This window comes from Phocoena phocoena, chromosome 9, assembly GCF_963924675.1.
Source record: "Phocoena phocoena chromosome 9, mPhoPho1.1, whole genome shotgun sequence".
NCBI classification, from domain to species: Eukaryota; Metazoa; Chordata; class Mammalia; order Artiodactyla; family Phocoenidae; genus Phocoena; species Phocoena phocoena.
In genome coordinates, this window is record NC_089227.1 from 45,779,704 (window position 1) to 45,923,882 (window position 144,179).

Sequence of the window (144,179 nt, forward strand, 5' to 3'; positions counted from 1 at the left end):
TTTCCCTCCTTTAGAATGTAAATTCCATAGGGGTAAACATTTTTTCTTCGATAACTGCTGTATCCCAGTCTCTAAAATGATGCCTGGCATATTAAGGTTCTTTGGTATTTGCTGAAAGAATACCCAGGTGCAGGAGTAAAAAACTCATCACATTAAGATGCAATGACAAAAGCATGGAATGTAGTAATCCATAATTTCAGAATTGGAGCTTTATTCAGTTTTGAATAAAGCAGGTTTAAGTGTAGCCAAGAAAATGGGTGGTTGGATAAGTGAATAATGAACCATCAAAGAACCATCTGGCTACTACGTAAGTCAACCACATAGATTAGTACTAATGTCACCAGAATGATGTCAAGACATGAGATGAAGAGGTATGAGCCAGGTACCAAAGAACAAGAAAATGTATAACCAAAAAGAAAATACTACAAATGAAAGATTTCTTAAGTAAGGGTGACACAGTGATGGGCTGAAAGGGACAACAGGAGGGGGTTCTATGTTCCAGTGAGTTCTAAAGGATCCCCAACTCCCACATCACAAGACACAAAGAAGCAGTGTCCTCGCAGGTGTTAGGTTTCTATTAACCAAGAAGATGAAAAAGATAGTACTATAAAGAGTTTGAGAACATAACATATTCGTTCATGATGAAACAGGGTTCCTGAATGCACTGTTAAGACTAACTTCAGGGCAAGAGCTTTATCTTATTCATTGTTTTATTCCTGGAGCCTGTTATAATGTAAAGACTAATTACTGACTGATGTATGAGAAAAGACTCACTGATCAGTCTATAGACTGATCAGAGAGGAATAGAAGAAAGGACTGAGGGACCCAGCAGCGATACACACAGAGAAAGCACAAGATAGGAAAACAGAGCAAATATGAATTAATTTTTTGAAAAGCTGACATAAACACAATTGCATCTGAAAAATGATCACTTAAGAATCTCAGAGTACAGGTCATGAAAAACCTAGAGGTAAGACGGGAATAAAGACACAGACCTACTAGAGAATGAACTTGAGGATATGGGGAGGGGGAAGGGTAAGCTGGGACAAAGTGAGAGAGTGGCATGGACATATATACACTACCAAACGTAAAATAGATAGCTAGTGGGAAGCAGCTGCATAGCCCAGGGAGATCAGCTGGGTGCCGTGTGACCACCTAGAGAGGTGGGATAGGGAGGATGGGAAAGAGGGAGGGAGAAGCAAGAGGGAAGAGATATTGGAACATATGTATAACTGATTCACTTTGTTATAAAGCAGAAACTAACACCATTGTAAAGCAACTGTACTCCAATAAAGGTGTTAAAAAAAATCAAAGTACACATACATACATAATTACATATGCAGGTTATTTTAGTGTACAATATTTTTTTAAATTCATAATCCCAGTCACATTCCAAAATGTTTTTCTTTTCAGTGTATAAATTGACAAGTGTAAGAAAAAAATAATGAAAGTGTTTTTATCTCCCCATGAATTAGGCCATAAATGAGATTCTCAAGGTAACTACAAATTAATTTAAGGGGTCATCTGTTATTAACAAACACCAGAGAAATACTAAACATTGTAAAATCTAGTAGACAAATGGTAATATGTATAATACTGAATCCTAAAGCTTCTTTTTAACCTTTCATTGTAAATAATGACTCAGGGAGAAGGGACATTTAAAAGAATAATCATATGTATTATTAAAGCAGAAGTGATGAAATTTTCAGGATAACAATGTATTTAAATAATAACCTTGCTGGACTTGAGCTCACCTCCTCTCACAAAAACTCCAAAATCACAATCAGTTGAGTTTTCAGCAGAAACTCTGCAGGCCAGAGGGAGTGGCATGATATAATTAAAGTGATGAAAGGAAAAAACCTACAATCAAGAATAGCCAGCAAAACTCTCATTCAGATTGGATGGAGAAATCAAAAGCTTTACAGACAAGCAAAAGCTAAGAGAATTCAGCACCACCAAACTAGCTTCACAACAAATGCTAAAGGAACTTCTCCAGATGGAAAAGAAAAGGCTGCAAGTAGAAACAAGAAAATTATGAATGGGAAAGCTCACCAGTAAAGGCAAACATACAGTAAAGGCAGGAAATCATCCATACAGTCAAGGCAGGAAATCATCCACACACAAATATATCAAAACCAGCAATCATGAAGAGAGTTACTAATGCAGGATATTGGAAATGCATTTGAAATTGAGACCAGCAACTTAAAACAATCTTATATATACATAGACTACTAAAACAATCTTATATATACATAGACTACTAAATCAGAACTGCATGGTAACTGCAAACCAAAACTACGATGCACACACAAAAAAGAAAAAGCAATCCAAACACAACACTAAAGATAGTCATCAAATCACAAGAGAAGAGCACAACAGAGGAAGGGGGGAAAAAAAAAGGGCCTTTCCTGGTGGCAAAGTGGTTAAGAATCTGCCTGCCAAAGCAGGGGTCACAGGTTTGATCCCTAGTCTGGGACATGCCACAGAGCAACTGAGCCCTGTACCACAACTACTGGGCCTGTACTGTAGAGCCTGCAAGCCATAACTACTGAAGCCTAGAGCCCATGCTCTGCAACAAGAGAAGTCACTGCAATGAGAAGCCCATGCACTGCAACGAAGGGTAGCCCCCAGTCACTGCAACTAGAGAAAGCCCACACATAGCAACAAAGACCCAACACAGCCAATAAATAAATAAATAAAATGAGGAAAAGAAAAAAGACCTACAAAAACAAATCCAAAACAATTAATAAAATGGCAGTAAGAACATGCATATTGATAATTTCCTTAAATGTAAATGGATTACATGCTCCAACCAAAAGACACAGACTGGCTGGATATGAAAACAAGACCCTTATATATGCTGTCTACAAGAGACCCACTTCAGATCCAGGGACACATACAGATTGAAAGTGAGGGGATGGAAAAAGATATTCCATGCAAATGGAAATTAAATAATAACCTCAGAATTCTACATCTATCAATCAATCATTATCATAATAAATATAAAGCTAAAGCCATGAAGCTAATGGTTGAACAAGAATAGCATTAAAATAAATTTATACATAAAAAAATTTTTGGCAAAATTTCACAAGCTTGTCCATGTTAGAGCCATTCTTTCTTGTTCAATCCAAAACACAAATCCTATCCAGCAAGTGCTGTTACTTCAATAATGTAAAGTTTCATCCACTTATGATCCTGATCTGTATATTACAAAGAGCATTCATCCCCAGATAAAAGAATATTTCATTAACACCAGGCATTCTCAAAACCTAAAAGCTTAAGAAATAAAATTTCAAAACCAATGATAGTTAAAATAAGGGGCTCTGAATTTGAAGTGCTTTGTTAAACTTTATTGTATAGACTAAAATTTTGGTTTCCTGGACTCAGTAATACTAAACTGCCTATTGGGTTTAGTGGCTTCTTGCATCAGCTCCTGCAACTGTCCAATTTGTTCATCACGAAAGTCATTAAGTCTTTCTTCTGGTAGGGAGATTCCAAAACATGCTTTTTCAGTTGAATTTTGTCTGTTTTCATTAGCTTGTTGCCATAGCACTGCTGCATATGCCTAGTAAAAAGAAAAAAAATTGAAGGTTATAGATATTAAAATGAGATCTGTATTCATTCATTTATTCATTCATTTAATGTTGAAGAACTTAAAGAATCCTATCACTGAGTCTTGTGCATTTGGCAAATAAGACACGAACAATATAGAGCTGTGTCTTTACTATTCAGTGATAGTTTCACATACATATATCTTATTTTTAGCATTTTAAGAGTTTTATTACCAAAGTCCTGAATCTGGAAATCTAGAAGGTTCAAGGCAGGTAGGAGTGGTCCATGAACGGGCTTCAGGAGCATGCATAAACCACCGCAAAATTGTATGTACACAAACACGCACATAGTTCTGGGGCCATAACTTTCATCAGATTTTCAAAGGGGGAGTCATGGGTCATATAGGCTTAAAAGTGGGTCTCAAAATTCTTTAGGTTCATTCCCCTGTCTTCAGTTTAAAAACGAATTTAAATCACACTTAGAAAAAATTTTCAAACCTTTAAGCTTTCAATATTTAACAACCATCTTTGCCAGAAAAAAATTCTACATTTTTCACACTAATTTTTCTCTCATTCTTTTAGTCAGGCAGGAAGTACCAGTGTATTTCAGTTCATGAAGTTAAATTATGTGCACCCTCTGGGTAAGTAAACAAATTAGTTAACTCTGGATAATGCTGCTATTGTATCTGGTTTAAGATAATTACATTGCTTATAACTGTTAGATACCAGCATCACCAAAGAAACTTTAATTTCAGATATTCCAAACCTTTATTTGAATTGGAAATAATATCTTTGTCACATTCTACAGAAACCCATTTCATATAATACTAAAAAACTGCACACACCCTAGGGCTTTATAAATTCCACTTCTAAGTATATGCCCCAGAGCACAGTTTCTCAACCTCAGTACTATTAACAAAGTGTGTAATTTGGATAACACTTCGTAATAGGGTGGGTGGGAATCTGTTTTTGCATTGTAGGGGTGCTTAACAGTGTCCCTGGTCTCTACCCACTAGATGCCTGCAGCACCCCTCCTCTTAGTCTTGATAATCAAAAATGTCTCCAAAGACTGCCAAATGTTTCCTTGCAAGCAAAACTGCCCAGGTTGAGAACTACTGTCCTAAAGACACTTTACAACATGGGGACAAGAGGCATTCAAAGAATGTTCATTGTGGCATTCCTTATAAAAGCAAAACATTGTTTATTAATAAAGTGTTTAGACACTTCTTTATAATCCATTAAGTAATTAAATGTCTGTATTAACATGAATAAATCTCTAAAATAATCAGAATCCAAAATGCAAGTTAAAAAAATTTATACAGTTGTAGAAATAGAAAAACCAATACTCAAATTCATATGAAAATGTGAGAGGCCTTGAAGAGCCAAAACAATCTTGAAAAAGAAACAAACGAAGTTGGAGTATACACAGTTCCCAATTTCAAAACTTACTGGCTTTAGGGTAGATATATAGAGACTAATGGAATAGAACTGAGCATCCAGAAATAAACCCTTACATATATGGCCAACTGACTTTTGACAATGGTGTCAAGTCCATCAATGGGGGAAAGAAATATCTCTTCAACAGATACTGCTGGGAAAATTGGATTTCCACATGCAAAAGAGTAAAGTTGCATCCCTACCTCCCACCATATACAGAAATTAACACAGAATGGATGAAAAACAAACATAAGAGCTAAAACCATAAAACTCCTGGAAGAAAACAGGGGTAAATTTTCATGACCTTGGATTTGGCAACAAGTCTAAGATACGACACCAAAAGCATAAGCAACAAAACTAGATAAATTGGATTTCATCAGAATCAAAAACTTTTGTGCATCAGAAGACAGAGTGAAAAGAAACTGCAGAATGGGAAAAAATATTTGCAAACTATGTCTGATAAGCATTTAATAACCAGAATATGTCAAGACAATAAAAAGACAACTCAAAAAATGGGCAAAAGACTTGAGTAGACATTTCTCCAAAGATATATAAACCATCAACAAGGACATGAAAAGATACTCAACATAATTAGTCATTAGAGAAATGAAAATCCAAATCACAATGAGATACCACTTAATACCCACTAGGATGACTATAATAATAGACAATAAATAAAAGGAAAATAACACATATGGGTGAGAATTTTTAGAAACTGGAAACTTGTACATTGCTAGTGGGAATATAAAATGGTATAGCCACTGTGGAAAACAGTTTGGCAGTTCCTCAAGAAGTTAAAGAATTACCATCTGATCCAGCAACTCCACTTACAGGTATATACCCCAAATAAATCAAAGTAGGAACTCAGACAGATACTTGTACATCCATGTTCATAACAGCATTCATTATTCACAACAGCAAATATGTGGAAACATATCCATCAACAGATGAATAAATAAAATGTAGTGTGAACATACAACGGAATATTATTCACACTTAAAAAGAATTCTGATACATTCTACAACACAGATGAAACTTGAAGACATTATGCTAAAACGGAAATAAGCCAGACACAAAAAACAAATATTGCAGGATTCCACTCATGTGAAATATGTAGAACAGGCAAATTTATAGAGACAAAAGTGTAAGAGGACACCAGGGGCTTGGGGAGAGGGAGTGGGGATGTACTGCTTTTGGGGCACAGAGTTTGTTTGGGTAAGAAAAAGTTTTGGGTATAGACAGTGGTAACCGATGAACAAGACTGTAAATGCAATCAATGCCCCTGAGTGGTACACTTAAAAATGGCTAGAGTGAGGCTTCCCTGGTGGTGCAGTGGTTGAGAGTCCACCTGCCAATGCAGGGGACACGGGTTTGTGCCCTGGTCTGGGAAGATCCCACATGCCACGGAGCGGCTGGGCCCGTGAGCCATGGCCTCTGAGCCTGCGCATCCGGAGCCTGTGCTCCGCAACGGGAGAGGCCACAACAGTGAGAGGCCCGTGTACTGCAAAAAAAAAAAAAAAAAAAAAAGCTATGCAAGGAGTTCTACTCCCATTAATACTGCGGTACTTTCTATCAAACCAACCCTCCTGCAGATAACATAAAGTCTACACAAAATATAATCAAACAACAATCCCAAGACACTGGAGAGCAACCAAATCAGAAAGGAGCTGACAGAATGGAGAATGGCAGGGAACACAGGGTTAGACTGCCACTTTTATGGCATTTTTTCCAAGGGAAGATGCCAGTTGGTGCTGCAAGGTTACTGAGGACTCAGAGCACAGTGTGTGGGAGAACAGCAGCAACTGGAAAGTAAGAAAGGGAAATCTCAGAAAAAGAACTACAAAAGGGGAACCCCAAATTCTGCAAATAAACTCTGCCAAAATCTCTGGCTAACCCCTTAACTAAGCATGCTCATGACAGACTAAAGCCCAGCTAAGGCAAAAAGAACTAAATAGACACTTTTTGTCAAGGGGGACACAGAGTTTGGAATCTGAGTTCTGCCAAGTTAACTGCTTGATAAAACAAAAATTAATACACTTTGGAAGAACACAGTGGAATAATGTCTCTACAATGTATCTATCATTCACAGTGTCCAGAAAAAAATCCAAAATTACAAGAATCATGAAGATACAGAAAATGTGACCCATAATCAAGAGAAAAGGCAATGCCAGAAATGGTTCAGACATTAAAACTAGCAGCAAAGGATTCTGAAGCAGTTATTATTTATGTTCAAATACATAAAAGAAGATTTCATAATAAATGCATAGATGAGAACTCTCAGCAGAAAATGAGAAACTGTAAGAACCAAAAGAAAACTCTAGAACTCTAAAATGCAGTTATCTGAAATTTAAAAATCCTCATTGAATGGGTTTAACAGCATACTAGAGATGAGAAAAGAAAGATTCAATGAACTTGAAAGTATGTCAGTAGAAATTATCCAACCTGAAAGTGAAAAACTATTAAAAAATGAACTTAATCTATATTCCTGTTTTTGTGCCGGTACCATACTGTCTTGATCACAGTAGCTTTGTAGTATTCTGAAGTCAGGGAGCCTGATTCCTCCAGCTCCATTTTTCTTTCTCAAGATTGCTTTGGCTATTCGGGGTCTTTTGTGTTTACATAAAAATTGTGTGATTTTCTTGTTCTAGCTCTGTGAAAAATGCGAGTGGTAGTCTGAAAGGGATTGCACTGAATCTGTAGATTGCTTTGGGTAGTACAGTCATTTTCACAATGTTGATTCTTCCAGAACATGGTATATCTCTCCATCTATTTGTATCATCTTTAATTTCTTTCATCAGTGTCTTAAAATTTTCTGCATACATGTCTTTTGTCTCCTTAGGTAGGTTTATTCCTAGGTATGTTATTCTTTTTGTTGCAATGGTAAATGGGAGTGTTTCCTTAATCTCTCTTTCAGATTTTTCATCATTAGTGTATAGGGATGCAAGAGATTTCTATGCATTAATTTTGTATCCTGCTACTTTACCAAATTCGTTGATTAGCTCTGGTAGTTTTCTGGTGGCATCTTTAGGATTCTCTATGTATAGTATCATGTCATCTGCCAACAGTGACAGCTTTACTTCTTCCTTTCCGATTTCGATTCCTTTTATTTCTTTTTCTTCTCTGATTGCTGTAGCTAAAACTTCCAACACTATGTTAAATAATAGTGGTGAGAGTGGGCAACCTTGTCTTCTTCCTGATCTTAGTGGAAATGGTTTCAGTTTTTCACCATCGAGAATGATGTTGGCTGTGGGTTTATCATATATTGCCTTTATTATGTTGAGGAAAGTTCCCTCTATGCCTACTTTCTTCAGGGTTTTTTATCATAAATGGGTGTTGAATTTTGTCAAAAGCTTTCTCTGCATCTATTGAGTTGATCATATGGTTTTTCTCCTTCACTTTGTTAATATGGTGTATCACGTTGATTGATTTGCGTATATGGAAGAATCCTTGCATTCCTGGGATAAACCCCACTTGATCATGGTGTATGATCCTTTTAATGTGCTGTTGGATTCTGTTTGCTAGTATTTTGTTGAGGATTTTTGCATCTATGTTCATCAGTGATATGTAATCAAGACAGTATGGTACTGGCACAAAAACAGAAATATAGATCAATGGAACAGGAGAGAAAGCCCAGAGATAAACCCACACCCATATCGTCACCTTATCTTTGATAAAGGAGGCAAGAATATACAGTGGAGAATGGTGCTGGGAAAACTGGACAGCTACATGTAAAAGAAGGAAATTCGAACACTCCCTAAAACCATACACAAAAATAAATTCAAAATGGATTAAAGACCAAAATGTAAGGGCAGACACCATCAAACTCTTAAAGGAAAACATAGGCAGACATAAACCACAGCAAGATCCTTTTTCACCCACCTCCTAGAGAAACAGAAATAAAAACAAAAATAAACAAATGGGACCTAATGAAACTTAAAAGCTTTTGCACAGCAAAGGAAACCATAAACAAGACCAAAAGACAACCCTCAGAATGGGAGAAAATATTTGCAAATGAAGCACAACATACAAGCAACTCATGCAGCTCAATAACAAAAAAACAAACAACCCAATCCAAAAATGGGCAGAAGCCCTAAATAGACATTTCTCCAAAGAAGATATACAGATTGCCAACAAACACATGAAAGGATACTCAACATCACTGATCATTAGAGAAATGCAAATCAAAACTACAATGAGATATCATCTCACACTGGTCAGAATGGCTATCATCAAAAAATCTACAAACAATAAATGCTGGAGAGCGTGTGGAGAAAAGGGAACCCTCTTGCACTGTTGGTGGGAATGTAAGATGATACAGCCACTATGGAGAACAGTATTGAGGTTCCTTAAAAAAACAAAAATAAAACTACCATATGACCCAGCAATCCCACTACTGGGCATTACCTTGAGAAAACCATAATTCAAAAAGAGGCATGTTCCACAATGTTCATTGCAGCTCTATTTACAATAGCCAGGACATGGAAGCAACCTAAGTGTCCATCAACAGATGAATGGATAAAGAAGATGTGACACATATATACAATGGAATATTACTCAGCCATAAAAAGAAAGGAAATTGAGTTATTTGTAGTGAGGTGGATGGACCTAGTGTGAAGAGTGAAGTAAGTCAGAAAGAGAAAAACAAATACCACATGCTAACACATACATATGGAATCTAAAAAAAGAAAAAAAAATTGGTCAGAAGAACCTAGGGGCAAGACAGGAATAAAGATGCAGACCTACTAGAGAATGGACTTGAGGATATGGGGAGGGGGAAGGGTAAGCTGGGAGAGTGAGAGTGGCATGGACATATATACACTACCAAATGTAAAATAGATAGCTAGTGGGAAGCAACCACATAGCATATGGAGATCAGCTCAGTGCTTTGTGACCTCCTAGAGGGGTGGGATAGGGAGGGTGGGAGGGAGGGAGGCTCAAGAGGGAAGAGAGATGGGGATATATGTATATGTACAACTGATTCACTTTGTTAAAAAGCAGAAACTAACACACCACTGTAAAGCAATTATACTCCAATAAATATGTTAAAAAAATGAACTTAAGATCAGTTATCTGTGGGACAATGTCAAAACTGTGTTTAAATAGAATCCCAGAAGACAATGAGGCAAAAATTTGTTTTGAAAACTAAATGTACAGGTTCAAAAAGCTTAGCAAGCTCCAAGCAAGATAAATACAAAATGAAGCCACACCTAGGCATACAGTAGTCAGATTGTTGAAAAGGACCCATAAAGTAAAAATCCTAAAAGAGGGGCTTCCCTGGTGGCGCAGTGGTTGAGAGTCCGCCTGCCGATGCAGGGGACACGGGTTCATGCCCCGGTCCGGGAAGATCCCACATGCCGCGGAGTGGCTGGGCCTGTGAGCCATGGCCACTGAGCCGGAGCCTGTGCCCCGCAACGGGAGAGGCCACAGCGGTGAGAGGCCCGCGTACCGCAAAAAAAAAAAAAAAAAAAAAAAAAAATCCTAAAAGAAACTTATATAGTATGACCATATGTATAGAAAATATATATTCTTTAGAGTTATATACATATGTTCAAAATGTATGAAAACAAGCATGGAAACAACAGACACCAATGTCAGGATACTGATTTCCCCCTTCCTTGTTTTACGAGGCAAAGACTGGGGTAAAGTTTTAGCTGTACTTTTAAAGACTGACTTAAGCAAATACTGTAAAATGTCAGTATGTGTTAAATCTGGGTGGTGGATATATGAATGTACTTTATACAATTTTCTTCTTCCTATATTTTGGAAATTTTCATAATTTTACACTTAAAAATTTAAGTATACAAAATTCTAGAACATTTCACTGGGGTATAATTTATAATAATTAAGGTAACAATCTAATGCTTATCTTAAATTCTTATGTTTCTTGAGAAAACTAGAAATGCATTTCACACAGAAGTGTGAGGAGGAGGTCCCAGTTCAAGATGACAACAAAGGAGGCTCCTGAACTCTTCTCTTCCCACAAACACACCAAATCTACAGCTATACATAGAACAATTTCCTCTGAAAAAAATCCAGAAACTAGCTGCACGACTCTTACATATTGGGTAAATTTTAAAAAATCCACACTGAAAAAGGTAACAGAGGCTGAGACACAATCTCCCCATAAACCCCAACCCAGCACTGAGGATCTGCAAATAGGTGGGCACCATCCTGGCATGCTTCCATTACCCTGCCACAGGTTGTCAGTATCTCTATGAAAGAAGCTTGTAAGGCTGGTCTAATAGTGATGAACTCTTTCAGCTTTTGCTTCTCTGTCAATAGTAAGTCCATATCTATCAACAGTTATTTTAAATGTCATGAACTAAATTATTCAATTGAAAGACACAGAGTAGCTGAATGGATTAAAATAACAGACATAACTATATGCTGCCTACAAGAGACTCAATTCAGCTTTAAGGACACAAACAGACACATGGAAAAAGATATTCCATGCAAGTGGAAACCAAAAGAGCTGGGGTAGCTATACTTATATCAGATAAAACAGACTAAGACAAAGACAAAAAGAGATACAAGGAAGGTCACTGTATAATGAAAAGGGGGTCCCTCCAAAAAAGAATGACATTTTTATTATGTATGCAGCAAATATTAACAGATCTAACGAGAGAGACAGGAACTACAATAATAGTAGGGGGCTTTAATACCATACTCTCATCAATGTACAAATAATCCAGACAGAAAATCAGTAAGAAAACATTCAAGTCCATCTGGTGTAACATGCACTTTAACAAACATTTACAGAACATTTCATTCAAAAGCAGCATAGTACACATTCTTCTTAAGCACACATGACACATTCTGCAGGATAGATCTTATGTTAGGACACAGATTAAGAAGACCGAAATCACATCAAGCATCTCTTCCAACCACAATGGTATTATTACACTAGAAATCAATTCCAGAAAGAAAACTGGAAAATTCATAAATATGTGGTGATTAAATACCATGAAATTGAACAACCAATGGGTCAAAGAAGAAATCAAAAGAGAAATCAAAAAATATCTTGAGACAAACAAAAATGGAAATACAACACACCAAAACGTATAGGATGCAGTAGTTCTAAGAGGGAAGTTCATAGTGATAAATGACTACATTAAGAAAAAAGAAACACCTCAATAAAAAACCTAACTATATACCTGAAGGAACGAGAAAAAGAAAAACCTAAGCCTAAAGTTAGTAGAAGGAAGAAAATAACAAAGATCAGAGCAGAAATAAATAAAGACAAGAAAGGACAATACAAAAGTTCAATGAAACTAAGCTGATTTTTTGAAAAGATAAACCAAGTACACATACCTTTAGCTAGATTCACTAAGGAAAGAAGACTCAAATGATATTAGACATGAAAGAGAACAATACAACTGTTCCCACAGAAATGCAAAGGACCATCAGAGACTACAATGAACAATTATCCATTAACAATTTAGACAACCTACAAGAAATGGATAAACTGCTAGAAACATAAAACCTACTAAGTAAGACTGAATCATGAACAAATAGAAAATCTGAACAGACCAATTAGAAACAAGGTGATTGACTCAGTAATCACAAACCTCCCAGAAAACATAAGTCCAAATGGATTTACTGATAAATTCAACCAAACATTTTAAGAATTAATACCAATCCCTTTCAAACCCTTCCAAAAGACAGAAGAGAAGAGAATACTTCCAAATTCATTTTACAAGACCAGCACTATTACTCTGATACTGAAACTAGACAAAACAAACAAGAAAAGAAAATTACAGGCCAATATTCCTCATAAACATGAATGCAAAAATTCTCAACAAAACATTAGCAAGCCCAATATAACAATACACAAAAAGGTTCATACACCATGATCAAATGTGATTTGTCCCTGGGATGACATGGTTCAATATCAGCAAAACAATGTGATACACCACATTAACAGAACTAAGGATAAAAATCATATGATCATCTGAGTAGATGCCAAAAAAGCATTTGACAAAATTCAAATTCAATTATGAAAACTCTCAACAACTGGGTACAGAGGGAACATGCCTCAACATAATAAAGGCCATACATGACAAGCCCACAGTTAATATCATACTCAGAGGACAAGCTTTCAGTTTTTCATCACTAAGATCAGCAATGATAGAAGGAAGTCCACTATTGCCCCTTTTATTCAACATACTACTAGAAGTCCTAGCCAGAGCAATCAGAACAAAAGAAAAAAGAAAAGGCATCCAAATAAAACAAAGTAGTAAAGCTGTCATTATTTGTAAATGACATACATAGAAAACCTTAAAGACTCCAAGAAAAAACCTTATACATCAATTAGGTAAAGTTACAGGATACAAAATCCATATACAAAAATTAGCTGTATTTTTATACACTAGTAACAAACTATTAGAAAAATTAAGACAATCCCATTTACAACTGGATCAAAAGGAATAAAATACTTAGGAATAAATTTAACCAAGGAGCTGAAAGACCTGTATACTGAAAACTGTAAGACATGGATGAAAGAAATGGAAGAAGGCACAAATGAAGAGATACTCCATGCTCACGGACTAGAATATTGTTAAAATCCATACTACCCAGGGCAATCTATGTATCCAACGTAACCCCTATCAAGATTCCAATGGCATTTTACAGTAAACAATACTAATATTTGTATGGAACCACAAAATAGCCAAAGCAATCTTGAGAAAGAAGAACAAAGCAAGAGGCATTACACTTCCTGCTTTCAAACTATATTACATAGCTTTAGTAATCAAAACAGTATGGTATTGCAATAAAAAACAGAAACAGATCAATGGAACAGAAATAGCCCAGGAGTAAATCCGTGCATATGTGGTCAACTAATTTATGACAAAAGAGCCACAACTATACAATGGAGAAAGGACAGTCTCTTCCTGGATAAAGAAAATGTGGTATATGTGATTTTATATAAATAATGCCATATATAATACGATATATATACACGCACACACACAAAGGAATATCATTAAGCTATTTGCAACATGGGGGCATTGTGCTAAGTGAAATAAGTCAGACAGAAAAACACAAATATAGTATAATCTCACTTATATGAGGAATCTTAAAAAAAAACCTCACAGATTCAGAGAACAAATTGGTAGTTACTAGAGGGAGGGAACTGGGCAGAGAAGGGAGGAAATGGGTGAAGGTAGTCAAAAGGTACAAACTTCCAGTCACAAGATAAATAAGTCCTTGGCATGTAATGTATACATGGTAACCATAGTTAACAATACTGTGTTGTATATTTGAAAGTTGTTAAAGAGTAAATCATAAAAATTTTCGTCACTAGAAAAAATGTAAATGTGTGGTGATGGATGTTAACCAACTTATTCTGGTAGTCATTTCACAATATACACATACATTAAATCATTATGTTGTAGACCTAAAACTAATACAATGTTATACAATCATCCCTTGGTATCCACAGGGTATTGGTTGCAGGACCCCCTGTGGATACCAAAATCCAAGGATGCTCAAGTCCCTTATATAAAATGGTGTAGTATAGTCGGCCCTCTGCATTAGTAATTGCGGAACTCACAGATACAGAGGGCCAACTACATGTCAATTATATCTCGATTTTTAAAAATCTGATAATTCAAGTCCATACTGGTTTGATAAAATGCCAAAATAAAGATCTAAGGGGAATGATCAGTGAACATTTTGAGTGTAAAGACTGTCACAGCAGGGAAAAAGAACACCCTTCCCCCCTGCTGTCACCCTCTATTGCCTACCAGTCTGCCCCATGCACTTTCAACATTCCTCTATTGACAGGATAAAAGAAAAATGTAAAACAAACAACCCAACAACTTTAAGACAATTTGTATGTGTCCAGATATAGGGAGAAGCAGCAATAAAATATTAATTTTCTGACTAGATCTCCTGCCATGAAAACCTCCCTAGAGGGAGGAAGACAGAGAATAGAAAAACATCTCTTATGAGCTACAGCACCCTTTGGTTTCAAGCTTGTCATGCTAGCCTCTAAGAATAAAGCTATCCCAGAATTTTCCTCAAGTTAGAAGACTCCTATGATTTGATCTCTTGAACCAAAAAGAATGCACAGTGCTTCCTCAGGTAGCAGAAAGCCATCAAAGGAAGACTCTTTGAGTATGGTGAGAGAAGGTGTAGTAAGTTGAATGATGTCCTCCAAAGATAACAAGTCCTGATTCCTGAAACCTGTATTACCTTATATGGTAAAGGGTTTGCAGATTTATTTAAATTACAAATCTTTGAGCTGAGGAGATTATCCTGGTGGGCTCTAAATACCATCACAAATGTTCATAAAGGAGAGACTGAGAGAAATTAGACACACCAGAGGAGAAGGTGTTGTGAAGATGGAGACAGTCTGGAATGACATGGCAACACGTCAAGGAATGCCTTCACCCACCAGAAGCTAGGAGAAGCAAAGCACGGTTTCTCCCTGAGAACCTCCAACATCTTGATTAGGACACAGAGCCTCCAGAACAGTATGAGAATAAAATTCTGTTGTTTTAAGTCACCAAGTTGTGCTAAGTTGTTACAGCAGCTCCAGGAAGCTAATACAGCAGTAAACTACAGAAATATGATGTTAGGAAAGGTTTATAACAGGAAAAACTACCCTTAATGCTATGGTAACAACTTGAAGTGTGGCTTGCTAATTCTCTTTCTCACTAGAGTTTTTAAAAAGGCAGAGAACCTAGACTACCAGAGTACCTAGTCTTATCAGTGACAATAATTAGAAATATTTTAAGAGACTAGTTATGCCTTCACTGTACTTTCTTATTCTTTATGTATTAAACTTGTCTATAGTCTGAATCCAACTGATTACCATTAAATTACTGGTAACAAAGTAGATAGAATCTTTTATAACATGACTTTAACTTAAAAGATAAAAATAAACTGTCCATCTAATAAAATTGCCTCTAAAGCAAAGTATTAGCAAAATGCAGGCAAAGACTTTTTTAAGAATAAAAATGAACTGTATTAGATTTTTTTAAACCAGCTTTGGGACTTAAAAAACTAAAGGAATAACTCAAAAAGAGAAACAACCAGATATTATGGGCCTCCTGATGGAAGTACTTAACACAGAAAATCCATCTGCACTGAATATACTCTACATGTAACCCAATTTACAGAATACGTTAAATATCACTATGGAAATTCAATCAGCAGAATCCAGACTATGAAAAGCTACAAAAACAAACAACCCCAGTCTTAGAGCTAATAAAGAAAAAATAACTTTACAGTGGAGAAACCTAGAAGACACTACATTAACCAAATGATCAAGATTAACATTACCAGTAATAAGTGATACTGAAAACATCATGGTGAAATAAGATGCTCCCTTTGTCTCTCCTCTTCAATCTGTAACCACTAAAACATCTGCCCTCAACAAAAGTACCTCTGCCCAACAGATCAGGATGCCAGAGATCCACACATCTGTACATCTAAAGGTGGGTAGACTGGAACACATAGAGAAGACAGAACCAGAAAAAGAGCAAAGGCAGTGCCTGCAATCCCAGCTACCTGGTTGTGGCAGCAGAGCCCACAGCCCCAGGGAGCCCAGTAACAGCAGAGGAGGTAGCACACATGACTCCAGACACCTGGCCACGTTGGCACTCCTGGCCATGGTAACTGGGCAGCAGCAGCAGAGGGGCCTATGACCACATTCCTCCAGCCACAGAGGCACCCACCACTCTGACCCCTTGCTCAGAGCAGTGGTGCCTGCAAACACGACAACCCCAGACACAGAAGAGGCAACCTTGCCCCAGCTCCTCCCCATTCCCCTCCCCCCAGAGCAGCAGAGCCTGTGGCTTGGGAGATCCTGGACACAGCAGAAGCGCTTACCATCCCAGTGTCCCTGGTGGAATGCCAGCAATACCACAGCAGCAAGGCACCAACAACCCTCAAGGCACAAGCAGCAACAAGGTCAACTGGCAACACCTATGACAGGTGGTAGAAGGTGGAAAGTGCCAACTCTCAAATATAACCAGAGGCAGCTAAGGTAAGAAAAACAAAAAACTTGTGTCATAGTGTCACCCACTGGAAAACAAAAGGAAGGACTCTAATTTCTAACCTGTTGAATCCTTAGAATTAAATTAAAAAACCAATAACTTTAAAGAAGAAAGATGTTTGCTATTTCAAATGCAGCAGCAGAGGAACAAGTCATCAAGTACCATGCAGAACCACAGTAACACTATATCAGCAGTCCCCAACCTTTTTGGCATCAGGGACCAGTCTTGTGGAAGACAGTTTTTCCATGGACCAGGGCTGGGTGGGAATGGGAGTGGTTTCAGGATGATTCAAGCACATTACATTTATTTCTACTGTTATTACATTGTAATATACAAAGAAAGAATTGTACAACTCACCATGATGCACAATCAGTGGACGCCCTGAGCTTGTTTTCCTGCAACTAGAGGTCTTGCCTGGGGGTGACGGGAGACAGTGACACCTGAAGTGTGTTGCTTATTTCCAGTCTACTCCATAAGATGCAGCTTAATTGTCACTTGCCACTCACTGATAGGGTTTTGATATGAGTCTGCAAGCAACTGATTTATTATGGTCGCTGTTCAGTCAAACCTCGCTGCTAATGATAATCGGTATTTGCAGCCACTCCCCAGCACTAGCATCACCGCCTCTGCTCAGATCATCAGGCATTAGGTTCTCATAAGGAGCACGCAACCTAGATCCCTCACATGCGCAGTTCACAGTAGGGTTCACGCTCCTATGAGAATCTAATGCTGCTGCTGACCTGACAGGAGGCAGAGCTCAGGCAGTAATGCGAGCAATGGGGAGCAGCTGTAAAAACAGATGAAGCTTCCCTCCCCTGCCCAGCACTCACCTCCTGCTGTGCAGCCTGGTTCCTAACAGGCCGTGGACTGGTACCAGACTGTGGCCTGGGGGTTGGGGACCCCTACACTATATCACAAAAAGAGAATGACAATTCTCCAGAAACCAAACTTAAAGGCATGTAATATTGTGATCTGATAGAAAAGTCAAAATAGCTGCCACGAAGAAACTAACAAGCTTCACGAAAACTCTGAAATGAGCTCAGGAATAAAATTCATGACAAGAAGGAATACCTTACCAAAAAGATTGAAAGGTAAAAGAACCAAACAAATTCTGGAGATGAGGAACTCGATAATCAAAATGAAGACTGCATTAGAAAGCACTAAAAACAGAGCAGACCCCATGGAACAGAGAATTAGTAAGCCTGCAGACAGAAATCTATAAATAATATAGATAGAAGAAGAAAATGAATGAAGATCCAAAAAAATTGAAAAATAAAAAAGAAAGAATGCCATCTGCAGTGACATGGATGGACCTAGAGCTTGTCATACTAAGTGAAGTCAGATAGAGAAAGACAAATATATGATATCACATATGTGGAATCTAAAAAAATGGTACAAATGAACTTACTTACACAACAGAAATAGAGTCACAGATGTAGAAAACAAACTTATGGTTACCAAGGGGGAAAGGGGGAAGGGACAGATAAATTGGGAGACTGGGATTGAGATAAACACACTACTATATATAAAACAGATAACTAATAAGAACCTACTGTACAGCACAGGGAACTCTACTCAATACTCTGTAATAACCTATATGGGAAAAGAATCTAAAAAAGCGTGGATATATGTATATGTATAACTGATTCACTTTGCTATACAGCAGAAACTAACATAACATTGTAATTCAAATATTCTTCAATAAAAATTAATAAATAAATATGTTTTAAAAAGAGGAAATTCTCTAAGAACTATCCAACTCTTTTAGGAAAGGCAACATTAGGATAATGAGTATCCCAGAAGGAGAAGGGAGGGAGAAGGAAACAGTTTATCTAAAGAAATAATAGCTGAGAACTTCCCAATCCTGGGGAAGGAACTGGATATACAAGTCCATGAAGCTAAGAGAACACCTAATTACCTCAATGCAAAAGGACTTTCTCCAAGACATTCTATATTTAAACTGTCAGAAGTCGATGACAAAGATTTTTAGAGGCAGCTAGGGAAAAATGTATGATAACTGACAAAGTAACCACCACTAGGAAATGAGCAGATTTCTCACCAGAAATTCTACAGTCTAGGTGAGTATGAAATGATCACCTCAAAATTCTCAATGATAAACACTGTCAGCCAAGGACACTCTATCCAGCAAAGTTATTCAGATATGAAGGAGAAATAAAGACTTTCCCATCTCTGAGGGAGCTCATCAACACTAGACCTGCCTTACAAGAAATGCTGAAAGGAGCTCTTCTACCAGAAACAAAAGGCCAGAGTACACAAAACTTTGCATAAAGTCATAAATCTGAACATTTCAACTCTACATTAGAATATTATTACAGAATAAAGGTTAAAGAGGAAAAAAAGCAGCAAAAATAACTATAGCTACTTCAATTTGGTAACAAACTCACAATATAGAAAACAAAGGCAGCAGGGGAGAGGAAAAGGACAGAACCCATTTAGGCAAATGAAGACAAGATGCTGTCATCACAAAAAAGAGTATTTTACCTATGAGACATTTTATACAAACCTCATGTTAACCACAAAATACAAATCCAGAACACAGACACAAAATATAGAAAAAGAGGAAACTGAGAAAACATAGAAGACCACCAAAGGAAAATGGCAGACAGAAACATAAGGAAAAAGAAACAATGGAGACAGAGAGCAACCAGAAAACAAGGCATAAAATGGCAATACTAAGTTCCCATTTATTAATAATCATCCTAAATGTAAATGGAATGAATTCACCAATTCAGACACAGAGTGCACAGCTGCATTATAAAACATGACCCAACTATATTCTATCTCCAAGAGACTCATCTCAGCTCTAAAGACAAACTTGGGCTCAAAAGTGAAGGGATAGAAGATGATACTACAAGCAAATGGCAGCCAAAAGAAAGCACGCATAGCCATAATCACATCAGACAAAACAGACTTCAAGCCAAAAAAGGTAACAAGAGACAAAGATGGACATTAATAATGATAAAGGAGATATTTCATCAAGAAGACATTAACAGTTATTAATATAAATGCACCTAACATAGGAGCACAAAATATATACAGCAATTATTAACAGACCTAACAGGAGAAATTGACAGGAACACAGTAATAGTAAGGGACTTTAACACCCCACTTACATCAACAGATAAATCATCCAGACAGAAAGTCAAAAAGGAAACAGTGGCCTTAAGTGAAGCAGTAGACCAGATTGATTTGATATGGTTTTATAGAACATTCCATCCAAATGCAGCAGAATACACATTCCTCTCAAGTGGGCATGCAACATTCTTAAGGACAGACCATATGTTGGGATGCAAAACAGGATCAATAAATTTAAGACTGAAATCATATCAAGCATCTTTACTGATCACAGTTGTATGAAATTAGAAATCAACTCTAAGAAGAAAACTGGTAAAATCAGAAATATGTGGAGACTGAACAACAGGCTACTGAACAACTACTGGATCAATGAAAAACTCAAAGAGGAAATTTAAAAATGAATAGAAATGAAAATACAACATACCAAAATCTACAGGATACAGCAAAAGCAGTGCTTAGAGGAACATTTATAGCAATATAGGCCTACATCAAGTAACAAGAAAAAATCTCAAGTAAATAAACTTACACCTAAAGGAATGAGAAAAAGAACAAACAATCCCAAAGTCAGCAGAAAGAAGAAAATAAAAGAGATCAGGGGAGAAATAAATGAAACAGAAACTAAAAGGACAACAGAAAACATCAATGAAACTAAGAACTGGTTCTTTTAAAAGATGAAATCAATAAACCTTTAGCTAGACTCACTAAGAAAAAAGAGAAGGCTCTGATAAATCAGAGATGAAAGATAAGAAATAACAATGGATGGCACAGAAATACAAAGGATTATAAGAGAATATTATGAACAGCAATATGCCAACAAATTGGACAACCTAGAAGAAATGGACAAATTCTTAGAATCATACAACCTTCCAAGACTAAATACTGAATAAAACAAATCTGAATAGGCCAATCACTAGTTAAGAGATTGAAACATTAATCAAAATCTCCCAGCAGACAAAAGTCCAGGACCAGACAGCTTCACTGGTGAATTCTACCAAACATTCAAAGAAAATTTGATAACTATCCTTTGCAAACTCTTCCAAAAAACTGAAGAGGGAGGAATGCTTCCTAACTCACTTTACGAGGCCAACATTACTCTAATACCAAAACCAGACAAGGACAACACAAAAGAAAATTACAGGCCAATATCTCTGATGAACATAGATGTAAAAATTTTCAACAAAATTATTAGCAAGCCCAATACAACAGTACATTAAAAAGATAATACACCATGATCAAGTGGGATTTATTCCAGGTATGAAGGATGGTTCAACATCATCAAACCAATCAACCTGATACACCACACTAACAAAATGAAGGATAAAAACCATATGATCATCTCAACAGATGCATAAAAATGATCTGAAAAGATTCAATACCCATTTATCAAGTCTCTCAATAAAATGGGTATAGAAGGAATATACCTCAACATAACAAAGGCCATATATGACAAATCCACAGCTAACATCATACTGAATGATAAAAAACTGAAAACGATCCTTCTAAAATCATGAACAAGACAAGGATGCCCACTCCCAGCACTCTTACTCAACACAGTATTGGAAGTTCTAGCAAGAACAACTAGGCAAGAAATAAATAAAAGGCATCCAAACTGCAAAGAATGAAGTAAAACTGTCACTATTTGCAGATGACATTTTATTTAGAAAACCCATAAGACTCCACCAAAGAACTATTATAAATAATAAACAAAGTAAAATTGCAGGATACAAAATCAACAAAAGAAGTCTGTTGTGTTTCTAACACTAACAGTGAGTTAGCAGAGAGAGAAATTAAGAAAACAATCCCATAAAAATGTTATAGACAAAAGTTACATGTGCTTTTCCTTTCCATTATTAATTCATGTATTTATCATTTTATACTCTTTATTAAATATTTCATCATAAAATTAATCCATATCAAAATTCATCACAAACTTAAAGAAAAAAGAAAATCCCACTTACAATCACAATAAAAAGAATAAAATACCTAGAAATAAATTTAACCAAAGAAGTGAAAAACCTATACACTGAAAACTATAAGACACTGTTGAAAGAAATTGGTGAAGACACAAATAAATGGAAAGATAGTCAATGTTCATGGATTGAAAGAACTAACACTGTTAAAATGTCCACATTACCTAAAGCAATCTATGGGTTCAATGCAATATCTATCAAAATCCCAAGGACATTGTTCATAGAAATAAGACCAAAAATTCTAAAATACAAATGGAACCACAAAGACCCCAAATAGTCAAAGCAATTCTGAGAAAAAAGAACAAAGCTGGAGGTATCACATTCCTTGATCTCAAACTGTATTACAAAGCTATAGTAATCAAAACAGCATGTTAGCAGAAAAACAGATACGCAGATCAACAGAACAGAATTGAGAGCCCAGAAATAAACCCCTTATATGTGGTCAACTAATTTATGACAAAGGAGCCAAAACTATACTATGGGGAAAGGACAGTCTCTTGGGAAAACTGGACAGTCACATGCAAAAGAATCCCTGCCTTATACCATACACAAAATTAACTCAAGATGGATTAAAGACTTGAATATCAGACCTGAAACCATTAAACTCCTAAACAAAAACTATAGGCAGTACACTCTTTGACATCAGTCTTACTAATATCTTTCTGGATATGTCTCCTCAGGCAAGGGAAACAAAAGCAAAAATAAACAAATGGAACATCAAACTAAAAAGCTTCTGCACAGCAAAGGAAACCATCAACAAAATGAAAAGACAATCTATCAAATGGAAGAAGATATTTTCAAATAACATATTTGATAAGGAGTTAATATTCAAAATACATAAAGAAGGCATATAACTCAACAAACAATCTGATTAAAAAATGGGAGGAGGAATTGAATAGACATTTTCCAAAGATGGCCAACAGACACGAAAAGATGTTCAGCATCACTAATAATTAGAGATACGCAAATCAAACCCACAATGAAATATCACATCTTGCCTGTTAGAATGGCTATTGTCAAAAACAAGTGTTGGCAAGGATCTGGAGAAAAGGGAACCCTCATACTGTACTGGCAGAAATGTAAATTGGTGCAGTCACTATGGAAAACAGTATGGAGATTCCTCAAAAAAACAGAGCTACCATATGATCCAGCTATTCCACTTCTGGGTATTATCCAAAGAATATGAAAACACTAATTCAAAAAGAAATAAGCACCCCTAATATTAATGGCAGTATTATTTACAATAGCCAAATATAGAAATAACCTAAGTGTCCATTAACAGATGAATGGATAAAGAAGACGTGTGTGTGTGTGTGTGTATGTGCGTGTGTATAACCATTCAGACATAAAAGAGATGAAATCTTGCCTTGTGACAACATGGATGGATCTTGAGGGTATTATGCTAAGTGAAATAAGTCAGAGAAAGAAATATATGACTTCACTCATATATGGAATATAAAAAACAAAATAAACGATCAAGCCAAACCAAACAAAAAACAGAAACAACAAACACATAGGTCGGAGAACAGATTAGTGGTAACCAGAGGGGAAAGGGTTGGCAGGGCAGGGTGAAATGGGTAAAGAGGATCAACTGTATGTTTACAGGTGGAAACTAAATTTTTGGTGGTGAGCACAATGTAGTGTATAGAGAAGTAGAAATACAATGTACACATGTTTAAAACATATATGAAGTTATAATCCAATGTTACTTCAATAAAGAAAACTAAAAATAATCCATGATATTAATATCATGACCCTCAGATAATTACACACTGAGATGGGTATTAATCTCTGTAATATTCATCTCAGTAATATACAACTTCAATCTAAGCATAAGAAAATATCAGACAAACCTCAATTAAGAAACACTCTAGAGGGACTTCCCTGGTGGCGCAGTGGTTAAGAATCGCCTGCCAATGCAGGGGACACCACTTTGACCTCTGATCCAGGAAGATCCCACATGCCACGGAGCAACTAAACCCATGCGCCACAACTACTGAGCCTGCACTCCAAAGCCACGAGGCACAATTACTGAGCTCACGTGCCACAACTACTGAAGCCCGTGCACCTAGAGCCCATGCTCCACAACAAAAGAAGCCACCGCACCACAACGAAGAGTAGCCCCCACCCACCACAACTAGAGAAAGCCTGCACTCAGCAACAAAGGCCCAATGCAGCCATAAATTAATTAATTTTTAAAAAAAGACACTCTAGAAAATAACAGACCAGGAATCTTCAAAAGCTTTAATGTCACAAAAGACAAGGAAAAACTAAGGAACTATCACACATTAGAGGAAACTAAGGCAGCATAACAACCAAATCCAACGTGTAATACTAGATTAGGCCTTAGAACAGAAAAAGAATATTAATGTAAAAACTGGTGAAATTGAATACACTTAGTAACTAATATTGCACCAATGTTAATTGCTTACTTCTGATAATTGTACTATAACTCTGTAAGAAGCGAAAAGAATAGGGAAAAAATATCTAAAAGAGATTTAATGGACATAACTAATCACGATGCATCAGTTTATTTGGATTCTTATTCAAATGAAAGTGCTATTAACAAATAGACAACTAGGAAATTTAAAAAACTGATTAGATGTTTGATGATACATGAATTAGGAATTCTTTCTAATTTTGGAGGTATTATGGTCATTATTTTAAAGTCTCTTAAATATTGAAATATTTGTGAATAAAATCATATGCTTGTGATTTGCTTTAAAATAACCTAGGGGTGAGAGGAAAAGTAGGTGGGAATACGGATGAAATAAGACTGGCCTTAAACTGATGTTAAAATGTTGGAAGCCAAGTGATAGGTACATGGAGTTTCTTATATTCTCTCTATATTTGTATACGTTTGAATCTTTTTCCATTAACTAAAAAAAACATGTACATACATATACACGTGCATATATAACACATAACTTAAACAGAATTAACTGTGTACAAACAGCACTAAACTAAAACTATTCCCATCACTTATAAATTTCAACTATGAGTATGAAATTTAACTTACCTCCAAAGCTTCCCAGACACCGAAACGCTACCATTGGCCTAATCTAACCCCAAGCCTGCAACTCTAGAGAGTGCTCTCATGTTGCTTTAACTTCTCAAACCAAAAATCATAGCTCTCAATTCTTTTTGTTTCAATGAGTGATATTAGGTGTCTTCAATGCTAAATTTAAATTAATTTTTATGAATCAGCACAGAAAAAAGCAAACTTTTATTCAGATTCGAGTATTAGTTGTTCTTTGCTGCCTCAACTTCTAAAATACCCTTCGGGGTTTTTGTTTGTTTTTGTGGATTCAGCAGGGTTCAAATAAGAAAACTAGGTAGCTTTGAGGGTATCTTTTCTCAGTCCTGAGAACTTTGTTTCCAATGATTACCTGGGTAACAAAGTTTCATCCCTTTTAGTCCTTGTTAATTAATCTTATTTGAGCCTCAGTCTCTCCTGCACCAATTAATCATTTCCTTAGGTTTCTCCTTCTTCTCTATTAAGCTTTCATTAGAGAGCACACTAAGGTTCTTTAATTTAAAAATACCCTACATTCATCATCCATTTTTCTTTTTTGTTTCTGACAATATTCTTAAACACCTTAGAATTACTATAATTTTTAAGACAGACACATTTTTAAAATCGAAGTAAAACATACCAAAATTTTTTTTTTTTTTGGCGGTATGCAGGCCTCTCACTGTTGTGGCCTCTCCCGTTGCGGAGCACAGGCTCCGGACGCACAGGCCCAGTGGCCATGGCTCACGGGCCCAGCCACTCCGCAGCATGTGGGATCTTCCTGGACTGGGGCACGAGCCCGCGTCCCCTGCATTGGCAGGTGGACTCTCAACCACTGCACTACCAGGGAAGCCCCAAAACCATTTTTAAATAGGCTTCACAACAATTTCCTCACCAAAAGGATAGAATTTTGAATTGATACTTTAACACATGCTTGTGACTGTTGATTAAATTCACTTTGTGCACCACTTAATTACCGTTTGTATTTATAATTAATGTAAATCACTGAATTTGTGCTACCTGCCCCACATGCTAGCATCAAAGTAGAATAAAATTCCTTATACACCTGACATACAAAACTTGAGACTGATTGGTTCCTATAAACAAAGCTGGGCCACAATTTTTTAAGATGCCAATGAGAAACACAGTTGGCAAGAAGAGAAGAGAATGGGATTGAATATGAGATGGTGATAGAATCTCAGAAATCCCAGAAGCTATAGATTTCAGAGAATTGAGACTTTAAGTGCAAGTAACAGGAACATGTGGGCAGAAAAGATACTGGACATATTCATATCTTAAAAAAATACATGTATATAGAGAAAAATATAAGGATCGGTCAAATTAACTATGGTACATCTATTCTATAGAATAGTATGCAACAGTTAAAAGGAATAAAGTAAAAAATGTACTGACATAAAGAGCTCCCCAAGACAAGTTAAGAAAAGCAACTTGCAGATTATGTGAATACAATTCCATTTGCATATGTTTTAAAAATATGTACAAATTTATACATGTAATAGAATTTTTATATATTTATGTAAACACAGAAGCTGAAAGAATGCCCACAAAAGTTTGGGGGTATGTCTTTCATATTTTGTTCTGAACGTTTCACCTCTGTACTGTTTTGAACTTTTATAATGAACATTATTTTAATAGTTAATATTATTTAAGTAGTTAAATGGGAGGGAAAGAAAGCAAAGAGAAGCTTATATGAGAAATTTTGGAATGGAGGAAGTTACAACTCTGCTTTTTCATGATTTATCCTAACAGCAGAGACCAAATCCATTTGCCTATTGTGCTTAATTAACTTGGCCATAAAGATTAACAAAAGAAAACTCAAATTCCATTATCTTGTTTAATCACATACCTACTACTTATCCTTCTTTGTTCTTTAAAACAAAATTACAACTAAATATCCCAAAAGCACAGTCAGAAACACTTTTGGTTCTGTAAGAAACCATGATATATGACAATCCAAACCGTCAAACTTTGTAAATAAAAGGATTGCGTCCCAAAAGGATACTCATACTTAGAAAAGCATTTATCATAGACCCCCTTTAATGAAACCAAATGGTTTAAGATATCTTTCTTTTGAACTATATAAGTCATATTATTAATTCCATTACAAGATAGGCATATATGGTGCTGCCATGCCCACAATTTCCTGGAAAGCTAAAATGACAGTAATTTTTCAGAGTTTTGGCAAACTAAATTATTTATACTCCTTCAGTGTAAACTCACAAAGAGAAGGACAACTACTAGATCTAAAAGGAAAAAATTACCTTGTGCCCAAATTACTGAATTATTTAAAAATTTTATTTAGCAACATTGAACCAATAAACTTAAGTTTGGAGCATTTAGTCAAGCTTTCCCAGAGAACTGATTAAAAACGCCATGCGTCCTCCTCCTCAAGGAACAAAACCAACAAAAACAGCCGCTCTGTAAGAAACCTGAAAGTTACCCGAATTACAATGACTAATCAAAGACACCTTGGGGATTTGAAGCACAGCTGCCTAAGTCATTAATACAGAATACGTTATATTACAGAATAAAAAAGGAATCCATGTTGTCAATAATAATAAATTTGACTTCTTGGCTCTCTTTAATCAGGTTTTATGATTTTCAAGTCACTGATGACAGAGTATCCCTTTTTATAGCACAAAAAATATCAAATAACCACCTATGCTATTTCTTAGCCCCCAAACACTTTTATTACATCACACTGACTCACAGAATACAAACAAACAAGAATACAAAGCAGCACCAGTGTCACCAATCATTGTATTTCTCAGGTGGCCATGAAGCTGGGCCTCCCTGGAATCAAGTTTCCCAGGTTCCTCTGCCCAGTGCAGTAAAGCAAACTCAGGTGTCACCTGTGACTCCAGGGATGAACAAAAAAGGTATTAATTACTACCTAAAGCAGGAAAAAAAGACTGGAACAAGAACATGGAAGATTCTTGGTTCGGAAAATAATAAGGAAATGTAGACAATCTGGTTCACAAATGCTCCTTACACTTGTTTACTATGAATTCTGTAGTCACATACAAATCAAATATGTCATGATGGCAGAAATGAGACGTCAATGCAAATAAATAAGTTGTCAATTATCTAACTGCTATAAGGATTTAACAAAAATAAAATCTAGGAGAGGACCTTCAAGATGGCAGAGGAATAAGATGTGGAGATCACCTTCCTCCCCACAAATACATCAAAAAGACATCTACATATGGAACAGCTCCTACAGAACACCTACTGAACGCTGGCAGAAGACCTCAGACTTCCCAAAAGGCAAGAAGCTCCTCACATACCTGGGTAGGACAAAAGAAAAAAGAAAAAACAGACCAAAAAAAAGGGACGGGACCACACCACCCAGAGGGAGCTGTGAAGGAGGAAAGGTTTCCACACACTAGGAAGCCCCTTCACTGGTGGAGACAGGGAGTGGCAGGGGGGAAGCTTCAGAGCCACGGAGGAGAGCGCAGCAACAGGGGTGCGGAGGGCAAAGCGGAGAGATTCCCGCACAGAGGATCGGTGCCAACCAACACTCACCAGCCCGAGAGGCTTGTCTGCTCACCCCCAGGGGTGGGCAGGGGCTGGGAGCTGAGGCTCGGGCTTCGGGTGGATCCCAGGGAGAGGACTGGGATTGGCTGCGTGAAGACAGCCTGAATGGGGCTAGTGCACCACGGCTAGCCTTGTTGGGAGGGAGTCCGGGAGAAGTCTGGAGCTGCTGAAGAGACAAGAGACCATTGTTTCGGGGTGCACGAGGAGAGGCGATTCAGAGCACCGCCTAAACGAGCTCCAGAGACAAGGGCGAGCCGCGGCAATCGGTGCAGACCCTAGAGACAGGCATGAAACGCGAAGTCTACTGCTGCCGCCACCAAGAGGCCTGTGTGTGAGCACAGGTCACTCTCCACACCTCCCCTCCCGAGAGCCTGTGCAGCCCGCCACTGCCAGGGTCCCGTGATCCAGGGACAACTTCCCCGGGAGAACAGGCACACCTCAGGCTGGTGCAACGTCACGCTGGCCTCTGCCGCCACAGGCTCACCCCGCATTCCCTACCCTGCCCCACCTGAGTGAGCCAGAGGCCCAGAGTCAGCTGCTCCTTTAACCCCTCCTGTCTGGGTGAAGACCAAACGCCAGAGGGCGACCTACATGCAGAGGTCGGGCGAAACCCAAAGCTGAACCCAGGAGCTGTGTTCTGAACAAAGAAGAGAAAGGGAAATGTCTCCATGCAGCCTCAGGAGCAGTGGATTAATTCCCCACAATCAACCTGATGTACCCTGCATCTGAGGAATACCTGAATAGACAACAAATCATCCAAAAATTGAAGTGGACTTTGGGAGCAACTGTACACTAGGGGTGTGCCTTCTGCATATAATTTGCTTCTAGCTTTATGTTCATCTTAGTTTACGATCTAGAGCTTATTATCATTGGTAGATTTGTTTATTGATTAGGTGGCTCTCTCCCTTTCTTTTATATACATATTATATTTATATATACTAATTTAAATATCTATATATTTTTTCTTTTCGTGACTGTGTTTGTGTATGTTTCTTTGTGTGATTTTGTCTGTATAGGTTTGCTTTTACCATTTGCCCTAAGGTTCTGTCTGTCCATGATTTTTTACTAGTTTTTAGCACTTGTTATCATTGGTGGATTTGTTTATTGCTTTGGCTGCTCTCTTCCTTTATTTAAAATTACTTTTTTATTTTAATAACTTCATTTTCTTTCTTTTTTTTTTTTCTTTTCTCCCTTTTCTTCTGAGCTGTGTGGCCGGGTGTCTGGCCTGAGCCTCTGAGGTTGGAGAGCCAAGTTCAGGACATTGGACCACCAGAGACCTCCTGGCCCCTCGTAATATCAATCAGTGAGAGCTCTCCCAGAGATCTCTGTCTCAAGGCTACGACCCAGCTCCACTCAACAACCAGCAAGCTCCAGTGCTGGATACCTCATGCCAAACAACTAGCAAGACAGGAACACAACCACACCCAGTAGCAGAGAAGCTGCCTAAAATCATAGTAAGTTCACAGATGCCCCAAAACACACCACTGGACGCAGTCCTTCCCACCAGAAAGACAAGATCCAGTCTCATCTACCAGAACACAGGCACCAGTCCCCTCCGCCAGGAAGCCTACAAAACCCACTGAACCAACGTTACCAACTAGGGGCAGACACCAAAAACAATGGGAACTATGAAACTGCAGCCTGCAAAAAGGAGACCCTAAACACAGTAAGTTAAGTAAAATGAGAAGACAGAGAAACACAGCAGATGAAGGAGCAAGGTAAAAACCCACCAGACCAAACAGAGAAAGAGGAAATAGGCAGTCTACCTGAAGAAGAATTCACAGTAATGATAGTAAACATGATCCAAAATCTTGGAAATAGAATGGAAGAAATACAAGAAACATTTTAGCAGAACTTAGAAGAACTAAAGAGCAAAGAAACAATGATGAACAACACAATAAATGAAATTAAAAATTCTCTAGAAGGAATCAATAGCAGAATAACTGAGGCAGAAGAACAGATAAGTGACCTGGAAGATAAAAGAGTGGAAATTACTATAGCAGAGCACAATACAGAAGAAAGGTTGAAAAGAATTGAGGACAGTCTCAGAGACCTCTGGGACAACATTAAATGTACCAACATTCAAATTATAGAGGTCCCAGCAGAAGAACAGAAAAATAAAAGGACTGAGAAAATATTTGAAGAGATTACACTTGAAAACTTCACTAACGTGGAAAGGAAATAATCAAGTCCAGGAAGTACAGAGAGTCCCATATAGGAAAAATCCAAAGAGAAACATACCAAGACACATATTAATCAAACTATCAAAAATTGATAACAAAGAAAAAATATTAAAATCAGCAAGGGAAAAGCAACAAATAACATACAAGGGAATAACATACAAGGGAATCTGCATAAGGTTAACAGCTGATCTTTCAGGAGAAACTCTGCAAGCCACAAAGGAGTGGTAGGCCATATTTAAAGTGCTGAAAGAGAAAAACCTACAAGCAAGATTACTCTACCCAGTAAGGATCTCATTCAGATTCGACAGAGAAATTAAAACCTTTACAGACATGCAAAAGTTAACAGAATTCAGCACCACTAAACCAGCTTTACAACAAATGCTGAAGGAACTTCTCTAGGCAGGAAACACAAGAGAAGGAAAAGACCTACAATAACAAACCCAAAACAATTAAGAAAATGGTAATAGGAACATACATATCAATAATTACCTTAAATGTAAGTGGGTTAAAATGCTCCAACCAAAAGACACAGACTAGCTTAATGGATACAAAAACAAGACCCATCTATATGCTGTCTACAAGAGACCCACTTCAGACCTAGGGACACATACAGAGTGAAAGTGAGGGGATAGAAAAAGACATTCCATGCAAATGGAAATAAAAAGGCTGGAGTAGCTATTCTCATCAGACAAAATAGACTTTAAAATAAAGACTATTAGAAGAGACAAAGAAGGACACTACATAATGATCAAGGGATCAATCCAAGAAGAAAATATCACAATTGTAAATATGCACCCAACATAGGAGCACCTCAATACATACAGCAAATGCTAACAGTCATAAAAGAGGAAATTGACAGTAACACAATAAGAGCAGGGGACTTTAACACCCCACTTTCACCAATGGATAGATCATCCATAATGAAAATAAATAACGACACACGAGCTTTAAATGATACATTAAACAAGAGAGACTTAATTGATATTTATAGGACATTCCACCCCAAAACAACAGAATACACTTTCTTCTCAAGTGCTCATGGAACATACTCCAGGATAGATCATATCTTGGGTCACAAATCAAGCCTTGGGAAACTTAAAAAAACTGAAATCATATCAAGTGTCATTTCTGACCACAATGCTATGAGACTGGGTATCAAATACAGGAAAAAATCTGTAAAAAATACAAACACATGGAGACTAAACAATGTGCTACTAAATAACCAAGAGATCACTGAAGAAATCGAAGAGGAAATCAAAAAATACCTAGAAACAAATGACAATGAAAACACGAAGACCCAAAGCCTATGGGATACAGCAAAAGCAGTTCTAAGAGAAGAGTTTATAGCAATACAATCCTACCGCAAGAAACATCTCAAATAAAAAACCTAACCTTACACCTAAAGCAATTAGAAAAAGAAGAACAAAAAAACCCCAAAGTTAGCAGAAGGAAAGAAATCATAAAGATCAGATCAGAAATACATGAAAAAGACATAAAGGAAACAATAGCAAAGATCAAAAAACTAAAAGCTGGTTCTTTGAGAAGATAAAATTGATAAACCATTCACCAGGCTCATCAAGAAAAAAGGGAAAAGACTCAAATCAACAGAATTAGAAATAAAAAAGGAGAAGTAACAACTGACACTACAGAAATACAAAGGATCATGAGAGATTACTACAGCAACTACAGGCCAATAAAATGGACAACCTGGAAGAAAGGGACAAATTCTTAGAAAAGCACAAACTTCCAAGACTGAACCAGGAGGAAATAGAAAATATACACAGACCAGTCACAACCACTGAAATTGAAACCGTGATTAAAAATCTTCCAACAAACAAAAGCCCATTTAGAGAAGAGCTAATACCTATCCTTCTCAAACTCTTCCAAAATATAGCAAAGGGAAGACTCCCAAACTCATTCTACAAGGCCACCATCACACTGATACCAAAACCAGACAAAGATGTCACAAAAAAAGAATACTACAGGCCAATATCACTGATGAACACAGATGCAGAAATCCTCAACAAAATGCTAGCAAACAGAATCCAGCAGCACATTAAAAGGATCATGCACCATGATCAAGTGGGGTTTATCCCAGGAATGCAAGGATTCTTCAATATACACAAATCAATGTGATACAGCATATTAACAAATTGAAGGATAAAAACCATATGGTCATATCAATAGATGCATCAAAAGTTTTCAACAAAATTCAACACTCATTTATGTTAAAAAAAAAAAAAAAACTCCAAAAAGTAGGCATAGAGGGAACTTACCTCAATAAAGGCCATATATGCAAACCCACAGCCAACATCATTCTCAGTGGTGAAAATGGAAACCGCTTCCACTAAGATCAGGAACAAGACAAGGTTGCCCACTCTCACCACTGCTATTCAACGTAGTTTTGGAAGTTTCAGCCACAGCAATCAGAGAAGAAAAAGAAATAAAAGGAATCCAAATCGGAAAAGAAGTAAAGCTGTCACTGTTTGCAGATGACATGATACTATACATAGAGAATCCTAAAGATGCTACCAGAAAACTACAAGAGCTAATCAATGAATTTGGAAAAGTAGCAGGATACAAAATTAATGTACAGAAATCTCTTGCATTCCTATACACTAATCATGAAAAATCTGAAAGAGAAATTAAGGAAACATTCCCATTTACCACTGCAACAAAAAGAATAAAATACCTAGGAATAAACCTACCTAAGGAGACAAAAGGCGTGTATGCAGAAAACTATAAGACACTGATGTAAGAAATTAAAGATACAAACAGATGGAGAGATATACCATGTTCTTAGATTGGAAGAATCAATATTGTGAAAATGAGTCTACTACCCAAAGCAATCTACAGATTCAATGCAATCCCTATCAAACTACCAATGGCATTTTTCACAGCACTACCACAAAAAATTTCAGTCTGTATGCAAACAGAAAAGACCCCAAAGCACCAAAACAATCTTGAGAAAGAAAAATGGAGCTGGAGGAATCAGGCTACCTGACTTCAGACTATGCTACAAAGCTACAGTAATCAAGACAGTATGGTACTGGCACAAAAACAGAAATACAGATCAATGGAACAGGACAGAAAGCCCAGAAATAAACCCATGCACATATGGTCACCTTATCTATGATAAAGGAGACAAGAATATACAATGGAGAAAAGACAGCCTCTTCAAAAAGTGGTGCTGGGAAAACTGGACAGCTACATATAAAAGAATGAAATTAGAACACTCCCTAACACCAACACAAAGAGAAACTTAAAATGGATCAAAGACCTAAATATAAGGCCAGACAGTATAAAACTCTTAGAGAAAAACATAGGCACAACACTCTATGACATAAATCAGAGCAAGATCCTTTTTTACCCACCTCCTAGAGAAATGGAAATAAAAACAAAAATAAACAAATGGGACCTAATAAAACTTAAAAGCTTTTGCACAGCAAAGGAAACCATAAACAGAAAGAGAACACTCAGAATGGGAGAAAATATTTGCAAAGGAAGCAACTGACAAAGGATTAATCTCCAAAATATATAAGCAGCTCATGCAGCTCAATATCAAAAAAACAAACAACTCAATCGAAAAATGGGCAGAAGACCTAAATGGACATTTCTCCAAAGAAGATATACAGATTGCCAACAAACACACAAAAGGATGCTCAACATCACTAATCATTAGAGAAATGCAAATCAAAACCTCAATGACCTATCACCTCGCACTGGTCAGAATCGCCATCATCAAAAAGTCTACACACAATAAATGCTGGAGAGGGTGTAGAGAAAAGGGAACACTCTTGCACTGTTGGTGGGAATGTAAATTGATACAGCCACTATGGGGAACAGTATGGAGGTTTCTTAAAAAACTAAAACTATAACTACCATATGACCCAGCAATCCCACTACTGGGCATATACCCTGAAAGAACCATAATTCAAAAAGAGTAATGTACCACAATGTTCACTGCAGCACTATTTACAACAGCCAGGACATGGAAGCATCCTAAGTGTCCATCAACAGATGAATGGATAAAGAAGATGTGGCACATATATACAATAGAATATTATTCAGCCATAAAAAGAAACGAAATTGAGCTATTTGTAGTGAGGTGGATGGACCTAGAGTCTGTCATACAGAGTGAAGTAAGTCAGAAAGAGAAAAACAAAAACAAACACCATATACTAACACATATATATGGAATCTAAAAAAAAAAGGTTCTGATGAACCTAGGGGCAGGACAGGAATAAACAAGCAGACATAGAGAATGCACTTGCAGACACGGGGAGAGGGAAGGGTAAGCTGGGACAAAGTGAGAGTGTAACAGTGACATATATATACTACCAAATGTAAAACAGGTAGTGGGAAGCAGCTGCATAGCAGGGAAGCAGCTGCATAGCACAGGGAGGTTAGCTGGGTGCTTTGTGACCACCTAGAGGGGTGAGATAGGGAAAGTGGCAGGGAGACACAAGAGGGAGGGGATATGGGGGTATATGTATATGTATAGTTGATTTACTTTGTTATACAGTAGAAACTAGCACACCATTGTAAAGCAATTATACTCCAATAAAGATGTTAAAAAATTTTTTTAAATCTATAAAAACAAAACAACTGAAGTCTTTTTTATTTCTATTTGGGAGAAAACATGTCAAAATGAGATGTATGGACAACTCAGTAAGATATAAAATAAATGAGATATAACTATTAGAAAAGAGGAAAACTGATTTGTATATAATATAGTTATCAAGAAAACTTTAAAAAATTGACTAAAAGTATTAGGATTAATACAGGCACTCAGGAAAAAGGAGTTAGTACCAAAATACATAGCACCACACACACACACACTCACAAAATCAAAGACATACCTGTGTCAATTCTCCCCAAACTGATTCACAGATTCAATGTAATCCCAATCAAAATTACAGTAGGGTGTTTGTAGGAATTGACATGTTGATTCTAAAACACTTATGGAAAGTCAAAGGAACTAGAAAAGTTCAGTTTTGAGAAAGAACAACAAAGTTGAACAACTTGCTTACTTCATTTCAAGACTTCACTATGAAAGTACAATAATCCAGACAGTGTGGTACTGGCAAAAAGACAGACACAAAGAACAACAGAATGAAATAGAGAACCCAGAAGTAGCCCCAACAGCCAAATGATTTTTTACATGGCACAAAGGAATTCAATGGAAAAAGGATCATCTTTTCAGTAAAATATACTAGAACTGAACATTTATATGCAAAAAAGTGAAAACTCAATCCTTCCATCACACCATGAACAAAAATTAAGCCAAAATTAATCATATACCCCAAAGTTAAAACCTCTAGAAAAAAACCCAAGGAAACATTTTTGTGACCTTGGGGTCACAAAACTTTCTTATATACAACACTAAAAACAATCCATATAAGATAAAATTGATAAACTGGGCTTGCTTTTCTAAAGGCACTGTTAGAAAAATGAAAAGGCAAGCCACAGATTGATGAATATGTTCATCAAAACATATCTGACAAAGGACTTGTATTTAGGACATTTAAAGAATTCTCATAATTCAGTAATAAAGAGACAACTCAATTTAAAAAGGAGGGTGCAGCTGAGAAAGGGTTAATTTCCAAAATATACAAACAGCTCATACAACTCAGTATCAAAAAAAAAACCCAATCAAAAAATGGGCAGAAGACCTAAATAGACATTTCTCCAAAAAAGACACACAGATGGCCAACAGGCACGTGAAAAGATGCTCAACATGCCTAATTATTAGAGAAATGCAAATCAAAACCACAATGAGCAATCACCTCACACTGGGGAGAATGGCCATCATCAAAAAGTCTACAAATAATAAATGCTAGAGAGGGTGTAAAGAAAAGGGAACTCTCCTACACTGTTGGTGGGAATGTAAATTGGTGCAACCACTACAGAAAACAGTATGGAGATTCCTTAAAAAAACTAAAAAAACCATATGATCCAGCAATCCCACTCCTGGGCATATATCCAGAAGAGACAAAAACTCTAATTTGAAAAGACACATACACCCCAATGTTCATAGCAGCAGTATTTACAACAGCCACGACATGGAAGCAACCTAGGTGTCCATCAACAGATGAATGGATAAAGAAGATGTGGTATACATATACAATGGAATACTACTCATCCATAAAACAGAATAAAATATCACTATTTTCAGCAACATGGATGGACCTAGAGTATATCCTAAGTGAAGTAAGTCAGAGAAAGTCAAGTATTATAATCACTTACATGTGAAATCTAAAAAATAATACAAATGAATCTATTTACAAAACAGAATCAGACTCACAGACATAGAAAATAAACTTATGGTTACCAACAGGGATGGCAGGGAGGAATAAATTAGAAGTATGGGATTAACAGATACACACTACTATATACAAAATAGATGAGCAACAAGAATTTACTGTATACCACAGGGAATGAAGTTCAATATCTTGTAATACCCTATAATGGAAAATAATATGAAAAAGAACATATATAACTGAATCACCGTGCTGTACACCTGAAACTAACACGATATGGTAAATCTACTATACTTCAATTTGAAAAAAGGGTAGGGGAGGAGGCAAAAGATTTGATCAGATACTTCACTGAAAATATAGGGATCAAAATAAGCACATGGAAAGATGCTCAAAATCATTAGTTATCAAGGAAATGCAAATTAAAACCACACTGAGCTACAACTACACACACATCAGAATGGCTAAAATTAAAAGGATTAACCATACCAAGTGTTAGCAAGGATGCATAACTTGAACTCTCAAACACTGCTGGGGGTGATGTAAAATGGTACAACCACTTTGGAAAACAGTAGGGTAGTTCCTTAAAATGTGAAAAAAATGACCCAGCTATTTCAATCTTAGATATTTACCCAAGAGAAATAAAAGCATATGCCCACACAAAGACCTGTACACATATACTCACAGCAGCTTTGTTTATAATAACCAAAGTTGGAAACAACCCAAATTGTTCAATAAGGGGTGAATGAATAAACAAATTCTGTTATGGCCAATGTATTATTATTACTCAGCTACAACACTGATAAATCCCCAAAATAATTATGCTGAGCGGAAAGCCAGACAAAAGCAAGTACTTACTGTATGATACCATTTATATAAAATTTTAGAAAATATAAACTGATTTGTACTGACAAGAAAAAAACAAACAAACCCAGTGCTGTCCTGGGCCCAAGGGGGACGGTGGAGTGCAATAAAGAAAATAGAATTAAAGTAAGGCACAAGGAATCTTTTTGGAGTTATTTTCTACATTTAAATATTGTTTGAATGAACCAAATGAGGGAGTGTAGAATTATGACAATTATATTACATGAGTTACCCAGAATCTACATATCTATAACTAAACCAAAAAACAAAAATAACTCAATCAGTAAAGGTGACTACATGATTAAGCATACAAAAAATGAACTTAGAATATTTATTCATAGGTTTAAAAAGACATAACAGGAAGAGGGAACAAAAATTAGTAATCTTGTTATTTTAGTAGTGGTGATGGCTTCATGGGTATATACATAGGCCAAAATTCACCCAATTATATACTTTTAATATGTGCAGCTCACTGTACATCAATGGTACCACAGTAAAGCTGTTAAGAAAAAGGAACTAGCCAACCCGTCCTTACCTACTCCCTATTCGCAACCTGATGCCATTGGAGGGGGGAGGATTCAGAAAATTAGCAAGGAAATAAAATTAACTATAATGAAGATTGCAAGAATACAGTGAAATAAGAATGCATATACCCAACTGATGTAATAAATCATAGGGAACAGAAACAGCTTACACCACTGATACACTGATCGAAGAAAATAGAAAAAAGGAAGATAATAATATACAGAATCAACATTATACTTTGGTTTTTCTTCTTAAATTGATACATTCCCCCCCCTGCAGTTATCTCATTTATACAAGGTTAAAAAAAAAAAAATCACAAAAACATACAAGAACTAAAATGATAAATTTTTATAATTCATTTCTTTTTCACTCTACAGACACGTGTTTTGTAAATAAAAAGCTGTATAATTATATATTTTTTTAAAACTCAATTTTCTGCATTTACCAATAGAGGATTTTTTTTTTTTACTATCCGTTTATCTACAATGCAGGATAATTCCATATTTTTTTAAAAAGAGAATAAACAATTATATAAACTAAGAAAGATGATGCATTCAAATTATACTTTCGTGTAAACTTTTTAGAAAATCTTCGAGATTTTATCAAGAAAATAAAACGAGCAGTATGTTTTCTAACTAATTACTGCTTAATATTCTGGGTTGCATGAAAAAATCCATAGCAACCTACAAAATTCTCAGACACTCTCCACAGCAATCTATTAAAAGATCAAGTGAGTTAGTCTATCAAGTTAAACAATGTATTTTAAAAATCACAGATGAAATTGACAGTAATTCCACACTTCAAATTGGGGTTGTGTGCCATGATCCAAAGCAGGCTATTATTACATTAAATACTACTTATTTCTGAAAGACAAATTTTAACAGAAAATTAAAATACACTATGTCTTAACAGTTATTTTCTACATTTAAATATTATTTGAATGAACCAAATGAGGGAGTGTAGCATTATCATTATGACAATTATGTTACATGAGTTACCCAGAATCTACATGTCTATAACTAAACCAAAAAACAAAACAAACAAAAATAACTCAATCACTAAAGGAGACTACATGATTAAGCATACAAAAAATGAACTTAGGATATTTATACATAGGTTTAAAAAGAAAAATAACAGGAAGAGGGAACAAAAATTAGTTTATAGAGCAATGATTTTTTAAAAAGTAAAAGGCAAAAAGTAAAAGACATGAGGAAAACACAAAGCCAAAGTGTAAATCCATCTGAACACATCCCTCTTTAACTGCTCTGGCGTGAAAAAGGCACTGAATATTGTAAAATGTTACCAAGTATTTTCAAGTGAGAGGGTGCCTAGATCAGCCAAATAAGTATTTTTATCCTTGAACACGACCTTCAAGTGGAAGAAGGTTTATCACTGTAAAAGCTTAATCGTAAAAGCTCTTTTACATCGCTCTGAGTATGCTTAATGAATAACTTTCAGACATGCATTTGATTCCTCAAATTGCAAGGATGGTAACTACTATTTCTACTAATCTATAAGATCCTTCATCATCTGGCCCCTGCTGATGTCACCAGCCTCATTACAAACTGCCTATAGTTCCCAAATATATCCCTGCTCGTTCATGCATCAACATCCATATATTCCCTCTATGTGGACTGTCCTTATTTATTTCATGGCATACAACTTCAAGACTCAGCTCATCACTTTCTTCTCCATGATGTCTGTACCCTCACTCTAGGTTTGCCTTTAGTGCTCTGCTGGCACTCTGTACACATTTCCTATAACACACATCTTAAGGAAGTTCATATATGCTATGTTGTTTGTGTTAGACTTTGAAGGTTTCACAAAGGAAATTGCCAATTTAACACCACAGTCTAAATTACCACAAAAACACAGAGAACTTGACAAATCTGAATGAACTTGCAAATTTAAACATCAGATTTCAGACCCTGATTTATCCCAATAAAATGAGGCTATTCAGTGAGGATTAATATAAACATGATTATTTGAGAGTGGTTTTAATTTCTCCTTTATACTGTTTTACAAAATCTTCCCTAATATCAGTTTATTTTTTAATCAAAAAATATTATTAAAGAGGCAGAAAGGTCTCTTTAATCCCACATTTGAAAGTCCAATGTTATTTTTCAAATAAATAAAATACTTAAAAAACCACGTAACAGAATACTGAACAGTAACCAAAATGAAAGCGAAACAAGCAAAAAAACAAACAGGAAAAAAGTTTCAGATACTCTAATTTGAAATCAAGAAATTTATTTTGCCAGTTATAAATACAAGTATAGTCTGATCTCTTAAAAATTCAACCTCAAAGCAGTTCTAAGGATGTCCATGCCTTCCTCTTCTCTTTTCTCTCTATACATGTAAAACCTGCATTACTAAAAATAATAGTCTCTGTAGTAAATAATTTATCACATCAGTTTCCTTTAGCTTTTATTTTTATTTAAAGGATAGTATCAATGTAGCCACTTTGCATATGTGTAAACTTTTTCAAATGATGATAAATCTAAAAGACTGCTTAATAAAAAACCATTGTTTCAGAGGATGATTCTCATGGAGACACTGTCTCTTTGCTCTTCAGCCAGCTACAGTTTAATCTTTTAAAAAGTGAGTTACTCCACTGATCAAAGAACTCCAAGCTATTGCTTTCCATTAGAATTTCCTCATAGCCATGATACACCATTTTAAACTGTTCCCTAATATATTTATTTTGCCATCTTTCCTATAGTTTAAGTTCACTAGTTATTTACACGATAATAATATATTGCTTCAGTATGCAGCAAATTATAAGAAATTATGTTAGTCTGTCCTCCCTCCTTCCCCAAACTAGTAGCCTAGTTTCACTCTAAAACTTCACCCCCAGTTATTCACTGCGAACAACTCAAAACAATTCATCAAGACGGCTGGTGGCCTGTCAGAGCTATATAAAAGAACCATAAATCGCCCTGTGTTTAGTTTGGAGGTAATTATTACCTTTCCACTTATATATTTAGAAACAATGACATTAACACAGTCATTCTCTTATGTTAGAAACCACAATGACATTAACACAGTCATTCTCTTATGTTAGAAACCACAGTGGTGTCCTAGTTCCCACTGGATCAAATTTAAATTCTATCAACCAACTCCAGTTAACCAGTCCAAAATTATTTTCAACTTAAATTTAATTGGTATTCCCTACTCCCACAGTAATATATATATATAATATTATATATATTATATATATATATATTTTATGTATATATATCCAACTCTACTCTGGCATTTATCACAGTTTTATTAATTTTTTATTTATATACCTATCACAGCTACTGGACCTAAAGCTCCTCCTTGGAAGGGAAGATGTTTTATTCACATAATAGACAATGAACAATCAATGAATGAACTAATAAGCAAGCAAATACCAAATCACCTTTCTCTTAAGATCCATCTCTATATCTGCTTTATCCTGCTTCTAAACTTTTACTCCAGCTATTCTCTCCAACTGAAATGCCATCTCTTCTCTTGTTTATTAATCTAAAACCTTACAGGATGATAGGGAGACCGAGACTGAAACTGCAGCTATAAAAGCCCTTTGTATTTTGGGATTCATACTTTAAAAAGAACAACAATACTAGACAGCTAATTAAATAAGGTATCAATGATGTATATATTAAATCAAAGTTATTTATTCAATCTATGCATATTAGACATTTTTATGCTTTCCCCTTTCCCTTTTCTGTACTTCAACCAGATGCTTACCAATTTTTCTTCGTTATAGGTAATATGCATACAGTAAAAAGGCATTTTTGTGTTTATATGTAAGATCTATCAGCTGAAAATCTAATTATGTGACTTAAAACTTAATAAAAAGTGATTGCCTCTGGGAAGCAAAAATGCAGGAATGGAGAAGGATAAGATAGGGTAATGATTTTTTTTTATTATAAATGTTTTGGTACTACTTGACTTTTGAAACTATGTAAACTTAAAACTGAAAAAAAATTTAGAAGAACATGTGGTGATATTGCCTCTCTGGCAGGTAGGGTAGGTGTTTGTGAACTAGAACCAATTTTTCCATAACCCTATTATCTAATTGCTTCTTAGATTTCCAATCTGCCTTCATTTTTAAAGTGTAGTCTTCCTTCTGATTTTCCTGTCAGCCTGATCTGTCTTAAGTCTCTGAAACAGCAAACAGCGCCAGCATCAGCTGGGAGCTTGTTAAATACGCAAATAATCATGTCTCATCCCAGATCTTCAAAGCAGAAACTTGAATTGGGATCCAGCAATCTGTGTTTAAGAAGCCCTCCACGGGCTTCCCTGGTGGCGCAGTGGTTGAGAGTCCGCCTGCCGATGCAGGAGACACGGGTTTGTGCCCCGGTCCGGGAAGATCCCACATGCCGCAGAGTGGCTGGGGCCGTGAGCCATGGCCGCTGAGCCTGCGCGTCCGGAGCCTGTGCTCCACAACGGGAGAGGCCACAACAGTGAGAGGGCCCGCTTACCGCAAAAACAACAACAACAACAAAAAGTCCTCCACATGATTCTTATGTACACTAAAGTTTGAGAATGACTACTATAATGGTTCAACATTCTCTTTTCCTGACTCCTTCCTTCAGGAAGGCTGCAATCTGTCAATTTCCACACAACCATGTATGTAAGTGCACAGCCCACACAGAAGATCAGTTCTGCTTAACATAAATACCTGGGGAGAAGGCACCAATTATGATAAACACTGCTCTTTATTCTGCCCTCTAATATCCAGGGACTGATAGGTGTTTAATGATAAATTTGAAATGTCATAAGTGTTTAATGAAAAGAAATAGTACGAAAAGGTTGCCCTGGAGAACCTGTCACCAAATAAAAGTATCCTTTTTAACTGTAAGGTGCAACAAAGAACTACTATAACAGTAAAAAACTGAGTGTACATAAAATATCACATTTTTGACCACTTTTACTGTCTCTTAATTCTTACAATCAAATAAAACCACAGAACATGTCCTATAGCATATGCTCATAAATGCTAATAAACCAAAACACAGCTTCTAAGGATTACTTTTAAATTAAAATTTTAAAACTTTATAGTAGCAAAGAAAGACAGCTTAAATTTAATAAAGGACTCAAATAAAAATATTGTTTTTTTAAATGTCACATCATAAAGTGTGTTCAATACTTCACGACAATAAATATTTGGAAAAGTCAACTCCCATTCTAAAGATAAAAAGCTAATATGGACCCTGGAACTGAAATCAACTGAATGTCTGTTGGAACAGAAAGTAATATAGTTAAATGGAGCTTAACTTAGTACCAAAGTAAACTTCAACAGAGGTACTGTGATCATAATCTGTTGGTAGTTTTAGTTTCTAAAAAATTATCAGTATAAAATTAAAGTGACTCTAAAGGCCAGAGTCTAACTTAGCAAGATTTTTTTGTAATTTTATTCTACTTTGGTATATCTTAAATTTCAAAAAATTTTAAACACAAAAATATTAACATTCAGATGCTATCAAGGGCTTGGAGAAGGGTTACTTTCTTCAATAAAGTCTTTATTGAATATGTTAAAATGGCAATTTAACGTATTCAATATGATCTCAGGATGAAAATAACAGACGTATAATTCATTATTAACGTAAGAACAACATTCTACAATATACACATTTCTATATATCATATTTAGCACAGGAAAATTTCTGGGATATTCATGGACATAAACACGTTAGCTTAGATTTACTAGAAACTAAGAGGTGCATGTTACATTACATGTATCAAATAATCCCACCATTATTAAGTAAAAATTCTACACTTTAATCACAATAAAGAAAAACTAGACACATCTGCATGATGGTCAATCACTAAAATGACTCAAAATGAAAACCATGAAAAAATTTCTGATTATTTATAATGCATGCACCTACTCAAGCTCAACTGTAAGTTCTGGCTTACTCCTCATAAATGTTATACCATAGTGTAGTAAAATCAGCTTAAGAAAAATAATTCTCTCTTACAAAACAAAAGTGCCGTTTCATATAGTCTTATCCATTCTTTTTAAAGAAGGTAACTTCTCAAACAGAATCAGGAACGTATCTTTAAAAGTCTCTTAAACACAGCTTAACTATAAAATTTCAAAGTGTAAAAATTATTAATTTCCATAACAGCAATTCTTAATCATCAGAATAATGAAGAGACATACAGGTCACACAGGGTTAAATTTGATGTACACTCCTCCTAGGTGAACTGGACCTTAGAATCTTTTTCCAAAGGCAGCCTGCCCTGCTAGACCACAACTTTAAACAAGCTGAGATCAGAACCAATACAGCTACTAAAAATCTTAGTCCCTACAGGTTCCAAGAAGAATGAGACAACGACTGAGTAGGCTGGACCCGTCTCCCATGCCGCCAAGTGAGTAAAGGGGAACCCTGCCAAGCACGCTGTAATTGTCACCTTCCTCATTTCCCAGTTAAGCTCATATTAAGACAGTAAGAAAATGCAGAGAACTGGAGATGCTGCACTCCACAGGATTCCTGCCCCCATGTCCCTTAACAAGTTTCCCCATTTCACTGAGTTAAGCCCTGGGCTTATAATGAAACCAGCCTTCAAGGCGTGCACATATTCTCCAGTGCATACAGATTAATGTAAGTTTTTATACTACTCCTCATACAACAGAGTAAGAATACTTTAAAGAATACATATTCACAAAACTGAATATTCAACTCTAAACAAAATTTCCGTAAAATCTCTATACTTCATTAGTTGATATACAAATTAACATGTTCTAAACCAATATACTAGGGGAAATGCTTTTGGTGTTTCTCCTTTCAACAACACAGTCTAGAGTATACTGTCCTATTCCAATTTTTTTTAACGTTATTACTTTGGTAAAATACACGTAGGGAGCAATTAAAACTTTCATGATCATGTCCTTTCTTTTACAGTCTAATTACGGATTGATTTTTAAAAGACAACTTATGAGTCACTAGGGAGAAATTATTTTGCACTTCCCAAGAGGTTATGATTCAGTCTATATTTATGAACTACAATTTTGAAATTTAATGAGATTTTTGGCAGTTGTAAATAATTAAAGCCTCTGGTATTTCTCCCTGGAAATTAGTGAAGTATGTTGGAATTTTTAATAAATTTCATCTCATTGCCTTTTCATAAAAGCCTATAAGCCTGTAATAAAAGCGTTAAATATGAGAGAAGTAAAAACTGGAAGGGAAAGGAGAATGAGAAGTGGAAAACGGGGTAAGATTGAATACTTGAAGGACTGGCTAGGTAACAGAAAAGTTAGTTTCGCTAAATTGGTTGTTCCAAGATGATTCAGCAGAGATCAAAAAACTCTGGTATTAATAGTAACTACAAATAATCTACCTGAGTTTGAGGAGGGGTAAGAAATTGGGAAAGTAAAAGAAAGGTAACAAATCAGTGATTCTCTGATAAAAACTAAGCAGAGAAACACTACTATTGATATCATTCTTTCTTCCAATCCCAACCAATGGCAGCTAATTGTGAAGTAGAGTCCCAAAGACTCTATACACTAAATATCTTTTTCAGAAATGACAAAGAAACTGGCACAAGGAGAAATTAATGTTAGTTTACACCAAATTCCAAAAATAATTTTTCCACTTGAAAAAGTTCTACTGCACCACACCAATTTCAGTTTCATTTTACACAACTATAGACTGTTCTCCAAACCTAAGGCCTCAGAAGCCCTTTACTATTCTTTCTACAAATTCACTTCTGAGTTCCAGAGGTTCAACATTACCAAATCCAAACTCTAATCTCAAACCCTGACACCTCTGCCTTTCACTACAGTTCCACATTTACAACTGCCTACAGTGCATCACCATTTGGCTACTTTTCCATTAGTATCAAATGGGTAATATCTCCTTGTCATTATCACCTCTTCTTTCCCAATGTCCTCAGGAAAGAACCATTCTTAAACATTAAAAATCGTAGAACCAGATGTCAGCAACAATGGTGGAGTAGGAAACCCCCCAATAGTTAACTCCTCCACAAAAGCAACAAATACACTGGTAAAAATTGTCAAAACCAACTTTTCCAGAATTCTGGAAACTAGTGGAAAGCTTGCAGTAACCAGGTAAATGTTTAGTCAAGGAAAAATAGCTGAATCTCAGTCAGAGAGCCTTGGGCTGGTCTTGAAGACAACAGCTCACGGTCCCAGAACGGGTACCCAGTATCAGAGGGAACAGAACAGACCTTATTCTCAGACAATTGGGATTATTTGTTGTGACCTGTTTGGTGACTCCCTGGAGGAGCAGCATTCCTTTATCTCATCCTACTCGGAAATCACCCAGTGCTGGGGAACCACCAAGACACACTTGTCAAAAACATGTAAGGCAAATGTACACTGATACCTGGGGCAAGGGGTAACAGTTGAGGCAAGCAACAGACTAACCAAAAACCCTAGAAGGAAAGGCTGAGGAATGAGATACCTTTGGGGAGTAAGGGTTTTGAAAAACACCCACATATTTCTGAGAATTTACAAGGTCATGCAAATGGCCACATGTCTAAAATGTTGACTGAGTTAAGATTCCAGAGTCACTGCTTAGAGGAGATCCTTCTGGGAAAGCTATCTGAATAGTAACATCTACACACACTTCTCAAGAGCAAGACATAAATTTTTATATTAAGCCACCGAGATTTGGGGATTATTTGTTAGAGAAGTTGGTGTTAATTCTATGAGTAATTCAGACCTAGAATCTAAAAAACCTAGAAGATATGCATGCTATTTTGCTATGAAATAAAGAACTTGTTTAAAGAAAAATGAGTGACTTCTTTATACTATGTTCTTGTTTAATTAGGCTCTTAGAAAATATATTTTATTTATATTGTTGACTAACAAAAACATTAAAAGGAAAAAAATACCAAAAAATAGGCTGTTTAAATGTGTTTACAGATAGATATACTTTCCAATAAGTTACTTAGAGCAGTGTATGTTGGCCAGCCCAACCAAATCTTATATTTCATTATATAAGTCATTAGGTAAATGGAATTATATATGCTCAAATGTAACTTTGCTAGAATCTATCTTACAAGGTGAGTTTCATCTGAGTCAGAGTTTTAGTATTAACATCTGGCAGAAGTAACTGTGAAAATAATAACTATGACTAGTTTCAAGCTAAAATTGTAGAGTAACATAGTCAATACAAATCTATTCAAATCCATTCAATTACTCTTCTGAAAATGGTTTAGATGAGGAATATATGACAAGAGAATAGCTCTGAATAATAAAAAGAGAATCATTTGAAACAATGGGAAGGCAAAGTAACGAATGCAAAAACATGCAATTGTTAACAGTTTACCTGGAATGACCAAACCCTGCATTCATCTTGAACAAATATTTTTAAACAAAAAAATTAACAAGAGTTTCACGAAATTCACTAAAACATATACATTTTAAAAAATTCAGGAAACAGTATCTCAAAAACGTCAAACAGACATAAAATACTAATAACTTCCTCGAGCATGCTGCCATATGTCACACTTAAAAGTACCATTAGGGCTTCCCTGGTGGCGCAGTGGTTGAGAGTCCACCTGCTGATGCAGGGGACACGGGTTCATGCCCCGGTCCAGGAAGATCCCACATGCCGCAGAGCGGCTAGGCCCACGAGCCATGGCCGTTGAGCCTGCGCGTCCAGAGCCTGTGCTCCGCAACGGGAGAGGCCACAACAGTGAGAGGCCCGCGTACCGCAAAAAAAAAAAAAAAAAAAAAAAAGTATCACGAATTTCTTCTCCTTACAGCAGCATCAAAATGCCAGTTACTGAATTTTGCAATTTACCTTTCATATTTAGAGACTTAGCATTTAGTATTATATAGTTAGTTAGGTTGGAATTTTCAGACTATTACATAGACCGTAAATGTTGAGATAAGTAAAAGTCACATAGAAATATTATATAATGCTTGTAATACTGTATAAAATGGAATATATCATACTTATTTTCCTTAAAAAGATTACAGATACCCCCCAAGATCCCCCCCCAACAAAACATGTATCGTTAACTATTACACTTGTGAAGTATAATAACATATAGTAGCATAGCTTGTCCAAATATTGCTTTATATAGAATCCATTAACTGGAATTCCTTAACAACAGGAATCAGTCATAAATGCCTAGAGATATATGCCTCACTTTATAGTGGAAAATTCTGAAAATGTTTCATGAGTCAAATTTTGATAAGTTGAAATATATTAAATGAACTACAGAATGAAAGGGTTTCTTCCTAAATACTTTGTTAATGCTTAAAAATCCCTTCAGAGATAAAATAGTCCTAATTAATCATGATTTAGCTTTAGATGCTATACACTGGATTTCCTTAAAATGATCTTGGTCTATATTATTTTCTAATTTTTTTTCCAGTGTTACAGCACATGCATCTTCCCATTTCAAAGAGTTACTCATAAACATTGGGAAAATAGGAAAGTGTTTATTATAAGATGAAAAGAAATGAAGACTTGTTTTGAAAAAAAGGCAAAAGAGCGAAAGCATTCATCTATATTCCTACAGAATATAAATGTCAGCCTCCTAGAAGTACCCTGCTAATTAACCCACTCCCCAAAAGAAAAGTTTTAAGACAAGTAATCTAGCAATGGCTGGGGTTTCTATATGGATTCCCAGTTTCTAACTAACTGGAATGTAGGAATGTACATCCAGTCTTGTTATCAGAAAACAGAAGGAAATGTCATAACAAGGAAACTGTGCACAAAGGAATAATAATGTGAGGAAGCCTGGAGAATGCAGAAAAGAATCAATTTAGTGAGGTAGTAAAATGATCTCTGAAATTCTTCCAGTAGATCATTCCTCTCCAGAGCAGATGTGAGCACCTCAAGGATACAGGGATTACAGCAAGGCAATCCACTGGGGTAAAGGAAGAAAATATCAGAATTTCTATTTAAGTTTTTCATTCAAATATAAGAGAAATTTTATTTTATTGCTATTTAAATTACAGGCTATCACTGGCATCCTCATAACTGTGTAATATAGTCAAGGTCATGCAGGATTCAGGCAAAAGATAACATGAGGTTAGTTCTCCAGTTCCCCCATGTCACCGAACTGACAGAGACCTGTCCCTATAACCCGTGCATCTGCTTCTGGTGTACAGTATTTGGATGTGCTCCAGTGTGATGGGTCAATTAAGTATATTTATAATTTATATTATCTAGTTAAATTAACTCATAAAATGAACAATGGCTTTAAGAGATGCCTATAGAGAAACTTCTGGTTGAAGACAATATTAATAATGCAAGCACAAGCAAAGGAGATAACGGAGAATGGACACTTTTCCAATGACGAGTACAAGCTCATCAGCCACATTAACAAGGTAAAAACAATGGCAATAATGTACCTTGATATGATGTGATGAGAATGGCATTTACTTCTTCTGTGGTCCTCCCCCCAAAACCTGTAATTTCAAGTCTATTCATGAGGAAAATATTAGATGAATCCCATTTGGAGGACATTCCACAAAACACTTATACTCCTCAAAACTTAAGGTCATCACAAACAGGGAGAGCCTGAGAAACTGTCACAGTCTACAAGAGGCTAAGGAGACATGTAATATGCTCTCCTGGATGGGATCCTAAATCAGAAAAAGGTCCTTAGGTAAAATCTAAGCAAATATGAATAAAGAATGGACTTTAGTAAGCAACAGTGTACCAAGACTTGTTCATTAGTTGTGACAGAGGTACCATACTTTTTTAAAAAATGGAAATATAATCAGATCTAAAAAAAAAATCAGCCACAAATTTTCAGAAGTATCGAAATACAAATTGACATCCACTGTTGTTAATGATGAATGCTCTACCCTAAGTTATAATTTGCTGCAGATATTAGCTAATCATAAGACATGTTCAGATTTTATAATAAATATATATACACATATGTAATACATGCTCCAAAAGCTGAGACCACAATTCTAGAAAATAAGTAAATTAACTAGATTTGATACTACTATTCATATCTCACCAATTATTTACTGAGCACACACTTAATGTGAAGTACTAGAGATACAAGGATAATCACACAATTTGATTCAAGGCAGCTTATAATTTAGTGATGAAGCAGACAAGTAAGAAAGGTAATTAGCATACAATGTAATAATGAAGAGGAATGACTGCATAATAATCGCCATAAATAGAAATGAACAGAGTTCAGTGGGAGAACTTGGGCTGAGAAACGAGACATGGGGCAGAGAAGGTGTCTAGGACAAGGTGCCATCTAAGCTGAGTCTACAAGAATAAGCTTAAAGTTGATTAAAGCTAAATAGGAAGAAGGGCTCCAGAAACAAGGAACAGTAGGTACAGGAGTCTAGAGCTACATTGTCCAACAGAGTAGCACAAACCAACATGACTATTGAGTACCTGAAATATGATTACTGAGAATATGAATTCTTAATTTTATTTCATTAAAATTTAAATTTAAAAACTGAAGCAGTTCAGCATGGTAAAGATGTCAATGCTCCCTAAGTTGATCTCCCCAAGTTTTAACACGATCCCTATCAAAATCCCAGAAATTTTTTTTTTTTTTACACATAGACAAACTTATCCTAAGATGTATATGGAAAAGGAAGGGCCCTAGGATGGCCAAAACAGTTTTGAAAAAGAAAAATAAAGTAACAGGAATCACGCTTCCTGATGTTAGGGCTCACTATATCGCCATAGCAAACAATACAGTGCGGTGAAGCATAGACACAAAGATCAATGAAAAACACAGAACCCAGAAACAGACTCACAGAAACATACCTAATTGATTTTTTAGGTGCAAAAGCAATTCAGTGGAAGAGAAACAGCCTTTTCAAGAAACTGTGCTGAAGCAACTCGACATCCATAGGCCAAAAAATGAACCTTGAGTTAAACCTCACACCATATGCAAAAGTTAATTCAAAACGAATCACTGCCTTAAATGTTAAATGTAAAACTATGAAACTTTCATTAAAAAAAAACTGGAGCAAATCTTCAGGACCTGGGGGTAAATGAGGAGTTCTTAGACTTGACACCAAAAACATGACCCATAAAAGGAAAAAAACAGTAAGTTGGACTTCATCAAAATTTAAAACTTTTTCTCTGAAAAAGATCTTGTTAAGAGGATGAAAAACAAACTACAGACTACAAGAAATATGTACAAACCATGTATCTGACAAAAGACCAGTATTAGAATATATAAAGAATTCTCAAAACTCAAGAGAAAGAAAATCTAATTAGAAAATGCACAAAAAGGCATGAACAGACATTTCACCAAAGACAACGTAACAGATGACAAATAATCACATGAAAAGATGTTCACCATCTTAGTCTTTAGGAAAATGCAAATTAAAACACAATGAGATATCACTACACACGTATCAAAATGGCTAAAATTAAGAACAGTGACAATAAACACTAATGAAGATGTACAGAAACTGGTCAATTATACATTACAGATAGGTATATAAAATGGCAGTCACTCTAGCATATAGCTTGGAAATTCCTTTCAAATGGACTTACCATATACCCCAGCAATTGTACTCTTGGGAATTAACCCAGAAAAATGAGGACATTTTATATAGGAGTTTATATACAAATGTTCATAACAGTTTTATTCATAATAGTCAAAAACTGCAAACTACCTAAATGTCCTTCAGTGGACAGTGCTTTAAGAATGGTTAAACCAACTGTGGCACAACTACACCATGAAATATTACTCAGCAATAAAAGAGGAACTGTTGCTACACAAAGCAGTTTGGATGAACCTCAAGGGAATTGTGCTAAAGGAAAAGGCAAACCCCAAAAAGTTACATGATACCATTTATATAACATTTCTGAATAACAAAATTATTAAAATGGAGACCAGATTAGTGGCCAGGGATTAGGAATGGGGTAAATGTGCCTACAAAGGGGTAGCACAAAAAAGCCTTCTAGTGATGGTACATATCTATCTTCATTGTGCTGGTGCTTACCTATCCATATAAAATTGCACAGATCTATAACACACACACACACACAAAGTGCATTTGTAACTAGAGGAATATGAATAAGTTCTCTGGACTGTAAACAATGCCAATTGCTTGGTTTTGATATTGTACTATAGTTATACACGATGTTAACACTGGGCAAAGATGGGTCAAGACCCCTGTACATTTCTTTGCAAACTCCTATGAATCTATAATGAATTCAAAATAAACTTCAAAAAAAACAACTAACATAAAATATCTTCCCAGTAAATACAACTTTCTCGTTTTGATTTTGGTTTAACAGTTGCTTTGTGTAAGATATCATTACTGTATTATACTACTAGGGGGAGGGGAGTGCAAGCATTATTTCTAGTATTACACACAAGCATATTAACCAATCCAGTTAGTGTGAATGGATTGGTCCCGCTCAAGTGATGTTTTTATAGGCACCAAGGTATCGTGTATTAGAATACTTTATGCAAGACAGAATGACTTACAGTGATACCTATTAATTGGTAATTAAATCAAAATACTTTTAAAGTTAAAATATAATTAAATTTGTTTTTTAAGCTTAAAAATTTAGTACGGACAACTTTTAAAATTTAATAGAAAGGCATATTACTGATGCAGAATCGAGTAGATGCAAAAGCTAGTACAATGACCAAAACATGAAAAAAGAAAAAAAAAAAGGACTGGAAGAAGGTACTACAAATTTCATGATGAATGGCAACTGCAACTTACTAGAGCACAGCAAAATGAGAAGGCTGTTTGTTTTTGTGCTGGTTATTAATTTACAGCCACAGCTCCAAATTCGCTCAAAGCCTGCTCTGTGAAATGCATCTGGGCCCTTTAACTATTCTTCCTTTGCCAGCAGGCTGGATGTTAAGCTGCGTCAGGAGAGGGCATGGGAGAAAGTGCAGGAGGAAGGTTTTGCCTTCTTATTCTGGAGTGCTTAAGCGTGCACAGCTTTCTCCAGACCCGCTCCTGTAGCACTCGCATCTCCTGTGGTGCCTGGTAGCCAGCAACAACCAGCAGCCCACAGCTCCTCTAGTCACCCCGCTCAGAGGTCCCCAGTGAGACACCTCCCTGTAAACAGCTTTCCTCAGCACCCTTAGGTGCTAATTTCTGGCAAGTTCTGACAACAGCGCACCACAGCAACTTCTCTGCCATCCAGAGAGCTATTGCTGTGCCCTCTCCAACAAGATCTGGCTCTCACCTGGAGTGGGGGGACATGGCTTTGTGCACTCTCCCTCAGCCCTGAGGGGAGTGGTTGCTCCTTTTATGTTATTCCTATTCTCTTCACTTCTTCCTAGCCAATCTCTTGTTACTCCAATCTCTTGTTATAATTACTAATTCTTTATATTACACCTTCCTATTCAAATTACTGTGTGGTTTCCCCTGCTGATTGGTCCCAGTCATGTAAAAAAGTATTTTTAAGATAAGAGACAATCTAAAGAGACATTTTTAGTAAACAGTGATTTTGATAAGTTTCCTTTCAAAAGTTAAAAAAGAACTAATAAAATTAGTTACCTAAAATCAGAATTACATGTCAAGTAAAGAAATTTTAAACAATTTTTAATAGGATCGGAGCCTGTAGCTTTGGCCAGATATGAAACAAATAAAATCAAGTGCACAGAGGCACAGAGGGTCCAGAGATATAACTCCTTCTGGTTGGGAGTAGAACAGTCAAATAAGTTTTTGACTCTACTTCCCTTACCAAATACTTAGTCTACCAGGCAGTTCTGCTCTGGTCTGTGCTTCACCCAAATACAAAGCTGCCATTCTGTAGGCTCAGCAGGAAACATGGGAAATTATAGGTTAGGTACATGTGAAATATGTAAGGGAAATAGAGTATATAGGGAAAAAAACACAGAGTTTGAACCTACCAGAGTAGTTTCGTCATTTAACATACAGCACAAATCTACAACTATTTATGTATATTGTCTGGCAACGCTTTTTTATTTTGTCATCGACTCTTTTGGTACCAGTGTTAAAAAAAAAAAAAGCATCTTGGATAAAAAATTAAGTACAGAATTTCCATTTCTTAAAAAAATTTGATAATAGATGTGCAACATGGACACTACTGCAGGCAGTATCACTGACCACATGAAAAGCAGCAGATACAAATTCACTGATTCAGCACCGGTATCTACTTTAAAGTTATAATGAAGTATTTTAAGAAGACTGTGCACGGAGACAACCTAACATGTGTAGCTACAGATACTACGTTTACACATAACACTAGAAGCATTTTTTTCAATTAGATCAAATCTCTAATTGTCTAAATTAATTTTACTCATTTCTACTCTAGATTATCATCTGCTTAAATAAAAAGCAATCACTGTTAAACTGTTTGCAAAAGAGTAACTTTGCAAAAACTTAAATGATGTTAACTTGGTATCAGTGATACCAGATGCTTCAAATAGAAAACCAATTAAATAATAGCTTGATTTCTTTATCCAATTCATGGAATCAAAGTAAAGCTATTAGAAATTCATTCTTAAAGGTGAAATATCTGACACTATTGAGCTATTATAAATTCTGTTTAAAAGTTCAACATGAAAGATAAAATTACTTGTTTTTACAGTGATAACATGAATATAAATTTTGGTAGAGCAAAATGCCAAGAAAAAAAGTTACTATTAAATTTAGAGACCCTTAGAGAAGCAATGTACTTGGCATTGGTTGTGGTATGTACATAATTTATAACTATGCCCAAACTGTGATATTCTACTAATCAAAGCAGAATCTGTTGTCAAAACTGATATATTTTTTTAAAACTCTGTAGTTTATACAGAAAGAATAATCTACAAAATCTTTATAACAAGGCTGACATTGAATGCAACAATTCAGCATTGCTGTATGAACTTTCTCTTTGTGCTATCACATACAAATTTTAGAAATACTGGACCTTTTAAAAACCTAATTTATAAATCAACTTAAGTGTCCTACAAAGATACTGAACTTTTTTGTAAAGGAGTTCCTTACATTTTGGTTGCATTTTGTTAAAATCAGTAGGAATTCTTCAAATATGAGACAAAGAAGCAAAAAGCTTAACCTTTTAACTCTTAACAAATGGCATTTTTTGAAAATAAAGCTTATAAACAGGAAGACTGAGATTTACTGCTACAAAAACAAGAAACAATAAATTAAAATTAAATTTTACGAATACAAATGGTATATAAGACATAACTATGAAATTCTATCATTGCATATTTATCTCAACTTCTGGGAACAATCTTTTTTTTTTTTAAGCAAGGTAACTTCTTTCATTTTTTTTTTTTATTTATTTTTGGCTGTGTTGGGTCTTAGTTGCTGCGTGTGGGCTTTTTCTAGTTGCAACAAGCAGGGGCTACTCTTTGTTGTGGTGCATGGGCTTCTCATTGCAGTGGCTTCTCTTGTTATGGAGCATGGGCTGTAGGCACACAGGCTTCAGTAGTTGTGGCATGCGGGCTCAGTAGTTGTGGCCCATGGGCTCTAGAGTGCAGGCTCAGTAGTTGTGGCGCACGGGCTTAGCTGCTCCATGGCATGTGGGATCTTCCCGGACCAGGACTCGAACAGATGTCCCCTGAATTGGCAGGCAGATTCATAACCACTACACCACCAGGGAAGCCTCTTGGGAACAATCTTTTGAAGGATCTCCAATATTTACAGTTGGATGTATTTATATTCATACCAAAATGGATGAAAATTTAAAAGGGCCTGTGGTTTTGGACCAGCTGAATCTGATAAAACATTCAAAATAATCAATAAATAAAGACAATTTATCTAACAAGTTTTGTCTTATAAAAATATTTGTTGGGACTTCCCCAGTGTCCAGTAGATAACACTGTGCACGTGGGGTGAGAGAGAAGTCAAGATGGCAGAATAAGAAGACGCAGAGTTCACATTTCCTCACAACTAGGGCACGTACCAGGTTGGGGCTCGGACACCTAGAGAGATGGGACAAATCCCCACACAACTGGGTAGGACACGGGCGGTGAAGGATGGGGAAAGTTAAAGCAGAGGCGGGTCATGACCAGCACCCCTGAGGGGCAGCTGGGGGAGGGGATGGGTTCCCAAGATCAAAGAGGCCCACCCACGGAGCAGGGATCAGTGAGGACAGGGAGAGACCTTGAGGGAATCAGGGGATTGGAGGGGAACACGACTAGTGACTCCCCCAACCGCTTGGGCCCCGGCAAGCCAGCTGGGGTCCTGAGCCTAAACCTCAGCCCTCCAGGGCTCCCCTCCGGCAGAGTGGGTCCTGGGGGCGTGGGAGTGAGGGATAGGGGGAGGAAAAGTGGAGGTGTGAGGGGACCGGCACCCCTGAGGGGTGGTGGGGGGAGGAGTTCCCACACTCTGAGGGGCCCACCCACAGAGCGGGGATTCACAGGAATGACGAGAGACCATCCGGAGATCAGAGGAGAATGCAACCAGCATTTCCCGTCCACTCAGGCACCCACGAGCCTGCTGGGGTCCCAGGACTAAACCTCCGCCCTTCAGGGCCCCCTCCATCTGTGCTAAGCCTAGGCCCCACCCCCCTACCTAAGCCCCACCCCTGCCTGAGCCGCCCCCCCCTCCCACCAAGGCCTTTTCTGGTCTTTTTGGCTCTTGTTTCATTTATATTTTTATTTTTTCAAACATATTTTTCATTTTTCTAATTTTATTTTATATTTTATTCTTTGTCTTTTTTTTTTTTTCCCCCACACAGCTTACAGGACAGGATCATAGTTCTCAGGCCAGGGGTCAAGCCTGAGCTCCTGTGGTGGGAGCGCTGAATCCGAATTGCTGGACTAACACAGAACCTCAGACGCCAGGGAATATTAATCAGTGTGAGGTCTCCAGGAGGTCCTCATCTCAGCACCAAAACCCAGCTCTACTCAACTTCCTGCAAATTCCAGTGCTGGACACCTCAGGCCAAACAACCAGTAAGAGAGGAACACAGCCCCACCCATCAAAGAAAAAAAAAAGAGATGACAAAAAAATGTTACAGACAAAGGAGCAAGGTAAAAACTTACAAGATCAAATAAATGAAGAGAAAATAGTCACCCACCTGAAAAAGAATTCAGAGTAATGACAGTAAAGATAATCCAAAATCTCAGAAATAGAATGGAAGCACGGATTGAGAAAATACAAGAAATTTTTAACAAGGACCTAGAAGAACTAAAGAACAAACAGTGATGAACAACACAATAAATGAAATGAAGAATACACTAGGAGGAATCAATAGCAGAATAACTGAAGCAGAAGAACGAATAAGGGGGCTGGAAGATAGAATGGTGGAAATAACTGCTGAGGAACAGAATAAAGAAAATAAACATAAAAAGAAATGAGAACAATCTCAGAGACCTCTGGGACAACATTAAACACTAAAACATTTGAATTATAGGGGTCCCAGAAGAAGAGAAAGAGAAAGGGTCTGAGAAAATATTTGAAGAGATTAGAGTCAAAAACTTCCATAACATGGGAAAGGAAATAGCCACCCAAGTCCAGGAAGTGCAGAGAGTACCATACAGGAGAAACCCAAGGAGAAACACACCAAGACACATACTAATCAAACTAACAAAAATTAAATTCAAAGAAAAAATATTAAAAGCAGGAAGGAAAAAGCAACAAGTAACATACAGGGAATCCCCATAAGGTTATCAGCTGATTTTTTCAGCAGAAACTCTGCAGGCCAGAAGGCAGTGGCAGGATATATTTAAAGTGATGAAAGGGAAAAACCTACAACCAAGATTACCCAGAAAGGACATCATTCAGATTCGATGGAGAAATCAAAAGCTTTACCGACAGGCAAAAGCTAAGAGAATTCAGTACCACCAAACCAGCTTTACAACAAATGCTAAAGGAACTTCTCTAGGCGGGAAACAAGAGAAGAAAAAGACCCAGAAAAACAAACCCAAAACAACTAACAACATACATATCAATAATTACCTTGAATGTAAATGGATTAAATGCTCCCACCCAAAGACACAGACGGGCTGAATGGACACAAAAACAAGACCCATATACATGCTGTCTACAAGAGACCCACTTCAGACCTAGGGACACATACAGACTGAAAGTGAGGGGATGGAAAAAGATATTCCAAGCAAATGGAAATCAAAAGAAAGCTGGAGCAGCAATTCTCATATCAGACAAAATAGACTTTAAAATAAAGACTATTAGAAGAGACAAAGAAGGACACTACATAATGATCAAGGGATCGATCCAAGAAGAAGATATAACAATTGTAAATATTTATGCACCCAACATAGGAGCACTTCAATACATAAGGCAAATACTAACAGCCATAAAAGGGGAAATCAACAGTAACACAATCATACTAGGGGACTATAACACCCCACTTTCACCCATGGACACATCATCCAAAATGAAAATAAATAAGGAAACACAAGCTTTAAATGATATATTAAACAAGATGTGCTTAATTGATATTTATAGGACATTCCATCCAAAAACAACAGAATACACATTTTTCTCAAGTGCTCATGGAGCATTCTCCAGGATAGATCATATCTTGGGTCACAAATCAAGCCTTGGTAAATTTAAGAAAATTAAAATTGTATCAAGTATCTTTTCCGACCACAACGCTATGAGACTAAATATCAATTACAGGAAAAGATACGTAAAAAATACAAACACATGGAGGCTAAACAATATACTACTTAATAACGAAGTGATCACTGAAGAAATCAAGAGGAAATCAAAAAATACCTAGAAACAAATGACAATGGAGACATGACAACCCAAAACCTATGGGATGCAGCAAAAGCAGTTCTAAGAGGGAAGTTTATAGCAATACAATCCTACCTTAAGAAACAGGAAACATCTTGAATAAACAACCTAACCTTGCACCTAGAGCAATTAGAGAAAGAAGAACAAAAATACCCCAAAGTTAGCAGAAGGAAACAAATCATAAAGATCACATCAGAAATAAATGAAAAAGAAATGAAGGAAACAATAGCAAAGATCAATAAAACTAAAAGATGATTCTTTGAGAAGATAAACAAAATTGATAAACCATTAGCCAGACACATCAAGAAAAAAAGGGAGAAGATGCAAATCAATAGACTTAGAGGGCTTCCCTGGTGGCGCAGTGGTTGAGGGTCTGCCTGCCTTTGCAGGGGACACGGGTTCGTGCCCCGGTCCAGGAGGATCCCACATGCCACAGAGCACCTGGGCCCGTGGGCCATGGCCACTGGGCCTGCGTGTCCAGAGCCTGTGCTCTGCAACGGGAGAGGCCGCAGCAGTGAGAGGCCTGTGTACCGCAAAAAAAAAAAAAGAGAATTAGAAACGAAAAAGGAGAATTAACAACTGACTGCAGAAATACAAAAGATCATGAGAGAGTAGTACAAGCAACTCTATGCCAATAAAATGGACAACCTGGAAGAAATGGAAAAATGCTTAGAAATGCACAACCTGCCAAAACTGAATCAGGAAGAAATAGAAAATATCAAGAGACCAATCACAAGCACTGAAATTGAAACTGTGATTAAAAATCTTCCAACAGGGCTTCCCTGGTGGCGTAGTGGTTGAGAGTCTGCCTAACAATGCAGGGGATATGGATCCATGCCCCGGTCCAGGAAGACCCCACATGCTGTGGAGTGGCTAGGCCCATAAGCCATGGACGCTGAGCCTGCATGTCCAGAGCCTGTTGCTCCGTGACGGGAGAGGCCACAACAGTGAGAGGCCCGCATACAGCAAAAAAAAAAAAAAAAAAAAAAAAAAGAAACTACAATGAGATATCATCTCACACCGGACAGAATGGCCATCATCAAAAAATCTAGAAACAATAAATGCTGGAGAGGGTGTGAAGAAAAGGGAACACTTTTGCACGGCTGGTGGGAACGCAAATTGGAGAACAGTATGGAGAGCCCTTAAAAAACTAAAAATAGAACTACCATATCACCCAGCAATCCCACTACTGGGCATATAACGTGAGAAAACCATAATTCAAAAAGAGTCATGTACCAAAATTTTCATTGCAGCTCTATTTACAACAGCCAGGACATGGAAGCAACCTAAGCGTCCATCATCGGATGAATGGATAAAGAAGATGTGGCACATATATACAATGGAATATTACTCAACCATAAAAAGAAACGAAATTGAGTTATTTGTAGTGAGGTGGATGGACCTAGAGTCTGTCATACGGAGTGAAGTAAGTCAGAAAGAGAAAGACAAATACCGTATGCTAACACATATATATGGAATCCAAGAAAAATAAATGTCATGAAGAACCTAGGGGTAAGACGCGAATAAAGACACAGACCTACTAGAGAATGGACTTGAGGATATGAGGAGGGGGAAGGGTAAGCTGTGACAAAGTGAGAGAGTGGCATGGACATATATACACTACCAAACGTAAACTAGATAGCTAACGGGAAGCAGCCGCATAGCACAGGGAGATCAGCTCGGTGCTTTGTAACCACCTAGAGGGGTGGGATACGGAGGGTGGGAGGGAGGGAGACGCAAGAGGGAAGAGATATGGGAACATATGTGTATGTATAACTGATTCACTTTGTTATAAAGGAGAAACTAACACACCATTGTAAAGCAATTATTCTCCAATAAAGATGTTAAAAAATATATGTAAAAATAAAATAGCTTCTTGATACACATCATTAAAAAAAAAAACAGAATGTTACTAACCAATACAAAAATTGCCATGTTATTCCCCCCTCTCTTTTTTAACTAGATCATCTATCACCTAGTGTTCAAAAAACAAACAAACAAAATATCTTGGTCTATTTACATTTTCACAAAATTTCCATATGTTTATTTTGATGTTTTTCAGGTCATTGTTCTTCTAATTCATGCTTTCAGAAGTAATCTACCATAACTATGTAAAAGCTGCATACTCTTTAAAATTTTATGCAAAGTATACTGCTTTATAAGAACCACAAACATCAACTCAAACACAATAATGTATTTGGTAGCTATCTGTCTTGTAAGATTGTGAACTCCAGCAAATGAAGATTACATCTGGTGAATTTTTTTTTTTTAACACTATCAATTATCATTGTTGAGGGCACTATGTGAAGCATGGTAAATATTTAACAAACATATACAGAATGAATGAATCTCTTTTTTTTTTTTTTTTTTGCCACACTGTGCAGCATGATATTAGTTCCCCATCCAGGGATTGAACCCTAACCCCCTACATTGGGAGTGTGGAGTCTTAACCACTGGACCGCCAGGGAAGGCCCCAGAATGAATGAATTTCTTAAATTAATACAGGGAAGATTTCAGAGAAGACCTGACAGTGATAGAGAAGGGAGGCAAAAAACAAAACAGTCAAGAGAGCATGAGGTGTATTCACACAAAAGAATGTATGTTGAATCAATTCCTTAATTTCTAACATAAAGTTGAATAAAAGTCCACATATTTGGTTTCACACATTTATCTATAAATAGTAAATAACTGAACTCAATCTCCGCTAAACTGGCTTACTAAGAAAAAAGACATTTACCAAAACAAGTATTTAAAACACTATTCAGGGGAGACCCATGAAACCTTCAAAAATGAATTTAAATTATATAAAAGAAATCAGGAAAAAAAATTATTCTTTTTGAAATTTTAAAATTAGTGAAAACATTTACAATGTTCAAAATACCAATAACTATCTCTATCAGACAATACAAGTGTAAAAATTACTAGTAGAAATGTGAAAAGACACTATTTCAGATAAAACTGAAATACGAAGTTTTCTGAATTTCATTCAATAACGTGTTTCCAGATATCTTCTGCCATCATGTGGAAATTTTTGAAATTACACTTACACAAAAAATTCCTGTATCTGACTGGAGTATTCCAGTCAATACTAGAAGGAATGAATGAATCTGGTTGTAAACAAGGTAAATATTCTCAGAAGAATTTAGTGAAAATGACTATGCAAAGTTGCTCCTAGTTTCTCTCTTCTTCCGGAGAGAAGATGGTGTTCATTTTAGCTTAAGGAAACTGCCTGACAGACACCCAACTTCTTTTTCTGTTTCCAAGATTCTTAGCAATTATGCCTGTCCTAGGACTCTCCCAGTTCATGATCTTAAATTTCCTAAATACTCTTTAATTATCTCTCTCCATTCTTAGGCACTTAAAACACTATATTAAATGGAAAAAGAAAAATATATATATATATACATATCTAAAACTGAACCAGGACATCCCTGGTGGTGCAGTGGTTAAGAATCCACCTGCCAATTCAGGGGACACGGGTTAGAGCCCTGGTCTGGGAAGATCCCACATGCCGCAGAGCAGCTAAGCCCGTGCGCCACAACTAAGCCTGTGCTCTAGAGCCCACGAGCCACAACTACTGAGCCCGTGTGCCACAACTACTGAAGCCCACACGCCTAGAGCCTGTGCACTGCAACAAGAAAAGCCACCACAATGAGAAGCCCACACACTGCAACGAAGAGTAGCCCCCACTTGCCACAATTAGAGAAAGCCCGCGTGAAGCAACCAAGACCCAACGCAGCCAAAAATTAATTAATTAATTAAAAAAAAAACCTGAACCAGCTATTCATGCATTCATATGCCTACTGACTTGACAGCATATCTAGATTAAAAACATGGATTAAAGTGCTTGGAATAAGCCTAGTACACTATGAAATACAACACTGAATTCTCATTTATTTATGAAATACAATTTAAGATTCCCATAATCAGGCTAAAAGCCTTTGCTTAAACTATTAATCTTTATAAACCATAATTCATATATTTGGTTAACTTTTTATCCAACATGTTTGGTCTTCATCTGAAAAATCACACATTTTTCTTTTGGAGGAAAAAAACAAGATTTACTGAGCATCTATCATAAGCAAAATACTGTCCTTGGAGCTTTAAGGTACACAAAGATACATAAAACATAGTTTTCGTCCTCAAGGAATTTACCCTCTACTAGCATCAAAAAGGATGTACACAAATAATTATAATACACTGTAGAAAGCATGAAGAAAACAAAAATACAAAATAATGTTTTAGAAAATTAGAAGACAGAGTTTTGCTTTTTACTGAGAGAATTAATCAAGAAACAGTTGATAGCAAAGGATTGGAGCTGTTATGAAAGACATTTTAGGATTTGGCTATACAGAAAAAGAGAGGAAAACATTTAGGGCAAATGAATAGTGATGCCACGACAACTTAAGGCCACATTCTCTGTTGAGTATGACTGGAACTTAGGAAACTTGACAAAGAATATTGAGATGTAAGGTAGGAAAAACATATTCAAGTCAGATTTTGCACAGTTTTTAACTTGGGTTCAAGAGAGGTCAATCAGAAAACAGTGATGGCTTTTTACGAGGGCAATAATATGATCAAAGTTGTGTTTTATAAGCTGACATTTAAAAGGGACTAAAGGCAAGATTATTTATGAAATTACTACAAACATCCAGAGGCAAAGAGAATGGAGACAACAGGTCAGAGTTCTGATATGGTAAAAGGAATCAACCAGATTTGGCAACTAACTGGATATGGAAGATAGGAAAGAAGGAAGAATTAAGAATAATGAAATTACAAAATTTGTTTTCAGTACCTTCAAAACTCCTTCCTATCAAATCTCCTTCCTACCACACGCTACAGCTAAAATAGTTAACACTTATTGAGAACTTACCATGTACAAGGCAACAATTGTGCACATATTATCTTATTTAATCCTTAACCTTTGAAGTAAGTACTGTTGGTATTCCCATTTCACTGATGAGGAAACTGAGGCTTAGAGTGGTTAATCAAATTATCCGTTCACACAGTAAGTAGCTGGATGTTAATCAATGTCATTGTTAATCATTAAAGTGCTAGCTGCCAATAATTTAAAATGGAATCTCTCATAGGGTAATTATATTTTAAAAAGAAACTCAAAGATAAAAAGATCTTCAAAATCCAACAGAACAGAGTCAGAATAAGGAACTGCAAGTGACAGAGAACTGCCTAACAATCATAAATTGAATGGCTAAGGGAAAGAGAAGTTTTCCTCCTGTAATCACACCACTCTTTGTTTGCCCTGCTGCCAGAAGACCAACATTCTCAACTACTACTCTTTAGAGTACAATGAGTTTTCTTCTATCTTATACAGACAAGTACCACACTTATGAACTCCTTATGGATACTGACCATTAAGCTCTGTATCCCCTGAAAAATAGTAGGCATTGAATGAATCAGTGAACAAATAAACTCAGTTGGGCTCCTCCTGTCCAGTCCTCCCAGCCTCACACAATTCAAGACCTACATTTGGAACAATTTCTCCATGTCCCACCTTGAACTTGTTGCTGAAACCTCTCCTCCTGATTCTTTGCTTTCTTTCCAGTTTTTGCCCTTAATAATGTCCTCTAGATTATCCCTGACACTCAACTTGTTAAGGCCATGAACAAACAAATGGCTGGCCTTATTTATATTAGAAGACGTGTCTCTACTAGATCCCAGGACATTTCCAAGGGTTCTCTAACCCACTGACTTCTTCCTCAGTTATCGAGGAAAGGCTTTACTTTCCATGGAATCAAACAGTACCCATGTTAAATCACGAGGGCTTCTCCTTTGACTGATTATCCAATAGGTTGTGCGGCTGGTCTAAGAGATGGGGCCAAGTTCCCAATGCTCTAGACTTTAATTTGTATATACTTTCCCAAAGAAACAGTATAACAAAGAGTAGTAAGGCTCCCAGACAGCCCTGCAGAAAAAGTCTATTTAACCACAGTACAATTAAAATATTACACAATGGCAATTACATTTTTATTTTTTCATCATAAATATACCACATTTATGCTATACTGTGGACTAAATAGCTGTTTATGGTTAATACTGGTTAACAAGATTTCAGTATCCAAACTAAAAGAAGGATGAGTTATCTATCATCCTAGTATCAGAGGAGTAAACTGCTGGGTATCACCCAACTACAGTTAAGTAGAAAGCTAACAAACATAATTAGAAGCAACATATACATCTACCTCTGTAAGACTAAGATAAAGCAAAATTTTTAAAGACAAAAATCATTAAGATTTGAGATTCCAGTTATGCTTTTAAGAAAAGGTAAAACTACTAAATAACTTTTTAAACTTTATATAACTTCACACTAGCTCTATTACTAAGAAAATATACTTTAAAAATATACTACAGTTCAATCTTAACATATGAACTTCTTGCCACCCATTAAAGGTGTAGAGCATATTTTGATAGCAAAATGCTATCTAAAATATGCTTTAGTTGAAAAGAATAGAACTAAAATAATCTGGTATGTCTTACTTATCAAAAGTGCCAAATCTGAATTTGTTCTTCACAAACAGAAATTAAATTTTTTTCTTTTTAGACACATGCATCGACATTTGTAGACAAACCCTATTTAAAACAAATTTCATGTACGCAAATGCAGGTTTACACAAAGAAGGAAATTATGGGCCGATTATTCATTTTACAAAAGGATTAACAAAAGAATTTCTTTAAATAGTTAATCTGCCAGTATACTTAAAATACAGTTAAAATTTTTTAAAATCAACTTATAAACAACTTTTCAGAAATGCACTCACAGCATAAAAGTAGTTACCAAAGTATCAAGCTTCCAAAACGTTATTATTACAATCTTTGTCCCAATAGCTTGACTAACCTAGCAGGTGACACAAAAAGATTAAATACAATAGCTGAAAATGGTACAGGAAAACAAATTTTATATAGTTCTTAACTATATACATGTATGTCTATCATAATCATTAATACTGGTTTCTTGTTAACTGTTTCTTTACTGCATGCAGTAAAATTGCACGCAGAGGCTAGCAAACAATGAATCAATATGGCTGAAGGTGACCTAAGAAACCACAGACCAAAGGGTCTTCTCTGCCTTCATTGTGCAGGCAAGCCAGAGGTACAAAAGAAGAAAAATCCAAGAGACCCCATCAGCGTTGCAGCTTGTTTTTGATTTTTCCTTTGCAGCTTTCTAAGAAGTGCTCTGAGATATAGAAGACAATGTCTGGGAAAAGGAAATCCAAATCTGATGATCCAGAAATGGAGCATTTTGGAACAACTAAGAGAAGCAGGAAGGATCCTAATGCTCCTGAGTAGCCACTACTGGGAGTGTTCTGTTCAGAGTTCCACGCTGAGATCAGATCCACAAACCCTGGCACCTCCACTGAAGACCAAACAGATGTGGAGTAATCTGAGAGCAAAAAAAGCAGCCTTACAATAACAAGGTAGTGAGGCTGAAGGAGAAATAGGAAAAAGGTTTAGCCGACTCAGGAAAATCTGACGGTGCAAAGGAGACAGATGTTGCCTTAAAAACGGAAGATGAAGAGGATGACAGGAGGAAGAAGGGGGCTGAGAAAGAGGAGGATAGAGAAATAAACTTGAGAATCTAACTCCACATGAATTCCAGAGTAGGCAAAAATACAACAAACTTCTTTAAGACGGCTCTGCCCTCACTAGATTTAATTACAAAATTCGAATATAATCATATTGCAGTTTCTAGAAGTGTACTAGAAATGTTAAGTAATTTACATGAAGTAGCCAAGGTCGTTATTAGTACCCTGAAACTGTATCAAAGTTGTATATATTTCCAAATATTTTAAAATAAGACGTTTTTCTCACTCTGTGCATCTTGCTTAGCCTAGTAAAGGCATTTAAATATGTTCATGGTGTTTTTTAAATGGTGTTAACTATGGTTATTGGCTAGAAATCCTGCATTATCAACTGTACGTATTTATACCTTATAGAATGAATAAGTAGGCAGCCAGGCTGGGAAGTGTGAGGCAGTGAACAAGCTACCTTTTGGAGGGGTTAGAGCTTTGGGTCTGTGCTGTGAGGCTAGACCCATTGATGCTGCATGCTGATGTTATTATAGTTGTTTGTTTGTTTATAAATTTATTTATTTTGGCTGCATTGGGTCTTCGTTGCTGTGTGTGGGCTTTCTTTTTAGTTGCAACGATCCGGGGCTACTCTTCGTTGCGGTGTTCTGGACTCTCATTAAGGTGGCTTCTCTTGTTGTGGAGCATGGGCTCTAGGTGCGTGGGCTTCAGCAGTTGTGGCACATGGGCTCAGCAGTTGTGGCACATGGGCTCAGCAGTTGTGGCTCACGGGCTCTAGAGCACAGACTCAGTAGTTGTGGTACACGGGCTTAGCTGCTCCACGGTATATGGGATCTTCCCCAGACCGGGGCTCGAACCCACGTCCCCTGCGTTGGCACCACTGCACCACCGGGGAAGCCCTATAGTTGTTTTTATATATACGTATTTGCCATGCCATCAGTTGCCATTCTTAGTGTGGAAAGGGGAAAGTTCCTATGAGAAGTGTGTGATTTTTTTTTATTCAATGGGATAGTTTTAAACAAACTAGACAACTTCATCTGCAGCAAAGTGAAGAGTCACTACAGCAAAGTCCAGAAAGCTTTGCTACTTAAACATACAATATACAACATTCTGCTATTTTTTTATGTTTATAATGATGAAATGTTTTTTGAAAAAAAATAGGCCATGTTTAAAATCTATTCAAATAAAGCATAAATATTTTAGTGTTTGAAAGCTTAGAAGTCAAAATTCAATTTATTTTAGAAATGCTCCAAGTTTACTAATTTAGGATTAGGGAAGACCAAAAACTTCTAAATTAGATAAATATGATCCTCCCTTGGGAACTGAGCTAAAAAAATCAACACACAATGGGAGACATCTGAATTCTCTCAGGCCCAGAAGACCAATTAGGTAGCTTAATCTATCAACACACTGATAATAATAATAATGTTTTGGCAGGAAAAAAATGTGCTAAAAATAAAGTATCAAGAGGGGGCAAACTTTCTAATGTGTGTTCAGCACTGTCCAGGAAAAAAGGGCAGTGAAGCATGAGGACCCACAGTGTTTTCTACTGTAAACTAAAGGGATGTTTTCTACTACAAGGCCTGATGAAAAATCTCTCATGCCTACCCAGTTCCCATTATTTTAATTCTGTGTTTACCAGGTAACCTTCCAAGCATTAATTCAGTTTCCTAGAAAGCTTAATAGAGGTCCACAATCGCTTACTTGCAATTCTGAAGTCAAAGAAGTTTCAAAAAACAAAAGCTGTTTCAGAACTCATCTGGTAGCAAATCGGACCTAAATGGATTATGTGAAGCGTTTATTTACTCTGCTGAATATGAACAGTCAAATGCTTTACTGCAGAAATATTAATGTACTTGATTACAGGGTACCACTCCAGATCCCACAGGGGTGTGTCTTAAAATTCAATCATACTCCTTACCTTTCTAAAACCTAAAAAAATCTAAATTCTGAGACACATCTGAAAGAAGTGTCCCTGGATCTAAATATGAATATTCTGACTCCTGGAAAAGGAGAGCCCTCTTTATCAGCCCCCACTCCCCAACCCATAGAAATCAGCATTCTAGCTTATACTTCAGTATTACATAAATTTAGTTAGTGTGAATCTGAAGTCAATATTGGATCATCTCTGAGTATGCTGATAAAGTCCAATTCCAAATGTACAAGATCAATTCCCAGAACTTACAATGACAATCTTGGGTGGCACAAACGTACCTAGAATCTCCTTCTTAAGCCTACTGGTTTCCAAGCCACCTTCCATCCTCTCTCTGTCTCACTTGCCAGAAGACAAACCAACAGTTAACCAATTTCCTCTGCCAGTCCTAATACACTGTCAGCCTTCATGCAACCTTCTACAATGCTTAGAAAAAGGCAAAAAATTAAAATAGATTTCTAACAGTTATTAAGTAGCAACTTAATTTGAGAATTATGAATTATGACTATTTAAGTATGATCTCTAAGAAATTAACATGAGAAGATTCTTCACGTTGCTTAAAAAGACTTAAAACTATACCAGATAGATGGCCCTGATGACTCTTTTCTGCTCTCAGTTTAGAGCCCTAAAGATTCTAAATTCTAAATATGTCTTCTAGTGGTTAAGGAAAAAACAGTAACTAGATAAAGTTTAATTTTTAATCTATACATGTTTATTTTTTCCCAGCAATGCTTTGTAGTTTTCAGTGTAGAGGTCTGAACATCCTTTGTCTGAATTTTCCCTAAGCATTTCATATTTTTTGTTGGTAAGTGATATTTAAAAAGTTTAATTTCCAAGTTTTCACTGCTAGTATATAAAAGTACAGTTAGTTTTTATATACTGACCATGTATCATACAACCTTGCTAAACTGGCTTATTAAATTCCAGAAGTTTTTTAGTAGATTACATCAAATTGTCTACATAATCATATCTCCTGTGAATAAAGGCAGTTTTATTTCTTTCTTTTCAATCTGGATGCCTTTTATTTCTTCTCTTATTTCAGTGGCCATTTACAATACTGAATAAAAAAGTCTACACATTTAGATTGTTTTAATTTTACAAAACTCAGCAAGAAATAATTAAGATATATAACTGACATTATTTATTAAACATGAAGAAGTCTAAGTTTAACCTACAAAATTTAAAGGGCAAAATTAGGAACTATATTTATAAGGTGCTAGTTGACTCAATGTATGTATTTTCCTATGCTTTGTGACACAAGATTGGTAACAAAAATGCTGAGCATATCCAACTGCATCGTTTAAAATCATATTTACTGACTTTCTTATAATTACGAAAGTAGCACATGATCTGGAATTCTGAGGTACAAGGAAGAAAATTATAATCATCCTTAATCCCAGCACCCAAAGATAAACACTGTTTATTTTTAATTGTATCATGAGCAGTTTTCTATACCATTAATTCTTCTGAAACACCATTACTAAGAGCTGCATACTAACCCATCCATATTATGGCTACGTTATAATTTCATTCTTCTGCCATCACTGGACATCTATACTGATTTAAATTTTTCACTATTACCATATACATTCAACACAGCAGTTAAATTCATATATAAGTCAGAGAATGACCTCTTATTAGAGTCCCTTTTGCCCATTCCTGTATTAAAGCTGTTAAGTGTTTTCCCAGTCCAAGCTAAGTTCTTTTTATACTAATGCTATCAATCATCTATCACATTAATCCCAAATACATTCCATTTGCCTTTTATTTTAACTAATTTTTAATTCAGGAATTATTAACTTTATGTTAATGGTAAGTATTACAAAGAGAAATAAAATGTACTGTATTTTTATTGTCCGTGGTATTACTATGGTAACACACAACCCTAAAACTAAAAGAAAAGATTAAAGAGAGAAATCAGTGGTGCCAATGAAAAGGGTAAAGTGGGTTAAGCTGTTTGATATAGTTTTAACTCATCTCCTAATATAATCATAGAGGTAAAAGAGAACTTTTTGGTCCATCTGTAATTTCAAGGGTAAAATATTACTTGCCCTACTAAGACAACTGAAGCCAAAAATCACACAGGAAATATATGTGCCTGACTAGCACAACAGTTTAACAGTTACATTACAGCAACTTCTATTCTGTCATTAATGAAAAAAATCTTTGAGAAAGAAATGTGTCGCAATTAGCACCTTGGGATAATAAACATACAAATAAATCATTACCTAAACATTTCCTAATTATGCTAGAGGTGTATTAGGTAGAAACATGATTTTTAAAAAATCTTCCCTGTCCCTTAGGAAAAATACCAAAACTGGAAAACAAACCAAATATACAAATAAACTGTAATAAGCAAAAAAGCAAAATTCAAAGAAAAAATATATAATCATTTTACGTTAAACAAAAATTGAATAGTCTTTTGGAAACATTAATTTCCAAAATCTTAACTGATTTTCATGAGGTGAGAGCACAAGATTTTCATCGTATCTAGTTGTGTGGCACCAAACAAGTCATTTTACTTCTACAGGCCTTAGTTTCTTCATCTTTAAAATGAAAACACTGAGAATCCCCAGTTTGAGACGGCAGATTGGAGAAATCACAGAAGCTTATTTCTTATTTCTTCTCCCTTCCAAAACTCCACTGAACTAATAGAAAAACTTTTAAAGGCGCGATCCATAATGACTAAGAAAGGAGCCATTAGAAGCCAAGAGATTTCAATAAGGTTCTCAAAATGGAAAGCAGGTGGAGAAGTTTAACTAATAAAACAGCCTCAGTAGAAGCAGCTACAGCTTAGAAAACAAAACAGAGAATAACAGCTGAAGATAAAGCCAAACTGCCAGAACCAACTGAACACAAACACCAGGGAGGTAAAGAAAATGAGGAGCAAGAAGCAAATCCAAGGGAAATTTACTGAAACTCTGTGATCCTAAAAGTAATTTTCTAATCAACAAGCCTACCTATATGCAGAGTTCTCAGTTTCTTATTGCTTTACTTGTAAATTTGGACAGATAACCAAATTCACAAGATACTTGAAACCTGAAAGACACCAAAATAAAATGAAAAATGTCCCCAGAACAGATAAATTAAGGAATAGAAAAGAATATATTGCTCTTTATTATAAGCCCTCTCACACTAATTTTTTTTAACCACATACATACATTACTTTGGTTTTTCAAAAAAGCTTAAGAGCATTAACCTAAAAAACAAGTTTACTGAAGCAATGTGAAGCCCCTTTCAATCAATTCTAATACTCCCTATGTAAAATTTCAGACATCTGTTCTTATTAAGCAACCGTAAAATAATTTATCTCACAATAATAGGTAAACCAGTAAAATCAATATTATGCATATATATATAATCCTTTTATTAAATTCTGTGGAAAAACTTACTTCAAATTCTTAAGTCTGTGTGGTATATAGACATACACACACCCCTACACACACACAGATCTGTTTTAGAACCATAACTACTAGCATATTAATACTATCATTCTATTACATTTTAAATCTATAAATTCCAATAACTTTAAAATCACTTAAATAAAAGGACATACCTCTATGTTCCAGTAATATAGTATAAAGTCAATAATATTTGCAATGTTGATCAAACTATGATTTTTAAAAACATCTTAAGTTACTTTATAACACAAGCACTGTTATAACACAACTGACACCAATAAAAGTTAAGTATTTCTAAACAAAAAATATGGTAAAAGCTTCCAAATACTTCAGAAATGAAAAAAAGAAACATTTTATGTTCCAAGGATATACTGTTTCAAATCCTCACCTTCACCCCTTTTTCAACCATTAGTTAAGGACCACAGTATGGCTAAAATTTTTTAAATGGTAAAGCTTAATGTGGAAAACACACATGTGTGACATATCACCATTCAATAAACCATCCCCACCCAATAAACCATCACAAAAACACCACACTGAGTAACATGCGGAATAAACAGTACAACTAAGAGGTTCCCAGATGACTCCGTCATACTTGGTAGATGATCCCCCACACATACAATCCATCTATTGAACAGAGAGGTAATTCATTCCTTTTCTCCCACAAACTAAAATACAAAGTTCAAATCAGGATGTTCAAAACCAACAAAATGTGGTCCTCAAATTAGGTAAGAGAGACGTACAATTATAAAAACTGCAAAATACCCATCCAACCCTAATTATATTTAGTTAAGGAAACTCTAAATATAGATGACATGCAATGTAATCATACATTTTTTTAATCTGATGATCCACTGCAAACTCGTAAGATATCCCACATGAGTTACAAATGCACAGTTACATGAAATTTGAAGCATTTCCTCCTCTCTAAAATGAATACAACAAAATAAAACAAAAAAGCAAATATTATGATAAAGACTATCATACAAATCTAAAGACTTAAACATAATCAGGAAGGGAAAAAGTATGTTCCTTTGCAGAAGTAGCTTAGGAACAACTGAGTACAGCAAAAGAAAAGAACAGAACAGTTCCAGCACTACACTACTACCTTCATTCTCTTTAAGTCCTAAATGTTAGTGGTCTATCTTTGACCACTATCTATCTAGCTTCCCCCGTTATACCCAGCCTGGGCACTTTAATTCATACCTTTGGACCATTAATTACAAATAATGAATTCCAAATCTCTATCTCCAGCCACAATCTGTCTCCTGAGTATCAGAGTAAATATATCTCAAAACATCTCCACTTGACTGTCCCACCAGAATTTTTAACACAAAAATGTACCATACTGAACTCATCCCCCACCTCCTCCTCCTATATACTTATTCTGGTTATTGGTATCGTATTCCAAAACTTGACAGTTATCCATTCTATGGCCTCCCCTCTAATTAATCCTGTATCAGTCACCAAGTCAAGTCCCATTCTACCTTAAAAAGGGTAACGCAAAAACCCCCTCTCCATCCTCAACATCTCTGTCTTAGTTCAGGCACATACATATTTGGGATTACTACATCTCTCCTAACAGTTCTCCCTACCTTCAATCTGTCTCGTTCTTCAATCATTCCTTTCTATTGCTGTTAAAGTGATCTTTCTAGAATATAATTTGAATCATTTTCACCACTGCTTAAAATCTTTCAATGATTCAAAATAAAGACCTAAAATCCTTAACAGAATATCCTGTCTCTTGTCACCTCTTTAGCTTTATCTCTTCCTTATCTCCCATGTAATACACTAAATTCTAAACACATCACTGCAGATCCTGGAAAAAGTCATACTGTTTCTTACCTCAATAACTCTGCATAGGTTATTCCCTCTTTCTAGAGTCTTTTTCTTGACAAGGTAACTCTGACCTGCTCAAACCTCAGCTCAGACATTACATGTGGCCTCAGCTTCCTCCATTCCCTCCTTGCCCCTATAGCACTTCAGAGACACCCTTTCATACTATAATCGTCTATTATACTCTAAACTTGTACACCATAAAAGTAAAATATATTATTCATTGTGTGTCCTACGATGCCTAGCACTTTGCCTGGCAATAAGTGATCAATAACTATTTAAAGAATGTTTAAGCATTTTGCTTTTTACAGAAACTTCCACTATAAACCTCCCCCAAGAGACACAGAACAAAGCAGCTACTTAAGGAAAACAATGGAAACCAGGCAAGAAAGCAACAGACATAAATAAATGGCGCAAAAAAAATGAAAAATTAAACACAGGGAGTCTTTTCAAAGTGGCTCCTAAGGAGCTGTGTTTCGTCTCACATTCTAACACGAAGGTCTTTTACTTGCTATTTAATTTTCAACGTTTATTCTAATTTCCCAGAAAATAGTGGTAAGAAGTTCTTCTCTCCACAACTGGGTCGGCACAGAAAGAAAAATGGAAAGCATTACCTAAAACAGCTATTCTTCAAAACTGAGCATAGTCAGAACTTTAAAAGTGCCATAATAAGTAAGACCCCCTGATCTACCCTGCCCCAATTCCACTTTTAACAGTTGTCCCCTAAAAGGCTTGGGAATAAGATTACAAGGGGTATTTTACTAACCAGTTGTCAAACATCTCTCCCTGAACTTAACATTTTTTTCTCTATGGTAAGGAATTATACAAATTCACTATTTACTCTGTAAATATGCATTTACATTTTTATCCTTAAGATAAAATGAAATACTTTCCTCTTACCTTCCCCCAAAGGTCCTTGAACAGAAATTTCCCCCGATGAATTTGCTCTAATATTTGCCAGTTTTCTGTGATCAGAAGGGAATAGATGAAAGGGAGTAGGGAACTCTCCTCCCAATACTGAGTCCTCTCATATTCCTGACCCTTCCCTTCTCTTCTCCAGTGGTATCCATATCCAACTTTGCCTTTTAAAGTAAAGCAAATTCAAGTTCATAAGCAATTTTAGAAGTGTGTGAAAGAATCCTAGAGACCAAATGCCACATAGCACTAGGAGAGTTTTTTGGGTTTTTGTGAGTTTGTTTTTTTTTAAGCTGAACTCCTGACACCAAGTCTCCTCAGTTGATCAGCACATTTTTTTTTAAAACCAGTTTTTTAAAAATGTCTCTTTCCTCTAGCCTATTACCAATTTATTCTGGGTTCCTACTCTTTCCCTAAAACGCTTCCCAGTTCTTAGGACCTCCCAAAGTGCCCTTATTTCTTCCCAACATAGAGCTAGACTTCTTCCTGTCCTGCCACAAGCTGACTTGGCTTAAAAGATGTCACTTACATTTACATACACTAATTTAGAGGTGCATATTGTAAATACTGTTATGATTTTACAGATAAGAAAATAAGACTAGGAAAAGTGACCTGACATTTAATAAATGCCGGTACCTGAATTTGAATCCAGTTCTTCTGGCTTCAAGACCAAGTTACCATATTAAAAGAGAGCAGTCTGCATTTTAAGATTCAACTTCCCTGGCTCTAGGCAGCCTCACTACATCTAATACACATAATTTTTAGGCAAGTTCTAAATTTCACCGTTGTCCTAAATGTCTCTCTTGCAAGCATACATGAGTCTACAATAAAAAATTCTGCAATTCAGTGAAAAAGTTCGGTGTTCACCCTAATGTTCACCCTGTGTTCACCCTTTATGATTTTTTTTAAAAAACAGACTTCAATAATCTCTATAGCCATCAACTTTTTAGGCTGAAGAACTGCTTACCTCAGTTCTTAAACCAACACTGCTTCATGCTTTCAAATACCTGTCGCCCTAATTGCCAATTTCATTCATTTCTTTATATTTGCAAATAACTAGGGGCAGTGCTGCATGTCTCCCAACCCCACGAAACACTCTAAATGAAACACTCTGAATATCATTTGACTTCACTCAAAAAAGGGAGGGAAAAATCAAAGGGTTAATCCCTAACGCATGTGTCTGATTAAGATTTAGTGCAATGATGCAGAGCAATTCAACAGAATAACGTGACTTGAGACTACGAAGAAACCAACTTTCACCTGACTTACCTCTGACCAGCATTTTTGCCCACCGCTTGTAATTACCCCCAGTCTTATCCGATTTCTGTTATCAGTCAACTGAGAATATTAAGACCCAACAAAGAGCACTGGGATTTTAAAAATAGTAATTATAGAAACAAGCCTTTAAAACTCTGAAAACTAGTAACGAGAAAACCATTAATTTATCAATAGGCGCTTGCTACGTGCAACGCACTGGAGGAGACAAAAAAGCTGCCAAACGGTAAGCTCTTTTAAGCACTTGACGGTGACTTATTCAGTTTTGTAACCTCCAACCTCACCCCTCCAGCGCCTGGCAAAACTTGAACTGAACTGGACACGCTGTTGTAACGGGATGTGCTCCAGCGAGGAACCTGTGGGATAAACAGACCAGCTTGGGACGTAACTTTGGGAAGTATTGTTTGAACGGCTTTGCGCTGTTTAATTCAAACGGAACAGGCTGCCGCTGTGTTCGAGCTCGTGAGGCCCGGGGAAACCAGCCGGGTCAGGCGGCCTCTCCCAGAGACAAACCGGGACACCGCTGAGGGACCTCAAAGATCTGGGGCGAAGAAAAGGGGGCAGTTACTTGCCTCCCATTCCTGCAAGAATCGCTCGGCCTCGTCAGAACCAACGGTCTTATGTCTCCTAAATTCGTCCTTCACGTACTGGTCACCAAGGGCTTTGAGGTCTGGGGGCAGAACCCGGTGCAGCAGCAAAATGCGCCGATACAAGGCCAGGACACGCGAGACGTGCCGAACAGGCATAACTCCGAGCGTGGACCACAGGCCGCGCCTGCGCAGAGACCACGCGCGCCTGCCTCTCCTTACAAGCTGAGTATAAGTAACCCAAATACAAGCGGAAGAGGGCGCGCGACCTGCATCCGGTTGGGTCCGGCCTAATATCAGGACCTTCCGGAAACGCGAGGGGCAGCAGCGGGCAGAAATGGGCCGGTCCTTCTCTGAAAGGGGCGTAGCTTTCGTGGAGCGCCAGCGCAGCGACTACCTAGGGGCTGCGTCTGGGGCGGAGCGGTCGTCCACCAGGAGTCTGGCTTTGGTGCTTGTTACCACTCCGTTACACCCCATCATCTTTTCCATTCATCTTACCCCTTTTCCTCCTGATAAAGGCTTAAGAAAGGCTTCGTCAAAATCAGACTCCTCCAGGAAGCCTTCCATGGTTGGCTAAAGACACTTCAGATGTCTTTGCAGTGTTCCTGCGTTCTGCGAGAGGGATCGGAATGGGATTAATCTCTCCATTCACGAGCCCACCCACCCACGTACCTTGCACAGGGCTGTGCTCCTAATTTGTACCCTGAAGGCGTGACCTGTTTCATGTAACTCAAGTGAGACCTGAGCCAGCAGGTTTCAATCCTTAGCTCATGTCAAGTTGGCTTTAGAAGAATAATTAGAGAACATTTTAAATGTATTGTGTCCAAGGTCAAGATCCAGGAGATTCTGATTAAATAGTCTGAGAAGAAAACGTAGAATTAGAACTTTCACAAATCTTCACCTTTTACAACGGTGATACTGAGAGTGTGACCAATCAAAGCTGACAGCAGTTTAGCCTCGTTCTTTCTGTCCCATCACACCTTTGGACCTTCAATAAATCCTGATGGCTCCACCAACAAAATGTATGCAGAATTCGATCATTTCTCACTACTCCCTATTCCACAATGGTCTCTCTTTACCGGATGCTGTAGTCACTTTTTGTGTTTCTGCTTCTGCCATGATCAACTTTGATCATGATCCACCTAAACTGTAACAGCCTCTGCTACTGGTAGTATCTGGCTGCCTTAGAAATCCTTGCTGGTTCCCATCACTCTGACCACACCTTTTTACATAGCTTTTTATTAAATTATTAATAGGTTTAAAAAAAAAAAAAAACACAGGGCTTCCCTGGTGGCGCAGTGGTCGAGAGTCCGCCTGCCGATGCAGGGGACACGGGTTCGTGCCCCGGTCCAGGAAGATCCCACATGCCGCGGAGCGGCTGGGCCCGTGAGCCATGGCCGCTGAGCCTGGGCGTCCGGAGCCTGCGCTCCGCAACGGGAGAGGCCACGACAGTGAGAGGCCCGCGTACCGCAAAAAAAAAAAAAAAAAAAAAAAAAAGTCACTACTCTGCTTCCCAAAATCCTCCAATGGCTTCTCATTAGAGTAAAACGCACAGCCTCTCCACTTCTTAGCTGTCTAAATTTTCTCCTACTGCTCTTTCCCCAGTTGGCCAATTCCAGCCACACTGGTCTTCAAAGCCCCTAATTCATCTTTGAACAGGCCAGGCACTCTCCCAACTGAGGGCCTTGGTATTTGCTCTTCCATCTGCTTGGAATGTTCTGCTTCAGGTATCTTTCTTGGCTAACACCCTTATTTCACTCAGCTCATTATTTCAGGTCTCTTTCTGATTAAGATCCTCCCTGGCAAGCCTATTTGATATTGCTACAACATCATGCTAAGAACTCCCTAAGCCCCCTCTCTGCTTTATTTTTCTCTGTAACACATACATATTTTACTTGTTTGCCTATTGCTTGCCCCCACTAGATTACAAATTCCCGGAGGGCAGGGATTTTGTAATTTTAAAGGTGTCAAGTGATTTATATGACCTGCTGGTGATGAAAGGGCAAGAATGTGGGAAAATTTATGTGATTCCCTCTGAGACCCCAGATTTTTGTTTATGCAAAGATTTCTTGAAAGACAAAAAGACACACACCCCTCTACCAAGGGCAGGGACTTAACTCATTTTAGTATTCTTTTCAGGGTCCACCACAGTGCCTTACAAATAGTAAGCACTCTAATATTCATTACCTTGAATGGACTCTTTTCCTTTTGCTGAAATTGTAGAAAAATATTTGTTTAAAAGAACACAGAACATTTTTTTTAATGGATTTAATTTGGTTTTTTGACAAACCACATTCATGGCAAGGATTGAATGGCAGCATGGTTATTTTACTTCAGGAAATCTTTTTCTAACCATACTTCATCTCTTAATATCCCTGTAAATTAAAAATTAATTTCTTGTTCCAGTTTACTTTTTTTCTGGTTTCCTTTGGGGTTAAAGCACATGTATAATAAATGCTTCTTTTAGAGCCAAAGCTCTTATAAAAATGTGGGAAAAAATTCTGCCGGTAAATTAATAAAACATAATAAAAGAATTAATTCAGCATAAAGGGAGCAGAAAAGGTTCATAAAGCTTTGGGTAATCAATGCTCAAAAATGACAAATGATGGGTAAGAGAAAAGCCAAGACATAATGGTTAGAGGAGAGGAATCAAGAATAACAGTGAGAATAATGGTAGATGACCTTTATTTTTTTACAGTGGGCTGGACAATGAGTTATGTTTTGAGGACAAAATTTTCTGTTTCTTTGACCTACCAATTTAGGCTGACCAGCTTTCCTCTTGTGGTCAAAATAGCCATGAACTGAAAATAAGATCTGAGTTCTATTCCTGGCCACTAATCCAGATCAGTACACTTCATGCAGGCCTTTCCTTTATCCTTCCTCCATGTAATTCGTTTTCCTGTGTGTTATTCAGCAAGTCACTCAACCAATCTGCACCTCGATTTTCTCACATGTCAAATAAATTGGGTTAGGTAATTCTCAGTACCTTTCAACTCTGCTAATCATGATTTGTCCCCAGTCCCCTCCAAAATTTTTTGTAAAAGGAGCAGCAGATATGTACTCACTCTGAAATAATTGCTTTGAAAAAATTTTTGTTTAAGAAGGGGAAACTCCTCAAAATTTGAATCAGAGAGGTCTCCATGTTTTCCTTTATGGAAGTGCAATTGACAAAGAAAAATCAGGAGGGAAAATTACTTTTGGAAATGCATTTTACTTTACTCATATTGAGTTTACAGGGACAGCCTCTGTTAAATGATGCATTGCCTAATAGTAGAAGTGCTGTTGGTCTAAGTCAGTGGTTTTCAACTTTGGCTGTATATTACAATCACCTGGGAAACTGGTTTAAAAAAACTGATAAGGCCCGCTCCAAACCACTTGAATCAGCATCTTTGCGAGTGGGGTGAGGCCTGGCTATTGCTTAGAAACCCCTCCAGGTGATTCTAATGTGCAGCCAGGATTGATAACCAATGGTCTAAGTTTCCAACTTGGAAACATCTGGGTTCCAGGAATAGTACCCAAGTTACTGACACTGTTAAAAACTGATTACTAAATATCCAGTGCTTCAATATTAAAGTGTTCTTGCAACAAAGGGGATAAAGATTTTGATATAGCTAAAAATATTTTAAATATAAACGTAAAATGGATAAATTGGGAGATTGGGGTTGAAATGTACACACTACTATACATAAAATAAGTAACTAATAAGGACCTACTGTACAGCACAGGGAACTCTACTCAGTACTCTGTAATGACCTATATGGGAAAAGAATCTAAAAAAAGAGTGGATATGTGTATATGTATAACTGATTCACTTTGCTGTACACCTGAAACTAACACAGCATTGTAAATTAACTACACTGCAATAAAAAATTTAAAAAACATAATCAAAAAGAAAGAAAAAAAGTAAAACATCTCTGAGAAAGAGGATGTAAGAGTGAAAAATAAGTTATATAACTCCAGGTTATATGCACAATTATCAACAGGAGGTGATTAATAACTTAAGGGCTATCTGAAGAGCTCACTCCAGAATCATCCCACTTCCCACATCCACAGCACCACCGTGTCTCCCAGAGGGCATGCTTTAAGCTTTCCAAATAAGTAATGAACATTTAGAACACAGCTTACTTATGCAAACTTGGCACTCAATAAAACTCCACAAAATCTCTATCATCTGTACTCTCCTCCAACCCAAGCCTTCCACTAGAGCTCTTGATTGTATCCCAACTCTTCTGAGAGGTAGTTTCATAATTATCCCCTCATTCTTTCTCTCACTGGCATCTTCAATTATTCTCTTCATAAGACTAGTCCATTCAGCTCATAAACATTCACAAGAACACTTCACATTAAAAAAAAAAAAATCCCTCCATTCTACCTCCCCCTCAAACTACCATCCTATCACCCTGCTTCCTTCATTGGCAAACTTGAAACAAATATTTCTCCATTTCCATTCTCATTCCCTGCTTAATCCCTTTTAATCTATTGTCCCACTACTCCTCTAAAATCACTTTCTTCAAATTCCCTAGTTACTTGCTTCTGTTCACACATCTACTCTCCCCTGACCTTCTAGAAATCTTTCCATCTTTCGGCTTCCATATGTTTGTACTGTCCAGGTGATCCACCTCTAGGGCCCCACTGTCTCTGTGTCCTTAGCTAGCTGCAGTTCTTCCTGCCTCCAAATGAGAATGCATCAGTCCAAACAAACATCAGTGTCAGTGCCCTTGTCCTGGCCAGCTGTCCTCAGCAATTGGTGATGCTCTGCTGCCCCCACCTAGCCAACCCCATTCTAACCATTTTGGAGGCCCTCGCTGGACCCTTACCTGGAAAGGGCAAGGACATCTTAACCAACTCTCACACCCACCCCGACCTCTCTACAGTTTCAACCTTCCTTGCTAAGCACTGGATAAATTCTAATTGGATATCCTGTCATTCCTTCAGAGTCTATGTCGCAAATTAAACTCATCATTTTTCTCCAAAGACCTTTCTCTCGCCACCGTTCTTAAATTTACCTAGGCTCAAGACTTAGGGTTCTGGGGCTTCCCTGGTGGCGCAGTGGTTGAGAGTGTGCCTGCTGATGCAGGGGACACGGGTTCGTGCCCCGGTCCAGGAAGATCCCACATGCCGCGGAGCGGCTGGGCCCGTGAGCCATGGCCGCTGAGCCTGCGCTTCCGGAGCCTGTGCTCCGCAACGGGAGAGGCAACAACAGTGAGAACCCCGCGTACCTCAAAAAAAAAAAAAGACTTAGGGTTCTGTAACATCTTTCACCCTCTTCATGTATCTTGTTATTGAGGAGCCCTTGTTGAGACTTCTTTTGTAAATCAGTCACTTTTTTCCCATGTCATTGACCCACCTGCCTTGACTCCATATCCCTCGTTTAAATGACTACAACAGTCTTCTGATTGGATTCCCTTTCTTCAAAATTCGAAAGATTTTCCATTGTCTTCAGTGTGAAGTATGTGCCCCAGAATATAAAATTGTATTTAAAAAATCACATTGCAACCAAAGGCAAGACTTGCAGCTGAGCTATTACTGGTCTACTTTTTCATTATATTATACATGTATAAAATTATATTTTCATTATAATATACAACTATACATTATACAATTTTCTTAAAATTGAAGGAAAAATTCTAAATGATAACTTCAGACAGAGATTTCAATTTTATAATGCCATTACACTTTTAACCTGCAGAAAGCAAAAGTAAGTAAATAGATAAACAAATGCAAAAAGTAATTGTCTTACAAGAGAAGGCATTCCTCTCCCCACCCCCCAAATTAGAATAAGTTCACAGTATGTGTTCTTCAGGCTCACAAATTTAAAGTGACTAAATTATATTCATATACCATTAGATTCCAGCTTTACCATTTCTTAACTATGTGATCTTGGACTAGTTGTTTAAGCTTTCTGAGTCGCAAGTTTCCTTCTCTTAAAATGAGAATAATATTACGTACCTAAAAAGCTTCCTGTGTGCTTTAATGATTTCATATGTAAAAGGGATTTAGACTAGTTTGTCTGCAGCATATAGAAAGTGCGCATAGTGTTAGCAATGATGATGATGACATAAAATGATAGCCAGGGGACTTCCCTGGTGGTCCAGTGGTAAAGAATCCACCTTACAATACAGGGAACGCGGGTTCGATCCCTGGTCAGGGAACTAAGATCCCACATGCCACGGGGCAACTAAGCCCACGCACCACAACTACTGAGCTCACAAACCTCAACTAGAGCCCGCGTGCTGCAAACTACAGAGCCCAGGTGCTCTAGAACCCGTGAGCCACAACTACAGAGCCCACGTGCCCTGGAGCCTGTGCACCACAACTAGAGAGAGAAAACCCGCACACCACAACTAGACAGAAGCCCACGCACCACAACGAAGAGCCCGCATGCCACAACTGAGACCCGACGAAGCCAAAAATAAATAAATAATAAATAAATCTTTTTTCAAAATTAAAAAAAATAAAGTGATAGCCAGTAAAAACTGTGAATCTTAGTTTACGGTTTTTTAAAACTATTTCCCGCTTTAGAATACAACAATCTTAGAGGTATGAAACTTAAACTAACTGAAATGATATAATGCAATTACACTGTGACACCTAAAATTATAAACCAACATTTGTGCCTGAGCCCCTACTATACACAAGCATGATGGCTTTCCTTTGAGCAACAAGAACAGTTGCTCTTGAGGTGAGAATCTCCTGTAAATCTGGACTGTGTTTACTGATTCAAGATAAATCCCGCAGTATCTAACAGGCCCTCAGCATCAGCAATGGGAACGGAACTTTTCAGTCTTGGGATTGTGTTGTGAAATCACTTGAATTGCTATTACTCATGATGGCTGGGAATGACTAACGAATTAAAGGAAAATTAGTGTTTAGTCTCTGTCTACGATACTGTAGCCATGAGGATGAGGAAGGAGGATCATTTATCTACAGAATAAAGAGTGGGGGCTGGATAATTCTTGAAACTACATAATTCTGAACCAATAACTTCTTAAAAATTAATTTCAAGATTGCACTAAGAGTGGTTCAACAAAGAAGCATTTGTTCTTGCTTCATTAGACAAGACTTTGACAACAAAAGATTACAGTATTTCTTTAAAAATGTAACAGCAATTATCATATACATATTAAATTCAGCTCAAGTTTTAGAACAAATCATAAATTTTTAATTACTTTGTTTAATCGAACCCCAAATGGCCTTTCAGATAGTACAATAACGTTCTTAAGCAGATGAGATTATTTTTAAATTGTTACATTCTTTCTCAAGAATGTGACAACACATGCAGCCAGTGATGAAATAGCCGTTTCAGTTAGATCAAATAGGGTCTATATTAACGAAAAATTTCAAGAGAAGAACGTAACTCTAGTGTTCCTTTATGGATATATGATGTGATTATAGCCTTTTTCAAAATCTGTGGCAGAATAAACATTCTATAGAGAAGCTACTTTGCCACATATAGGTATATAATATTAAAGAAAATTCTTTGTTCACAAGTACCCAATTTAAATGTATTCATAAATGAATAGTAAATCAATTTTTAATGTACTAATTATAGTCCAGAACCATTATAAATTAAATTCAGACATAATTAAAGGGGAGACTTAAAACCTTGTGCAGTGATTCTTCATTTTTATTCTATGTAGCAGACTTCTAATGAGTCCATAAAAAGGCCATTCAAGATGCCTAAGGAAGAATCTAACCTGAGCATACAGGATGTTTTCCACAGTCTTCCTACTGGAGAACCTATATAATGTCTCAAGGAGATGAGTCTGAGGGAATTGGTGCTTCTCCAGCTGTAATGTACTCACTAATCATCCGGGTATCTTATTAAAATGCAGATTCCAGTTCAGTTGGCCTGGGGATGGCCCTGAGAGTCTGTAGCTCCAGCAAGCTCCCAGGTGATGCTAATGCTGCTGGACCACTCGCTTTCAGAAGTGAGGTCCTAAAACATAATACATATCGGAAGCAAACAGAGAAAGACATTTTAGTTCCCCAAACTTCATCTTCTTGTTTAGATGTATATCGAATGTGGATATTTTGGCTGACTTGTAAACATTTAAAATTTCTCCAAATTGAAGTCCTGTTTAAAATATTTGCATTGCCCTCAGAAAGAAGTGGTATGAGACGCAAAGAGAAAGGAGAGTTATTCTTTGTCAAATAAATATATCATCTGAAAGGATAACATAAATCATTGAGAGCAGAGAAGAACAAAAATAAGGCTCAAGTATGATAACCTTGAGTGAAAAAACCAAGGCAGGAGGGAAAGGAGACTACAAAGGGAAGATGAATCAGTCCAGCCTCAGACGTATTGCCTTCAGGGGTGGGGCTCGCCCAGCCTCAGTGGATAACCTTGGTATGGGGTATGGGGGAGATTACGTCTTAAGTACTTAAGGCTCAAAGTATTCACGAAGACCTACAGTTGCCTAATCAAACTGCTCTTATGCCTTTGGATCAGCGTTACATTACCCCACAGGGAACTTAAACACAACATAAACATGTATTTAAATGAACTTAAAAGAAAGCTTGTTGTCCCGTCTCCCGTTTTAATTAGATATGTCTTATATAAATGCAGACTCTGTGGTTTCCCTGGCAAGGCTACAGCACTAAGTAAATCCACTATAGCATTATTTTGTTTGCTTTTTTCCCCTTAATTAAGTTTTTAAAGTTTCCTTAGCTCTCTGTGTGGCTGCTTCAGCTTAGGCAGCCGGGTTTGTGGTGAAGGGTTGGGAGAGCACATACCAGCCACCTCATACCCCTCCTGGGCGCCTTATCCTACCTCCTGTGCAACTAGATAGAAAAGCAGCAGGGAAAGGAGGGCAAAACATCCCAACTGCACAAGCAAATGCCCTTCATGGAAACCTCCTTATATCATACCTAAGAAAAGCCCATTATCTTCCTAGCATATTGACAGAGTGGGGATACTCAAAACCCTTAACATCAAGTACGTGGACAGCCTTCCAAGGCTTATGGAAAACAAGGATACTGTCCAATTTTATAGTGCCAACGTATTAAAATATTTTGCTGGGTCCTGTGCTATCTTCACCGTAGATCTCTGGCCTGGAGGCTCCCTCTACAAGCCAATTTCAGAGGCTGTAATCATGTCTTAGCAAAATAACCAACAAGGGGGCAATCAATACACAGGCCTCTAACATCTTTTGTGCAAGCCTTAGTGAGGAAGGCAAGGTCTGACTAATGGTCACACGCTGAACAGCTGCCTAATTAGAAGGCTGAATGGCCTCAAAACGTTGTGAGTTTTTGCCTGCCTTTTTGTTTTGGATTTTGTTTTTAGTTTAATATTAATTCGACTTTAACTGAATGCTGCTAAAATGGAGAGCAAAAAGGAGCACAGGTATAATACGACGTGTGTGTGTTGATACAGCAGGCTCCAAATGTGTGATTAAGCTAATGGTGACTCACATAAAATACAGGTATATGTTTACATATCTTTTTTATGTTTTCAGACTAGAGCAGAGAAGACAATAAATCCATATAGTATTCTTTAATTTATGCTTCTGTTCTTCAGGTTATATACTTGTTTTAAATAAATTACAATTTATACATGAACAAAGATATACATAGGAAAAAGACTGGAAGAAATATACCTACATGTTGAAAGTGATTACCTTTGAAAAGTGAAATGAGAGGTGATTCTTTTTATTTTTTATGTGTTTCTTCTCTCCTCCCTCCCCAAATTTCTGAGCTGTTTAAAAGAAAAGCAAACAAACAAAGAAGACTATACTACAAGCAGAAGCATAATTAACGATTCTTCTTATTGATACTTGTTTCCACAGCTATTTTACATAGGTTACTTAATTCACTCATTCAACGCTATTCATTAAGAATCTCCTATGTCCCAGACACTGTGCTTGGCACTGCAATGCACTAATATACATACATTACATGTGTTTATCAAACAAATATTAGCCAAATCCTCTTCATTGACCTATAGAAGGGTGCTAGAAATGCAGGCTCCAAGTTACACCTGGATCCTTACTCTCCACCTTTTCTTAACGTCACTAAGAGTAGACTTACTCTGACTAAGCAAACGTTTTTTAATCACTTTGTTTTGATCTTTAGTGAAAGTAATGTCACTTGATGTTTGCAGCGGAACCGCCTTCAACCCTGAAGGCACAAGTGCGCAGGCCTCACGTCTGTCTTTTTGCGGCTCTGTGCTAAGAACAGCAATGGCACAGCAGCTCCCACACCCCCTCGAGGCAGAGGCAGGCTTGGGGAGATGTCTGCTCCTCTCCCTCCTGAAGACACTCATACTTAGGAAGCCCCCAAAGAAAGCTCTGTGAGAGCAGGCTCATCAAACAGAATAAACAAAAACTGATTAAACACTCAAAGACCAAAGTCTGGAAAAGATGCTTAGCTAGTTAAATATAGATCTCTTCAAAATGAAACTTTTGTGTATGCCCCCAGGTTCCAGAAGAAACCACTGTGATTAACAACTTCCAGCTAACACTTAAATTCCAATGTAGCTAAGTGGTGTGCCTGCACTGTCTAGGTGTAGCGTGTTATTTAAAAACATCTTTTGCCAAGCCCAGCCTGTTGCTTTCCACAACAGACAGCATATTAGAAAGATTTCTTGACTGGGCATTCACGGTCCTTCATACACTGATCCCAGCCCTTGTTCCTCACACTCTGTGTCTGTATGACCTTTCTCTCCAGTCAACTGTCATCACTAGCTAGTCCTAGAACATGCCTCTCATTTTCCCTTTTTTGTCTCTTAATCTCAAAAGACTTCCTTTCTTTTCTCTATTTTATCCATTCTCCAGGTGACATTTACTTCTTCAGTAAACTTCTTAAGAGGACTTCAACCTCCAGAAGGCCCTCTATCCTTGGACTCCATTGTGCTTCTCTCTATAGAACTCATTAGGCCATGAGTGGGACTAAGGGGGTAGATCGTTGCGATTGGGTGAGGCTGTCGATCCCCAGTCTACACACTCTTAGAGCATCTTCTCTCTCCAGCTCCCTACTGTTGCTTTGGCTTTCTTGTCTTTGGCCTGCATAAGACAGCCCATCTAATAGCGAGCTTAGATGGATCTTCAATGGGCCATAGGGTTCTTTTGTGTTACAGAGCACACGAAGAGTAACCAAAGAAATGTTAAATCATCATTTTATAACCTCGTGGCTCTTTAACTTTTCAAGATTGAGTCTACGCAAGTAGACTTCATGTTCTTTGGAGATAAGTATCATCTCATACTCCTTTTGTCTCTCAGGTTCCCAAGGCAATGCTCTGCATTATCTTTGGTGCTCCGCAGATTAGTGTTTCTTTATGTTTTTATTCAATACTATCAATGACAAAGTGGTCCCCTAGAAATACCACGAAGCAAAATACCCATGACATTTTTCACAGAACTAGAACAAATAACCGTAAAATTTATATGGAACCATAAGAGACCCAGAATTGCCAAAGCAATCCTGAGGAAAAAGAACAAGGCTGGAGTCATAACCCTCCCAGACTTCAGCCAATACTACAAAGCTACAGTAATCAAAACAGTATGGTACTGGCACAAAAATAGACATATGGACCAATAGAACAGAATAGAGAGACCAGAAATAAACACACCTATGGACAATTAATCTTCGACAAAGGAGGCAAGAATATACAATGGGGAAAAGAGAGTCTCTCCAGCAAGTGGTGTTGGGAAAGTTGGGCAGCTGCATGTAAATCAAGGAAGCTAGAACACACCCTCACACCATACACAAAAATAAACTCAAAATGGCTCAAAGACTTAAATACAAGACAAGACACCATAAAACTCCTAGAAGAGAACATAGGCAAAATGTTCTCTGACGTAAATCATAGCAATATTTTCTTAGGTCAGTCTCCCAAGGTAAAAATAAACAAATGTGACTCAATCAAATTTATAAGCTTTAAAAAAAAAAAAAAAAAAAAAACTCATAAGCTTTTGCACAGCAAAGGAAACCTGAAACAAAACGAAAAGGCAACCTACAGACTGGGAGAAAATATTTGCAAATGATGTGACCAAGGGCTTAATTTCCAAAATATACAAACAGCTCCTACAAGTCAATAACCAGAAAATAACCAAACAACCCAATCAAAAAATGGGCAGAAGACCTAAATAGACATTTCTCCAAAGAAGACATACAGATGGCCAGGAGGCACATGAAAAGATGCTCATCATCAGTAATTATTAGAGAAATGCAAATCAAAACTACAATGAGGTACTACCTCACACCAGTCAGAATGTCCATCATTAAAACATCTACAAATAATAAATGTTGCAGAGGGTGTGGAGAAAAGGGAGCCCTCTCACACTGTTAGTGGGAATGTAAACTGGTACAGTCACTATGGAGAACAGTATGGAGGTTCCTAAAAAAAACTAAAAATAGAGTTGCCATATGATCCAGCAATCCTAATCCTGGGCATATATCCAGACAAAACTATAATTCTAAAAGATACATTACCCCAATGTTTATAGCAGCACTATTTACAATAGCCAAGACATGGAAACAACCTAAGTGTCCATTGACAGATGAATGGATAAAGAAGATATGGTACATATATACAACGGACTATTACCCAGCTATTAAAAAGAATAAAATAATGCCATTTGCAGCAACATGGATGGACCTAGAGATTATCATACTAAGTGAAGTAAGTCAGAAAGAGAAAGACAAATACCATATGATATCACTTACACGTAGAATCTAAAACATCTACAAAACAAAAACAGACTCAAAGATATGGAGAACAGACTTGTGGTTGCCAAGGGAGGGGAAGGGAGGGCAAGGGAAGCATTAGGAGTTTGGGATTAGCAGAAGCAAACTATTATACATAGAATGGATAAACAACAAGGTCCTACTGTACAGCACGGGGAACTATATTCAATATCCTGTGATAAACTGTAATGGAAAAGAATATTTAAAAGAATACATATATGTTTAACTGAGTCACTTTGCTGTACAGCAGAAATTAACACAACATTGTATATCAACTATACTTCAATAAAATTTAAAAAAAGAAATACCACAAAGTAAAAACTGTCCCTTGTAAATCTGGAGCTGATCAGCTATCTGGCTCCATTCCTTTTGGACGCTCAGTCAGACCTCTTTTATAATCTGGATATTCTGCAAATATACTCAGACTAGATATGGTTGCAGTGGCTCAGACGAGAGTGAAGGGGGCACAAGATCATCATTGTAATCATACCTTCTACCAGCATTTCTATGTGGACTCTGTAACTCCATGATAACTTTGTGGCAGAGACTATTTATTGTCCCTGATACTATCCTCACATCTCCCTTTTAGAAATAGAAATCTCACATTTTAACTGAACCCATGGCTGCCAAGCTGGCATCATACTGTCTAGTTCTCCTTGTACCTAAGGGAGAGGCATATGACTAAATTCCAGCCAGGATAAAATCTCAGATATAGCTCCCACCCAGTTTGCTGAAACACTTGTGTTGAAGCCCTGAGATGCCATGTTAAGAAGTTCTACCTTTCAGCTGCCATGCGGTGAGGAAGCCCAAACTAAACCTACAAAGAGAGTCCACAAGGAAAGGCCTCTAGGACTATAGGAAGAGAGAGATGACTGGCCAGCTTCCAGATGTTCTAGTCATCTACTATTCCAGCTCCAACCACTGTCTAACTATAATTAGATGAGAGATTCTGAGACAGAACTACCTGGCTGAGCCCTTCTTGAATCGTTGTCCCATAAAAACCACAAAATATTATAAAATATGCTGTTATTTTAAGCCACCAAGTTTGGGGGTAGTTTGTTACATGGCACAGATAACTAGAACAGTCACCCAAAGTACAGAGCTCACTACCCAGTTTTGCTGGGGCCATGAGGGAAAAGGAGCTTTTCCGGCCAGAGGCCTTGCTGCCTGAGGATTTTAGCATACAGACCACAGGGTTTGGAGGTAAGAGTCTCAGTCTTTCCCCTTTGCCCCAACTTGCCTGAAAAGGATGAGCTTAAGCAATTCACCTGAGTTTTTGGATTCCACAGACTCTTCTACAAAGAGCTTATGTGGCTTTTAGGAAGGCTGTGAGGGTCAACAGGACACAGAAGGAACAATCCTCCCAAGGCAAGTGTTCAGTAACTGTCACCTGTGGCTTGATATCCTCATGCCCGCTCATCTTCATGAAAATCTATGAAGAAGCTGAAGCTGCATGACACAGATAACAATTTGATGAGCAGACTTCCCCTAGTGCATCTCCACAGACTCAGGTAGAGCCAATGGACTCCAGGTCAATGTCAGTTACCTTCTGACTTGTTAAATTACAGATGAAAGGCACTAGCCCTTCCATGATTTGCAGAGGGGAATGCTGCTTCCCATCCTAAACCTCTCTTCCGTAACTCCACAGGGGGAGGCCCCATTGCTTTTCAATGGGAGGAACAGTAGAAAAAGTCTTCTCTAAATGGCGTCTTTTTCTGGGCTTTGCTCTCTGTGAGATCTCAGACAACACATGTGGTCAGCATCATTTCTTCCAGCACCACAGCTCTTTTCAAAATTCCTTCTTGGGCAGCCAGCACGTCTCTTACAATCCCCCTGGAAATAGCTTTTCCCTGAGAATAATCGCCCTGGCAATGAGGCAGGGAAGAACACATTACAGTGTCCCAGGAAAGCCCTAAGGCCATCATTTAATGGCAATCCTAGCATGGTATGGTGACCACTAAAGGAAAATAATGCTTTACTACAGAAATCAGGGTCTGTGGCTTCTCAGCATGGGTGGCCAGCCAACCAGGTGGGCAGCAACTGCGGCCACAGTCCTTAACCTAGGATACTTGTAATGTTCAATGGTTAAAGGAAAATACTGACAATGAATTATTTTTACTATATATTTCAGTATTTATCCTGCCTGCAACCAGACAGAAGCAGAACCAGAAATAGCTGCTACCCTAAAAGCTAAAATTGAGACTATTTTCTGAAAAATATATGTCTATACTTCTACACATATGCAAAATGAATTGTTTAATCATTGTAATTTTTGAGTGAAACTCTTAAGCAAGCTACTTATTAATAGTAAGGTGAGCCAAGCTCAATATTTTTGAAAAAAGAAAGCTGGGCACAGATCATTGATATTGCACTACTTAGGATTCTGGAAATGTAACTAAATACTTATGTTGAAATCGATTTTGATTGCATCAGTATAACTGATAACATCCCATAGAAAGGTATAAATTTAGAAGAACAGGTTGTATTTCATAGGCTATGTTTTCGGTAATATTTTTCTCATCTTTCGATCTGTTCCCACAACCCCATTTTTGCCAGAGCAGGAACACAAAGAAATTCTGTTTCTGGCTTCAATTTTTGAAAATCTAAAGTGAAGCAAAATTCAATTCTGAAGACTACTTTGCCTCTCACTTTTAAAAATATTAAAAATACTAATTATTGGACATATGAAAAGATATATGCTTTTGAGAAGATTAATAGATTCAAAGCAATTTTGAAATCAGCCTTTTTCCTACTATTATAATTTTTAAGTGTTTCAGGCTTTTTAATGGAAGCTTTCAGAGCTGTATCCTGAGTCATTTAATTTCTGTTAACAGATCTGTCCTGGCTTCTCATTGGCATTTATTCCTGTGCCACCCACGTAGAACTCCAAATGTGGATCCAACGACTGCTGAGCTGTGAACACTCTATTTGTGTAATTCTGCCAATGACCACCCTTAAACCTCAGAAGAATCAAAGGAAAGCAAAGATATGCTGAAATGTTAAAAAAAAAAAAAAAACACACACCAATTTTTGAGGACACAAACAAGAAGGTGAGTTCTTCTATACTGCACCCTGTCCAATAGGGCTCCTAAGGGTCAGGACCACCAATGTACAGTTTTTAGGTGTGAAGGGCATGATCTGTGGCAAAGCTGTATATGCATCTGTACCAGCCTGCCCAGTGCTCCACACAGAAACCAAGAGTAACCACAGCTGAAAGAGGAAACCTTCATTTGGTGCAAAGAATAGGTGAATTGTGAGCCCTGGGTCAAAATACTTTCTTTTACCTTCCTCTGTCCTTAAATAGGATTTGTGTCTGTGTGCGTGTGTGTGTGTGCACACGTGCTTTGTACCTTAAATCACAATAAGAAGACATCAGACAGTAACGCTTAGCAACTATGGATTGGGCAAAAGCTAAACAAAAAGAATCTATAGTAGTCATTTGAACCTTAACTACCAACTTTCTTGCCAACATCACTAACACTAAAACCTTTGTTTCATTTTGATTTCAATTTGTAATTTCAGTTTTATTCAGTGCTCTAAATTAAAGTGAGGGTAACATCAGTTAATTATACGTTAATTTTGGCATAATCTGGAATAAATTAGAAGATTGCTTAGTTCCCATAAATATATTGTAATCATAAATTGAGACTTTAGACTCTGAAGGGTGCTTTGAAATTATTTCCTGTCTAAACCTCTCATTTTAGAGATAAAAACATATATATATATATGGAGTTCCATTGTGATTAAGTGACGTGCCCAAGGTCATACAGCTAATTAAAAGTTGAGTAAGAACTAGATTCCATGTCTCCAGCTTCCCCATCTGCTGTTAGTTTTTTCTATTACACCTCAACTTTTGATTAGTCATAGTAAGAGGTAGCAGTGAGCTGGATTAAACAAAATAGCAAATAAACTCGGTGCCCCTTCCTTGTTCCTGGGCTCCTTGAAAATGGGGTTTTTTAGATTTGTTTATTTAATTATTTTTATATCCCCCATAGTATCTAACACAGTATAGGTTTTCAGCAAAAACGTGTTGAGTTAAATAAGCACTGAATAATTGGGGGAAATCAACTGAGATATCTTTCGAGGAGCAGCAAACTAAGGTTAACATTAGCATTACAGATGGTGAAGGAAGTCTGCCAGAGAGATGGAGAATGACGGGGGAAGCTGGTCTGGAATTTACATTTTCCATTTCTTTACCACAAAGAATACACTTCACGGAGGTAGCAGAGATTTAACAGGAAAATACAAATAGCAGTATTATTTATATTATGTGAATAAGCCATTCCTTTTTCTCATTACCCTCCTCAAGTTGCTAATGAATCATATTCTAACACGTATAACTCACAGTTTGTTCTTATTTCTCAGATACAACTTAAGTCATCTCCCCATTGTGTATAGTACAACTAGCTCTGAGCTTATGAAGATTCAAAGTAGGTTGCTAATTCAACTTGTAGCAGAAGGGGTATCACACATTATAAAGAGCATTTGAGCTGGAATTTGGAGACGTGGTTTCTATCCTGAACGTGTCAATAATAAGCTGTGTGACTCTAGACCAGTAGTGCAAGCCCACTTCTCCCATCTTCCTTCCAGCTTTAAAATCATAGGACTCAACATCCTTTCTTAATGAATCATAAATATTAATCTAAGACTAGGTATGTGTTTATTGCTCTAAATAAGGTAACGACACCTCACTTGGAGAGAGCAAACTTTACCACCATCATACACAGAAGACTCAAGTCACATGTTAGGCAATGACAAGGTGATGATGAGGGGCAAGGGGATTAAAGAAATATAAAACAGGGTCTCTGTCCTCCAAGGCATTAACAAGGCAGCTGGGGAGACAGACTTCCACGTAAGAAAATAAATAGATAATGTTCACATTGGTCTTGTGCACGCTAGGGGTCTAATTGGTGTCCAGGTAGTTTTACTGGGGCAATGTTTTTTTTGTTTTCTTTTTTTTTGCGGTACGCAGGCCTCTCACAGTTGTGGCCTCTCCCGCTGCGGAGCACAGGCTCCGGACGCGCAGGCTCAGCGGCCATGGCTCACGGGCCCAGCCGCTCCGCGGCATGTGGGATCTTCCCGGACCGCGGCGCAAACCCGTGTCCCCTGCATCGGCAGGCAGACTCCCAACCACTGCGCCACCAGGGAAGCCCAATGTTTTTTAATAAGTACTAAATTAGGTTATATAATCTTAAATGCCATATGCAAACAGAGAGACAGAAACGTGACCTAGACTGGAACCACAGAACCTGAAACTGGAAGACTGCGGCAAGATTAACTAGCCCAGTTGCCTCCCACAAAAAGACAGCGCAGTCACACAGGGCCAGGTGCTGGAAGGGTCCCACAGTTGGGGTTTAATGCTCTGTGGCTGCTGTCTTGAAATTCTTAATAATGTTACCTTCGGATCTGGATTTTGTGAGTGAAGTCCAACGAGGCAATGGAGCATGCGCCAGGATCTTAGCGCCTCCGCTCCAGCGTGATCCCGCCTACCTCCATCTTCCCGGGACTGGTTCTCAACGGCCTTCCCCCCTCACACGCCCACGCCCCACACACTAGGCAGTCTGACCTCCCCCTTCCCGCCCCAGCACTGCTAACGCCCTCTCCACTGGCAGGAGCCCGGGCGCAGTGTGGGGACGGAAGGGATGAGTGGTGGCCATTGCTCGCCCTCGGCAGACAGCAGCACCTGCTGAGCAACCGGCCTGAGGCTGCGTCTGGGCGTGGGCGAGCCACTTCCCTACCCTCATCCAGATCCGCGGCACCTGCATGCCCTGAGGTTTAAAGACCTCAGGGGGTCATCCATCTTGCTGTGGCCTCAATTTCCCTAGACCCCGCCCCCAGCCGAGACACCTTGCCTGGGTTGACAGCTGCCAGAAGCAGAAGCTGGTAACTGTCAAGCCCAAGCACACACGACCTTGGGCAGCTGTGAGGGGCTGCACTCACCCCATAAGTACCCCCAGCTCCTGTCTGGGGGAGCCCTCTCTTCCTCCTTCCTCCTGTCTGAGTACCGCTGGTATTTGCTCTTCTGGTCCCCGAGAGCCAGGAAATATTTCCACTTCATTTTTACACTGTGCTCTGATATTTATTAAAATTGACATTGCACAATATAAAGATAAGTGGGAATACTCATTTAATATCTAATTTTTATTTAATATCTATTTTTTTCTTTACTTAGAATGACATTAAATAGCAAATTTAAAAAAAAACAGGAGCTTCCCTGGTGGTGCAGTGGTTGAGAGTCTGCCTGCCGATGCAGGGGACACAGGTTCGTGCCCCGGTCCGGGAAGATCCCACATGCCGCGGAGCAGCTGGGCCCGTGAGCCATGGCCGCTGAGCCTGCGCGTCCGGAGCCTGTGCTCCGCAGCGGGAGAGGCCCGCGTACCGCAAAAAAAAAAAAAACACCATGGCAAGGTCAAGAGAGAGAGGATGGCAAAAAGGAAAAAGCTTCTCATATACCTTCTTTTTTTTTTTTTTTTTTTTTTTTTTTTTTTTTTTTTTGTGGTATGCGGGCCTCTCACTGTTGTGGCCTCTCCCGTTGCGGAGCACAGGCTCCGGACGCGCAGGCTCGGCGGCCATGGCTCACGGGCCCAGCCGCTCCGCGGCACGTGGGATCCTCCCGGACCAGGGCACGAACCCGTGTCCCCTGCATCGGCAGGCGGACTCTCAACCACTGCGCCACCAGGGAAGCCCTATACCTTCTTTTTTAAAAGTAAATTTATTTATTTATTTTTGGCTGTGTTGGGTCTTCGGTGCTGTGCACGGGCTTTCTCTAGTTGCGGCGAGCAGGGGCTACTCTTTGTTGCAGTGTGCCAGCTTTTCATTGCGGTGCCTTCTCTTATTGCAGAGCACAGGCTCTAGGTGCGCAGCCTTCAGTAGTTGTGGCACGCAGGCTCAGTAGTTGTGGCGCACGGGATTAGTTGCTCTGCAGCATGTGGGATCTTCCTGGACCAAGGCTCAGATCCTGTGTCCCCTGCATTAGCAGGCAGATTCTTAACCACTGTGCCACCAGGGAAGTGCTTCATATACCTTTACTTTTCCACCTGCTTTCTAAACAAGGGCTCCACATTTTTCTTTTTATCTTGCAAATTATTTAGTCAGAAAGAGTTTTTATTATGTAGTGTATTATTTACGTATTATGTAGAGATTTTTTTGTTTTTATTATGTATTACAAATTACATAGCCAGAAAGAGTTATTTTCTCACAGAGAGAGGAATTCTGTCCTAAAAATGTTTACTCACTTATAATGATGTGTATATACTTTCGAAAGGTTGAAGGATTTCCACCAACCCCTAATTTCCTGATCCTCTTTATTTTATTTTATTTTTATTTATTTATTATTGCCTCTGCCATTTCCTTGAAGACTCCTCAAGCTTCCAGAAAACTTGAGTTTTAACATCTGATGCTTGGAAACAGTTGCTCCACTCCTAGTTGCACACGTTGCGTCAACCATTTTGAGGCAAAACTATTCCCTAAGTACAAACTAAATGGCAGGAAGAGAGGCCCTGGAAGAATTAACAGCATCCACTGCACAATATACTGAATGTGGGCGAGCTGAAGCTAAAGGTCTCATAGATTCCACGAGGTACCACTGGCTGAGACAGCACATTAGCACTTGGAATATGGGGAAAATTTAAAGTGTCATTTAAAGTGACAATAGTGAGTGTTTAATATATATTATAAAGGAAAGTATCATAGAGACAAATCATATTTATAACAAATCAATTATAATATAAATGGCATTTAGGGACTATGAGTTTACAATTTTTTATTCTTCACTTGACTTCAAACTGTCAAATGTATCTGCTATAATTTATTTAATATTTTCTTGTCTTTGGACATTAGTTGTTTCTGGTTTTGTGTGCCAAAGTCTTCTGTATTTAGAGTTATTTCTTTAGAATAGTTTCCCAGTTATTGGGACAAAGAATACGATATTGACAAAGAATAGTGATAAGTATTTTCAATTGCTTTCAAAAAACATTACAGGGCTTCCCTGATGGCGCAGTGGTTAAGAGTCTGCCTGCCAATGCAGGAGACACGGGTTCGAGCCCTGGTCCGGGAAGATCCCACATGCCGCAGAGCAACTAAGCCCGTGCGCGACAACTACTGCACTCTAGAGCCCACGAGCCACAACTACTGAGCCCGCGCGCCACAACTACTGAAGCCTGCGCGCCTAGAGCGCAGGCTCCACAACAAAAGAAGCCACCGCAATAAGAAGCCTGCGCACCACAACGAAGAGTAGCCCCTGCTCACCACATCTAGAGAAAGCCCGTGCGCAGCAAGGAAGACCCGACGCAGCCAATACATACATACATATATACATAAATAAATACAATTAAAAAAAAAAATTACAGACAGCCACTATGGAAAAGAGTATATGTTTCAGCAATTCCACTCCTGGGTATTTAACCAAAGAAAATGAAAACACTAATCTGAAAAGATATATGCACCCTATGTTCATTGCAGCATTATTTAAAATGGCCAAAATATGGAAGCAACATAAGGTTTCATCAACAGATGAATGGATAAAGAAGATGCTTTATATATGTGTGTGTGTGCGTATATATTCATATATATATATATGAATATATACGCACACACAATGGAATATAACTCAACCATAAAAAAGAATGGAATCCTGCCATTTGTGACAACACAGATGGACCTAGAGGGTATTACATTAAGTGAAATAAGTCATAGAAAGATGTACTGTATGATTTCACTTATATGTGGAATCTAAAAAACAAAACAAATGGACAGACATAACTAAACAGAAACAGAGTCATAGGTACAGAGAACAAACAGATGGTTGTCAAAGGGGAGGGAGCTGGGGAGGGGAACAAAAGAGGTACAAACTTTCAGTTACAAAATAAATTAGTCCTGGGTATGAAAAAAATTACAGAAATTTCCACCCTACAAACTTATGTCTTTTTACAAAAATGAATAGACTATGAGGGCAAAGATGTGCAATATCAGCTTTAGGCTTACATCCTACTGGCATAGCAGTGCCAGGAAAAAGAGCCTCTCTTTCCCAAACTGACTGTCACTGCCTGGATGGGATAACACACACACACACACACACACACACCACTGAACCAGTCACCATGTGTAAGGGATAGAGTGGCACCTTCATCAGTGAGGCCTGGGCCATGTGCCAACCATAATGCCAGGGGATGGAGTCAACCCAGTTGAACTGGGAGCAACAAACATCACAGCCCTGAGCCGGACTAAGGAAAACTACACAGTCCCCAACTTTAGACATCATGGCATATGCCTTAAATGTATTTCCATGCCTTCAACTGGGGTAAATGCTCCCAGGCTAAAGGGAATTGAGGAACAAATAATCAGAAAGTGATCATTTGTAAAAGGCAAAATATACTTGCAGATGATCAATTACCAAGTACTTTACTGCCCACAGACAAAAACTACGCTCTCTTTTAGAACTAGGCATCTGCTACTAGGCACCTGCTAAAAGCAAGCACTGGACTAGATCTACTGCACACAGTATTTTATGAAGACATCAAGTTGTATCCTTAATGCATGCCCAAACAAACTTCCTTTGACACATCAGTCATTATTATCTTTTCCTCTGAGTGAAATTTGTCAGGCATGAAATAGAACAATAAAAACCTTTGCAAAAAATAATAATGAAAAAGTATCTCTTAAAAAGAGATACACTTTCAGCTTATGGGGTTCAGATAGATATAAACCAAGAGAAGCCGATTGAAATGAATTTTGAAATCTTGAAGTTCAACAATGCAGGGAAGTATATAATAAAAGAGTCCTCTGAAAGTGTAAATAAAAGGACCATGTTACATAACATGACTTCTTAGTCACACTCTTTTCTTTTTGGATCACAAAGAGACAATGTATCACGAAGCATCAACTCAGATTTACTTATGTTGGCCCTGAAATGTATGTTAGTATCATATTCTTCCCCTCTATTTTTCACTTCCCCTTTCATTGCTGGGGGGAAAAGTGGGAGAGGGGTACACAAAGAAGCTAAGTAACTTGTCTGAAGTCACACAGACATCACTAACAGAGGCAGAAACCAAAACCCCGTTTCCTTTAGTCTAATACACTAAATCCTTCCAACAAGCATCACAACCTCAGCAACTGGATTTTTCGGGGTGTGTGTTCCAATGGCTAGAAACTGTAAATGCCACCAGCAAGTGCTAAATATGAACTTGTGAGCACCCAGAGCTGAACCCAAATCCCTACTCTAAACACTCCATAGCCAGCCCATTTTTCACATATTTCCCTGAGTTCTCCTGGATATTATTACAGCTCTGTAAAGAAAGTTGGTTGGAAAACTTGGCATCAACTGTGCAAATAAAATGAAATGAATAAGTTTTTCTTTAAAGAGAGTTTGTTTCTTCAAAACATCAGCTCAGAAGCTGTGGAAGCAGCCGTATTTAATTAAACAAATGCTAAGAAACCTCATGTTTTCAGTAAAGCAGACATGGTTTTTGCCATCTGTCTTTTTGCAATTGTAGAGTCTCCACATAGTAGATGTGGTAAAAAGAAATCATGATGGGTTTCTTCCCTAACAAACATTTTTCATGAAAATTGTCATCATCTTAACTACTGTCAGAACGAACAAAATATGACAAAACAGATATAAAAGGAGTAGAATTTCCAAGCAGGTTTTTGAAAAGGTCCTGATTTCTGTGATATGCTGTCCGTTTCCACATTGAAAATGTATATACAGTTGTCTTCCATTCCAAAATGAACAACAACAAAAAATGGGGGCTTTTAGACAGATGGATGAACACGTCTTGATTTTGAAGGTAGCAAGGTAACTGGAAGTGCCTTGAAAACCTATAGTTAAGAAAAATGCAGAAAAATGAGATACCACATGTGCTATAACACAATATAAAAACAAGTTGACAATATAAAAGAAGGTGACAGGATTCCATTTTCATCTTGTATAAAGCTCTAAATACATGCAGGTCTTCTTTTTGTATTTGCAGAGTTGTAGTAATAATAATGTTACTTATACTCAGAGGGACATTTTACAGTACCAGGTAAGAGGATGTTAAAAGCAAATACTTCATAGTATTATTACAGTCATTTCAGAGTCTCACTTCTAAAATTATTTACAATGTAGAATCCTATAAATCCCACTTCCAATATATCTCTTGAATCTACATATTTGTCTTCATCTCCATCATCATAAGCCTAATTTAAAATGACTTGGGGACTTCCCTGGTGGCACAGTGGTTAAGAATCCGCCTGCCAATGCAGGGGACACGGGTTCGAGCCCTGGTCCAGGAAGATCCCACATGCCGCGGAGCAACTAAGCCCATGCGCCACAACTACTGAGTCTGCACTCTACAGCCCACAAGCCACAACTACTGAGGCTTCGTGCCACAGCTACTGAAGCCCACGCGCCTAGAGCCCATGCTCCACAACAAGAGAAGCCACCGCAATGAGAAGCTCGCGCAATGCAACAAAGAGAAGCCCCTGCTCGCCGCAACTAGAGAAAGGTCACATGCAGCAATAAAGACCCAACGCAGGTAAAAATAAATAAATAAATTTTTTTTTTAAATGACGATCTCATATCAAGACTGCTTCAGCACTCTCCCAACTCATATTTCTGCCTCCTTTCTTGCTAAGGGCTGACTCCAAGTCCTGAAAAGATTATGGTTCTGTCTCCCAACCCCATGTAATTTGACTAAAATTGTGATTTATCTTTGAAAAGACTTTAGCATGTGACTCTGGAAAACTGTTTACTTTTTTCTGGTTTTCAAGGTAGGCATGTAACTTGCATTTATATAAGAATAACGTTTGATACAGAAGCATCTCTATGTTTGAGGGTCTGCACTCTGGACCATATTAATTAGAATCTAGAAGTAAGTACTGATGGGTAAAAAAAAAAGCCATGACAATCATAGTTTCATAGGCATGAATCTTAATCAAAATTTCAAGCTCAAGAATCACTGTGCATAGTACAACGGAAATGCTACTTATGTGGCACTTTATATTTTTGCAAGTGAAGATGCTTTTGAGAAGCGCACATCTGCTGTTTTTGCCCACTCAGCATCTACTAACTGTTCCTCTTTGGGAGACCAAGTCTCATTCATTGGCTATGCCCTTGAGAGGACTGAAATCAAGCAAATGAGCATGTGATCAAGATTAGGCCAATCTGAGGCTCTCTTCCTAGAAACTGAATCTCGAGCAAGTAACAAGAACTAAGATAAATCCAAGTTCATTCATTCTGATGGCAGCGACCTTAAGAACTGTCCTCTGATTCCTGTTACCTCTACTCCTGGAGCTATTCTAATTCCCATCCTCTTAGAGACCAGGCACTTTGAGTTCTGGCAACAGTATCCTTCTACTAATTTCCTTTTTTGTTTAAATTAGCCAGAGTTGGTTTTCGTTACTTGCAACCAAAGAACTGTACTTAGGACAGCTGTCACACCTTTTTAATTTAAATACTAAATTAATTTACCTAAATAATGCCTACATAGTACTGTAAACTTAATTTCACAACGAAGAAAATTATAAAAATAATATAATTAGGAGAAAATCTGTAACACATGGCTCTGGTCACCCTTTTCTTCAGTATCTTTTTAAATAGAAGATGGTGTTAAGAATATTCAAAGTTTTTTTCACTAAACACACACACACAACATACACACATGCCCTTTGAGTAGCCATTGAACTTGCTATTAGTACAGAGTGAGGCAGCTCAAATACACATTTCTCACTTCTGTTAAGAGCATCTACAACTGAGGATTCTTGGCTACTCCCCAGTAGTTCCAGTGTGCTAAGATTTCTTTTTACAACTCTTCCCATATCTGAGGGTCTGAATGCCTTCTGCCAGGTCACCAGAGAACCTTCAGATGAAGAGGAGCAGGAAAGACGGGTTAATAAAGCAGTGGCCATGTCCAGCTTAGCTGCTACCCAATTAACGCTCCTTTCATGATTTTCTTAGCAACAAAATTCCTCTAGCTTCACTGGAGACCTTCAAGTAAGTACTTTATTTTCCAGCTTATTCGTGTTTTTTTTAAATTTTTATTGGAGTATAGTTGCTTTACAATGTTGTGTACATTTCTGCCGTACAGCAAAGTGAATCAGTTATATGTATACATATAACCCCTGTTTTTTAGATTTCCTTCCCATTTAGGTCACCACAGAGCACTGAGTAGAATTCCCTGTGCTATACAGTAGGCTCTCATTAGTTATCGTTTTTTTTTCTTTTTTTCTTGCGGTACACGGGACTCTCACCGTTGTGGCCTCTCCCATTGCGGAGCACGGGCTCCGGACGCGCAGGCTCAGCGGCCATGGCTCATGGGCCCAGCCACTCCGCGGCATGTGGGATCTTCCCAGACCGGGGCACGAACCCGTGTCCCCTGCATCAGCAGGTGGACTCTCAACCACTGCGCCACCAGGGAATCCCCCAGTTATCGATTTTATACATAGTGGTGTATATATGTTAATTCCAGTTTATTTGTAATATCAAAGCTTAACCATAAAATAATGAGACTTTGAAAAGTAAACAGCAAATGTATACATCCAAAAGAATATTATTTAAAGTAGACACCTTCAGGTTTTATACATTTTGTGAACAGGACAAAATATTTTTGTAAATCCTCTGTTAGAGTTAGGTAGTCTGTTAGAGTTAGGTAGTCTCACTATCTTTTTGACCATCAAAACATCTAGTGTGGGCTTCCCTGGTGGCGGGGAAGGTTCACTTGCAAACCTAAGGAATGGAAGAAAATATTTGCAAACAATGCAACCAACAAGGGCTTAATTTCCAAAATATATGACTGCTCATACGATTCAATATCAAAAAAACAAACTAATCAAAAAATGGGCAGAGATATAAATAGACATTTCTCCAAAGACATAGAGATGGCCAATAGGCACATGAAAAGATGCTCATCGCGAATTATTAGAGAAATGCAAATCAAAACTATAATGAGGTATCACCTCATACCAGTCAGAATGGCCATCATTAAAAAGTCTACAAATAACAAATGATGCAGAGAGTATGGAGAAAAGGGAACCCTCCTACACTGTTGGTGCTAATGTAAGTTGGTGCAGCCACTACGGAGGTTCCTCATAAAAACTAAAAATAGAGTTGCCATGTGATCCAGCGATCCCATTCTTGGGCATATATATGGACAAAACTGTAATTTGAAAAGATACACGCACCCCAATTTTCATAGCAGCACTATTTACAATAGCCAAGACATGGAAACAACCTAATTGTCCATCACCAGATGAATGGATAAAGAAGATGTGGCATATATACACAATGAAATACTACTCAGCCGTAAAAAAGAATGAAACAATGCCATTTGCAGCAACATGGAAGGACCTGGAGATTATCATACTAAGTGAAGTAAGTAAGAAAGAGAAAGATGAATACCGTATGATATCACTTGTATGTGGAATCTAAAATATGATACAAATGAACTTATTTATAAAACAGAAAGAGACTCACAAACAAACTAATGGTTACCAAATGGGAAAGGGGGTGGCAGAGGGATAAATTAGGAGTTTGGGGATTAGCAAATACAAACTACTATATATAAAACAGATAAACAACAAGTTCCAACTGTATAGCACAGAGAACTATATTCAATATCCTGTAATAAACCATAATGCAAAATAATATAAAAAATAATATATATGTGTGTATAACTGAATCACTTTGCTGTACACCAGAAAAGAATACAACATTGAAAAACAGCTACATTCAATAAAATTTTTTTTAAAAATTGTCATTTTCCAAAGAATACTCAAAGTTTCAGAACATTGTGTGTATAAGATCCAATTTTAGGGAACTAGAGAAAGAAGAACAAACAAAACCCAAAGTTAGGAGAAGGAAAGAAATCATAAAGATCAGAGCAGAAATAAATGAAATAGAAATAAAGAAAACAAGAGCAAAGATCAATAAACCTAAAAGCTGGTTCTTTGGAAAGATAAACAAAATTGATAAACCTTTAGCCAGATTCATCAAGAAAAAGAGGGAGAGGACTCAAATCAATAAAATTAGAAATGAAAAAGGAGAAGTTACAACGGACACCACAGAAATTCAAAGCATCCTAAAAGACGACTACAAGCAACTCTATGCCAATAAAATGGACAACCTGTAAGAAATGGACAAATTCTCAGAAAGGTATAACCTTCCAAGACTGAACCAGGAAGAAATAGAAAATATGAACAGACCAATCACATATAATGTAATTGAAATTGTGATTAAAAATCTTCCAACAAACAAAAGTCAGGACCAGATGGCTTCTCAGGTTAATTCTAACAAACATTTAGAGAAGAGCTAACACCCATCCTTCTCAAACTCTTCCAAAAAACTGCAGAGAAAGGAACACTCCCAAACTCGTTCTACAAAGCCACCATCACCCTGATACCAAAAGCAGACAAAGATACTACAAGAAAGATAATTACAGAGCAATACCATTGATGAATACATATGCAAAAATACTCAACAAAATACTAGCAAACAGAATGCAACAACACATTAAAAGGGTCATCCACCAATGATCAAGTGGGATTTATCCCAGGGATGCAAGGATTCTTCAATATACACAAATCAATCAATGTGATATACCACATTAACAAACTGAAGAATAAAAACCATATGAACATCTCAATAGATGTGGAAAAAGCTTTTGACAAAATTCAACACCCATTTTTGATAAAAGTTCTTCAGAAAGTCGGCATAGAGGGTAACTACCTCAACATAATAAAGGCCATATATGACAAACCCACAGCAAACATCATTCTCAATGGTGAAAAACTGAAAGCATTTCCTCTAAGATCAGGAACAAGACAAGGATGTCCATTCTCGCCACTATTGTTCAACATTGTTTTGGAAGTCCAAGCCATGGCAATCAGAGAAGAAAAAGAAATGAAAGGAATACAAATTGGAAAAGAAGAAGTAAGACTGTCACTGTTAGTGGATGACATGATACTATACATAGAGAATCCTAAAGATGTCACCAGAAAACTACTGGAGCTAATCAATGAATTTGGTGAAGTTGCAGGATAAAAAATTAATGCACAGAAATCTCTTGCATTCTTATACACTAACAAAGAAAGATCAGAAAGAAAAATTAAGGAAACAATCTTATTCACCATTGCAACAAAAAGAATAAAATACCTAAGAATAAACCTACCTAAGGAGGTAAAAGACCTGTACTCAGAAAACTATAAGACACTGATGAAAGAAATCAAAGATGATACAAACAGATGGAGAGAGATACCATGTTCTTGGATTGAAAGAATCAATATTGTGAAAATGACTATACTACCCAAAGCAATCTACAGATTCAATGCAATGCCTATCAAATTACCAATGGCAATTTTTATAGAACTAGAACAAAAAATCTTCAACTTTGTATGGAGACACAAAAGACGCCCAAGTAACCAGAGCAATCTTGAGGGAAAAAAACTGAGCTGGAGGAATCAGGCTCCCTGACTTCAGACTCTACTACAAAGCTACAATAATCAAGACAATATGGTACTGGAACAAAAACAGAAATATAGATCAATGGAACAGGACAGAAAGCCCAGAGATAAACCCACACACATATGGTCACCTTATATTTGATAAAGGAGGCAAGAATATACAATGGAGAAAAGACAGCCTCTTCGATAAGTGGTGCTGGGAAAACTGGACAGCTACATGTAAAAGAATGAAATTAGAACACTCCCTAACACCATGCACAAAAATAAACTAAAAATGGATTAAAGACCTAAATGTAAGACCGGACACTATAAAATTGTTAGAGGAAAACATAGGAAGAACACTCTTTGACATAAATCACAGCAGGATCTTTTTTGACCCACCCCCTAGAGTAATGGAAATAAAAACAAAAATAAACAAATGGGACCTAATGAAACTTCAAAGCTTTTGCACAGCAAGGGAAACCATAGACAAGATGAAAAGACAACCCTCAGAATGGGAGAAAATATTTGCAAACGAAGCAACTGACAGAGGACTAATCTCCAAAATATACAAGCAGCTCATGCAGCTCAATATCAAAAAAGAAAAAACAACCAAGTCCAAAAATGGGCAGAAGACCTAAATAGACATTTCTCCAAAGAAGACATACAGATGGCCAAGAACCACATGAAAAGCTTCTCAACGACACTAATTATTAGAGAAAAGCAAATCAAAAGTACAATGAGGTATCACCTCACACCCGTTAGAATGTGCATCATCAGAAAATCTACAAACAGCAAATGCTGGAGAGGGTGTGGAGAAAAGGGAGCCCTCTTGCACTGTTGGTGGGAATATAATTTGGAACAGCCACTATGGAGAGAAGTATGGAGGGTCCTTAAAAAACTAAAAATAGAACTACCATATGACCCAGCAATCCCACTACTGGGCATATACCCAGAGAAAACCATAATTCAAAAAGACACATGCAGGGGCTTCCCTGGTGGCGCAGCGGTTGAGAGTCCGCCTGCCGACGCAGGGGACATGGGTTCGTGCCCTGGTCTGGGAAGATCCCACATGCCGTGGAGCGGCTGGGCCCGTGAGCCATGGCCGCTGCGCCTGCGCATCCGGAGTCTGTGCTCTGTAACCGGAGAGCCCACAACGCTAAGAGACCCACGTACCGCAAAAAAAAAAAAAAAAAAGACACACACACCCCAATGTTCATTGCAGCACTCTTTACGATAGCCAGGACATGGAAGCAACCTAAATGTCCATCAACAGACGAACGGGTAAAAAAGATATGGTGCATGTATATATAATGGAATATTACTCAGCTACAAAAAAGAACGAAATTGGTTCATTTGTAGAGGTGTGGATGGATCTAGAGACTGTCATACAGAGTGAAGTCAGAAAGACAAAAACAAATATCGTATATTAACGCATGTATGTGGTCTCTAGAAAAATGGTATAGATGAACCAGTTTGCAAGGCAGGAATAGAGACATAGATGTAGAGAACAAATGTGCGGACACCAAGGGGGGAAAGCTGGGTGGGGGGTGGTGGTGTGATGAACTGGGAGATTGGGACTGACATATATACACTAATATGTATAAAATAGATAACTAATAGGAACCTGCTGTATAAAATAAATAAATCAAATTAAATTTTAAAAAAAGATCCCATTTGTTAAAACATTTACAAATATGTTCAAGACATATTTCTTCCCTCATTTTAATGTGGAAGTGTTTTTTCAATTCCTCAAACTTATTATTAAAATAATGGTTCAGGGCTTCCCTGGTGGTGCAGTGGTTGAGAGTCTGCCTGCCGATGCAGGGGACACGGGTTCGTGCCCTGGTCCGGGAAGATCCCACATGCCGCGGAGCGGCTGGGCCCGTGAGACATGGCCGCTGGGCCTGCGCGTCCAGAGCCTGTGCTCTGCAATGGGAGAGGCCACAACAGTGAGAGGCCTGCGTACCGCAAAAAAAATAATAATAATAAATAAATAAAATAAAATAAAATAACGGTTCATCATACAATCATTGGCATCTGAGAAATGAAAAATATAGATAATCCAAATATCCCCAAGTCATATAAAGAACGAACTAATGGTTACCAGTGGGGAGAGGGAAGTGGGGAGGGGAAATATAGGGGTAGGGGATTAAGATGTACAAACTATTATGTATAAAATAAGCTACAAGGATATATTATACAACACAGGGAATATAGCCATTTTATAATAACTATAAATGGAGTATAAACTTCAAAAGTTGTGAATCACTATATTGTGCACCTATAACATATAATATTACACATCAACTATACTTCAATTAAAAAATTTTTTTAAGTTAATCCTGATTTGAAAAAAAAAAAAATCGCCAAGGCTTCTATCCTACTTTAATATCCCTTTCTAGTAATGTCCAAATTGAGTGGCTTAAATTTTTACCCAATGTCTACAGTATCTAGCACACATCCCAAAGTGTCTTGGGATTCCTTTACAGCAGTTATCATCACCATCTCTGGGCCCAAGTATCTACTCTGGTTAATTTTTTTTTTTTTTTTTTTTTTTGGCTGTGTTGGGTCTTCGTTGCTGCGCGCGGGCTTTCTCTAGTTGCGGCGAGCAGGGGCTACCCTTCGTTGTGGTGCGCGGGCTTCTCATTGCAGTGGCATCTCTTTGTCGCGGAGCATGGGCTCTAGGCGTGCGGGCTTCAGTAGTTGTGGCACGTGGGCTTCAGTAGTTGTGGCTCCCGGGCTCTAGAGCGCAGGCTCAGTAGTTGTGGTGCATGGCCTCAGTTGCTCCGCGGCGTGTGGGATCTTCCTGGACCAGGGCTCGAACTCGTGTCCCCTGCATTGGCAGGTGGATTATTAACCACTGCGCCACCAGGGAAGCTGTGCTCTGGCTAACTTTTTGATCTACATTCATCATCTTGCTCGCCCTCCCTTTCTGCTCATCTTCAAGTGCTTCTGCACTGTTAGCCATCTTCATTTCCCAAACATCATTAACACAAAGTTTCACAGATATTCCCACTTTTACTAGAATTTGAGGGAAATGGAGACATATTTCAAATCAAATAGTAAATAACATTAAATAGAATTTTCTAAATCTTATTTATTCTTACCCATCCCAGTCCTAAGGAATTTCTCAATGTCAGTTTTTCTCCCTGGGCTCCACTTTCCACCATACTTGGGGGCATCTATCTCTCCTTGCTGCATACATCTTTTTCAAATTTCCTCCCCTTTCAGGCCTAAGAGGGCACCTTAGACCCTCTCTCCCCAGCTGCTAGAGGAAACTCAATAATTCTAACATTTTCTATGCAGAATAATCTCTTAACCTCCACTCCAGAACAGGTAGAAAAAACATTTCATACCAAAAAGCAAAGCCATTGATTTACTTCAAAACAACTGTAGTGTGGTGGGGGGAGTGATGTACATGGATGAAACAGATTGGACATATGTAGATTATCGTTGAAACTAGGTGATGAATTCACAATACTAATAGCTCTACACTTATAATCATAAAAAGTTTCTAAAAAGATAACACTTGTGGGGTAAATATAAATATGAGTTGTTTTGTTTTTTTCTGTAGAGGTAGATGTCTCTTTTTTGGAAGTCTATATGTATCTATGGAGCAACTCCTACAAATGGTTAGAAGTTGTGTAGAAGCCCAATCCCACTCTTTAAAAAGACCTGCTATGGTGGTTTTATAAAATACAAAAATTTACAATTTATGTGAACTGCGAATTCTCTCTCTCCTTTCTGAAATTTTGCACATGCTAGTCCCTTTACCTAGAAGACTGGCCTCATCACCTTCCCCTCACATTTACCTCCTAAGTTCTATTTGTTTTTCCGATCTCACCTCCTTTGGAAGGCAGTTTTCCCTGGGCTAACTTAGGTTCTCCTGTTATGTGCTCCCACAGCACTCCTAACCTCCCCTTCCCAACACCCCATCACACATTGTATGCGCGTGTTTATGTCTAGATTGTATGCTCCACGAAGGCAGGGAAAAAATATGTCTTGTCCTTGGGTATAGCCAGGGTGTTTAGCATGGTGCCCAGGATATAGGAGTTACTCAATAAATGTTCGTTGAATAAACAATTGGGTGATTGATTCAATGAAACTGGGTAAAAGCACTATCCCAGTTTCTGGTCAAACAGCAGATATAATATATGAGTTGAAAGAAGGAAAGGATGGAGAAAAGCAGATTTAGAATCAGGGTTGTACAGAAAGGAAATGTATGTAGATATAAGTGGAATAAAATGAATATACAGCACTGAAGCTAGATAACACTGAATTCCGCAGTGAAGTAAGAGGTTAAGAAAACAGTGAGCAAATGGCAAGCAATAAAAACAAATCACAATCGCTTCTCGGCCTTTTGGCTAAGATCAAGTGTAAAAACAAATCACATACAGACAAATGCTGATTATTTTCAGATCTATTATATTTTCTTTCAATCTATGGTCATTGCTTTCATGCTTGACTTATCTGTACTTAAATGTCTAGCAGTCCTACTGTCACCTAATATTATTATATTTAACCCAGGAACAAAGCACACTGACAGTATATTATTTTAAGATAAACCTATTTTTCTGTGTTCGTTCTGTGAAAGAATGAGCCAAGATGTTATAGGAATGGGTAATTAAGTATCTTTTTTCTTTTGTGATCTATGTCTCTGTGCATCTTTGTGTGTGTCTAATATGTGTTTTTATGACTTTGGGTGAAAATAACCCCCTCATTGGGCTGGTGTGGTAGACATTATTTAAACATTAAAAGTAACATAAAAATTCCCTGCTTGTTTTTTTCCTTAGAATTACTGAGTTGTCAGGGTTTTCTCTGGTAATTTTCTAATATTTCCCCAATCATCACAGCAGGACTGATATCTTTATCCCTAACTCAGAAAAAGCATTAGGCCTAGCCTTGAAATGAAGGTTTTCAGAATATTTAATCCTATTTTTTCTTCCTTTGCTGTAGCCTAAGTCCCATTACTCCTGGTCCCGTCCTTGTTGACTAATGAGGATAATTGGTCCCTTTCCTCCTGAAAACATCCTTTTATGTATTTTGGAGAGTTATTATAGCCCTTTTCAGGCCTCTCTTCTCTAGGCAGAACCAGCTTGATTCTCTTCACCTTTCCTCACAGGGCTGATTTTCCAAACTTGATCATTTTTGTTCTTCCCCTCTGAACCCTCTCCAATTTGTCTATCTCTTTTAAAATGTGGTGCCCAGGAGAGAATTCAATCCTTCCGTTGAACCTTAACCAATATGTTATTAACCTGGTCAATGCTTACAGCATGTGTGATAGAATCTCAAATATTACTTATCCAAATTCTGGTATGGAAGTTCCTTTTATTTAAAAAATAATAGAAATTAGGGATTTTCATTTGACATTCAAGTGTTCTTTAGGTAGGCCACATGATAGTATACGACAGTATTTGAACAGCAGTGAGATGTCAAACAACAGCGAACAGAACTTGAGCTGGAGATAGAGGATAACATTTTTAGAGCGGATGACCTTCCTAAAGGAAAATAAATAGAGCTCTTCAAATACTGAGAAAGATTTCCACACTATTCTATGTCATTCTACTCTGTCTGTGTAGGATCACATGTTTCTATGAGAATTTATTTCATGCTTACGTTTCCTTGAGAATCTCCTGAGAATAAACTTTCACAACTCAAGTTGATCTAAGGCTTATTTTACTGACTCGTGTAACAACTTAGCATCAAAAACTAGAGTCTTTCAGCTGGTTGTACAGAAGGAAATAGAACTTTTCCACTGAAACGTGAGGAAAGTTTAAGGAATGGTTTAGAAGAGGATATGTTTTCCTTATTTTACACCATTAAAAAACAGATTGTACCAAAACATCTGCCTAAGTTCTTCCACTTGTACCATTCCTTCAAATAAAGTAATTCGGCACCCCCTACCCCCCAATTCAACAAAAAACCTAAGGAAAATACAAAAATACATATAAGACATCAACCATTGCTTTTGTAGGATTTGAACTCTAGCAAATAAAACAAGATAAAGAAGCATGCAATACTAGAAAAGCAGTTTAATGCTAAACAGTGTGGTACTAAGTATAAATAAAATAGGAATTCAGAGAACAGAGAGATCAGTGTAGATTTAAAGAATAAAGAAGATATGGCTTCATAGAGATGAGCTTACACTGAGCCTTGAAAGATAGGCCACAGGAAAGAAAGGGAGAGAGAAGAACAAAGGCAGGAAAGGAGAAATTAATATGATGGGTCCAGAGGACAGTGAGGAAACTGATTTGACTAAAATAGAGAAAAGAGTTGAGGAACTGTGAGAAATAGGTAAAGTGGATTATTCTTATGGGTGGTCAAAAGCTAGGCAGGCATGTATGAGTTCAGTGTGGTGGGCAACTGAAGGACTGAGGAGAGTTACTCTGCAGGACCATTAGTCTAGTGGCAGCCTTCTGTGTGGATGGGATGAAGCGGGCAGGAGCAGTGCTGAAGCAAATGGAGCACCTGCGAGCATTCAATCCATCACCATGTGCTTTGGGCTGTCAAACTTGTCCTTTTAAATACTTGAGCCCAATTATTCTCCCTTTACTATACAGCTAGGTGACTTTCATTACAAGTCGAAGAAATAGTCAGTTAAACATTTCAGTCGTAATCCATCAACACATGTATTTGAAGCACGTATTGGAGACACAGAAAGACCATTTAAGTGTGGATATTAATAGAGAGATTCAACTTGAAATGCTTAACTCTGATAACATTGTTTCTTTGGTGGGGGGAGTCAAGGAAAGAGACAGAAGGGGGAGAGAGAGAGAGAGAGAGAGAGAGAGAGAGCGCGAGGGAGAGAGGTGACCACTAGATGTCACTGTTGCTAGCCTACCTCAAGGTTAGAATTAGAAGTACAGTGCGTTTTAAATAGCTTTCAATGCAAGAGAAAAACTTTAAATCCATACTTGCAGCCAAAATGCTCCATAACCCAGATCTCCCCCACATCCAGTCTCTGCCCAGGAGGCAAATTCAGGCTACCTGTCTGAGGGGATATTATAATTTCTAAAATAGGCTGGCTGCAATTGTTGCATTCTTATTTTTAATTCAGCTTTCTTCCTTAGCACTGAGCATACTGCAGTGCTGTGCTTAGGACTGGGATGTCGTTTCTTAAGCAGTATACGCGGCCATATTGACTTAGTGGGTTAGTTCTTTTTCAAGTGGTTTTTAAAATTTTTTAATCACTTGATATCTGACTTTGAGCGTTCCATTCAGTTACATGTGTCACAGGTCTATTGCTACATCAGAATCCCTGAATTCTGTTTCACTGTTTCATAATGTGACTTTTAATACAGTGGGCAATTTGGAAGCTCAAAGCACACTCTCTCATGTGTTTACACAGTTCTCATTACTGAGCCATTAAAGATATTTTGGATATTTTAGTTATTTGAGATGTTTAGGCTATAGCTTATGTTCTGAACATAGCATCTTATAACAACATTTTGTGTGCCTAATAAAGGCTCTTAAGTAGCATTGTATGTCTTTTTTGTAAATAGATACTACATAAAATACCTTATGAAATATTTAATGACCATCCCCTATGGTAACCAAATTGTATTTAACCCAGATTCTTTGAGTTTTTTTCCTACTCCTCAAAGATACTATTTAAATTAAGGTGGTGGGAAGCCAGCTACACAGGAACGTGGAAGCAAGGATTCACAAGCCTGCCATCTTAAGCATCTGAGTTCTTCTGCAGCTCCTGTTTTTTTCAGGGTAACAGAATCATGTGATTCCAGCTCCTGTTCCGTCTCTGATTGTAATTTCATAAAGGAGCTAAAGATGGGAATATCACAAAATACCATTCATTGAATTAAGGGATTATAGATGCATAATCGTTCTTCAAATTCATGAGAATGGGTATAGATTTTTTAATCAGAAAGTTTTGTTTTTTAATTTTTGATGTGTCCAGACCTCATTCTTTTTTTTTTTTTTTTTGCAGTACGTGGGCCTCTCACTCTTGTGGCCTCTCCCGTTGTGGAGCACAGGCTCCGGACGCACAGGCTCAGTGGTCATGGCTCACGGGCCTAGCTGCTCCACTGCATGTGGAATCTTCCCGGACCGGGGCACGAACCCGTGTCCCCTGCATCGGCAGGCAGACTCTCAACCACTGTGCCACCAGGGAAGCCCCAAACCTCATTCTTTTTCAGGAATTTTGGGAGGCATATGCGGCCAGGTCCTCCATGCCTTGTAGGACAAATTACCTTTTCTTCCCAGTCATCTGCATCTGTGGGGAACTACTTGGTCACTTCCTCAGCTGGACTCCTAAGAGCACAAAATCTGAGAGATTCATCTCACACCGTGTTCCAATTCATCTCGCACTGTGATTTCAGCACACCAGACATTCCAGTTTCAGGGCAATGCAGAGAATTCAGGAGATTCTGAGGGCAAAGGCCTTCTACGCCCCAGACATGATGTGCTGGTCCAGCAGTGTGCAAGCAGCCAGCTTTCTGAGGGCGTGGCAATATACAAGAGGAAGATGTTCTTTCTATTCCCTTCATCCCCTCCAAAGAAAACTTTCTTTTCTTTCCACCTAACCTAGCTCATCACAAGGGACAGAGTCAGGCTGACAAATTCCTTGAGCAGCTAGAAAGCTTAAGCAATCTGAAAAAAATGATATTGTGGAATCTATATTTTATAAGGTAAAATGTTTAGCCACAAAGAAAGTTTACATATTTTCCATTTGGAATCATGTTATTACTTCTTTGGGGAGTTTGTTAATTCATTGTATGCTACTTCAGAGCAACTAAAAGAAACTACTAGTATTCCTCTATTCTATCAGAAGCCATGCAAATTTTCCCTGATTTATATGATGCAATAATATTTGTAAAGTAAACGGTTATTTGAAGTCAAAATGTGGTAACAATAGAAAATCAGACAGTTGGTGGAAATCCCAGGTTTAAGCTTAAAGAAACAGAAAAACTTTTTGATCACTAGTAACTAGAAAAAAAAAAACTTTGTGTTTAGTTATATTAAAACGTGTTTGCAAATTAACAATTTGTTATCGGTAGTAAAGTTGGTGGGATGCTTTAATCTGAACTAAAATTTAATAGTTCAGATGGAAAGCCCAGATTATAGGGGAAAAAATTCAGTTACAACCCTGGGCAAAATGTCCCAGGAGATCTGTGTTCTGCATGATGACTTGTGTAGAGTTCTCTTTGGAAATGCTCTCCGTCCGGATGCTCCCACACTCCAACGTGGGACCTGTGCCAGTTGCACACCACATCCGAGCAAAGGGAAGGCATGTGAAATCAAAAGTTTGGTTTGGCTTTCCCAAGCCCAAACCCTGCACAGTCAATAAGAGGGCAGAAGGAGCTTGTGGCTGTGCAAGGCTCATCTCATAAACTGGTTCAAAGCATTTAAATATATTTTACATATATTAATTTCTACATTTACATCTGTTTATCCCTTCAGGTGTTACTGTTTGAGGTTGTGTGGTTGGTGGCCTCCCTAAAGACACCCAGACAAGGGTGCTCAGGCATGAGTAGGCTGAGCATTGGCCAGGGCCGTGGGACCTAAAGGAAGGAGCTCCGTGCTCTAACTCCAACAAGGCCTTCCAGGTGCTAGCAGCAGCCTTTCATCCTGTCTACTGTGCTCCATCCTTTCTCTCTAATGCCACCCCCTACCCCCATGCACCTTAGGAGAAGAGACAACATTGTATATTCCCGTGTATGAACTACAGTAGCTTATTCCCCCCACCCCTCCCATAAGTGAATAACTGGACAACTATGAGATTTCGAGAAATCAGTACACTTTAGAAAGTATATTTTCAGGCTCCGTCCTCACCTGTGAAGGTAGGCAACTAGAACCAAGGCAATAACCACAGAGGAAAGCAAGAGCTGGGCTTTTTAGGCAGTCAGCAGCTGGAGTAGAAGAATGTCTCCATGATGCTGTGCTTGGAGGAGTCTGAAATGCCTGAATAACCACCCAAACGTCTCCACCACAGCCTTCTTGCCGAACATTAAAAGTTCATCTCCTCTTTTGGCTGAGACACACATTCTCAGTGGGCGTGATATCTCCCCCAAGCGGAAGAAAATTGGTTCTTGAAGGGAGAAAAAAATCTTGCTCTTTTTATGTATGGATATACAGATATTCCACAAAGAAATATACTGTTCATCTGTGGCATTAAAACTTCACGGTAAAGGAGATCAGCAAAAGATGCCTGTAGACGTTCCTGCAGGGAGGACTGTGCAATAATGAAAAATGTTGAGAAACACTGGACTCAGGCATTTTTCTCAGAAAAGCTCCGTCAAGACTATGTGAGCAGGAACAACACAGAATCAAATGACTGACCAACAATTATTGAGCAACATTATACGTGGCCCACTTTATCAGTTATTATAAGAGAACAAAAGAGATACAAAATTTGACTCCTTTTTTAAAAGTACGTATAGATGAGTTGGGTAGTGAGGATCTAGCACAGGATAAATAGACGCTGATGTGGATATCAACATCTGAAAATACAAAGAACTATTAAAATGATTTTAATAATGTGAAACAGTTTATGAAAAGGGCTAATTACACAAACAATAAGGTCAAGGGTAGCTCAAAGGACAGAAAGATTAGGGTGGTGATCAGGGAGGTTTTCATACAGCAAATGGAATATGAACTGGACCTAAGAGATGAGGGGGGTTGACTCAGTGGAGAAGAGATGGGAAAGTACCCAAACAAGAAAGCGGCTCTGGGCTGAGGCCTTGCATCAGAACACAGAGTAAGACTCTCAAGCCCAGAAGGAAAACAAAGTCTCAAGGGATCTAGGAGAGAGTTTTGAGGCCTGAGCCAAGTCTTGGCCAGTTCGACGGTCTCATTGGGACAGTCTTCATTTTTTTCCATTAAAAAACTTTTTTATGATAGCAATCTTAGTGCACGTGATATGGTACCTCACTGTGTGTTTCTTTTAATTTTATTTTTTTTTACTTAGTAAAATAAACGTAACATAAAATTTACTGTTTTAACTCTTTTCGGTACACGGGTCTCTCACTGTTGTGGCCTCTCCCGTTGCGGAGCACAGGCTCTGGACGCGCAGACTCAGCGGCCATGGGGCCATGGCTCACGGGCCCAGCCGTTCCGCGGCATGTGGGATCTTCCCGGACCGGGGCACGAACCCGTGTCCCTTGCATCGGCAGGCGGACTCTCAACCACTGCACCACCAGGGAAGCCCTGTCTTAACTCTTTTTAAATGTACAGTTCAGTGTCATTAAGTACACTCACACTGTTGGGCAACCATCACAACTACCCACCTCCAGAACTTTTTCACCATCCCATACCAAAACTCTACTCCCACTAAATAATAACTTCACATGGCCTTCTTCTCCCCACCCCTGCCAATCACTGTTCTACATTTTGTCTCTGTGTATTTGACTTTCCTAGGTACCTCGTATAAGTGCCCTTTTGTGTCTGGCTTCTTTCATTCAGAATAACATCTTCAAGTTTCACACATGTTGCAGCATGTGTCAGAATTTCATTCTTTTTTAAGTCTGAATAATGTTCCATTGTATCCAGCCCTTTCTTCTTGTTCCAGCTTCTCGATAATTTAGCTGAGAGACTAGAAGTTCAGGTATCCTTTCAAAGGTCTTAGGGTACAATGCTATAGCCATGGGAGGCCATATTACTCCAGGTTGAGCTGTAGTCACTGAAAAGACCCTCTAGTCAAGGGTACATATAAACTCTGTCAGGAAAACTTCCCTTCAGAGACAGGACTGGGGGAGGGTGGTACAAAGCAGAGCACACAGAACATGCCAGACCAGCAAGCTGCATCCCTGGCCCCAGCTGGGGAAGCTCTTCTGGGAGCTACCACAGTGACTGAGGAGGGCCAAGAAGTACTGAAGGTCACAGCAAGAGGAGGAAATAGTATCCTTGGAAATAAAATCAGGGAGTGACTTGGTGTCAAATGTCACTGTTATTTTGATTCCCAGGACTCAAAGGAAAAGAAAGACATGCAGAAGGCTTGACCTGGCTTAGAGTTGCAAGATGTGTTAGAGAGGGAAAGCACTAAAAGGTAAGAAGATATAGTGGTTATTGTGACACAGTGACAGAAAAAAAAGATGCAGCGGGTAGTAGTATTTCTATAGGTGTATCTGTTAGCTACTGCTGCATAACAAACCACCCCAAAATTTAGTGGCTTAAAATGATTGTGTATTATTTCTTGTGACTCTATGAGTTGTCTGGAGTATTCTGCTCGGCTGGGCCAAGCCCTTCGGATCTCAGCTGGGCTCACTCATGAATCATCTGTTGTATCAGCTGGAGGCTGGCTGATCTAAGATGACATCTTCTGAGCTGACTTGAGTCTTCATGTGGTTTTCTTCTCCAGCAAGCTAGCCAGGGTTTATTTTCATGGTGATAGTAGAGGTCTGGGAGAGCAAGGAGAAGCAATGAAAGGCCTCTTGAGGCCTATGCTTGAAGCTGGCATGTCATGATTTCTACCATGTTTTGGACAAAGAAAGTCACAAGTCCAGCCCAGATTCAAAAAGTAGATTCCACTTCTTGATGGGAGGAGCTGCAACTTCATGTTACAAAGGGAGCAGAGCAGAGAGGGATGGAAATTTTCAGCCATTTTTGCAAGCAATCTTTCCACAGAAGGAGAAAAGAACCAGGGCTTCAAATATACAACGTATATGAAAGAAAAAAATGTGTTTCCTCATTTCCTATAACCAAGCTTATCTTTCTCATTAGACCCCACTGCCCTAAGTATGACTCTGAGGTCAAGAAAACTTCACGTGTCTTAGTCTCCCTGTTGTAAAGTCACTTTGCAATAATTCAATCTCTTTTTGAAAGCTGCTCCTTTAGATTCTCTCTCTCCCTGTTCCTCCCCAGGATGGCATCCCATTGTTAGTAAAGCTCATGTGACATCATGGCAATGGGGTAGAAAAGACTTGGAGTCAAGATGTGGAAACAACATAAATGTCCATGGATGAATAAATGGATAAAGAAAATGTGGTATATATACAACAGAATCTTACTCAACTGTTTAAAAAAGCTTTCCTCTTTCTCTCAGTTTAAACTCTTCTATGTCATATCTCTCTTCTGCCCTAGGGCAGAATTTCACAGCCTACCCAACACAGGTAGAAGCTAAATATTCCTGAGACTATGGAGAAAACTCTAAGGTACACATTGGCCAGACATGGGTGTGAGATCTGTGGCTCAACTAGGAATTAGGGATTGCCAAGGATAAAAAAATCAGTTTAACATCCTCCCCATCCCAAATATCATCCCTGTTACAGAAAGAAAAGAGAAGGGGTCATCAAGGTTGATTGCAAAGTTTTCCACCTTTGTGACTGGGAGAATTTTGGACTCCTCGAAGAAAGAGGAAAATCAGAAGCATGATGATAAGGTCCATCTGCCTGAGTTGGAGGTAATTATGGAATCAATTGAAATGTCCACTTGAAGATATATAACTGGACTTTGGAAGAGAGGTTTGAAAAAGAGAAGCAGAATCTAGGCTCATGTGCATTCATAGGCTCCTATGCTGAAAAATCTCAGCACTAAAAGAGCTATCTCAGAAACAGGTCACTGACAGTTTCCGTGGGTGGGGAAGTCAGAGAGATGGATGATTTAAGAGTAAGGGAAGACCCACTTGAGGGCAGGGGCCATGGCTTTATCACCTATCAGCTGACTGAGGCTGACCTGAGTACTGTGATAAGAAGGATTCTGAGGCCAATTCCAGGCCGAGTAAATTTTGTGCTTTAATCTTGCTATTCAAGTGAGATGACTGTCAGGATATAAGGAGGCAGGGTGTGGCTATGTGAAGCACATATTTACCATCTCTGCAATGTGGTTCAGGATGACTAGGAAGTATAAAGATCTATCACTGACATTGCCTGCTATTTTCTGGAGGAGGAGACATTTGAACTGAGCCTTGAAATAAGTAAATTTTGGTGGAGAAGGAAGAAGGCAGACCTTGGTGTTACGTTATACATATCATACATCATGCATCTAGGAGAGGTAAGCAAGGAAGCAAGGACTGGTGTTAAAACCATAACTAGCTTTCTCAAACTCCATTCACCATTTTTCTAGTTTCCCTCATGTATAGGAAGACTTCTTTTCAGCGAGGATTCAGGCTGCAAAGACATGCATTTTTTTTTTTTCCCATGTAGAAAGCAGACATGAAGGAAAGGTCATTTTCATACCCCTTTGGGCTCTTTATGCTAGCTACAGGTTATGGAAATGAATTTCTGTTTTTTTCCCCCTCAGTCACATTCTGGTGTTTTTTCCTCAGCTTCTTTGGTTAAGAGGCAACTGCAACAGCAGTGACAGCAGTAGTTTCTGATCCCTGGATTGTTGCAGGATTTCTTGAATTAAATCTGTCTGTTAGCAGCCTCTATGATGCTCCAGGGGTCGTCCTCGGAGGCCCAGCCTAGACTCTTCCTCCAGCCCTTCTGACACTTTTGTAAGTACCCAACTGCCTGTATGAAATCCCTCGCTGCCTCAAACATCGCAAATGACTTCTGCTTTCTACACTGAACCCCAGCTGGGATCAGGATAGTCAAAGATGGTAGAAAAATATATGCTATGATCAGGAAACAAGGAGGAAAGCTGCTTGACTGAAGAAATGGGATTGTTTGGGGAGCTCAAGGAGATGGAAATATACTGGATTGATGGGGTCAGAGCCAGATTGTGGAAGCCTTTCATGCCATGGTATGGAGTTTGGACTTGATCTCACAGGGAATAGCTATCATTGGTGAGGCAGATTGAGGGTGAGGCTGGTGGAGTGGAACACAGAGAGACTGAAATTGGAGGTTATTGCAATAGCAGTGCTTGAGACAAGGAGGACCTAGGATAAGGTAGGCTGAGAGTGAAAAGGAAAGAGTATATTCCAAAAGTATAAGGAAAGACTGGAAGTTGTGCATAAGATATAAAAGATGCAGTATTCCTGACCTCAAAAGCTCATTTGAGGGGCTTCCCTCGTGGCGCAGTGGTTGAGAATCTGCCTGCCAATGCAGGGGACACGGGTTCGAGCCCTGGTCTGGGAAAATCCCACATGCCACAGAGCAACTGGACCTGTGAGCCACAACTACTGAGCCTGCCCGTCTGGAGCCTGTGCTCCGCAACAAGAGAGGCCGTGACAGTGAGAGGCCCGCGCACCGCGATGAAGAGTGGCCCCCGCTCGCCGCAAGCAACTAGACAGAAACGAAGACCCAACACAGCCAAAAATAAATTAATTAATTAATTAATTTTTTTAAAAAACCTCACTCACTTAAAAAAAAAAGCTCATTTGATTAAAAATATTACTTTGTCACAAAATTGATGTGATGGTAAATAAGTCAATATATATGTACATATGTATAATTCCAGGAGTTATGACTTTATTCGTTTAAAGTGAAAATTTGTATTCTTCTCATTTGGTTTCTTCCTTGTACAGGAGGGTGGGGAAAGATTTGGTAAAATAATATTAGTTAGTCAAAGTTAGACAAACTGATTCTGATCCATCTACACAGGCTCATCCACTGAAGCTGCTCCCTTTCACTGCTGAATCATTGCAGAGAGTGGCCAAGTAAAATAATAATCCCTGAGATTCTGGAATATTGCCTATCCTAGCAGTATAAACCTAGCAGAAGAGGGGCCAAGAGTGAAGAAATGTCCCCTGAGAAGTCCCGCTCCCAAGCCGCCAAAGTTTCTGCCCTAGTTCCCAGGCCAGTCAAGCTCTCTTAAGTTATAGTAATTGTTCCTCTTTATCAAGTGTCTACTATGCCCAGGCTCTGAGCCAAGAGATTTACATCTGTCATCTCATTTTACCAATGTGATAATCTTTACAATAAATATTTTCTTTGTAATTAGTCAAATTACAAAACTGGGGCTCAGAAAGTTTATAAAACTTTTGACGAATTCATACAACCAATTTATTTTATCACCTTAAAATTGGATATCATGGTAAATCGTGGGATTTAGGAAAAGACAATCAGCCTATCCTCGCCTACCCAGATAATACCGAGTCTCCCAAGTCTGGTAAGGCATTACCCTTGTGAGATATTTTAGAAAACATATGATAGAAATATTGAGGCTTTTCAATGATCCAAATTTCTATGGCTCTAAAGTTGTTTCTATATCAGCCTTTGACCACATGATTTCCTGATTAGTGATTAAAAATTAAGGCCTAAGGAAAAAGAACAAAGTTGGAGGCATAACCCTCCCAGACTTCAGACAGTACCACAAAGCTACAGTAATCAAAACAGCATGTTATTGGCATAAAAACAGACATGTGGATCATTGGAACAGAATAGACAGTGCAGAAATAAACCCACACACCTATGGTCTATTACTATATGACAAAGAAGGCAAGCATATACAATGGAGAAAAGGCAGTCTGTTCAGCAAGTGGTGTTGGGAAAGTTGGACAGCTGCATGTAAATCAGTAAAGTTAGAACACACCTTCACACCATGCACAAAAATAAACTCAAAATGGCTTAAATATTTAAACATAAGACATGAAACCATAAAACTCCTAGAAGAGAACATAGGCAAAAACCTTCTCTATTTTTTGCCAAACATAAATCATACCAAAGTTTCCTTAGGTCAGGCTCCCAAAGCAATAGAAATAAAAGCAAAAATAAACAAATGGGACCTAATTAAACTTACAAGTTTTTGTACAGCAAAGGGAGCCGTAAACAAAATGAAAAGAAAACCTACAGAATGGGAGAAAATATTTACAAATGATGCGACCAAAAGGGCTTAATTTCCAAAACATATAAACAGCTCATACAACTCAACAACAAAAAAACAAACAACCCAATAGAAAAGTGCACAGAAGACCTAAACAGGCATTTCTCCAAACAAGACATACAGATGGCCAATAGGCACATGAAAAGATACTCAACATCACTAATTATTAGAAAAATGCAAATCAAAACTACAATAAGGTACCACCTCACACTGGTCAGAATGGTCATCATTAAAAAGTCTACAAAGAACGAGTGCTGGAAAGGGTATGGAGAAAAGGGAACACTCCTACACTGTTGGTAGAAATGTAAGTTGGTGCAGTCACTGTGGAAAACGGTATGGTGGTTCCTCAAAAAACTAAAAATAGAGTTGCCATATGATCTAGCAATCCCACCCGAGATCCAGACAAAATTATAATTCTAAAGGATACATACAGCCCTATGTTCATTGCAGCAGTATTCACAATAGCCAAGACATGGAAACAACCTAAATGTCCATCGACAGATAAATGGATAAAGAGGATGTGGTATGTATATACAGTGAAATACTATTCAGTCATAAAAAAAGAATGAAATAATGTCATTTGCAGCAACATGGATCGACCTAGAGATTATCATACTAAGTCAGAAAGAGAAAGACAAATACCATATGATATCACTTATATGTGGAATCTAAAATATGACACAAATGAACAAAATCTACAAAAAAAACAGACTGACAGACATAAAGAACAGACTTGTGGTTGCCATGGGGGAGGGAAGGATTGAGAGTTTGGGACTAGCAGATGCAAACTATTATACAGAGAATGGATAAACAACAAGGTCCTACTTCATAGCACAGCGAACTATACTCAGTACCCTGTGAGAAACCATAATAATGGAAAAGAATATAGAAAAGAATGTGTATATATGTATAACTGAATCACTTTGCTGTACAGCAGAAATTAACACGACACTGTAAATTAACTAGACTTCAATTAAAAAATTAAGGGGTTTTTCTCAGACCAAATCTATTCTATTTTGTTAATATGGAGGCTTTAAATAATTCCAGATTACATATCAACCAACATTCACAACACCTGGAATTGATTCTCATTAATTGTCATGATAATCATGTAAATGGAAAAGAGGAAAAGTAGAATTTCTAAATGATATTTTCTCATGTCTGACCTTTAAAGACAGTGATTAGTTACTGTAAATTTTTACATCCAACTTTTTTAGGTTTAAAAAAGTCAAAGAAGTTAAGTTCAGCCAGTGCCTGGTCCTGTAATCTTGTCTCCCTTTCATTATCCTACTTGGTACAAAAAGAATAGTAAGATTCGCAGAATCCCAGGAGCACTGGGCAGACTAATTAATAGCTATAATATGCTTTCAAATGCAGAATGCTATATCTGTATGTGCTAACTTTTTTTCCCAGTAATCATGTTAATACCTTATTCATCTCACTGGTAATTGTATAGCGCCATCACCGTAATGTAATGATGTGCACCATGCAAAAGTCAGATGAGATGATCTAATGATGTCAAGATGAAATGCTGTCAGCGTAAGTCTATAAAGATAGTATAACACTGTCAAAAATAAAAGGAAATTATGGCATTGTAAGTTCTACTAACATTAAGAGATGTTAGAAGGAAAGGGTTCTACAATCTGGGGCAATGTCTGTTATGACAGATGTGCTCAAGCAACTTAAAAGACAAACTGGCATTCCTCATCTAATTTCCTTTATCCAAAGAGTTTTTATTAAAATTCTCTGTTAATTTCCTACGTGAATGTCTTCAAGCCAAGAATAGGACTATGATTCTCAAGAGCAATTTGTGTTTGAAACATTCATTGTTCTTTGGGTTTATGGTCCAACATTAATTGCACCAGATAGTCATTTCTTTTACAAGGGCAAGGAGTACATTTTTCAAAGTTTTGTGAAAGGTAATAGTCCTCCAAGTTTCACTCTTTGAAGAAACCTTGGCAGTAAGAGAGATATCTTTGTTGTATACGTCACACCTCACAGAAGAAAAATACAGCCCTTTAACACAAGGTCAGTTTAGGCATAAGCATTTATCCTCTCTATATACCAGATTTTGAAAAGCTTTAGGAAGGTCCAAGCTTAATAGAAAACAAAATCTCTCCGTGTAGTTTTGTGCATTTGGGAGCCTCCGGTTTCAGTTCCCTGAAGTTTTCTATTATATGGGAGACTCAGATTAAATGACTTTTTAAATATAGAGGCGTGATTTCTGCCAAGACTGTTAAAAAGATAATAATCAAAATGAAATAAGGGATATAGAGTCAACACTTAGGAAAAATTAGACAAAAGATTGAACTTTGCTGTACTCAGAGATTCTCCCAGTCTATGTGGTGTCTGTGTGAGCTAGAGACAGATGCACCTTTCTTGGGGCAGATACAGCCCCTCGCCTGGATATATGGCTGGGAAAGTATGGTACAGGCTGGATTTTAGTTCCCATTCTCCCTTCATCATTGCACCCTTGTGCAGCGCACAACCTACACAATCACAGGTGGTGGTCCTGACCATCCCTAAACTCCTGGATACAGGCCCAGTAGCTCAACCCCAAGGCATCTAGGAAACCTCTGCTCTCCCCACCATGAAAATTTCCATGATGTCACGCTACTGAACAGGACTTCCCAAGGTGGCCTCCGGAAAGACTTTGGGGAATGTCAGAAGTATACCCTAAGATCAAGATTTGGCCAGGACAATTCCAGCTTACTCCTTTTGTCCTAAGGTAATTATTACCATCTCCTTTTCCTTTTCAAAAGTGTCCCGGTTTGAATGATATGGTCACCTTACACATAACTTTGATAAGAAACTGAAAATTTGTTAGAATAGTCTATAGATAGATGTGTGAGACATAGGTGAATGTGAAGGGGGGAGGAGAAGAAAGAAAGGAATGGAGGCAAATGGTAGAAAGAGATCTCCAGCTCAGTTTTATGTAGACTGTCATTAGTTCCAGGGACCAATTGTTCATTGCCATTTAACATCAGTTATGAAATTAAGCTTTCTATTAGAGCAACTTCCCCTGAATTTTCCTGGTTCCAATGCTGAGGACTCCCAAACCCCAATTTACATCATACCTCAATTCAACTTCCTAGGTTAATAACCAGCAATTGTATCCTAAAGAAAAGTGAGATTCATTTAAGGAAAGGAAATTGTTGATGTAAACAAACCTTTACAGGGACTTCCCTGGCGGTCCTGGTAACTAAAGCCACAATTCTTTGCTTTCATTTTCCACAGGTTAGAGGATTTCCAGTCTGGGAAATTTTTGGAAAGTTTTGCAAGATTCCCCCATGAAATAAACTTACCAGCCACAGGAGCATAATTGAGATTCTTAACCTCTCTGTCTCACATTCCTCCATGTAAATGGGATAATGAAGGCACCTCCTTACAGGCTGTTTTAAAGAAGAAATAAAGGGACTTCCCTGGTGGTCCAGTGATAAAGAATCTGCCTTACCGTGCAAGGGACTCGGCCTCAATCCCTGGTCAGAGAACTAAGATCCCACATGCCGTGGGGCAACTAAGCCCACGCGCCACAACTACTGAGCTCACGGGCCTCAACTGGAGAGCCTGTGTGCTGCAAACTACCTGCACGCCACAACTACAGAGCCCATGCACCCTGGAGCCTGCGCGTCACAACTAGAGAGAGAAAACCCACACACCACAACTAGAGAGAAGCCTGAGCGCTGCAACGAAGACACCACGCACCACAATGAAAGATCCTGCATGCCTCAACGAAGATCTCACATGCCACAACTAAGACCCGACTCAGCCAAAAATAAAAAAAATAAAAAAATTTTTTTAAAGAAATGAAAAAATATATGCAAAGCAATTAGCACACAGTAAATTCCTAATGAATGTTGTTATTTTATATATTAAAAGAGTACCAGGGCTTCCCTGGTGGTGCAGTGGTTGAGAGTCCGCCTGCCGATGCAGGGGACACGGGTTCGTGCCCCGGTCCGGGAGGATCCCACATGCCACAGAGCAGCTGGGCCCGTGAGCAATGGCCGCTGAGCCTGCGCGTCCAGAGCCTGTGCTCCGCAACGGGAGGGGCCACAACAGTGAGAGGCCCGCGTACCGCAAAAAAAAAAGTACCAAATTTGTTTATGACCAACTTTTTTTGGTGTGTGTATACAGATAGCATTTTAACCATGGGAATTTTTGACTAACCTTAGGTAACAGCAGAGGTTTATGTAGTGAAAATAGGAAGTTAGGAAGTCAGATTTCTCAGTGCCCTACTTACCTCTCAAGAATATTGTGGAGGTAAATATTAAATTATAAAACCCACTGAGATGTTTTTAAGCTTAAAACTCTAAGCAAATTCAAGGTATTATTATTATAAAAGTAGACTCTTTGGGCTTCAGTTTACTAATCTGTCAAATAGGTATTCAAGGAGTACCTTTTATTCAAAATAGATGTATTTGAAAGTGGATATGCATTTCTAAAGAGCTAAACAAATATAAAGTTCCTAACCAGAGTTCCTGCCAGCGCTACCTCCCTCTGGCCCACCCACCTGGAGTGCAGCTTGTCTTCCATGGGCAGGGGAGACCTGAGCCAGGCATCTCCCTTCCTCATGTGCCCACTGACCTACAGGGGCAGGGGCTTGGGCAAGCGCAATGTTTAGCACAAGGAAAAGGGGAACACTGCAAGGTTGGCAGTAAGAGGGAAAGAGGGAGGAGGCCAGGCAGGGAAGGGACATTCACTCGGCACCGCTTATACCAGCCCTCAAAGGCCAGGTGCTTCAGTCCCAACAGTAGCGGCTGGCAGGCAGTGCCACCACATCATGGCTCAAATCTGCCAATAAAGGGTTGGGTAAGAGTGCCAATATGGAATATGAGTAAGTCCAAGTTAAAGGAAAGGCAAATATCTAAGTTGAAGACCAGTCCTAACAGCCTGACATAGCTACTTCTCAAGGCTACTGTGAAAGGAGAAGTGAATCATATATGAAATCCCTTTGGGAAAAACCATTTAAAGGCCTATAAAATTTGCACAAGACATGCCAAATGTTCACCATAAGACTATGAAGAGGAAAGGAACCCAGTAACATATTGGGAAAACTTAGAGAATGTTTTCCTAAACTGTGATATTTAGGGTCACGTTGAATTTTAATGACCCAGGAAAAGAAAGTCACAAAGAGCAGAACTGTCATCAGCAACTTCTACCCCATTTATTGCAAACTCTCTGGGAAGTGCTCCCCAAAAAACAATCCTTGGGTGGACACACGCTTTTCCTAAATGCCACCCCAATGACTATTCTAATTCAGAGACAGAAGAGTGGTCATTAATGCCTGGCTGTTTCTATCCTGTTGTTCTCCATCCTTCTACTTCTCTTCCAATCTTTTCCACTGTTCTTGCAAGTTAAGGGGAAATTATCAGGTGATTTTAATTACTAAATTAACTAAAATCACCAGTTTTACACCTAACTCACTTGTTTCAGGAATAATTCTATTAAAAATGTTATCACTGTAGCAAAGATGAGCTCTTTGGTTCATCTCTTTTTCTCAATGCTAAAAAATTCTCCTTATCCTCTCTAAGTTTACTATGTAAGTTAACTACCAGCGACCTAGCACAGTTACTCTATAACATGACCCTGAAAGTGTCTGAAACTCTTAAACAGCAAGTGTGAAAAAGCTATGACAGTACACCCCTGAAGCAGCAAGAGACTCAAATAACAAAAGAGGTAAGGGAAAAGTGTAGGGAAAGAATAGTGCATCCACAGTATATTCTGAATTTCTTCATGTATGAATACAGCTACTCTAGCCTCTGTCAGTTATTCGTTTATTTAATTTGTTGATTTCCATCTTCACTTCTTTTTTTCCTAGGAGAGGATTTAATACAATATCCGTTTATATTCTGTGGCTAGCTGAAGTCCAGAGTTCCATAAAAAAGAAGTATCTTTACCCTCTACAGTTCCAAGCATTCCTGGAACTTGTAAGTAAAATTCCAGATATCCCTAAACCCCATTTTATTTTTTCTATTGAGATATAATTGATACTTATATTAGTTTCAGGTATACAACATAATGATTTGATATTTGTATATACTGCAAAATGGTCACCACAGTAAGTCTAGTTAACATTGATTACCATACACAGTTACATTTTTTTCCTTGTTATGACAGCACTTAAGCAACTTTCAAATATGCAATATAATACTATTAACTATAGTCACCATGCTGTACATTACATCCCCATGATATTTATTTTATAACTGGAATGTTTTACCTTCCGATCTCCTTCACCCATTTCACCTACTCCTCCAACCCAATTTTAAATTAACTATAGTGCAAATAAATAAATATTTTTCTTAAAAAAGAGGAAAGAAAACTAACAATAGTGCATGCAGACACATAGTATGTTGATTGCAAAATGAGGGCTGTTGAAAAGTTGCAGTAGCAGCCAAAGTGTTGCCTGATTTCCGAAGTAACCAGTTAAAATGCATACATCATTCAGGGGTAAAATTGAGAAAATGCACTCAAACCACTGGGAACCTGCAGTCACATACGCAAAGTTGTAACCCAGGATGCAGCAATAAATTATATGAATGTATATGTTTACAATACTTTGCTAAATGCACCATCTAAGAGTCTGCTGTGTTGAGAAAGAGAAATAAAACTAAGACTTGGGGGCTTCCCTGGTGGCGCAGTGGTTGAGAGTCCGCCTGCCGATGCAGGGGACACGGGTTCGTGCCCCGGTCCGGGAAGATCCCACATGTCGCGGAGCGGCTGTGCCTGTGAGCCATGGCCACTGAGCCTGCGCGTCCGGAGCCTGTGCTCCGCAACGGGAGAGGCCACAACAGTGAGAGGCCCGCGTACCACAAAAAAAAAAAAAAAAAAAAAAAAAAAAAAAAAAAAACTAAGACTTGGTGTTGCAAAAGAAAAATTCTGCTTAACTATACTTGGTCTATATAAGTTGACTATTACTAAGATTCTGGGTACAAGAAGGGTAAGGTATCTTTTCTGTCCACAATTTTTTTAAAAAAGGACTCCATTGCTGTCAGCTACACTTCACTTGGAAAGCTATTGACTTTTCCTTCCCGTTGCCTTTATTTTCTTCTGCAGGAGCTCAGAGGGATGCAAGTCCAGGTGGGCACTGTGCCTTCCACTGATTATGCTGTGTAACACAGCAGGGAAACCTCTTATCTCAGGCTGGGGTTGCCTATTTAAGAATCTTTCTCTTTACAAAAGGTATAAGGTAGTAAACACAGCTGTACAAAAAGGTTTGGTGTTTTCTTGCTGTTTGTTTTAATCTATTAAAATGATATAATTAAGGCAGGGTGCAAAAATATCTATAAAACTGTATTACCCACCTGAGTGCATATATTTGTGGGCCAAGTTTTAACCCAGCTCACAGTGATTGAATAATCTGAACGGATTTGACTTTAGAAGTGATTTTTTACACCTTTGCATACAGTGTTGTCAGATCATAAAAACACAGTGGCTTAGGATCAATGAACTTTAAAATTCTAAACTGATCTTGGAATTAGAATGTTATTAAAAATGACTTAAGCTTCACTCTTGCTATCTCCTTGCCAAAATTGGATCATTGCTCTGAATTCCTGTCTGCCGATTACTTTTCTTTTAACTCCACAAGGGGTATTTTTTTAATTGGAATTTATGTATCTTTAAGAAGAATAAAGAATAGTGTCACAGCCAAACCTTCTTTTCAAGAAGATGAAATCTGAGTTTAGGAGGAAGAATATGGCTCAATTTCAGTTTGCAAAGACTTATAATAATATAATCCCATTTACTTCCTACTTAGATGAACTTGAAGTGTTTTCAGCTGTGGTATATTAAATTTGTCTCATAGAGAATAGATTTGAGTGGATACTTAAGGCCTTTTCCTAAGCAGTTATGTTTAAGTTAAATGAATAAACACATTTTAATGTCTTAATTATAAAAACAAAATCTGCCAAAGTCTATGATCTGCACTATCATTTGGAAATAGACTGAAAAGTCCTATTAGCTTGGAATTAAGCGGAAAATAGTTTCCCCCTCTGGGGGTTTTTAATTTATTCAGAATATTTATATAATTGCCTGCTAGTGAATCCTCTGAGATTACTTTGTTGGAGATGCTCTTTAACTCCAAACACATTTTTCTTGAGGGCAGGGGGGTACAGTAATTAATTTCAGCATGGGAGGAATCTTTCTTTTTACTTATCCTTTCCATCACCTCCCCACACCCCCATTCCCTCACCTCCCTCCCTGGGTGACCTCACTGTCAATTCATATGGGCTCCAAAGCATTTTGGCTTGGGCCTAGTTAGTTCAGTCTCACAAGTGCACGGGAAGAACTTTAAACCTCGGTGGGGAATTAAACAGTTTTGCTAACTCAGAAGATGAACCACCTCTGAATGTCAGTTCCAAGCCAGTATGCCTGGCTCTCTATCAAGAGACACAAAAGCCATTCAGCTGAGTTGCCAAAACCAATGACAACAACTTGTGATATTTTTTAAAGACTTCACCACTTTTGCAATCATCACTCCTGTTTTTTCATCTCATCGCAATTCATGGAAATGTGTCTTTTATCTTCTTTTTTTTGCGGTACGCGGGCCTCTCACTGTTGTGGCCTCTCCCATTGCGGAGCACAGGCTCCGGACGCGCAGGCTCAGCGGCCATGGCTCACGGGCCTAGCCGCTCCGCGGCATGTGGGATCTTCCCGGACCGGGGCACGAACCCGTGTCCCCTGCATCGGCAGGCGGACTCTCAACCACTGCGCCACCAGGGAAGCCCGGAAATGTGTCTTTTATAGACAAACATCAAACTGAAGATTTCAGGGCTCTTACCTTAAGTTATTAAATGATCTTCATGCCCTAGCTCAAAGAAAAATGAAGCTCCATTGTAAATAAAATACTCAGATCTATCTCCACAAAACATATGATGTAACCAGCTGTGTTTGTGTTTGAGATTTCTAGGATGAAAAGTACTCTAGATGGATCCTGATCAATAAAGACATAATAGGGCTTCCCTGGTGGCGCAGTGGTTGAGAGTCCACCTGCCGGTGCAGGGGACACGGGTTCGTGCCCCGGTCCGGGAAGATCCTACATGCCGCGGAGCGGCTGGGCCCGTGAGCCATGGCCGCTGAGCCTGCGCGTCCGGAGCCTGTGCTCCGCAATGGGAGAGGCCACAACAGTGAGAGGTCCGCCTACCGCAAAAAAAAAAAGACATAATAACAGTGAACTGCTCAGAGCAGTTTTCGCTGGACAGATAAACAAAATAATAGACAAAGCACTGCAAATGAAAACTAAAATAAACCTCAAACCAAGGAAAGGACTTTTAAGACAGGTAGTCCACGGATTTAAAAAATTCTAAAATAAAGAAGACTTGTTTACATCAAGTTTGCATATATGCTAGTGTCATGTTATGGAGGTCCTTTATCTACGTGAATTTCGTGCATCCAATTGATGAGTACAATTTTTAATTAAATAAAATAGTAGCGTCCATATTAAAAAGATCATAATTTATAAACTAAATATTTTCAGGTGCAGTAATTTGTCTGCGCTTCAAGCCCAAAGGAAAGGATGCTCTACTTTTGGCAAACCCATGAGTAAGTAGATTTCCAGATAGGTCAGAGGGAAAAAATTGAGTTAGCAGCTATTAAAATGATCCCCCCCCCCCCACTTCCCCTGCCACGCCTTTCCAAAGCACTCTCCCTGCAAACTCAGAGTGGCACCATCTTTCCAGTTCCCGGGAGTAGTGAATCACCCTCAGTCTCTCCAGCGCCTCATCCAGTTAGAGGAGAGCCTGCTTCTTCCGAACTGTCTAGGAAACAAGGGTCACCCTCGATTGATTCCAGTCATCCCAGAGCATGGTACGCCCCCAAATCGCTGGATTTCGTGCTAAAACCCAGAAAAAAAGTGATCCGGTTGGAGGGGGGAGGGGAAGAGTATGAATGTATACGGAGTAACGTAAAGGAAAGAAAGGGCGTGGGAGTGGAGAGAAAGATCTGCTGGAAGCGGAGAGAAGGAAAGCCACGTGGTAGCCGACTCGAACCCCAGGACAAACGGGCGTTGTCCAGCCAGGGACTGTGAGCCTGGGAAGCGTTTGCCATTTGCACGCTGCTCCTCGCGGACACTGGGTGGCGCTCGTGGTAAAGACTTGCACTACTCTTAGGGCCCGTTTCCCCTCCACCGCCTCCCGCCCTTTGCAAAATTCGGCTACTAGGAGATGAAATTACTCACATTCTTCCTACGTGTCGCCGTAAGGAGAGCACTTCTGGAGAAGTTTGAAGCCGTGGGGCTGTTTCTCCGCGGCTGGGCCTGTCAGTGGGTTTTCAAAGAAGTAACAGCGTCCGGCCCGCTGGCCTTAAAACAAAGTTCTGAGCCTTGGTATCACAAGCACCACAGTACCAGCAGAAGTTGCTACCCTGACAGCCGGGATACCCAACACGTGTGCGCCCAGAGTGTGGGTCCGAAGCGCCGGCCAGGCCCGGTGCCAGCCGCGCACAAAGCCACAATGACTCTAACGTGAAAGGAAATGGGACCGTATTGTGATCAGACTCGGGCTCCTTTTAACTTAGAGCTCCCTCTCCCTCCCGCTTCCTTTAAGAAAAGGAAGGGTAGGGGGAAGTGGGGTCAACCTAGAAAAGAAGCAGGACAAAGCAAGCAAGTCAATGCTCTGGACCTTCAGAGACACACCCAGGTTTGGAGGCCTCACCCAGCAGAAGCCTTTGCACAAGTGGCTCGGAGTCTGGCGTGAGGGCCACCACTTTAGGAACGGAGAAAAAGAAGTTAAATCCTTCCTTTTCACTCCACTCCTTTTTGTCTTGTGTAAAACATGGGAAAGAATGTCTTTTTTTTTTTTTTTTTTGTCGGAGGAAAAGTGAAATATAGCAAGGTCTAGAATAATTTAACTTTGTAACACTGTGTTTTCAACAGATTTTGAACTTCTAAATTTTGTCCAAATTCTGCAGCTTCCAGTCTATCCAGATTGGAATCTGCCTTCTCAGCAAGGTCTAAGGACATTGCTACGAACACCCGATTTAGCATAACGGTATTGACCTCATTTCCCGCCACGTAATAACTTTTAAATCTATAAAAAGTAGAGAGTGCCAGGGTGGGGCTGCGGGGATACGGTGGGGTGCTGCGGAAGGCCGCCTGCTCCCCGAACCGGGAGGCGCTTTGAACCATCCCTGGCATTGCTTTGGGGAAGCGATTCGTGTAATTAAACGGCAGGATGCGTGTAAGGTGACTCGATGGGCGCTGAGAACTCCGGAGCAGAGGCCAGGGCTGCAAGCCTGCTGCGGTCTGTAGTGTTTCCCCGAAGCCCTGTGGTCCTTCTCAGCCAGAACCTAGCGGGTGAACGGCCGTGCCGACATCCATAGCATGGGGTGAGGATGGGCGGACAGCCTTGGCTCTGTTTAACTGAGCTTCTATCTCAGAGGAGTCTGGGGCGGCACAGGCCACAAGCAGGCACTCGGGCGGGTGTGGGAGGAGGGGCGCTGTGGACCCTGTGACACACACCTTCCCTTCCCTGTTTGTGCCAGAGCTGAAGTTGCCCCTGGAGGGCTATGCGACAATAGCTGTGGTTTTACGGCGCCCAGAGGCAGGGAGTTGGTGCACATGTGGCTGCTCGGCTTTGGAGTTTTGGAGCGAGGCTGGCCTCCTGCTCCGAGTTCCGGACCCGCCCCCACCCCTCGGCTCTCCTGCTAGGCTGTTTTGGGCCAAAATAGCTCCACAGCCAAAGTGAGGCTAAACTAAGACTAGACACAACTAATGTAGACGTTTTCTTCTTCGGTTGGGTGGGGGGTGGGGCGGGGAAGGGATGAGGTGGTGATGAGAAGCCAGACTGTTCCACCCTGGATGTCGGGTGGAGCTCCCAGGTTCCGGGTCTTAGAACCCCTGGAGGAAGGTGCTGGGAGGGCCCAAATCAGAATCCAGCTCCTGGAGTGTCCTATTGGAGAGGAACTGGGTAGCGGTAAACTGACTAATGTTAAATTTCTAAACTCCCAGCTAGATCACCACTAGAGCAAGAGTGACACTTTGTGAAAGGCAAACTCTGGATCCCAAATACCAAGCGTTTGATTCCTGAGCCTTTTCTCCCTTTGCATATGAGCTAAGATGCTTTCACTGCAAGAAATAAAGGGATTGAGGGTACAGGAATCCGGACCCTGGGAAATGGAAAGGCAGGCCCTCAGTGCCACCTCCATGGAGCTGGAAGAGGGAAATCCATGGGCTTCACCCAACTTCCCCAAAGAACTTTTATCTATCTACTTCCCAGTGTGCTTGGGGTTCCCATTAGTCCCGTGAGGACAAGTCATAAGTAGACCATTCACTTTTGCAGGAATCTTTGAACACAGAATTACTGATCCTCTATTCCAACAGCATCCAAATAGACTAGAATATCGAACAAAGTGTGGGGCTGCCCGCTCCTCTTGGGGACCAGCAATTTGGGAGTCATTAAGTTATTTGTGCTTAAGACAGCGATTTTTTAAGTCATTGTAGGGATGTGGGCTTGCAGGAACTCTCTCTGCCGTTAAGAGTGCATTCTTGAGCATCCTTGTCTCGCCCTTGTCTGAGAAATAACTCATCTCGGGCAAAGGAAGTTCTTGCTGCAAATTTGTCTGTCTTTTCCCAAATCACAAATTTTCAACACATGTAAATTACAGCTTGGCTCCCAGTACCCCACTAAAAATATTGTTCTCATCAGTTTCTTCTCACCTTTATCCCACATCCCTGCTCCCCACCCCGCTTTGATTCCCCATTTCAATATTAGTGTTCAATCCACATTCGCCCCTGATGCAGCTCGAGGCTGGCTGGGAGGTGCAGAGCATGGAAAGACCGTGGTCGACCTCATCCCCAAAACATGTGCATTTTCTGAGGCTGCTGATTGGAACACATTGTCTCCAGACAGTACAGAGCTGGGTGTTGGCGCTTCTGCGTTGTCTTTAGTATTCACTGAAAACAGATTGCCTGAGGACCCCCTCTTCCCCCAGCAAGTAACAACACTCACACACACACGCACACACACACACACTCCCCCCCCTTCATTTTTTCTCCCTCTTTTTTTTAAGCAATGCTTTGTTGTGCTAAAACTAGTTGGACGAGTTAGGGTGTTGCTGCTGCTCCTGAGGCCCTGGCCAATGGAACCCGATCCACCCCGCTGTGCGTAAGCGCGCAATTAAGGATTTAACCAAGGCTGTGCTGCGCCTCAGCCAGCAGTCAGCCTGCCGGAGACAGAGCCTACAAGACTCCCAGCCTCCTCCTCGCCGCCGCCGCCGCCTCTCCTCCTCCTCCTCCTCCTCTTCCTCCTCCTCCCTCGCTCCCACAGCCATGTCTGCTTAGACCAGAGCAGCCCCACGGCCAACTCGGGCAGCCGCCGCCGCATAGCAACAAGGACAACCGCTGCCGCCAGCGAGCGATGACAGGAGTGTTTGACAGAAGGGTCCCCAGCATCCGATCCGGCGACTTCCAAGCCCCGTTCCAGACGTCCGCAGCCATGCACCATCCGTCTCAGGAATCGCCAACTTTGCCCGAGTCGTCGGCTACCGATTCCGACTACTACAGCCCCACGGGGGGAGCCCCGCATGGCTACTGCTCTCCTACCTCGGCTTCCTACGGCAAAGCGCTCAACCCCTACCAGTACCAGTACCACGGCGTGAACGGCGCCGCCGGCAGCTACCCCGCCAAAGCTTACGCCGACTACAGCTACGCCAGCCCCTACCACCAGTACGGCGGTGCCTACAACCGCGTCCCGAGCGCCACCAGCCAGCCAGGTACGGGGGCTGGGGGTGGGGACCGACACAGGGGGAGCCAGGATCAGGGAGGAGCGAGATGCGGTGGGAGATCCGGGGCCGCGCCGTCCACTGCAGTGCGGGCTCACCCGGCGGAAGGGAGTGGGGGCCGGGACTCTGCAACCAAGAGAGGTTCCCGAACCAGCATTTTAGAGATTCTTAGTAGAGGAAGCCCGCGGGGGAGTTCGGACAAGCGTCTCTCCTCTCTGGTACCCTCGGGCGACCCCTCAGCCGCTGGATTCCCAGCTTGCCTGTTCGGAAGCCGGCGAAGCTGGAGAGAGGGTAGGGGTAGAGAGAGGAAAGAATCAACCAGCCTGAGTGGCGTTTACGTAATGAACGGAAGGTTATTTGCTGGATGTTAGGGTAAGCGTGCTCGAGGAGTGGGAGTGGAAGGCTGCCTCAAAGACTCTGCGGGGATTAGCGTGAGAGCAGCCGCGAGCCAGCGTGGTGCGGGTACCCGGAGCGCGCGGGGCGGGGTGGGGGCCGGAGAGCTGTAGCCCGCCAGAGGAAGAACGCGCCGAGAGCCTTGCGGTTTCTCCAAGGCATTTCCCAAAACAAAAAGCCATTTGAAGGCGGAGGAGGGTTGCTGAAGGGTCACGATATTGGAGCAATACTTTTTTCCTTCTCCCTTAGATGCCTACAATTTGTTTCTCCTTCCCATCTCCTTTTGCATCTGCCTTGAAACTTAGTTGGAGAGTTTAAGAGGGTTAGTGAGCTTGGGCAGTAAGAGAGGTATGAGGTCTCCTAGGAGAGGTTTTGCTGGTCAGGTTTGATCTCTTCCCACCAGCACATTAATAATCCTGCTAATATTAGCATCCCCTGCTCTGGCAGAATCGAGACCACAGCCCTCATCCTCCACCCTTCCTCTCCTAGGAGCTCGCCACACACACACACACACACACACACACACACACACACACACACACACACCGAGGAGAGGTTCTCCGCCCCTTGCAGAGATGGGCACTTTTGATAAGATGGTACTTTTGTGAAAGGGGACTTGTGGCCCCAGGGCACGTTTGTAAAACACGCGTTCCGAGAGTCTTTTTTCTCCCAAGTCTATACTCACAATTCTGCTAAATTCGTCCTGACCTGCGCCCCTTTCCTACGAAAACACCCCACCGCGGATTCCTTTTCAAATTGTATTGGAACTATAACTCCTGAAAAACTTTAAAAGACTGCGGGGAGGGGGGGCGGGTGGAGGGGGGAGGCGTGTCTTCGTTCCTTTCAGTGTCTCTGAACTTCGTGCATAAATGAAAGATTTTTTTTCTTTTGGCCAAGAACTTATTAAGTCTATTTGTAAAAGAAACCAGACACATCTGTGCCCTCGCAGATCTGCAGGGAGATTATGGGGGCTGCATAATCGGCCCTCTGTCTGCGGCGGCTGGGACGGCTTGCTGCTGAATTGAAGGAGCATAGTTTGCTTGTGGGTCTTTGAACTTTGGAGACCTCGGTTAGCGTCTTCCCTGCCCATGCGTCTGGCCTCTGCGGGCGCCCGAACAGACGCTGACATAAGGAGGGCCGCGGCCCGGGGGCCTCCCCCTTGAATCCCCGTGAGCGGCTGGCCAGACTCACCCAAGAAACGTCGGTGAACACAGGGTGGGCTTGAAAACGAATCCGGGTGAAGCAGGAACCGCTGCAAGGGCTAAATCCCGGACGCCGAGAAAGGAGTTTTGCTGTACAAGGCGCCTTGCACAAACCCAGGAGAACCTGAATAAGCAGAGTAGGGAATTAATCAGGCTACCTGGATTTTCCACGATGGGGAGAGAGGGGTCTCGTGAAGCAAAGGTGGTGATATGGGGAAAAGAGAGTGAAGGCTGCGTGGTAATAAATTCAAGGACTGTATTTGCAAGTTCTGCAAAAGGGCCATTGTCTGCCGACAACTCTAACCGGGTCTGTTTTGATTATTTAGAGAAAGAAGTGGCCGAGCCCGAGGTGAGGATGGTGAACGGCAAACCAAAGAAAGTTCGTAAACCCAGGACTATTTATTCCAGCTTTCAGCTGGCCGCGTTACAGAGAAGGTTTCAGAAGACTCAGTACCTCGCCCTGCCCGAACGCGCCGAGCTGGCCGCCTCCCTGGGACTGACGCAAACACAGGTAAATCCGGCTGCGGCTGGGCCAGAGCCCCGCCTGGGCTGCAAGCCTGGCTTGGCCGCGGGGTTCGGTCCCGGCGGGCTGGAGCCGATTCAATAGGGCCCGCGAGAAACTCACAGACAGAAAGACACTGACCCCGCGCCCTTCCCTCTAGGAGTCAGGCCGGGTGTCGCCGCCGTGCGACGGTAGGGATGGGATGGAGACCGCGTTCATCCCGAGATGCAAGCCCCACCCCTTCGAGCCTCGGGCGTTGAGGGGCCGGTTTCCTAGGCTGGAAACAAGGGGAGGGTTGTTTCTAGGACACTCTCGAAGCTTTGAGAAACTGTCTGGTTCTCTGCACAATGTAGAGCCTCTCGGGATGAGCGGGGCCCGGCGGACTCTCGGTGGTCTTAGGCCGCGCGCAAGCCGGGAACGTCGCCTGCAGCCAGAAGAGCTGAAGGGTCACGCCCTGCGCTGCGGAGCTTTAGGCCGCAGCAGCCTGACCTTCCGAGGTGGGAGGGCGCGGTTGTACGGGGAAATCTGCCCTGGATCGTCCCGTTCCCTTCACTCCCACCCCAGCCCCCCGGGGGTCTTTGGAAGAATAAAGAATGTCATCGGAGCCGAGGAGGGAGTGAAAGGGGTCGGTCGGGAAACGGGGAGACCGCTCCTCGTTCGCCACACTCGCGCACGCTCGCGTAGCCAGTCCCGCGCCCCTAGCTCACCGGGCCCTGGCGGTTGTTCTGGAGACGTTCGTGGCGCCGCTTTGCAGGCGCTCCGCGCAGGCCTACCCGTGAGCGCTCGCGGCCGCGGACACTCGCGCCCCCTCCCCCGGCCCCAACAAAAGACAAAAGCCTGGGGGTCCTGCCCCAGCAGCAGCCAACAGGGCGCCCACTGGGGCCCGAGATGCAGGCTTTGACCCCGGCCCAGCCCCTTGACCGTGGGCCGAGAGCTGCGGGGAGACGCCAGGGCCTGGCCTTCTGGGGGCCGAAATCGCCTCCAGTTGCCACCCTGGGGGAGGCGCGCGGGCAGCCTCTGAGTGTCCCGGTAACGTGTGCCTTTGTTCCCCCACCCAGGTGAAAATCTGGTTTCAGAACAAAAGATCCAAGATCAAGAAGATCATGAAAAACGGGGAGATGCCCCCGGAGCACAGCCCCAGCTCCAGCGACCCTATGGCGTGTAACTCGCCTCAGTCTCCGGCGGTGTGGGAGCCCCAGGGCTCGTCCCGCTCGCTCAGCCACCACCCTCATGCCCACCCTCCGACCTCCAACCAGTCCCCCGCGTCCAGCTACCTGGAGAACTCGGCTTCCTGGTACCCGAGCGCGGCCAGCTCAATCAATTCCCACCTGCCGCCACCCGGCTCCTTACAGCACCCGCTGGCGCTGGCCTCCGGGACACTCTATTAGACCAGCCGCTTTCTCTTGCTGTCTTTTTTGGGACTACTGTGTTTTTGCTGTTTTAGAAAATCATTTAAAAAAAAAAAAAGGAATTCATATGGGGAAGTTTGGAAAGCAGAAACAAAAAAGATTCATGTGTAAAGCTTTTTTTGCATGTAAGTTATTGCATTTCAAAGGACCCCGTCCCCCCTTTTTTTACAGACGAACTTTTTTTGCGCAACTGTGGACACTATCAATAGTGCCTTGAAATCTATGACCTCAAATTTTCAAAAGACTTTTTTCAATGTTATTTTAACCATGTAAATAAGTGTAGATAGAAGAATTAAACTGTATATTCTGGATAAATAAAATTATTTCGACCATGAAAGCAAAATGCTTCTAAAAAATACTCCATTTGCCCCACTTATAATGGGCTAGTGACATTTTGTGCAGACAATTAAAGGAAGACAAACTCTGCAGAGATCCAACAAGGCAAAAGGGAAGACAGAAACTGGGGGCTGTGTAGATGCAGAACTGTAGATGTGTATACGTTGGATGCTGTACTTTGTATGTCTATATACATATGTGGCCTGTTTAGAGTACTGCCACATAATATACATTTAGGTGTTTTTTGGCCTAACCACAAAAACGTTTAGATAATTTTAAGTTTAACCCCAAATTGTTTCAGGTAGAAAGTAATGCTGGAATCTAAATACAGCCCTCCCTGTGTGTAAGAAAGCAGCAGAAATCCCTCAATAACCACTCTGAATTCTAAGCTCAAAGCAATTATGGTGGAGACTGCCCCCCTCCCCATCAGCCTCTGTGTATTGCCAGAGCAATTAGACAAATTACACTCCCTTCAAAGGGAGCTTCCAGAGATAAGAAAATGAAAAAAAAGAAGAAATTTCCCCTTCTATTACATTTTTTAAAAAACCTGAAATGTTTGCAGTGTGGCAAATGGTAGTGCCTTGAACTCAGTGTATGATTATAAATGTATCTGAGCTCTTTCACAAGAGGAAAGGATCACAGGACTTGAAAACAATGATGGACCTAAATCAGTAGGCCAAGCAGGGCATGTGTGTGTAGGGGGGATGCATTCGTTCTGCCAAGAGAGGGAATTATGAGGTGGAGGAAAGGAAGGAAAGTATTGTGGCCCTGTGTTGATTTCATTCATATCATGTGAGACAATATTCCAAACATAAATTACTTCCTTCATCCTCTTTACCGCTCTGGTTTTTTCAGGAAGGAGCTCTCTCTGCTTTGCTTTTACATAAGACAGTGGCAAAGCAGGTTCCAAACGATGGGAAACTGCATCTGTTTGCAGGGATTTCTCTTTTGTGAAGGCTTCTCTGGGGCAGAAACGAAGGACTTGCAGCAACCCTGGCCTCTGTCGCGTCCTTCTCCCTGCACCTCTGCATACAGACATCAACAGTGTGACCAGAGCTACAGCCCGGGTCTAGAGCTGTACTCCCAGGCCTGAACTGTGGGTGTCTTTTTGACTGTCCTTTAGTTCGCCTGACTCTGTTTCCTTGGGATACCAAGGGAAATCGTTTGTTGGAAATTACAAGATGCGTGAGATATATTTTACAGCTAGGAAGTCAGCAGCAATAAATTTGACAAAATAGTTTTCTTGGGTGGGAGTGGGGGCGTGGGGGGAAGATTAGAACGTAAAAATTTACATTCTGTCATCTGAGGACTTCTGAGAAGGTTCTTCCAGGATTGGGAGACTAGACCTGAAAAGGCACGCTGTGTGCCCTGAGAGGAATTTACCTGTGTGCTCTCTCTCCTTCTCTTTCTCTCTCCTTCTCCTTTCCTCTCCTCGTCTCCTTCCTTCTCTTCCCCTTTCCTTTCTAGCCTGCCAATTTAGAAAGACCTTGAGGGGATTTGATGGTTTGCCGGTCTTAAGAGGCACCCTGCCTGGCTCCGGGGCGGCGCATGGGCCGCGGCCAAGGCTGTGGACCCCTCCTCCTCCCCCACCCCCAAAGCGCTTCTCTTCTCGAAGCTTCTCGCCCCCACCCCACCCCTTCGTTCCCCTCCAGCCCTCCTTTCTCCGAAGAAGGTCCGGATGGCGACGCGCTTGGGGGAAAGCCGTGCGGAGCCCACTTTGTTTTCTGCGCTGGCAAAGAACAGGAGGATGAGGGGGAAAGGTAGAGGGATCCATTTCCTGCTTTCCATTCTTGGCTTGTAAGGCGTGCGGGAGTTTCCATTGCACCGAGAGCCAGCGCTTTACGTCTGGTGAATCCGGCTGAAAGAAACGCCGCCCCCCCCCACCCGCCGCGGTTTCCGAGCGCCAGCTTCCCCCTGCGCTGGCACCCCTCGCCGCCCCCGGGTGCGTGTTCGCGAAGGCTGGAGGGGGCGCACCCACTGGGGGCCTGAGTGGCAAGAATGTTCTTGAAGCACACTCTTTACCTTTCTACACGTGGAGAGGGCAGATATTTTTCCAGCCGTCCTCATCACCTCCCCTCCTCTCTCCTGCTTTGAAAAGGGGATCCCTTCACTACCACCCCCGATCGGCCGGCGCGGTCAAGCGGAGGGAAGCGCGAGTTCGGACTCTTCCCGGAAAGAAGAGGGAAGCTCTTCTTTAACGACCACCCCGCCACCCCCAGCCTTGACACTGCTTGTTGTTAAGGACACGAGAGCCTCGTTGCGACGCGGGCACGCATGACGCCGCGCGGACAGACTAGGTTTCAGGATTCCTTCCCTTGTGCTAACCTCACTTCTTCCACTCGCAATGGCCTCTTCTCTCTCGCGGTTTTTTTTTTTTTATAACTTGGTCCGGGAGCCGTGGACGAAAATATTCTGGCAAACCAGTCTGCAGCGGGTTTTCCCTGGCACCGCGGGGATTCTCCCTGGGGAATTTAACTCCCTGCAGTCCTGCGCCCAAGGATGTAAAAATAACAGATCCTCAGCAAAGGCTAAAAATATCCGTGTGATGTTCTTCTCCCTTGCCCTGGCTTCCACCCTTCCTCCTTCTCACCATTGTTTATCCCTATATCTAATATAAACATGTACCACTCCCCAGCATAGTCCCGGTCTGCCCGACCCCACTCTCCTGACCTCTGCCTGCCCCTTCCGGTCCCCACTTGCCAAGCTCTCAGTCTAGTGCTCCCGAGATGTCAAGCTCACCCCAACATTTAATTTTCTTTTCCGTGAGCTTCTTCACCGCGCCCCCCATACTCCCAAGCTCCTATCCCCATCTTCAGACCACCTCACAAAGCCCAGGAGGCCGAGGGCATGCTGGCAGCCAGGGCCAGTATGATTCTTTGGTGCCCTGTCCGCCTCCTGGGCCATCGTGTAAAAGAGCAGATAAATTGGCCTTTGTTTGAGGCTCGCGTTGGGCTAGGCGGATTTCTGCCCTTACTCCCCCGCCCTTTTTCCTGGCGGCCACCTCCTTGTGGAACAGGGGGCGGCCTGGGGAGCCGAGAGAAGCCGCATTCCTGTGGGTGCCAGGCGGCTCCAGTGCTGAGCCACAGGGCCTGAGACACACACACAGAGGAACCCGCAGACCTCGTTGCCCTTGATCTCGCTCCCTCTCTCTCCCTCCGGTTGGGGCACCCACCCGGGAGCCTGTCCACCCACACTCGGATCCACCCATGTCTCGGCCTCGGGCAGGAGCGTGTTGACCCGCACAGCGACACACGCACGCACACCCTCCCGATGACACAGGCACAGGCTAGGCCGGGATCTCCCCGCCCATGACAATCCTCTCTCTCCCGCCCCTTATCCCACAATGCCAGACGCGCCGGCTGGCCTCCTTTGGCTTCTTTGATCCCACCGGACGCCCCACGGCTCGCGCCGTCCCGGCCGCGCCGTCCTGGGAGTCGCCCATAGCGCGCCAAGGCCAGGCGGTGCTCGGCTCCTCCCAGCGCGCTCTGAAGCTTACTCCGACCTTGACACCACTCGGCCTCCAGAGCTCCCCAGCCCTAAGCGCGAGGGATGCCTCCTGGAACGCTGACCCTTGGCCCTCTCACGCCCCCCAGCGCCTCCTTTTATTCGAAGAGAGGGACCTTTAGGGCTCCCCAACCGTCACCCCCTCCCCGCCCCGTCCCGCAACCCCTCGGATCGCGCGCCTCCCGCCGGCCGCTGGGATCCCGCCAACCCCGAGCTCTCGAGCCCTCCCCGGAGGCACGCCCTGAGGACAGACGCCCTCCGGCACCTCTGGGAAGCGCGCCACACCGGCGGATCCGCCTGCGGTCACCCCTCTCCTCCGCCCTTAAGCACCCCTCCCACAGCGGCCGGGCGGAGGTTCCCGCCTCCCGGGAGGTTGGGGAGGGGGCGCTGCGGCTCGCGCTCCCAGGTTGCCTGCGCGTGCTGCACACTGTACTTGGTTTTTCCATGGTCCCAGCGAACTCTGGGCCTCGAAAACAGCCCAAATAGTGGTAGCACATATGGGATTGGCTACATATTTTTCTACGCAGCCCCGTCCCCCCATCCCCGCCCCACCCCCGCCGCATCCGCGTTTTCTTTTGCATCTGACAAGCTTTAGGTTCCCCTGTGGTACAGGGCAGAAAGTATACACACAAGAGTATCGACTGCGGAGGGGCGGGGGAAGACTTCCCTTTCAATCATCCAGGGCTGCCGGCTGTAATGTAATAACCTGTTTTATAGGTCGAGCTCTAACCGTAAAGATAGGAACCGAGGGAATTTACATGAATCTCTCT

General features: G+C 39.5%; 2 protein-coding genes across 2 annotated transcripts; one reads left to right on the forward strand and one right to left on the reverse strand.

Annotated features, from left to right (window-relative positions):
• Positions 1–3,361: 3,361 nt before the first annotated feature.
• On the reverse strand, positions 3,362–76,744 carry SDHAF3 (succinate dehydrogenase complex assembly factor 3). Its single transcript, XM_065884403.1, has 2 exons — positions 76,571–76,744; positions 3,362–3,565 (listed from the first exon to the last, which is right to left on the reverse strand). Exons 1-2 carry the CDS (start codon positions 76,742–76,744, stop codon positions 3,362–3,364), a joined length of 378 nt encoding a protein of 125 aa, XP_065740475.1.
• A 58,760-nt stretch (positions 76,745–135,504) lies between these two features.
• DLX5 (distal-less homeobox 5) lies at positions 135,505–139,906 on the forward strand. The gene is made up of 3 exons (XM_065884165.1): positions 135,505–136,054; positions 137,985–138,169; positions 139,219–139,906. Exons 1-3 carry the CDS (start codon positions 135,700–135,702, stop codon positions 139,546–139,548), a joined length of 870 nt encoding a protein of 289 aa, XP_065740237.1. The 5' UTR covers positions 135,505–135,699; the 3' UTR covers positions 139,549–139,906.
• The last annotated feature ends 4,273 nt before the right edge of the window (positions 139,907–144,179 follow it).

What these genes read in the sequence shown, in the direction of transcription:
- SDHAF3 (XM_065884403.1), bottom strand. Translation starts at nt 76,744, where the DNA reads ATGCCTGTTCGGCACGTCTCGCGTGTCCTGGCCTTGTATCGGCGCATT. An exon ending in GATTCTTGCAGGAATGGGAG is followed by an intron (nt 3,566 to 76,570) that starts GCAAGTAACTGC and finishes TCTTTTTACTAG; the next exon opens with GCATATGCAGCAGTGCTATG.
- DLX5 (XM_065884165.1), top strand. Translation starts at nt 135,700, where the DNA reads ATGACAGGAGTGTTTGACAGAAGGGTCCCCAGCATCCGATCCGGCGAC. An exon ending in GAGCGCCACCAGCCAGCCAG is followed by an intron (nt 136,055 to 137,984) that starts GTACGGGGGCTG and finishes TTGATTATTTAG; the next exon opens with AGAAAGAAGTGGCCGAGCCC. An exon ending in TGGGACTGACGCAAACACAG is followed by an intron (nt 138,170 to 139,218) that starts GTAAATCCGGCT and finishes TCCCCCACCCAG; the next exon opens with GTGAAAATCTGGTTTCAGAA.